At 36.7% G+C, this 144,179-nt stretch overlaps 1 protein-coding gene across 1 annotated transcript; it reads right to left on the bottom strand.

Moving 5' to 3' along the window:
* Positions 1-59,744: 59,744 nt before the first annotated feature.
* LOC141405990 (uncharacterized) lies at positions 59,745-124,477 on the bottom strand. The gene is made up of 3 exons (XM_073990959.1): positions 123,300-124,477; positions 59,980-61,827; positions 59,745-59,924 (listed from the first exon to the last, which is right to left on the bottom strand). Exons 2-3 carry the CDS (start codon positions 61,255-61,257, stop codon positions 59,916-59,918), a joined length of 1,287 nt encoding a protein of 428 aa, XP_073847060.1. The 5' UTR covers positions 61,258-61,827; positions 123,300-124,477; the 3' UTR covers positions 59,745-59,915.
* Between the last annotated feature and the right edge of the window lie 19,702 nt (positions 124,478-144,179).

The raw sequence follows: 144,179 nt of genomic DNA, 5'->3' as shown, positions 1-144,179 counted from the left end.
AAATTTCAGCACTCTATCTCAATTATTGCGGACGCTAGAGTGATTACAACAGACGGACAGACGGACATGGCTAGATCGTCTTAGAATTTTATCCTGATGAAGAATATATATACTTTATAGGGTCGCAAATGATTAGTTCGATGTGTTACAAACAGAATGACAAACTTAATATACCCTCCATACTATGGTGGAGGGTATAAAAACGGAAACGTGGGATGTACGCCAACCATCAATAGGCTTCTTTCTCTGTGAGACCCCCATCAACCCCAAAAATTTCGTGAGGATCCGATCAAATTCCGACCTGTAGTGTGATTGCACAAAAAATGGGAAAAGGGATGCATTAGCGACTATTGCGATATCTCTGTTGTTTGACCACCTATGACAACCTATTTCACATCGTTGTAAAGGTGATATTTTCTACTTTCCTTGCTAGGTTTTGCTTTCGATATACCTCTTATAGAAGAGAGATATTCGCATTCCGACCCCTGAATAATATCCGACAATTAACTAAATCAATGGGTTTTTTCCTCTGTGGGACCCCATTAACACCCACAATTTCGTGACGGTCCAATCAAAACGATGTGTAGCGTGATTACAAAAAATTAAAATATCGGATGTATTGCCGACTATTGCGATATATCCGTTATTAGGCCACCTACACCAACCTGCTTTACATCATTGTAAAGATGGCCTACTTTCATAGGCAGACTTTTCTTTTGGAAAGTCCCCAACCAAAGCTGTGATATCTTCGTTGTTTGACCACCTACGACAACCTACGTTACATCGCAAAAAAAGATATTTTCTACTTTCATTAGCAGGTTTGCTTTGGATATACCCCTCATAGAAGAGGAGATATTCGCTTTGAAATACAACGTAGACTTTTTCTCCAAATAAGTTCTTTGCCCATTCCGACCCCTAAATATTATCCGACCATCACCAAAATGAATAGGCCTTTTCCCCTCCGGGACCTTATTCAACACCCAAAACTTGGTGATGATCGGATTAAAATTGCGACCTGTATCGTGATTACATGGGTGCCACCGTGGTGCAATGGTATGCACACCCGCCTTGCACGCTAAAGGTCGTGGGTTCGATTCCCCGGCCAAGTAACATCAACCATTTTATAACGGTGGCAAAATACCCTTCAGTAATGTTGGCGACATTTCCTGAGTATTTCAGCCTTGTAAAACTTCTCTACAAGTGGTGTCGTAGACACGCCGTTCGGACTCGGCGATAAACAGTAGGTCCCATATCATTGAGCTTATATGAATCGGGGTGCACTCATTGATATGAGAGAAGTCTCCCTTGTCCCTTATGGGATGTTTGTGGAACAATTATATTATCGTGATTACAAGGTTTAGATGTACAGACGGACGGACGGACACACATAGCCAGATAGACTCAGCTCGTCGAGCAATTCATTTTGGTATATATATATATGGGTCTACGACCATTATTTCGATGTGTTACAAACTTTTTGGCCAAAACCAACTTATAATACCCTCCCCCACATAGTGGTGTGGGGTATAATTTGTTTCCGGAGTACTGTTTTTATATAGCTACAGCACTATGTGGGGAGGGTATTATAAGTTGGTTTTGGCCAACAAGTTTGTAACGCATCGAAATAATGGTCGTAGACCTATACTTATATATACCAAAATAAATGTCTCGTCGAGCTGATCTGGCTATGTGTGTCCGTCCGTCCGTCTGTCCATCTAAGCCTTGTAATCACGCTACACGTCGCTATTTTGATCGGATGGTCACCAAATGTTGGGTGTTGATGAGGGTCCCGGAGAGGAAGAAGCCTGTTGATTTTGGTGATGGTCGGATAATATTCAGGGGTCGGAATGGGCAAAAAACTTATTTGGGGAAAAAGTCAACGTTTTATTTCAAAGCGAATATCTCCGCATCTGTAAGGGGTACCCAACTTTTCATTTTTGCGATCTTAATTATAATGACGAATATCACAGCTTTGGTTATGGAGCTTCCAAAAGAAAAGCCTGACTATGAAAGTAGAATATCCCACCTTTACAATGATGCAAAGTAGGTTGGCGTAGGTGTCCAAATATCGGAGTTATAGCAATAGTCGGTAATACATCATATTTTTCATTTTTTTCGAAATCGCGCTACAGGTCGCAATTTTGATCGGATCGTCACGAAATTTTCGGAGTTAATGAAGGTCCCACAGAGAAAGAGGCATATTGTGTTTGGTGGTAGTCGGATTATATTCCCTAAAAAAATGTTTACAAGTGAAAAGTTTATTCACAGGGGTAGTGGTGTAGGGTATCACATGGTCGGCCCCGTCCTTACTGTAGCCTTTGCTCAATTGTTTTTTGCTCAATGCTTTGCATGTGGGAATTCGTTTGATTGTATCAAAGGCTTTTTAGAAATCAATGAACAGTCAATACAAGTGTGTTTACAATTCTATAGCTTGTTCTATCACGACGCGTAGGTTGGTGATGTGGCCTACATAGCTTATATTTGGCCGGGAGAGGGCAGCTAATTCATCTCTTATAATGTTTTCTATGTGCTACAAAGTATTTCATGTATATTTTGTTGTTACAAATGTTCATGTCGCCGTTCTTCGATAACTTTACAACAATGCCTTTCTTCCACTTTAAAATCATTCTCTCTTGCTTCCAAGCTGATGTCATGTTAGACTCATTATATAACGTAAAACCTAATAAAATGTACGTTTTCAATTTATATGGGAAACCGATGTCCCCATATAACTATTGTTAACTTAAAATGCAGAATTAATTTGTGGTTATCGCCCAGATATTACAATATTCATTGGGCGGCATATTGCATATTTATTAACAATTGTTTCTAAAATATTCCTAAATTCAAGATTTATATAAATTATATTCTATGCAACTCTTCAATGATTCTCATTCGACGAATGCCTCTAATAAGATCACGATTTCTATTAAAGACCACACGCCGGGAATAAGCAAATAGACAATTCTCGAAAAATAATTTTAAGCACACAAAAAATGTTTCAATTTATATTTAAATACAACAGCAAAACTGGTGCTTAACAGAAATACATAAAATCATGAAATTGATGTCATTCCAATACCAAGAATCTATATATGTATGCTTACATTCCAAATGCATGACATGGTGTTGTTTTTTTCCACCCCTCCCTTCAAGACAATGCGAATTTTCCATTTTGATGCCAAAACAAAAAATGTCCATGGACTTCCTTAGATGAATAACAATATACTCGTATCTTAAACAAATGTAGAGGGGGTGGGGGGAGTTATCGAAAGAATATTTCTCTTTTAAAAATGCATTACACATCATACGAAATATTATCGCCCATTTACATCAAAAATGTATATTCCAGTATTTCGCATTTGTGTTTGTAAAAATTCGCATAAACTCTGTGCATACATAACAAGCGAAATTCGAAACGCATCTACCACAAAAATATTGAACATAAAAAATCATAATCATATTAATGCATATTTAATGTGTGACACACTTTACGATATTTGGTCATGAGATTATACCACGAAATTGTTGTCATCTCCATGGCATTGCATGCCAAAAATTCCAAGGATTTCAATACTGAAACCAATCAAATGAAATAACATAATATCCAATAAAATGTTTGCCATGCAAATGTGTGATGAGAATATTGAGAAATATATTTTTAATGGAATTTAAGATTTTTAAGAAACGTGCTTGAAAATTTTCCTTGGGCATTTTTGGAAATTTTTATGAATTTTTCAAATATTTAATTTTTCATAAAACATAAAATTTTACGGCTAAATCTGTCCGACAGTACCATTGGGAACAAGAACGGAAGCCTTTAGGATAACTACGATATAAACACGTTGATGCGTTCGAAAATGTGCCTCGTCAAAATAATGGTTTTAGGCACTAACTATGTATGGACGAAATCCGTTTCAGACAATGTGGTGTCGATGAACCACCGTCCACCATTCTGCCTATCTGGCTTGCTTGGCATTTCACAATATTTTTTCCAAACTTAGGTCAAGTTCTCTACTTTAGTATAAATCCTTGGAGAAGAATACGAGGGCTGCACGAAAACCACCTGGCCTAGGCAACACCGCGTACTGCCAGGCGCCATTTGAACATTTTTTTGGAAAATTTGATAGTTTTTAGCCTAAACTCACACAGGACAGTTTGTCGCACGAGCATGTTATGTGTTGTTTACAGTGACTTGAAAAAAAATAGTTTGCAAAAAAATGGAATTTACTTGTGAACATTCTCGTTCATGAATTTTTCACAACTTTCGACGTTGATAATCACCGCAAAGGACCATCCTATAGGACTATGAAAAACTGGTTTAATGAGTTCAACCGTGGTCGGCACTCGCCAAAAAACAAAGGTCGTAAGGGTCGCCAGAAATCGGTAGTTGTGCCAAAAAAAAAAAAAAAAATATGCAGTGTATGAACGGATAATGCGAGATCGCCATGTTAAATACCGTGAGATTGCCTGAAGTCTCCTGAGAAATTCGTAAAAACGAACAAGAGAAGACAAATCATTCTGCATCATGACAATGTGGGCTCTCACACTTTGATTCAAGCCAGCGATAAGCCAGATAAGAAGACAAATCATTCTGTATGGGTCATCCCCACAGCCTTGACTGGGGATCCAATGACTTCATTTGATTCCAGAAAATCAAGAAAAAAAGGCATGGTCAACTATTTTCGTAGCCAGAAGTTGCTGTAAATCGTTCAAAAACCATGTTTAGTAGTCTGATGCTGGAGACTACTTAAGAAATCAAAAAAACTATTTTTAATGGTAAATATTCGCGTTTTCTTTGTTATCTTAACTGATGATAATCACTTTATACTGATAATTTTCTCTGTGGAGGTTTTCTATCCGATATATTCTCTGACTAAACACAATACCAAATTACGACAATCTAGATTCGAAAATTTAATAGAAAAAAACCGCTCGAAAAACATAAAATTGGGCAATACCGGTCCATGGGGGTTAGACTAGGACGATGTGGCTAAAATCTTCAAAAAAATCTTAAACTGGGTGCTACCCTTACATAGGGCAAAATCTTGGCGAATGCTGTCTGATTTTTTGCAAGGAATGGCTTCTACCTTTTATGTACCCCTGGCTTAAACATTAAAATATCGAAAATCCTTTAGTGTCATTCTATGGAGGCTATATAGAGACCTATACAGGCAAATTTCTGGTGGAAAGTTGTATACACCCAACGAAGACTAAATACCAAATTTCAGCCATATCGGTGGAATGTTGAGGCCACAACCTTCAAAATACTGAAAATCGGAAGGGGAATAGACGTGGACCTATACCGACAAATTTCATGTTGAAAGTTTTATGCTCCCCAACGAAGAATAAATACCAAATTTCAGCCATTTTTTGGGGATATTGCCAAAAATGCCAGTTCGGTGGGATATTGAGGCAAAATCCTACAAAATACCGAAAATCGAGAGGTACCGTTCTATGGGAGCTATATAAAGACGTGAACCTATACCTACAAATTTCAGGTGGAAAATTGTATACCCCCAACGAAGACTAAATACCAAACAGCCATTTCGGGGCGATATTGAGTTCATAACACTAAAAAAATGAAAATCGGGAGGGGCCGTTCTATGGGGGCTATATCAAAACGTGGACCGATATAGTCCATTTTCAATACCAAACATCCTGGGAGTAATAAAAATTTCTGTACTAAATTATAAAGCTCTATCTCTATCTATTGAGAGCTGTATCTTGATCTCAACAGACGGTCGGATATACTATTTCGACTAAGAATTTTATGCTGATCAATATATATATATATATATATATATATATATATATATATATATATTTCGGTGTGTTACAAACGGAATGACAAAATTTATTATACCCTCCATATTATGGTGGAGGGTAAAAAAAGATCAAAATATGTAACTAAAATTGTGCAAGCGATAACTCTGAACGATTGTAACCGATTTGGAACATCAAAATAGCTATACGAGACAAAGATTCGGTTCGAATATGGGCTATGTCGGTCCACTCGTTCGGGATCGATTTGACAAACTTTTTCACATCGTAACATTTGCCACAAACTTAAATAAAGTTCGAAGATGGACTATATCGGATTAATCCTTCGGGCTACTACCTCAAAGGTGCAGTTTATTCTTTGAGTGAAATTAAGAACGTCCTGTAACGTGACAAGTGTCACATACATGCAACAACACCTTCCGTCTTCCCATACCATCATAGTAGCAATTAGTCGATATGCACTCAACAGCACCTCCACCCCTAGTCATGCATTGAACTCATTTGCTTGCTGTTCTCAATGCACAATAATTCGCATTCACTTCATTCCAGTTGATCCTTTAGTATTCCAGTTTTCGCCGTTGAAGGCAGCTTGCTACTGCTGGGGCTTGCTATCCACCAAGGTAATTCCTGGGTGGCTTGTTGCGTTTGCAAATTTTGGAGGGGACTACCCATTGTGTCTGTCCCATTAATACATTTCACACAGTCAATTCCTCACAGAGACTTCGGTTTCCTGTTCCACACAGAGACCTCGGTTTCCTGTCCCACACAGAGTCTTCGGCTTTCTGTCCCACACGGAAGCTTCGGCTTTTCCGTCCCACACACAGACTTCGGCTTTCTGTCTCACACGGATGCTTCGGCTTTCCGTCCCACACAGAGGCTTCGGCTTTCTGTCCCCCACAGGAACGTCGTTTCCCTGTTTATAGAGATACGCGGTAGCTTGTTCGAGATTGTAGCAGTAAATATTGTAGCGTTAGCTAGTTATCACATCGTCGTACCGAATCGTCATCCGCTGAGCCCCCGATATCATCAATTCATCGACACCTGTCATCGATCATCGTCGTTCATCAGCCGAGTTTCCGAATTCCATCATATCGTTGTCAACCGAATGATCAGCAATCAACACGTTCCCGATCATCGTTAAATCTCCACAATCAGCGCAGAACCCGATTGTCAATCAGGCTCATCGTTCCCGATCATCAACGCAGTTCGTCATTAACGAACATCGTCGATACTGAAACATCAATCAACATCATCATTATCAATCACTCCTAGCAGTTAGTCACCCTTATCACCGGCCTTACTACAAGCCTTTTCAAGCCTATCAATACCGCATTTCATTGAATTAGAACATACAAGTATTTAGATCAATAAACATCCGATTGAACCCCTAGAAGGGATAAAACTAGTCTTTTATTTCGTAAGGTTTAGTGGGACTCGCCTGGACGCGCCTGGACTTATCCCAGCCGACGAGAAAACCACGTTACAGTCCCTAACGGAATCTCAATTGTAATTCTGAGACTGCTGGATGAGTATCATACCGAAGTTTTCAAAATGTCGCTAGCCATCCTCATCGTACCCGAAAACCTACCTTGTCGTTTTCAAGACTTCCCGTTACTGAAACAGTTAGATGAGTATCTCAACGAAGTTCTCAACCTGTCGAAATACGAGACACCACCACAGACTTCCCAACAGCAACAAGCTCAGCATCTAACGTGCAAGAAGCGGAAGACTTGCCACCAACCTGTCCAATACAAACCTATCTGGTTGAGTGGTCTGATAAAGGGAATGTATCGAGGTAGCAGCAAAGTGTGGGACTGACGAGGTAGAATTGGTTATTTTCTACATATCTCCAATGAATAGCAGTGACTTGCGTTACATGCCCGATATAAGTTCACTTTTGGTGAGCAATAACCGTCTAGGGGACTTGAATACTCATCATCAGCTTTGGCATTCCGTACTAGGCAATGTAAAAATGTTTCGTATATGGACCACGCGGCTTCATTACCTCTTATAGCCGCACTTTTCTGAACCCTAGAAAATCTCATTGGCAAAGATTGAGAAAATATACCAAACACTGCTTCACAGAGCTGCCCATTCTCTCAGATCCTTGGGTAGCTGAAAGAATTTTCCTGGACTTGCAAACGAGCGTGATGAGTTTCGTCGTACGAGACATGAAGACCCAAGAGTTAGAAAACTTACTCTTAAGTCAACAGTCTAGTAGGCGAACATAAGCGGAAAAAGTGGCTAGACCAGCTTAAGAAATGTAACATTGGTACAGGATTAAGTAAATAAAAAATCACTTTTGAATTTTAACCTGTAATTTGTAGAGTACGGCAAGAGTGATAAAGTAAAGAGGAGTGTGCTACGCCGTTTAAGAGCCCTCTCACCCTAGGAGACACCATTACAATCTACGATGAGCGATGTTGCAGACATCATCCAGTACGCTAAATCATCCAAAGCGTTGGGCCCACACGGAATCTCAATAGTAATGCGTATGCAAATGGATGAACCAGTGGTTGAGTATTTAAGAAGTGTCCTCAATATATTGTCAGCCAGAGTGGCCTGGAAAGTTGGCAGGTTGGTCCCGCTATTGAATCCAGGCAAGTACGCCAGCAGATGTGAATCGTAATGGCCGATGCCCATCTTCTCGCCAGTAGCAAAGATTCTACAGGCACTACTCTTTCCTAAGATTAGAAGCAATCATACGCGGAAGCCACGGCTATTTGCGATAAGATCTGAAGTAGGAACAAGGTCCTCAAGTCGATGGCCGGCAGTACTTGGGGTGCTGACAAAGAAACCTTGTTGACCTCCTATAAAGCAATAGACCGGTCTGTGGTAAGTAACCCGGCCCCAGCGTCCTATGCAATTGTACGCTCTACGCAGTGGAAGAATATTCAAACCTGCCAGAATGCCGCCCTGAAAACTGCAACAGGGTGCCTCATCATAACACTCGTAAACCGTCTTCATGTGGAGACGAAGGTTTTACAAGAGGATGTTGTCGATGCAGTACCTACTTGAGGGTTATCGAAGTGAGCACCCCTGTCACGATTTAATATAAAGGCTTCCCCACTCAGGCTCGTCAGGAGAGATCTTCATGATCTAGGGAGAGAGATCCAAAGGTATAAACGGGAACCTCTAGACTAGCGAGCATATCAGGCAGACTTGTATAGTTCACACACATATGCAGTCTCGCAGGCAGTACAGAAATACCGTGTGAATGTCGCTCTTGGGGACCAATCCCCATGCATCGCAGCAGAAGAACGCCAGCTGTCAAGGCAAGCACGAGTTGCTTTAGCCCAGTTAAAATCCGGCCGATGCAGCCGCCTCAATTCGCATTTGCCCGCCTCAATTCACATTTGGGTACCGTGGCACCCAACACATGCCCGGCGTGGATTGAGATGACACCAGTTAACCCCGCTGACTTGTTTCCGGATTCTTTATGGACGCAACCAATCCAAGTTGCATAATTTTTAAGCCTGGATACAAAGGAAATAGAATCGGATAACTGAAATAATACACGAACGAACATATTTGCATTGCTACAACAACAACAGTCGTTTCTGCTCAACCAGCAACTTGGTAGCAACCAGCTCTTTCGGTATTTTTCTGATTTAGATCAGATTTTACACTTTGTGTTCTCAAAAAAATTAAAATCTCCCTGTCAAAAATGTTTAATTAGGGTAATTAGAGGGCTTTTCGTGATGTTATCGTGTAGTTAGCCTCCTTGCACCATGCCAGTACATGACAATATAACAGTATACGTATTCCAGTTCGTGTAGCCCTGATTGTATTATCAATGTATCGATACCATCAATAAGGGTTTAACCTGTTTCCTATACCGATTTATTACTTTCCCTTCATTACTTTATTCCAACTATAATAAAAGATTAAACAAAAACCGAAACCCCTTAAATCCTGAATAACAAATATTAACTCCCTTAAGTATGCAACATAAAGTAAATATTACAACAAACCCTAAAAATATGTTATTGAATCATTGATTTTTCTACCAAATTGAATTCAATTGTTTAATAATCCATAAAACTTTAATGATTGAAATTGAAAAAGTTTTATTGCAAAACACAAATCCTTTTGCAAAAATTTTACATTTCAATTTTAAACATGTGAAAGTGTGTGTGTGTTTGTATGAGATTATATATGCTATAGAAACATTTCGCTTTTATCCATTGTTCTTTGGGGGATGGTGGTGCAAAACAAGTTTCTAAAGTGGGCAACAAGCAACAAACAACATAAACTAATATGGAAGAGTTGTGGTTGCAGTTGTTGGCTTGTGGAAAATGTTGAAAATATTGAAAAACTATTTTACAATATTTTTGACCCACATTTGAGAACCAAGGAATCTTAACTTGGCTTAAAAACTCCCTCCACTGAAGCAAAGGCATTCACTCAGCTGTAAAGAACAAAGTGAAATGAGAAGGAATGGGAAGTAAGGAAAGCCAAGGGAAGCCTGGAACACATATGAAAACCAATAGATGTAAGTATCTATAAGCATTATTGGTCAGTAAGAAAACACTTAAAACATAAACGTAGAAAAATAGTTTAAAAAAACAAATACTAACCACAATGTTGGAAAGGAAAGTGTAAGAACAACAAAAAAGGAAAATGCAAAAAACACAGCGTATTGTGCTACATTGAAGCACACTTGCAAAGACTTTCAACATCAGCTAGACCAAGCATTTTTTGCTCAACTCAAAAAAGAATATGTTACAACTAAAACGCATGCATTCACACTCCAATACACTTGAGAAGAGTCTTTAAAAGAACAAGGATATAACCAGAAGAATAGTTGCAACAACATAAACATGTATGAAGACCAAAACGACGACGACGACGACATCAAAATCATCGACGTCATAGTCATCATCGGCATCAGTAAAGTTAGAAGTAAAGTGCTTACTGAAGCATGACTAAGCTAGAGGAATAACATATGTTGCGGTTTAATATCAGCACGAAGACTAAACGTCATTGTGTGTAGTTGTGCGTGTGTGTGTATATCTGCATGTGAAGAGTATTTACGGAAACCGGATGCACAAACATAGTTCTAGGCGACATAAATTCGTAAAAAATATTTCAAAATTCTTTCTCATATTTTACAATGGTATGGAAATGTTGGTAAAATTTGTCCTTATCGGCAAGGAAACTAAACTATGAGATAGGAAATACCAAATATGTATCTTGAGATTTAAGTCAATATAAACAACATGTAGGGAAAATATTGATGGCATAGATGTTTTATTATGACACACGACTCTACGTGGAAGAGATATTATAAATTTATTTTCTCAGAGAGGGTGCAGCATCGCGAAATATGGCCCTAGACCGAACATATGATATACTGATCGCATTATCTGAAAGAGAAAAGTCGATCTACTAGAATGGAAGCACGGAGGAAAAATAGGCCTCTCTAACATATGTCCCAAACATATTTTGCAGCAAACATATATTTGTTTGTTAGTTCCAAACATAACATATGTTTGGGTCCTGCAAACAAATATATGTTTGGGTGCAAACAAGTGGATCCACTGTGCGTGAGGAGGAGTAGTGCCTCTAGAATCGCTTGTTAAATACTCAACTTCGTGTTCATCTAGTTGCTAAGTATTACCACTAATATTCCGTGTGGACCGAAGGATTTGGATGACTTCGCGTTTCGCATGACATCAGCAACATCGCCCATCGTAAATTGTGGTGGTGCCTCCTCGACTGGGAGTGCTCTTCTTGTACGGCGTAGTACACTCCTCTTCGCTCTATCCCTCCAATTTAACCAATTTTTTTTTTAAATCTATATTTACAATAATTATAAATGTATGGGTTTGGAAATCAATTTGCGAGACAATTGTGGCTGTGTCTCCGGCCTTAACTAATTATTTAAGGAGCCAAAGAATTGACCACGCCCACTTTTTAAAATATGTTACATCTAAAAAACTACTGAACCGATTTTCTTGAAATTTTCAGGGAATGTACAGGGATGGCCCCCGTCGAAAATAGGATGCATATTTTCGCAAAGTTCGAAAAAAGTAATAGAAATATATAAAAATAAAAATCAGTTGAGTTATGCAAAAAAATTTGACCACACCGACTTTTTTAAATTTTCAATTTGTATACTTTCTGCAAAAACTACTGAACCGATTTCCGTGAAGTTGTCAGGGAATGTACAGGGATGACCCTCGATGAAAAAAGCCTACAAAATAACTTACGAAGGGGGCGGGGTACTTCCCCTATAACCTATTTTTTAAAAAATCTATATTTACAATAATTACAAATGTATCGGTTTGGAAATCAATTTGCGAGACAATTGTGGCTGTGTCTCCGACCTTAACCAATCTTGTAAGGAGCCAAAGACTTGACCACACCCACTTTTTAAAATATGTTACATCTAAAAAACTACCAATTTTCAGGGAATGTACAGGGATGGCCCCCGGTGACAATAGAATGAATATTTTCGCAAATTTCGAAGGGGGCGGGTACATCCCTTTGCTATATATATTTAAAAAAAAATATGAATTAAAAATCAAAAGCCGTCATAACCCAATATAGGTTTTTATGGAAACAAAAATTTACCACGCCCACTTTTTTTTAATTTTCAATTTAAATTTTTTCTGCAAAAACTACTGAACCGATTTTCCTGAAATTGTCAGGGAATGTACAGGGATGGCCCCCGAAAACAGGCTACATATTTTATTGAATTCCAGAGGGGCGCGGTACCTTCCCTATGCGATATTTTTAAAAAACACTATATTTGTATCGGTTTAAAATTGTACAGATTAATCTACAATCTAGGTACTTCTTTGAGACCTAAAGTCCCGACCACGCCTGTTTTTTTTTTTAAATATGTTATATCTCCAATACTACTGAACCGATTTCCATCAAATTTGCAGCAAAAGCTCAATGTTCTCTGTTGTTATGTATATTTTATGAATTTCGGAGGATGTGGAGTACCTTCCCCACGTGTTTCTATTAAACGCTATAGGTATAAGTCAAACTTATGATTATATCGGTTTTAGCATAAATTTTGGGAGGCAATGGGGTTTTGTGTACCCTACGTACATATTTGGAGCCAAAATACCGGACCACGCCCAGTTTTTTAAATATGTTATATCTTGAAAACTGATGACCACGTCCAGTCCTTTCAATATATTATTTTTCCAAAACTACTGAACCTAATTTCATGCAATTTTCAGAAAATGCTCAGGAGTGGCCCGTGGTCCAAAATGCTATATATCAAGAAAAACGATAAATTTACAAATTTCCTTAAATGGTGGGGTTCAACGGTCCATTAGCCATGTAAAACTAAAACATATAAGTCTCTATAAGCGGGAGAATTCGACTTAACAATTTGTTTAACTTTTATAATTAGATCGCTTTAGGATAAAGAGAGGGGACATGGACGATAATAAATCCTAAACAGTATCAGCTAAAAAGTGGTTTTGTTGCAAAAAAAAAAAAACATGAAAAAAAAGATCCTACAGAACAATTTAGCAACTGCTTGTAATTATAAAAATTTACCATAGCTTCTAGACTACATCAAATATATGACTAAAATAAACTCATGACATATTATTTGTGCTTAGTTAAGTAGACTTGTGCTCTTAGTGTAATGGATTTTTGCACAAACATTAAATTGAGTTTTTCTCGATATTTCAGGTTCTTAGGGGCCACAACATTTCTCCACCAAAAATTGTCCATATAGGTCCATGTTTTGGTATAGACCCCATATTAGGCACCTCCCGATTTTCGGAATTGTGAGGATTTTAGCTACAATTTTTAACCGAACTAGCTGTAATTTGACATTTGAGGTTTACTGCAGTTTCAGTCAAAACTTTTCAACATAGGCCCATGCTTAGGCATAGCCCCCATATAACGGTACCCGTATTTTGTCGATTTTTTCCGGTTGTTGTTGTTGTCTTATCTTTCGTTTAGTAGAAGTGTGTGTTTTTTTAAACCAACGTCTACACCGATGTCTTTTAGTATATTTCCTCTTTGGTACATAGCCCAGCCTACGATTATTTTGAGAAGGAATACCGATTCCAAAACGATGATATTCCTATTTTTCTTTTTATACCCTCCACCATAATATAGAGGCTATGATTAAATTTGTCATTCCGTTTGTAACACATCGAAATAATCATCGGAGACCCTATAAAGTATTTATATGCTTGATCAGAGTAAAATTCTAGGTCGATATAACCATGTCTGTCTGTCCGTTCGTCTGTTGAAATCAAGATACAGCTCGCAATTTTTAAGATAGAGCTTTGTAATTTGGTATAGCGATTTCTATTACTCCTAGGATGTTTCGTATTGCAAATGAGCTATATCGGTCCACGTTTTGATATAACCCCCGCAGAACGGTACCACCCGATTTTCGGTATTTTGAAGGTTTTAGCCTAATTATTACACCGAAATGGCGTGAAATGGTACTTCGTCTTCGATGGGGGTATACAACTTTACCCCAGAAATTTGTCAGTATAAGTCCACGCCTTCTTATTGCCCCCATAGAACGGTACCTACCGATTTTCGGTATTTTAAATGTTGTGGCCACAATAATCCACCGAAATGGCTGAAATTTGATATTTGGTCTTAATTTGGGGTACTAAACGTTCCATATGAAATTTGTCGGTATAGGTCCATGCCTTCATATAGCCACCATAGAACGTACTTCCCGATTTTCGGTATTTTGAAGGTTGTGGCCCCAATATTCCTCAGAAATGTCTGAAATTTGATATTTAGTCTTCCTTGCGGATTTAAAACATTCCCCCAGAAACTTGTCGGTACACCTTAGTATAGCCACCATAGAACGGTACCTAACTATTTCCGGTATTTTGAAGGTTGTGATCTCAATATTCCACCGAAATGGCTGAAATTTGGTATTTGGCCTTCATTTGGGGTATTAAACGTTCCATATGAAATGTGTCGGTATAGGCCCACGTCTTAGTATAGCCTCTATTTCCGGTATGTTGAAGTTTGTGGCCTCAATATTCCACCGAAATTTTGGTATTTAGTCTTTGTTGGAGGTAAAAGCCTTTCTGACTGAAATTCTTCAGTATAGGTCCACGCTTCGATATAGCCCCCATAGAACGGTACCACCCGATTTTCGGTATTTTGAAGGTTATAGCCTGGCTGAAATTTAGTACTTAGTCTTCGTTAGAGGTATAAAACTTTCTCGGTACCTCCCGATTTTCGGTGTTTTGAAGGTTGTGACCACAGCAATCCACCGAAACGGCTGAAATTTGGTACTTAGTCTTCGTTAGGGGTATAAAAATTTCTCCCAGAAATTTGTCGGTATAGGTCCACGCCTTCATATAGCCCCCATAGAACTGTACTTCCCGACTTTCATAATTCTGAAGGTTGTAACGGTTTTATAAGGGGGCGATACAGAATTGAATTGAATTTTAATTGCCCCAATTTGAACTTCTATATCTCAAAAACGGTAAAACCGATGAGAATACCATACAGGTCATTCTTGTCGAGTATTTTGATAGCTACAACATTTTTTTAAGTCCAATTTTTATAGGACTTGCGGTTTCCAAGCAACATCGCAAAAACCTAAACAACCCCTAAAAATGCCAACTTGAATCGCGATTTATTTAAAAAGCGCTCCGGCGATTTTTTTGTTTTTTTGATTTTTCTCATCTATGAACATTGCAGTTTCAAAATCTGCAAAAACTTCCCAGGTGTAAGCACCTTCCATTTAAATTTGCTTCAAGAGCACCGTGCCCACCGAAAGACTGAAATTTGTTATTTAGTCTTCCATGGGATTATAAATGATTCCTCTTTATTATCGGTATTTTAAAGGTTTTACCGAAATATCGGAAATTTGGTATTTAGTCTTCTTTGAGTATAAAAGCTTTCCACCAGAAATTTGTAGATATAGATCGACGTTTCGATATAGACCTCATGGAACGTACTATAGGTAATTTGGACAGGTGTTTAGGCAAAAAGTCGATTTTTGCACTTTTAATAACGCGAGTTTTCTAATTTGATTCAAAGATAGAACATGTCAAATTCTATGGATGTGCAATTTGTTTTCAAAAATATTCAAAAATCGCGGTATAATTCGAAGTTAAAATCACAATTTTCGAAAAAATAAAAAAAATGTTAAAAAAGCAAAATTTAGACGCAATTTGTAAGAGTTTGAAAATAATCAAATACATGGATATGATATTCAGTGGAATGGTGGTGTGTACTTTCTGTTTTAAGAAATAGTTTTCTTCGAAATGTTTGTTACTGCAGAAAAAATCGTCATATAGGATACAACCTGAGAATTATTTTTTTTTACAAAATCATAGTTTTATATTATGGACTTTTACAAAATTGTCCAACTTTGTCTGAAATCCTGTCCAACTTTGTCTGAAATCCTGCAAAAGGTTCTGAATCAACTACAAAATTACCAAGGTGCGATTTTTTGCGTTTTTTTTGAGTTATATTACTTTTTGAATGTGCCCTCCTTGCAGAAAATTTTTTTTTTTTTAATTTCTTATTTGGTGAAGGAAATATAAAACACATAAAAGCATCCGATTTCTTCAAAGAAATATTCACCATGTGTTGTAAAATGGTACAGAAGTGTGGTAAAAATGTTTGTTAATTATAGCTGTAATACATTCTAACTAGGGATCATGAAAGCGCGACTTATTTGGTCCTTTTAAAAAACAATATTTATAAAGATCTCCTTCCGAATCAACATTTTAAACATATCAATGTTTATAACAACTTTTGGGGGATCAGTATTCTAGTTCATTATAAACGTTTTTGTTTTTTTTTTAAGCGCGTTCATTGGGTTGGAACGAATAAAATAGGTAAAATGAGAAAGGGGGTAGAAAAAGAAAATTTGTTCGTTTTATTCGCCGTTCGTTATAAACGTGTTCGTCTGTAAAATTCTTATTAAAGCTTACATTAAAATATCATACGTTAAAATATTTGAAACAGTGCTTAAATTCGTCACTATCCGCTTGTGCTTTAAAGCGGGCCTGTAAATCCTAACAAATTGTAAAAATCTACTCGCGGTGTAACAATTTATGTTCGCTATAAACGTGGTCGTTTTAAGAAGTTGAATGTGTGTACAAATATTAAGAAAAAATCTTTGGAAACACAAAATTTTGTTCGCTATAAACATAGTTTCTTATAACCGATGTTCGCAATATACAAATTTTACTGTGTAATTCTTTGTATTATCTTACTTTTGCATATAAAGCATTAAAAATTTATAAAACGCCCATAAGTCCACCGCTATTAATTTTTGCCTCAAAAACAGGCCAAATTACCTACATATATTGGAACGGTACCTCCCGAACTTGCTGAAATTTGGTATTTAGACTTCTTAATAAATGAATGGAAACTAATTGTTCCATTTTACGTCAATACAACTCGTGGTGGAGGGTATAACAAGTTCGACCTGGCCGAACTTAACGCCGTTCTTACTTGTTACAGTCAAAGATTGGGGATATTCATCTCTCGTTTAAAGTCGACCGTTTCTTGTTCGGCTAAACCCGTTGGACTGAACCTGCCATGTTTACCTAACCTCTTTAACCCAACCTCGTAAATCGCATCCAAAAGAAAATAATCTCAAATATGATTACTAAAAACTGTTGGACTTTTACAAAACCCCAACAAACATCCAAAATTCACATACATTCATAGCAAAGCTACATTCAAAACAATGACAAACATTTTGGCGTTCATACATATGTTCTCTCTGACCAAAAGACAACTGTAGACTTTAGTGTTTGCGGAAAATTCGTAATGTATTAAAAAACTTTTTCATCTTTCAAATGAAAGAGAATGTGTGCAACAAAGTATTGTTTGGATAAAACTATAGGAAAAGAAGTGACAATTCCAACATTTGCTGGACATGACAAGCGATGAAAATGCGAACGACAAAACTTACAAGAAAGAGCATTATTAAATACAAAGTAAAAGAGTTGCAGATATTAAGGTGGGACGAAGTAGGTGATGGTTAACTCTTGTCCACCAAATCAATCCACACATTCACATAACCCAAAAGGAAAGGAGATTTTGTACACCTTAGTCGGATTCAATTTAGTATGGAATCAGTATTTGCAAATAAGAAGCTAGGATTCTTTAATCCATGTATGTGCTATTTGTCAAAAGCTTTTTATACTTTTTATACCCTCCACCATAAAATATTCTTAACTAGAAATTTTCGAACACGGATACCCCAAATGCCTAAATTATCTAATTTAATCTAAACAAGTAACATGTAAAAACGGCGTTAAGTTCGGCCGTGCCGAACTTGTTATACCCTCCACCACGAGTTGTATTGAAGTAAAATGGAACAATTAGTTTCCTCTCGTTTATGAAGAAGTCTAAATACCAAATTTCTTGAAGTTCGATAAAACTATGTGGCTAGCCTTCAAAATACCGGGAGGTACCGTTTATTGGGGATATATCAAAATAAAATTTCCGATATTTCGGTAAAACCTTCAAAATACGAAAATCAAGAGGTACGCTTATATAGGAACCCGCGGACCTATATTGATAATTCTCTTCTAGAATATTTGATAACCCCATGGAAGACTAAATAACAAATTTTAGTCTTTCGGTGAAATGTTGGCGTAGCAGCCTTCAGAATTACGAAAATCGGGAGGTACCGTTCAATGGGGGGTATATTGAAATGTGGACCTATACCGACGAATTTCAGTCAGAAAGGCTTTAACCTTCAACGAAGACTTAATAGCAAGTTTCAGCCATTTTGGTGGGTTGCTGTGGCCACAACCTTCAAAATACCCAAAATCGGAATGTACTGTTCAATGGGGGCTATATGAAGGTGTAGACCTATACCGACAAATTTCTGGGAGGAAGTGTAATACCCCCGACGAAGACACAGTACCAAATTTCAGCCATTTTGGTGTCAAGACCAACTACCAAATTTCAGCCATTTCGGTGGATTTTTGTGGCCACAACCTTCAAAATACCGAAAATCGGGAGGTACCGACAAATTTCTGAGGGAAAGCTCTTACCCCCAAGGAAGACTAAGTGCCAATTTTTAACCATTTCGGTGTGATAATCGGGCTAAATCATTCAAAATACCGAATATCGGGTAGTACCGTTCTATGGGGGCTATATCAAAACGTGGACCGATGTAGCCCATTTACAATACCAAACATCCTAGGAGTAATAGCCACTTCTAAAAAAATTACAAAGCTCTATCTTAAAAATTGCGAGTTGTATCATGATTTCAACAGACGGACGGACGGACAGAATTTTACTCTGATCAAGAATATATATACTTTATAGGGTCCTGCTGAATATTTCGACGTGTTACAAACGGAATGACAAATTTAATTATACCCTCCATATTATGGTGGAGGATATAAAAAATGTATTCAATCAGGCGGTACCTTACTATGGGGGTTATATCAAAGTGGTCCAAAGGTCCATCTTGACAGTGTTGGAAGAAAATTTGTGTAACTTCAGGGAACTTCAAATGTCAAATTACGGGTAGTTCCGTCAAACTATGACCACTGAGAACGTCAAATGTCAAAATACCGAAAATCGTGAGGTACCGTTATATGGAGCTTATACCAAAGTTTGGACCTATCTTGACTATTTTTTGAGGAAAGGTTTTATAACTGCAGAGAATATAAGACCATAAAAATACCGAAAATCGGGAGGTACCGTTATATGGGGGCTATACCAAAACATGGACCTATGTTGACGATTTTAAGTGAAGACATTTTGTGACCACTGAGATCCTTAAATGTCAAATTATAGCTAGTTCGGTTAAAAATTGTAGCCAAAACCCTCAAAATAACGAAAATCCTGAGGTATCAGTATATTGAGCCCATATAAAAGTGTGGACCTATCTTGTAGCTAAAATCCTTAAAATACCGTAAATCGGAAGGTACCGTTATATGGGGGCTACATCAAAATATGGACCTATGTTGAAAAATTTTAGTGAAATAGTTTCGTGACTGCTGAGAACCTCAAATGTCAAATTACTGCTAGTTCGGTTAAAAATTGTAGCTAAAACCCTCAAAAACCCGAAAATAGGGAGGTCTGCTTATATGGGTCCTATAACAAAACATGGACATATATTGACAATTTTTGGTGAAGAAGTGTTGTGACCACTAAGAACCGTAAATATCAAATTACAGCTAAAAAATGAAGCTAAAGTATTTACAATACCCAAAAACGAGAGGTAGCGTTAATGGGGGCTATACTAAAACATGGGCGGATATAGCCCATCTTCGAACTTGGCCTGCCTATGGCAAAAAGGCACTCTGATGCAAAAATATAAGGTTCTTGCTCAATTATTGTGGGTGCTAGAGTGGTTACAACAGACGGACAGATGGACGGCTATGTATATACTCGGAAGTTATTACTTCAATGCGTTACAAACGGAAAAACAAACTTAATATACCCTCCATACTATGGTGGATGGTATAAAAATTCCCACTATAAGTCACTGTTCTTTTCTTTACAACTGAACGGTTTATTCCAAGTTATCTTGCGGATTTTATTGTTATGTTTTTAAGCACTCAACAAATCTCAGCTTCGGTATACACTAATATACTTTACCATAGTGTAAACCAGGGTTTCGGAGTCGAGGTATTTTTGGGTCGACTCCGACTCCAGACCAATTTTTTTCACGACTCCGGCTCCGACTCCGGGTCGACTCCGAGAGTAAATTCCTATACCCCTAAAAATTAATAAAATGTGCACAAATTTTTAACTTTTTCATATATTTGGACCCATATAGGCTAATCTATTGGTTTTTCCTAACATATTCTTTTCGTTCGAATATAATACTTAACAACAGAACCTAAATATGAAGTACAATTTATATCTATGTTGTTTCTACTGAATCCTACATTGGGAAATAGGAACAAAATACAAGTTAGAAATTATTTGTCGGTTTTGCCGGTTTTTTGCACGAGAATATTCTGGAAGGGACTTTTCTTCGTGAAAAAATATATCTTGGGTCAGACGTTGAAAATATAACATGAACCTTTTTTAACTTTTGGGAGAGAGAGGAGGTGAAGGAGATCCATTTCTCCCTTCTTAACCATAGGCTCAAAACAGTTTCATGAAAATGTTCATAGTCACAAGACTATGTGAAAACAAGTAAGAACGGCGTTAAGTTCGGCCGGCCGAACTTGTTATACCCTCCACCACAATATTGAAGTAAAATGGAACAATTAGTTTCCTTTCGTTTATGAAGAAGACTAATTACCAAATTTTAGCAAATTTCGTCGATCTATACCGATAAATTCCTACGGAAAGTTTTTAGATTAAAAGAAGACTAATTACCAAATTTCCGATATTTCGATAATATAATGTGGCTAAAATACGAAAATCGGGAGGTACCGTTCTATGGGGGCTATATGAAGACGTGGACCTATACCAAAGGGGCAAAGGTTTATACTCCAAATGAAGACTAAATACCAAATTTCAGCCCTTTAGGTGTAATATTGAGGCCACAACCTTAAAAATACCGGAGATCGGGTGGTACCGTTCTATGGGGCTATATCAAAACGTAGACCGATATATCCCATTTGCAATACCAAACATCCTAGGAGTAATAGAAACTTCTAAACCAAATTACAAAGCTCTATTTTAAAAATTGCGAGCTCTATCTTGATGTCAACAGACGGGCGGACAGACGGACATGGTTATATCGACTTAGAATTTACCCTGACAAAAGGATTTGAAAATTAATTGGTTATGGCCACTTATTTAACTCAGAAAAAACATTTATAATGAATTTTTTAGAAGAAATATACCAAACCGTTTTAGAAGATTTTGTTTTCTTCTGATAGTACCCACCTTCAGCTACTTTTGGATTTTTTTTTGAAGTTACTTACTGAAGCATTTTTATCAGAAACTTCTGCTATGGGTCCTTTGGAGTTTTCTTAATATATTCAATATGGGCTTTCATTCCCAACATGAATTTTCTACCCCCAGACAATATAATCAGTAAGATTTCCGATAGCGACCACAATGTCCTTCATAGGAGTCAAACATGTCCTTTTATAGAAGACAAGGATGACATCTCACAAAAGAAAAAATGAGAAGATCGGTAGATTTTTGTGAGAAGAGCAGTAGATGTTCTGACAGAAGACTTGTAGGTCTTATATAAAATACGTTAAATGTCCAATTATAATTCGATTGTCATAGAACATTACTTTTGCTTACAACAAAAATAAAGGATCAACTGGACCAAAAATTTCCTGGACATGCAATTTGTAATCAAAATAGAGATGAAAGGGCTAGACTTCAAAGGACAGTAAATATCCTGTGAATCGTTCTCTAAATTTGTATAGTATACCGTATGCTTATATGTTTTTTTAGCTCTCTTTTAAAATAAATAATGATTTTTGAAAAAAAAATCTGTTCCGAATTTAATGTTACATTTTTATATTGTAGAAAAAATTGCCCGGAGTCGGAGTCGAGTTATTTTTTTCGACTCAGACTTCGACTCCAGCAAAATTGCTCGACTCCGACTCGTAGACTCCGACTCCGACTCCGAAACCCTGGTGTAAACACGAAACTTTTTTACTTTATTTCAAAGACTTCCATCATTTAAAAAATATGGAACATTTCTGCTCCAAAAAACAAAGAAAGGAAGGAAAGCACAACGAAAAAACATTCCCGATTGAAGTCCGGTTGTGTCATTGCTCTGGTTGATGGTGATCACAATTTCGTTTAGAGCAGAAATGGAAGTGATGTTGTTGGCCAATGCAACAAAAACGGTTAAAAGTTAGTGTGCTTTCTCCTGGGCAATTCCTTTTTGTAACTTTAAGCAAAGAAAGAATATTACAGCTAAAAATAAAGCTGTGCATAAGGATGGATGGATGCAGTTTCACCCTTGCATTATCTATTGTCTTCTTTCACAGCTAACGAGTTGGGTGTTGGTGTTTCTATCACGTGGTTGTTTTATAAATAAATTAATGAAATCATTAGTTTTAAACTTTTTCTTCATATGCGTGTGTCTTTGTTGTGTGTGAGTTTGTAGTAGAATTATTTCCTTTTTTGTTGTTAAAAACTACACGCTTCCTGTAGAAAACACAAAGCAAAAAAGAACGTAAACTCAGAGTGTTAAATTAAATTATGAGTTCGAAGTCAGTTGTTGGAAAATAAAATTAGCAGAAAGAAAAACAAAAATACACTAAAGAAGAGCCAACTAGTTTATCAAAGAAGTTGACTGTAGTTCCCTTTGTAAGGTGATGTGCGGACAAAAACGAAAAGTAATGTATGAAGAATAATAAAATCAAGCAACTAGAACAAATTTGACCCATTTATTCAGCTAAATGATGGAACGGAGATAAGTAGGTTGTAATAAATTAAAATGCTTTTTTTAAGTGGGGACCATGAAGGCAATGTGCATTTCAAAACGATGCATAATGGACACTGTAGAGGAATATGATTAGTAACTTTAAATGTTAAAGATATAGGTTCCTAAAACAGTCATATTTTCGTCGGTAGTATAGGGTTGAATATGGACCTTATAGACCCACAGTTTCCAGTAACTCCCATACAAGAGCGTCGCATGTCTTTACCTATACAATGGATTTTCTCAACTGCTTTGTTGCAAATTTGCATATTGGGCTTTCAGTGGATAGAAAACTTCTGTACAAAATATTGTCAAGATCGGCATATCACTATATGAGGGGACACCTAATTTGACATATTTTGAAGGTTTTAGACAAACATTGTCAACCGACTATATACTCAAGCCATTCTCTGCGATTTGTCCAGAACACTAAGTGGAACTGTTGAATGATATAATCCGAAGTAAGCAATGAAGAAATGTACCACCTTGGGTTTCTACAAGACAGGACTTTCGGCATGCTTGATCATCGCCGCCCTCGTCATTTTCTAAGTTTTGAAAGGGTGGTCATTCTATTGCATCTAAGAAGGAATATCAGTCAGCTAAAAGTGATTCCTGCAGACCGATTTCAATGTTATCACTAGTAGCAAATACCTTTGAGGATTTACTTCTCGCCAACATCAGGAATAGAAATTCAGTTGTCAATCATCAGCGCGAATTTCGCAAGCAGCATCTTTCAACATAAGCATTGCACATATCAGTCGGGGACTTAACCAGACCATTCTATGCCACAGAACACTGGACTTATCAAAGATATAGATATATATCGCAGGTCGTACTTGGAATTAGGGAAGAAGAAGTCTTAGTTTTCTAGAGTGAAACAGGGAGTTCCAGAAGGCGGGATGATATCTTCGAAACAGTCGAACCTCTACCTTCTTTGTATTCCATTTCCTTCAGAAGAAATTATAGATCGTGACGTCGGGTCCCAAAGTTTATGCCATTGCACAGTGTCCAATTTTACGAAAAACCTGGCCAAAACTCTAAAACTGAATGGATTTTGACCTAACCTTGGGTTCTTATGTTTTTCGGGTGGCTGGTTTCAGTTTTCATAATTTTTAACCCTCAGACGGTCATTAATGGGGTATTTTTGGTCCCTTCTTCCATAAAATGTGATCGTATCAGATCAAAATATTCTACAAATTTGTTCGCCATCAATTTTATTATAGGTCCTAGAATACACCGACACGCTATATCTTACCTAAACTCCAGAAATATGCAAAATTATAAACACATTTTAGGGTTAAGGGCGTACTTCATGTGAGTTTTGGCAAAATTGTAATACAAAACATCTTTTTAGAAGAACGGCGTCAAAAACAAAAATGTTTTCCGCTAAATTTCACTATAAGTCACCAAAGAAATGCAATCTCTATTTGCATTACATACCAAGGAAATATCGGTATCAATTTTGCAAAAAAAAAAGGAAACTAAAATAGGGGTGCAAGCTTCTACCATTTCTACAGTTTTGGAAATATTTGAGTGAAGATTACTTGGAATCCTTGCACTTTAGGTATATGGAGTCTTCGGCAACTTTACTGCCAAGTATGCGAGTAATATTTTCCTTAAAAAATTAACACTCGCTCGAGTCAGTAACTGGGTCTTTTTGGCCCCTTTTTCCACAAACCTTTAAAATCTCCTATAAAAAGTGCTCGGATCAGACCAAAATATTCTAGAAATTTGTTCGCCATAAAATTTTGCTATTGGTCCTAGAAGTCCAGGAAGTTCATTGGCAACACTGAACATCTTAAATACGTTTCACATACATTACATTAAAATTACAAAAAAATATATATTTAAAATCCGTTGTTTATTTTGGATATTATCAAATTTTTATAAACAACTTAAATATTGAGACAACAAAAAAAATCCAAATAGGGTCACTTTGACCTGCATTTAACAAGAAACCTATATATTTTTTCATAACTACACGCAGTGGGATCCTATAAACTATACGAGTATTTGGCGCTATTTAGTGTAAACTGATATTTTTCAGGTTTTTCGGAAAATTGGACACTGTGCATTGGTGAAAAGTAAAACTTAATCAGTCTTACTGTGTTCTTGCGTACGAGGAATATGCCAATAAATACATATATTACTTAATCTGCGGTGGAACAATTCTTTCCACCAACTACCCCGTAACCCTTGGGGTTCAATTCGATAACATGTTTACGTCGTCAGTTTAAGAACCACCTGCGAAAAGCTGAGAAGAAGGCGCTAAATCCTCAAGTACTTAGCTGGCTGGATAACAGTCTAAAATAATCTATGCTACTGCGGATATACATGCAACGCCATGGGAAAGTATTCAGACCAAACAAAACGCTGACCTTAAAACTGCAACAGGAACGAAGATTCTTACCTAGAACCATCCAAGCTTTCGTTGCAGTACCTGCTTCGGTTTTATCGTGGGAGTCATCCTAATCATCTTATAGAAAGATTTTCATGGTATAAAGAGAAAGGTCCAACGTTACAAGGGGGAATATCAAAATCAACAAGCCTATCAGTCAGGATTGCATATCATTCAAAAAGATGTAATTGCGGTCCATGGGTGTAAAGGATCAAAGCACCTGAGACAAAAAATATTTTAAAGATTCATGCTTAAGAATGGATCATGCAACCTGATCAGGCTAATTGACCAGAGGGTTACTGTATTGTTCTCAGATATCTGGAAGCTGACTAGGATTATCCCAAATTAAAAGACAAAGGTCTTAAAATCCTTTTTCTTCTATCACCCTTTCCAGGCTTAACTCCAGTTTAAAGGCAATTCTGGGATCGTTGCGAAATTTCCACAACAGTTTGCCCATATGTTCCCGATTACGGTAACTAGAAAAGTTTACGATAAGCAACACATAGTGTTGCCAGACGCCATTTTACTTTTTTGTGAAAAGTTTGACAGTTTTTAAATTAATTCCTTTTCGAGTTGAGCTGCGATGACCTAAGAGGTGCATTGAAAAATTAGGAGTTCACCGAACTTCCACACATTCAACCGGATGGTTAAGTCCGATCATCAGGCATATTGAAATGTTATTTTAGTGGGTGAACGAAGGCTAAGCTTGGAAACCATCATTTATATTCAAATCATACGAAAATTTTATATACGAACTAATGTCAGTTATTTAATTCCAAATATTTCCTATAGTTCGACTTGGCTGGTAACCCTATTTTTTATTGCTTTATTACAAATACTATGGAAATTTTTTTCCACCTTTATTTGTATTTGTCCTTCTGTATCAGAAGATTTTATTTTCAATATTTGTCATCGGCAGCTTTGACAAGTTGATGGAGGCTTAGAACGCTGAGACCCCGGCAACCGTGTCACTTTTTTGTTCGAGACCCAGGTTCGAAACCCAGCCTGACTCATGCTGAAATTAGTTTATTATTACATTATTAAGGCTAAGGTTTGTAGCCTAAACGTCAGGACAGTTTGACATACGATCATGTGTTGTGTTGTTTACAATGACTTGAAAAAATCCCTTTGTAAAAAAATCGAATTTATGGAATTTAATCGTCGGCATTTATGCTAACGAGATGTACACTTTGATAGGACCAAAAATGTGTAATTGTTTTAGACCCGAAGTTTTTTTGTACTAAATTAGTTTCGGGCAATTTGGAGTCGATTTACCCATGTCCGTCTCTTTGTCTATCTCTCTGGCTGGCTGGTGCACACGATAACTCTCGAACAGATCAAAGATGTCCAAACAAGCAAATATGTCAAAACTTAGCTTAAGTTCGAAGATGGGCCGTTTTGATCACTCCTTCGGGTACCTCCCCCACAAACGTTCAAAATTTCTCTATAAAATAACTCTCGAAGTGAGCAATCAATTTGGTCAAAACTTTTCGCATTGTATTATTCCTTCCAGATATAGATCGGGTTCGAATATGGACTATATGGGTCCACTCCTTCGGGTACCTAACACACAAAATTCGGAAAAAGTGAAGTATAAGACCTCCTCTCAGATCATTTTGCATGTTTTTCCGGTCCTTTCGGCCTGCTATAAGATAAAGACCTAAAATCTCCACACTGGCACTAACTAAAATGACAAAAATCATAAATGGTCCAAACTTTAGACATCGCATTATTCCTTCCCGATATAGACAGGGTTCAAAAATGGACTATATTGGTCCACTCCTTCGGGTACCTCCCTCACAAAATTCGGAAAGAGTGAAGTTTAAGAGCTCTTCTCGGATCGTTTTGAAATTTGTTTAGTAGATTGTCTCAGCGGCCCTCTTACAACGGTACAATTTTTTCCGGAGTACGTCAATACTCCCTGAGATAATGACACAAATGCTCCAAAAAACCTTGCCGGCACATACTAAAATGTAGTTTAATATTTAGAGTTCTCAATGAATCAGTGCACGTTGGCCCTAACATATTTTAAATGAAGGTTGCTTACACCTAGAATGTTTTTGCGGATTCTGAAACTACAATGTTCATAGATGAGAAAAATCAAAAAACAAAAAAAAAATCGCCGGAGCGATTTTTAAATATATCGCAGTCAAAGTTCACATTTTTAACGTTTTTTATGTTTTCACGATGGTATGGAAACCGCAACTCCTATGAAAATGGGACTAAAGAATATGTTGTAGCAGTGAAAGAGGTTTTACCATTTTTGAGATATAGAAGTTCAAATAAGGATGCTGCACTGACTGTATCGCCTCCTTATAAAACAGTGTCATGTACGGTACCTCTTAACAAACTTTAAATGAAAACCGCTTACACCTAGGAAGTTTTTGCGGATTCTGAAACTACAATGTTCATAGATGAGAAAAATCAAAAAACAAAAAAAAATCGACGGAGGGATTTTTAAATATATCGCGGTCAAGGTTCACATTTTTAACGGTTTTTTAGGTTTTCACGATTTGGTATGGAAATCGCAACTCCTATGAAAATGGTACTGAAGAAAATGTTGTAGCAGTGACAATTCTTTACCTTCATAATGTTTTCGTAGGTTTTACCATTTTTGAGATATAGAACTTCAAATAAGGATACTGCACTGACTGTATCGCCTCCTTATAAAACAGTGTCATGTACGGTACCTCTTAACAAACTTTAAATGAAAACCGCTTACACCTGGGAAGTTTTTGCGGATTTTGAAACAGCAATGTTCATAGATGAGAAAAATCAAAAAACAAAAAAATTGCCGGAGGGATTTTTAAATAAATCGCGGTCAAAGTTCACATTTTTAGGTTTTCACGATTTTTCTTGGAAACGGCAAGTCCTTTCGAAATCGGACTAAAGAAAATGTTGTAGAGAACTTTCACTGATACAAAATTATTTTTAATCCCATTTCAATAGAACTTGCCGTTTCAAAGAAAAATCGTGAAAGTTTAAAATATACCTAAAAATGTGAATTTTGACCTCGATTTATTTAAAAAATCAAATCTCTGTCAGCCCAGCTGACAGATACTTTCTTATTTGTTTTTCACAACTTTCGACGTGGATAATCACGGCAAGATTATCAAATCAAAATTAAGTCTTTGTATGGCAATATAGGACAAACCTATAGCACTATGAAAAACTGGTTCAATAAATTCAACCCTGTCAGAAACTCGCCAAAATCGGCCGTTGTGTCAGAAAAAATATTAAGCCGTGTGTCCACGGATAATGCAATATCGTCATATTACAAACCGAGAGATAGAGGCATCCTTGAGCATTTATTCCACCAACTAACATTTGACATTACATGAACATCTGGCGCCAAAATTGATTTTTCTCGTTGGATCCGTGTTGATCGGTGCAAGAAATTTCGAAAAAATACGATCGCGTTGCTTCAAAAGACGTTTATAAGATGGATCCAGGTGACGAATCTTGGAACTATGCGCATGAGCCCCAAAAATAGCAGCAATCGTCAGAATATGCTGTAATAGCGTTCAAAACCCATATTTTGTAGGTGTCCCAATCGGAGTGGAAAAAGTGCTTCAACAATGGATTTGAGCGCACGAAAAAGTGTATAAATCATGCTGGTGACTACTTAAGAAAACATTACAACAATTTTAAATATTTTAAATAAATATTTTCTTGCATTATCCGTTAAATAATTCGCTAAAAAGGCACCATTTCAAAAACTGAGACGCCAATTGATAATTCCGGGATGAAATCATGATATTGGTAGCGACCAGTAAAATTTTGCAACACTGTCAGTTCGCTTTGAAAAACATTACTCTCTGTAATAGAGGGTAATAAATGAAGTTGAGCCATTGGGGGAATACTCCAACTCAACATTTTTTTTTTCTAGTTCCCCTCTTACAATGAAGCTCATACCTTCCCAGATATGAGCACGAAATACCCACAGCAACACACCAGAATGGTGTTTAAAAAAAATAGGGAATTGAGATGTTGTTCTGTCCATGAGATACAGTGCTGCTCAAAACATTTGCAACTCAGATGCCTTATCACATTAAATCTATTTTTAGGGACATTTTGAGTTTTGAAATATATTTGTTTTTGTTATTTAATTCTTTATTAATACTATTTTCAAAATTTAATGATTATTCAGTTATGAACACTTATGTTACAAAAATGTGTGAAATATCGGAGAAACACATGTTTTAGCCATCTCAAAACATTTGCAACTGCACGTTCACTTTTGACGATTTTTTGTATTGATTGGCATCGGATTCTTTTTAATCCTATATTTTCTTTTGACAAACAAGTATGTCGAAAACAAGACATGTCTAAGTTTTTAAGAAAAACTTAAATTATGACCAGAAATTTATATCAAAGCTCTGCTAAAATGGTATTTTTTTTAAAATTGTGGATCCAACGAAGTAAATAATTAAGGTAGGAACAGCACAATATCTAAAACAGAGCTGTGTACCGCGTAAAAAGGACTAAAATCCCCATTAGATGGGAAGGAGGTGTAAGGACAACAATATCTACTGCAGGATATGATCAAATAATAATACTAATTATTAAGCAGATCTATCAGACGTCATCATCATTTAAAATAAGACTTGACTTCGATAAATCTATTCAAATCCCTCCGATCCAAGGACACCGGTCTACCAAAATAGTAAAATTTTGGGAAAATAGTAATTTCCAGGAAAAATTTAATTTTTCATAGAAATTTTGCAAAAAAAAAAATGTGTGGTATTGTTTTTGGAGTAGTGAAACCGAGTACTTCTTGTCGATTTAAATCAATATTTAAATTATATGACTTGAAAAAATGTACTTGATCACCAGGTCGAAAGATAATAGAAATAGTCCCCTTATACAAAAAAGTTAACCCAAAATGCAGAAGGTGTTTTATATTGCCCTGGAGGTATTTTTATGGACAGATATGGTACTGGATGAATGGATGAATATTTATCAGATCCAGGAACTAACCGGACAGATAATTTGTCAAAATCGCACCATGTACAAACCAGAAGTGTCGTATAATAATGTCGTATATATAACCACCTAAAACTAGTAATTTTTTGCCGCACCCGCTCAGATTAAGTAATCTTAATTCATATAGGAGGCTCCGGGGCTCTAATTTGGACTCTAGAATATTAAATATCGGATAAAACCTTGGTATTTAACAATTATCCCTAGAGCACAGGATTCCAAAGGATATATTAATTTATTTAGTTAACTGTTTTCCTTTACGATGTCTCCAGATAATAAATAAAAATATGAACTAGTCTTTCCAGTTGCAAATGTTTTGAGCAGCACTGTATTTAGGTCCAGTCTTTGCAAGCATTAACATATTCAGCTTGAAGCTTTGTCTTTGATAGCTCGGGCAAGTATTCCTTAGGGTCACAATTACAACAGCATAATTATACCCACCATTAATATGTGGGAAGGATATATGTTGTTTTTGCTCAAAAATCATATAACACCTCGAAATATTAACCCAGATGCACCTTCTGTAACACCAATCTTCATATCCCGACGAGTTAACATGTGTCAGCAATGTGTGTCTGTCCCTCTTGTAACACGTGGAAATAATAGTCGTAGCCCTCCTTTAAATGTATCGAAGAGTTGAGTCGAAGTGGAAACAATTTGGTCAAATCGTCAAGAAATTTTTTGTGGAGTTGGGGTCCCAATGAAAAAAAAGCCTAAGAAAATTTGCTTACTTATTTTTTTTATACCCTCAGCCTTTAGGCTAAAGAGGATATTTACACTTTGATACGACCAAAAATGTGCCTCATCGAAATAATGGTTTTAGACCCCAAGTATGTTTGTACGATATCCGTTTCAGACAATTTTGAGTAGATCTAGCAATGTCCGTCCGTCTGTCTGTCTGTCGGTCTGGCTGGCTGGTGCGCACGATAACTCTCGAACGGTCAATCGAATCAAATTTTGGGTATCAAAATATTTTGTCCAGATTCGATTTAAGTTCGAAGATGGGCCATATAGGTCCACTCCTTCAGGTACCTCCCCCACAAATGATCAAAAATTGTCGCAAAACTTGTGCGCACGATAACTCTTGTAGGGAATAACCGATTTAGTCCATACTTTGCACATCGTGTAATTTCTACCAAACATAGATTAGGTTCCAATATGGACTCAATCGGTCCACTCCTTCGGGTACCTCCCACACAAAATTTCGGAAAAGTTCAGTTTAGGACCTGGTCTCGAATCGCTTTGATTTTTGTTTACACAAGTTGTATTCGCTGTCCTCTATACGACGCTGTAAGTTTCATTAGGGGCAAGTCCATACTTCCTGAGAAAATAGCCTGAAAGTTACAAAAAACCCTATGACACCGTGTGTAGTGGTTGGAGTGCAAGATAACTCTCGAACGGATCTGCCGATTCGGTCCAAAATTTGTCTTTCGTAATATTTTGTCCAAACTTAGTTCAAGTTCAAAGATGGATTATATCGGTCCACTCCTTCCGGTACCTCCCCCACAGAAGTTCGAAAATGTTCGGAAAATTTGTGCGTACGATAACTCTTGAAGGAAGTAACCGATTTGTTCCATACTTTGCACATTATGAAATTTCTACCAGACTTGGATGAGGTTCCAATATGGACTCAATCGGTAAACTCCTTCGAGTACCTCCCACACAAAACTTCGGAAAAGTTCAGTTTAGGACCTGCTCTCGAATTGCCTTGGTTTTTGTTGTACCATCTTGTATTCACTGTCCCCTATACGAAGGTACAAGTTTCCTCAGGGGCAAGTCCATACTTCCTTGAAAAACAAACCCTATGACACCATGTTTATGGGTGGAAGCGCAAGATAATTCTCGAACGGAAATGCCGGTTCCGGCCAAAATTTGGCCTTCGTAATATTGTTTCCAAACTAAGTTTAAGTTCGTAGATAAGCCATATCGGTCCACTCCTTCAGGTACCTACCCCACAAAAGTTCAAAAATATTCGGAAAAATTGTGGCACGATAACTCTTGATGGGAGTGACCGATTTGGTCCATACTTTACACATTCTTCGTTCGAATATGGACTATGGACTATATTTGTCCACTCCATCCCGTACCTCCCATACAACATTTTGGATAAGTTCACTTTAAGACCTGCTATTGAACTTTGATTTTTGTTGAAGCAACTTACATTCGCTGCCTCAATTGCGATGGTAAAAGTTGTTTCAGGGGCAAGTCCATACTCCTTGAGAAAACAGCCCGAAGGGTGTAAAAACCCCCTATGGCACCCCCATGGTCTATGTCGGTCCATTCCTTTAAGTACCTTTTCAGCAAAATTTTTGAACTTTAATCCTAATCAACATTTTTGTCGGTTCATACGAGACCAAAATTTTGAAACCCCCTAAATACATAAGTTTTTTGTGAAAAAAGTGTTTCAATTTGCACAGGCTGAGGGTATATCTCTGTCGGCAAAGCCGACTGATACTTATTTTTTTTTTCTTGTCTGAGTTTAGATATGAAGATCTTTTGGGAGAAAGGCAGTTATAGTGACAACTAAAATAATATGGCTTCTCTCGGTAAAACCTCTCTCGGTTTCCATAATACTACCGACCAATCTACCATTTCGATACCTCTATATGATGTACACTATCTACATACATATACAGTTGATACATCTACCCGTAACTTCTCCTTCACTTACATCCCAACTTCCAATTATTCCCAATGTATCCGCTATGACTTTGGAGTTATAACTTTAGGCTTTGTGGCCACTTTACGCACCATAACAACGAATCCGTAAACATGTACTCTCGGTATTGTGGGTGTCCAACACATTATAAGTACATAAACATCACATGTTATATACAAACACAATATCGTATATTTAGCCATTTGTAATGTTGGATAATATGGTGAATATTAGTTTAGCATGTTAACGCATAAATTTATTATAGTTCAATATGTACAATGTTACCCAGTGCAGAAACCATATATGTATTCCCCATGTAAATATATGTCTTTGGGTTTGATATGTTATTTAACGTATTCAAATGGATTTGTATTGGAATAAATGTGCAGAAGGAAGTATGCCCAAAAATTAATTCAAATATTGGAACAAATATTAGTAGAGCTGGATGCAGTACGTCTAATGTGCAGACTCGTTTAAAAACTCTAAATAGGATAAAAATATGACTTACTTGTTAATTAGTTGCCAACATCCCGAAACCATTGATAAGAAATTATATGCTACCTGGCTTACCTTCCCCTTAAAACTCAATCAGGCATTAACTCACTCACTCCTGTTCTCTCTTGTTATTATTGTTGATAATTATAGACAATATTGTTGTGAAAATTAACATTTTCAAATTTACACTTGGTCACTACACAGCAGTCAAACAGTATTCAAAACATATGTATATTAGGGTTATGAATTTTTGATTTTTTTCTCAAAAATGATTTGCTGTAGCGAAAATGAATGAACTTTTGCCTATTAATGCCAAAAATAACGTTCATTCCATTTAATTAATAACAAGTAAGAACGGCGCACAGTGGGAAAAAATGCAGATCTAGCGGGCAGAAAATAAATTCGATGTCTTATTGTATGTCTATACATAATTATGATAAGAATAGCTTTAGATTGACAATTTTACTTCATTTATTGATAAATTTGGTCGATTTGTATTTTTATATATATTTGGGTAAAACTCCCATAGGGCGGTACCTCTCGATTTATGTAATTATGATGATTTTAGCCGCATTATCCAACTGAAATGGCTGAAATTTGGCATTTAGTCTTCGTTGGCGGTATAACATATTCCGACAGAGAATTGTCGGTACATGTCCACTTTTTGATATAGCCCCCATAGGAAGGTATCGCCCGATTTTGCTAATTTTGAAGATTTTAGCCGTATTGCCCAACTGAAATGGCTGGAATTTGGCATTTAGTCTTCGTTGGAGGTATAAAATATTCCAACAGAGAATTGTCGGTACAGGTCCACCTTTTGATAAAACCACCAAGGGTACCGCACGATTTTTGGTATTTTTAAAATTTCACCCACATCATCCCACAGAAATGGCTGAAGTCTGATTTGAATATACATAATTTATGGTGGAGGGTACACTAAGAGTTCAAAGTCACCCCATTCTGCACTTTTTAAACTTTTATTTAACAGTTCGTGGGAACCGTAGGACGGACTTTTTCATTTTGTAATTTCTTAGCTGCTATGCCGTGATAGGTGCTATCTGATCTTTTTTTATCATAATTTTTCCCATAATTGAAGTTTTATTTGAACAAAACTTAAAAAAAGTTTCCTTCCCGAATTGGCATATTTCCTAAAAATTGCCTAAAACCAAAAGTCGCAGGAAGTCGCAGGTAAAAATTTAAGACATAATTCTATACAAGATGCATAAAAAATAAAAAAAAAGAATTAAAGGTAAACTCGACTGATTTCCATACTAAACCTCTATCTTAATTGAAGAATTTAAGAAAAGTGGACCTTACATTTATTTACCCCGAAACGTCTAAAATAAAATAAATAATGGGTTGCAAAACTATTTAATTTATTAAAACACCATTACGTTATAACAAAAATACAAAAGATTCTGCAATAATATATTCACGAAATTCACACGTCTATAGAAATTTTACAGCTAAAAAAGGTAATCTTTAACATAGTAAAAATATCAATTTTAAATGTACCGTTATTCCGTTCTGACTAACTATTTCTAATAATTACATATGCCATTTTTTGATTTTCTGCACGCTACATCGTTACTTTTTCCCATTGTGCGGCGTTAAGTCGAACCACGAACTGTATTGAAGTGTAGGAACGTTTATGAAAGTATTAAACTCTTCCTCTTATTGCAGGAGTAGTACATACATATATCCCAACTGATAATACATACCCCCCTCAAAACAGCGTCATCGGTGTTCTTTCCAAAACATGGACCAATATTTATAATTTTCCGAATTGAGCGAAATACATACAATTGAGCAATACCGACTAGACCAAAACCTGTATATTCTGGATTTGGATAGCTAACGAACATCGGGAGCACCGTTCTATGGAGGCTGTATAAAATGTTGACATGTACCGATAAATTTCTGGAGGAAAGTTTTGTAACTCCAGCAAAGACTTAATACAAAATTTCAGTTCTTCCGGTTGAATAATATAGATAAAACTTTCAAAATACCGAAAATTGGGAGGGACTATACCGGACATTTGAAGGTGGAAAGTTTTATACCACCAACGGACACCCGATAGGGAGGTACCGTTCTATGGGGTCTATACGAAGACGTGGACCTTTACCGACAAATTTCAGGTAGAAAGCTGTAAATCCCCAGCATTAATCATCTATCAAATTTCAGCCATTTTGGTGGGATATATAGGCCACAACCTTCAAAATACCGAAAATCTGGAGGTACCATTCACGGGGGCTATATGAAGGAGTGGACCTATACCGACAAATTTCAGCTGGAAAGTTTTATACCCCCAACGAAGACTAAATTACCAAAATTCAGCCATTTCGTTGGCATATTGAGGCAACAACCTTCACAATACCGAAAATCGGGAGGTACCGTTTTCAGGGGGCTATATGAAGGCGTAGACCTGTACCGAGAAATTTAAATTTACCACCAAATGTAAGTCATTTCGGTAGGATATTAAAGACATAACCTTCAACATACCGAAAATCGGGAGGTACCGTTCTACGGGGACTATACGAGACGTGGACCTTTACCGACAAATTTCAGGTTGAAAGTTTTGCACCCCAGCTAACACTTAATACCAAAATTCAGCCATTTCGGTGGGATATTGAGGACACAACTTTCACAATAATATGTAGGCGTTGACCTATACCGACAAATTTCAGGTGGAAAGTTTTATACCTTCAACTAGCAAAATACCCGCTACTGCGTATGCGGAAAAGGAATAATATATAAATAAACAATATTTAATATGGAGAACACTGAAAATGTTCATGTACTAATACCTATTTGAATTGATATTTAGTTTCCTTCAAATACTGCTCGTACACGTTTTGTTTCGAATTTCAAAAAAAAAAAAAAAACTGTACACTTCAACAGCAGCCTACATTTTAAATTTCAGTCCATGTTTTATTAGAACGGTATGGATATTTTGAAAATTTTATCTACATTTTCCAACCCAATTTTGGAATTTGTGATATAAAAATGTAGAATACCATTATTCAGAGAATGTTACCCTATATAACAGTTAATTTTTGAGACTTTTTTATCCCTTTTTTCTCAGGATGTAAAAACCTTCAGTACATTATTTAGAAACCGAATTCGTGTTAACCTAGAAACAATAGTACATTACTCAGTACAATTTTTAAAATCCAGGACCTTTACTTGTTCACCCAATGTCAATGGTAGTACATGTAGAAACCTTTCATACATTTAAAGGCGAATTTAAATAAATATTCTGATCCAATCTCAACAGTGATCCTCATAACAAATTTCATTTATCGATTTACCCAATACCAGTGCTTCAATATTTAGTATTATTTAATACTAATAGTACACTTTTTGTACGACCACCTCTACCAATGAACCTGACAAATCAATAATATATCATAATTTCACTTCTATTCCTTAGCCCAATACCAAATTTATTGCAATTTTGTACTTTTCAAGCACTAATGATATAATTCCCTCTTCCAACCCAACGTCAAATTTAATAGAATTTAGTACATTTCGTATTTCTCAATAAATCATGCAGCCCTCAGTCTAATTTTAGAATTTGTATGCATTTCAAAAAATCCGTATCTAAACACCAACACAATCCCTCATACAACAATTCCACCTATGCATATCCCTTCATGCAACACCAAACTGGTACCAAATTAAATACTTATAGTATGTATAAGTTTCAAAAATTACTTCCTTTTATCATAAACTATATCCCAACGGCGATTTAGTATTTTTCGTATACATTAGTACGAATTTCCAAAACTTCCTCTCTATCTTCACTCTAAACGTCAAATGCTATGCTAATACCGGATTTCACAATTTCAGCTCCTTTACACAATAACAATTTTTACGAATTTCCTAGACTAAGTCAATCCTACAGTCCAACAGTAATCTTAATTCCAAATTTCGGGATCCCAGCTCTATTCGTTCCCCCAAATCCAAATTGTACCAAATTTAGTACTTTTCGTACCCATAAGTACGAACTTCCAAAACTTCCCAAATCATACACTCCATCTGTAATCTTAATTCCAAATTTCAGCACTCCAGCCCTATCCGTTCACCCAAATCCAAATTGCGTAGCATTTAGTACTTTTCGTACCCCATAAGTACGAATTTCCAAAACTTGCTCAATCCTACACCCCAATAGTAATCTTAATTCCAAATTTCAGGTTTCGAACTCTATCCGTTAACCCAAATCCAAGTTGTACTAAATTTAGTACCATTTAGTACTTTTCGTACACATAAGTACGAATTTCCAAAACCACCCCCATATCTCAATCCTATACTCCGTCAGTAATCTTAGTTCCAAATTTCAGCTTTCCAGCTCTATCCTTTCACCCAAATCCAAATTGTACTAAATTTAGTACCATTTAGTACTTTTCGTACACATGAGTATGAATTTCCTAAACCATTTCCTTTTATAAACACCACTTCTCAACCTTCATTTACATACCAAATTCAAAGTTTCTAGCTATATCCGTTCAAAATATACAACTGGTACTAAATTTTGTAACTTTTAGACATTTTCGTACACTTAGAGGTCGAATTTCCAAAAACCCTTTAGTACATCTTTCTAACTCTCCATCAGTTACCCTCATTCCAAATTTCAGAATTCTAGCTCTTCCCGTTTGTCTAATACAAAGGGTACCATATTTAGTACCTTTTAGTACTTTTCGTACCCTTCTAGGTCGAATTTCCAAAAACCCAGCCTTATCTCACGCCTACACACCAACAGCAACGCACAGTCAAAATTTCAGCTTTCTAGCTTCAGCGGTTTCGTCTGGGCGATAATATGCCAGTCAGTCACTCACTCACTCACTCAGTCATCACTAAGCTCTTTTATATATATAGATGAAGACTAAATACCAAATTTCTGCAATTTTGTACCTCCAACGAAGATTAAATACCAAATTTCAGCCGTTTCGGTGTTATAATAACGCTTAACCCTTCAAAATATCGAAAGTCGGGAGGTATCGTTCTATGGGGCTATATTGAAACGTGGACCGATACCGATAAATTTCTGGGAGAAAGTTTTGTAACCCCGAAAAAGACTAAATACCAAATTTCAGCCACTTCGGTGTGATATCAAGGCTAAAACCTTCGAAATACCGAAAATCGGGATGTACCTTTCTATGGGGGGTATATGAAAACGTGGACTGATACCGACAAATTTCTGGGAGAAAGTGTTGTAGCCCAAAGGAGAACTAAATACCAAATTTCAGCCATTTTGGTAGGAAAATATAGTTAAAACCTTCAAAATACCGAACATCGGGAGATACCCAACAAAATTTGACGGAAGGGGTTCTTTGCGATGACGTGATTTCATGTCATCTTTTGCATTGGTTCAAAGGAAGTCGTGAACGATCCGATATTTTCATTAGGATTTGAACCAATGCAAAGGAAGTCGTGAAAGATCCGATCTTTTCATCAGCATTTGTACTCATTCCATCGATCCAATAGAGATGATGTTTGTGTTTTTATTTACACACCTGTTTATTTTCATTTTGGTATGTTCCTGTACTGCAAAAATCTACTAATTTTTACTATTTTTTCCGATAACATAAAGGAAAAATTGTTATCGTAGTAAAAATAAGTAGATTCTTGCAGTTTCTGGAACAGACCAAAGTTGTTAGAACTGTCGTCGTGATGTTATCTTACATTTCCTGCATAGCAAACAACTAAAACTTCTAAACAATTGGTATTATATGAAGTCCCAATCATCGAGCTAAAAATAGAATCGGACTGCACACATTGCTATTTTAAAAGTTCCCTTGTCTGTTCTAAATCTGACATAGAATGAAATCAATCAAATCTCGCTTCTTGGAATTTGAAAAAAAGTCCGAAACGAAAAGGAACAAGAACCTGAAAATAAAGAAGAAACTACTTTAAGAAAGAAACAATTAAAAATAAATTAATTAAGCATAAATGGTATTTTCCATAAAAAGTCTCTCCTCCCCGTTTGTTACATTTTGTTCTTAGAGATCCCTAAAGCAATCCGGGTTGTAGATCCCTACATATTTCCGTCACTAAACAAAAGAGTATAAATTACCAAAATGTTGTTATAAAATAACAAAATTATAAAATAAAAGTAATTTACGAAATTAAAATACTTAAAGGAGTGCATTTGGAGTCCATGTTGAAATCTGAACTGGTGATGGGAAGATAATTGAAAAAACCTTTTGTAAGATGAAAGAATATCAGTTGCGGAGAACGGAGGAAGTAATCTTTTGCGTTGCAGCGGTGGTGATTACATTGCAATTTTGGATGTAAACTTTTGAAAAACTAAACTGATAAATTAATTGTAGCTATTTCATGAATTCGTTTGAATTAAAAAAGAGTTTTGTTTTTCATGAAAACCATATTTCAATACAGCATTTCGATTTTCCAAACAAGACATGAACATTTCATGCCAAGGGGTTGGTGAAAATGACATGCCAAAGCATTGGTGGAAATGACATGTCAACGCATTGGTTAAAATGACATGCTTAGGATCCAGAAAAGAACGTCATCTTTTGGGGTCCACGCTCATATAAAATTCATCGATGAAGATGCTAAAAAGATGACATGCTAGATCACTTGCACCCATGATTGAATGTCATCTTTGGCATCGAAAATTTTGCTGTGTACCGTCCTATGGGGGCTACATCAAAACGTGGACCTATATAAACATTTTTTGGTAGTAATGTTTTTTACCCTTTGGAGACACAAAATAAAAAATTACAACCGATTCTGTGGTCAAATGGGACTAATATATGCAAAGTATCTTATATGGGGGCTATACCAAAACGTGGTCCTACGTAGCACGTTTTCAATACCAAAAGTCCTACGTACATACAATAGATTTTACCAAAATGCCATTCACCTACTTCAATTCGTTCGGACGCTGGATTGATTTCAGCAGACGGACGGACAAGTTTATATCGATATAGAATCAGCGTTTCCGGATTTGACGATTTATCGTCATTTTGACGATTTTTTTGGCACAAAATTGAAAAATGACGATTTTATAGTCAAAGATGACTATTTTTTCGTGCTAGCCAAAATTGGGTAAATAAGACATAGTTTCAGCAAAGAAAAAAATTTGCAAGCTCGATTTTCTGAGCTTTTTAAACTTCTTAGCAATTTTCAGAAATATTGGTTATATTTAAGTGTCTGAATTTCTTTGTGGATTACGGTACCTTGGTATTTTTATGGTTTTTTGTCTCACCTTTGAATTATAGAAGCTGAAAAGGATTGTTAGTAAACGTAAATCTTCCTTGAAAAGTTGTCTAGACGAAACCGGAACCGAAATGTATGAGTCTAGCTTTCGAAACTTCCTGCTGACCCTCAGTTTTGAATGACAGATTTGATCGATATTCGATTGTCCAACAACCAAAATGTACGTGACACAATGGTTCAGGAATCGATTTTCTGGCCAAAACCCCAATTTTTTGGCGAAACCTTTTGTTAATTTCTGAGAAAACCAAAAAATTAGAAAAATATTGGAGGATGTAACATTTTTTTCGTAATTTTGGAAAATACGTGCACATTTCTGGAGAAAGAAATCACTATTTCTCGGTAACTATAACACATATTGTGTTCATTGTTCTTTTGTTAGGTAGGATTGTTGCCTTTAATAATAGTTTTAATAAATTACCGTAGTGTTTACAAGAAGTGCGCAATTTTATTTTTCCTCATGTACTAAATTTTAGTGAAATTCCAACTTTAGTGGGCTAGAACTTTTAGGGAACAGCATGGAATAAGGTTTGGTATTCGGAGGATAATGTCTGAGAGTGTTCTCTTTCAGCCTATATGTGCTATGTCCGTCCGTTTGACACTTTTTTTCAATTTATTGAAATTACATGGGTAAAACTTTGTGTATTTTCCATGCCGTTTTAGGCATTGTATTAATTATCGTTTTTTTACTCAAATGGATTTTTTTAATATGTATATGAGTTTTTGTATGAGTTATATGGGAGTATATTTTTTAAACCCCCAGAGTATTTTTTAACAAGTAAGCAAAGGTTATAGTCGGACGGTGCCGACCATGTGATACCCTACACACTGCCCCTGGGAATTAGATTTCAGCAAATCAAAATGCCTTTATGGAACAAATAAGCTTATTGTAAGAAATAACTTAGTCGGTGCTGCCACCTTATCACATTAAGCTTGGGACCTACAGTTTATCGCCGAGTCCGAACGGCGTGTCCAAAGACACCACTTTTAAAAAAGTTTTATATGGCTGAAATACTCCGAAAATGTCGCCAACATTACTGAGGTGTATTTTTCCACCATTGCACAGTGCGAAATATGAGCACTTTAGCGAAACTTTACTAATAACTATTATAGGAAAGGTCGTAGATTCCTAAAATTTTGCAAAAATGTCTCTTATATTAGTGGATAGTGATTGGCTCAAATTGGGCCACATAGACCCGCGGTTTCCTGTAGCTCTCATGTAACGGTGGCTGCCGTTTTTACGTTTCACATTCATTTTTCAATCGATTTTGCTGCAAATTGATATATTCAGTTTTCAGCGGATAGAAAACTTATGTACAAAATATTTTCAATATAGGTTCGCGTTTAGGTATAGCCCCCATTGAACGGTACCGGTAGATGGGACCTATTTTAAATGTTACAGACACATTTTCCAATGTATTTGGTTGTATTTTGGCATTTTATGTTCTTCGTAGATAGAAAACCACTGTGCGAAATATTAGCATCGTAGATACGGGTTTTTGGTATAGCCCCCATATGAGGGGTTCCCTCATGTTAGGTATTTTAATTGTTGAAGACAAAAATTGCAACCGATTTTGATGCAAATGTACATTTTAAGATATTAGCGAATAAACATCCTCCTCACATAAAATCTGTCAACATAGGTCCACTTCTGGGTGAAGCCCCACAACCCTACACATCCATTAAGGAGTAAAATGTCAATAATTTTTTTTTCATTTGTATCTGTAATGTCTATTGGTCTATTTAGCAGTTCTTTACCATTAATTTTATTAATAATGTCTATCAGATCAAGTTCAGGTTGGAACTGCATTACAATTTTTAACGTATATGGGTACTTGTACCACAGCATCCAAAAATGTTGCACTATATACAAATCACCAACATTTACAGGTCAAAACTATGAAAAATTGCGGGAGGATTCTTAGTTTAACAGAAATCATCATTTGTTAGAATTAGAAAGTCCATTTCTTCAAAACACAGTCAACAATGGCTTTCATTGCCGCGTTAACCTTCCACCTTGGAAAATGAAATTAAATGAAAATTCCGAAGTCATTTAAAAAAAAAAACTTGAATATTTAAGTGCATTTTTCAGTCGTTTCGCGGAGTAAATCGCCAAACTGAGTATGGATCATTTGCAGTGGAGTACTTATCTAACGAATTCAATAAAAATTTAATTAATTTTATGTACTTCAAAATCCCTTAAAGTTCCACTAAACTTCCCATATTTCGCAGTGTGCGTTGAAGGTTTGATGTTACCTCGCCGGGGAATCGAACCCACGACATCATGAGTACAAGGCGGATGTAAAGTTGAAATATAGCTCCACTCTATGGAATAATATTAGAAACGAAGATACGTAATGATTTTTTTGGTTTGCGCATATTAAATGTCTCCGAAGTCTATTCTTCAAAAATCAAAAAATGTAAAATTTCTATGTTTTGACATATCTAATAGGGTGCAATGGTATGCACACCCGCCTTTTACGCTGAATGACCTGGTTCGATTCCTAGGCCAGGTCACATGAAATTTTCAACGGTGGCAAAATACCCCTCAGTAATGATGGTGACATTTTCTGAGCAATTCAGCCATGAAAATCTTCTCTACATGCGGTGTCTTAGGACACGTCGTTCGGACTCGGCGACAGTAGGTCGCTCATCACTTATTCATATGAGAGAAGCCTCCCTTGTCCCTACTGGGATGTTAGTGGAACAATTATGTATATCATTATACATTTCTAATAAAAGTTCCAAAATTGGAAAATTGACATTGGTAGCCCCTTCTGAAACGTCCATAAATGTTCTTTGAATATCAGGTTCTTTTTGGAATACACCTAATATAAATAAATATATAAACCGCTGCAAATATACCCAATTACAATGCAATTTGCCATATCTGACCGTGAAATTTTCGACAGACAAACAAAGCTCCAATTTTATTGAACACTACAAATGCTATATACAAATTTTCAAAGGGAACATTGTAAGTTTATTCAAGATCTATCGTCAAAAAGGGGCACTAGTACCATACATCTGCTTGGAAATGCACGCGATTTTGTTCTTTTTATGGTATTTCGAAATAGTTCAATGTGGATATATATTGTGATATCAAAAATATATTTTAACCGGTAAAAAACCACTAATAATGAGTAGAAATTCAAATAATTTGCATGCAAACAAATTTATGGCTCCCAAAAGCATTTATATTTAATTATACGCGATGTGGGGGTGGGAGCCTTCACCAAAATTAATATTTCAAAAAAACTTTAACTGTAGCGACACCGAGTGCATTTTGAAAAAAGGTAGCGAAGCGATCATCATCCAAAATTACAGGCATGTTCTTCGACCTAAACTCTTACATCGTGCAAAATATCGTGACTATTGGTCTATAATTGCGACCTCTAGCGTGGTTCTGATCACACTACAAACAAATAACTGGATATATTAGGTTGTAACTCTGTTATCTGAGCACGTAAAACAACATAATTGGCATCAATTGATAGATCAAGAAATGGCCTTTCAAATGTTACACAGCAAAATTTGAAGGAAGGGGCTTCATGCGATGACGTGATTTCATGGCATATCTTTTCATTAGCATTTGAACCCATGCAAGGGAAGTCGTGAAAGATCCGATCTTTTCATCAGCATTTGAACCCATTCCATCGATCCAATAGAGATGAATTTTGTGTTTTTAATTATACACATTTTTCTAAATATATAAGATTAATTATTTACAATAGGCTTGATGTTGTCGGAGACTCGAAATCACAACCAACGTTGTTAAAACTCTCGTCGTAATGATAATGTTATTGCAAAGGGTTGGTGAAAATGACATGCCATAGCATTGGTGGAAATGACATGCCAAAGCATTGGTGAAAATTACATGTCATAGCATTGGTGTAAATGACATGGTTTGGATCCAAAAATAAATAGCATATTTTGGGGCCCACGCTCATATAAAATTCATCGATGAAGATGCTAAAAGGTGAATGGCATCTTTGGCATCTAACATTTTGCAGGGTATTTACGTGGGCGGAATGTATCTTCCAGGAATACATATATAAGCATTATATTAAAAATTTTCACAACTTTCACACAAAAGGTGTGCTCCTTTTAACCCTCTACATATTAATTGATCACTATCCAAAATTGCAAGCTTCTTCTTTGTCACATACTCTTACCTTGGGTAAAATTTGAAGGCGATCGCACTATTATTGCGACCTACAGAACAGCTACAAAATTGGATAAAAAGTATGTTTTTGGTTCATTTCACCTTCTAAATATTTCACGATCATCACCAATAACAATAGGTGTCTATTCTGGTCTGAACCCGACCTCCATGCAAAATTTCGTGACAATCGGTCAATAATTGCGGCCAGGAGTTTGATTACAATTTATAATGGACAGACGGACGGACGGACACACATCTCAAAATCGCTTTATCTCGTCGAGATATGAAGATTGGTATACCACATTGGGGGTCTAGGACCGATATTTCGCCCATAGTATGTTGGAGGGTATGAAAAATACTATGAAATGAAAAAATATCTCAAAAAAATTATTTCCTGTTGAACAAATGAATGACATTTTGCCTATTAATAACTAAACCAACTTTTATTCCATTTCAATATTTTAAAAGGTCACACACAAACCACTTTCAATTGATATGATATATGGAATAATATGATATAATATAAATTGATATATATGTAATGATATGGCGATAAAATTGGTGAGAAACAAAAGCTTATGTCATTTTGATTATGTCGTGCGTCTTTAAAGCTTGTTTTCAGCTATATATATGCTTAAAGTGATTTCAAAAAATTGTGAAAAAAGCTCATATATAAAAACTTTCAAAGCTTTTTGTGCGTGAGCTTTTTTATAGAATCACCTTATAATTAAGATTTTATCTAATCTTAGGCAAAAGCTCATCAAAATATGATACAGGGATATGAGGTTGTAAAAAAGTCATAACCCTAATGTATATATGCACAAAGAGCCTACAATACCAATTGCATTTGATCTCTATACCCAAAAATGTACACAGCTACATACATATTTAATTGTGCTTTGTTGCATCTGTTTGAAGAGACGATATCAATAACAAAAGATTCAGCAGTTAGTTGTGGCCTAGGCAAATAATTACAGACAGATGCTTTTAGCCAATAACATTGGGTTACGACAGTTACATTTTTCGATTTGTTATCGTTGCTATACATTATGGGTTTTCACCATAATTTGCAAATACATCTACATCTGGGAAATTGAAATTAATATCACCATGTGGCTAGAGAAAATGTCATTAAAAATTCATTTTAATGTTAAGTTTGGTGGGAAGTACAAGTAGAGCATGTTTAAGGTCTTATTAAATGTTATATTCAATGTGGTTTATTTTGAAGAAGATTAAATAGTTTCCTGTGTCAGCAAAAAAAATCAATTGTATAAGGAACACATGTCTTATTTGTAAATGTGTGGTGCATATATATATAGCCCAAGCGGTAAATCGAACATAGTACAATACTATATTCAAATTTACTCTAAACAAGTGAATTTAGTGTAACAACCCTTGATCAAATTTGATACTGCCTTGTCTAGGATAATGGGATACATTTGCAAAACCCTATTTTCATGGATAAAAAAAAATTGCCTAAATTAGTTCTATTATTTTTCAAAAATTGTATTTAATTTGAATTCTCAACTGATTGTTTTGACGTCTTATACATTTATATCTCTATTTGTACATTCAAGCAATCTCCCTCAATCCTTATCTTTTCAATTCACCTTACAAATCCCATCCCATTCAATATTAAATTACAGTAAATTCCATAATATTTTGATTACATTTGAGAACGGTAATTGCATGAACAACGTAAAATGTAAAATAAATTTATTGTAATAAATCTATTCTACATGACTTGCAGCACAAAGTAACCTTTTGCATCAAACGGCAACGAAGTAAAGTTAAACAAGTCCACAAATAAATGTAAAAACAAAAATCTCTCTGATGCAAATTACATTTATGCCTCAGAGAACATGAGCTACAAATGCAGAGACGGTATTATACGATTATTCACAGACATGTAAGCTTTCACAAAACACTACCTTCCGAGAAGTATTCAGATTTTTTACTTATTCTATTGTTAAATGTTGAGAGTAGAAACCTTGCTGCAAATGATAGTAAAGGCGAAACCTATTAAACATACTACATATCGTCACCATAAATGCCAAAAGTCGTAAATAACAAAATTATAATTTTACAGGAAAAGCAAAAGACGTTATAAAATGATATTATCAATCATATATGTACGAATGGGAGTAAGTAATGAAACCAAAACCGGGGAAACGCTTGGTTTTGGGATCCGACATTACAACAAAATCCCATTTTCCGAAATGCCTTTTCTTGAATAGGATCGTTATTTTTTAACGTAGAAGCTAATTATGACTTTTTTGGAGATACGACTTCGGGGATTTATGTTGATGATATGTACATTTATGGGACAACATGTACATTAGGGTTATGGCTTTTTTACAACCGCATATCCCTGTATCATATCGTGATGCATTTTAACCTAAGATTAGATAAAATCTTAGTTATAAGATGATCCGATAAAAAAAGCTCACGCACAAAGTCAAATTGAAGCCACAACACATAACCAAAATGACATAACCTTTTTTCTCACCTTATAGGATGTTTGTATATATTGTCAATAATAGGCATTAGGTCATTCATTCTTGCAGCAGGAAATAATTTCTTGAATTTTTTATACCCTCAGCCTTTAGGCTAAAGAGGGTATATACACTTTGATACAATGAAAATGTGCCTCATCGAAATAATAGTTTTAGACCCCAAGTATGCTTGGACGAAATGTGTTTCAGACAATTTGGAGTCGATCTAGCCATGTGCGTCCGTCAGTCTGTCTGTCTGTCTGTCCTGCTGGCTGGAGCGCACGATAACTCTCGAACGGATTAACCGATTCGGTCCAAAATTTGGCCTTCGTAATATTTTGTCCAAACTTAGTTTAAGTTCGGAGATGGGCGATATCGCTCCACTCCTTCAGGTACCTTCCCCCACAAAAGTTCGAAAATGTTCGGAAAATTTGTGCGCACGATAACTCTTGAAGGGAGTAACCGATTTGGTCCATACTTTGTATATCGTAAATTTTCTAACAGGGTTAGATAAGGTTCCAATATGGACTCGATTGGTCCACTCCTTCGGGTACCTCCCACACAAAATTTCGGAAAAAGTTCGATTTAGGGCCTGTTGCAGCAACTTGTATTCACCTCCCCCTATACGACGGTGCAAGTTTCATCTGGAGGAAGTCCATACGTCCTGAGAAAATAGCCCGAAATCCCGCGAAAAACCCCTATGACACCGTATGTAATGTTTTGAGCGCAAATAACTCTCGAACGGATTTGCCGATTCAGTCCAAAATTTGCCTTTCGTAATATTTTGTCCAAACATAGTTTACGTAGGAAGATAATCCAAATCGGTCCATTCCTTCAGGTACCTCCCCCACAAAAGTTCAAAAATATTCTGAAAAATTGTGCGCACGATAACTCTTGAATTGAGTAAACGATTTGGTCCATAATTCACACATTTTAATACATCTACCAGATATAGATCAGGTTTAAATATGGACTATATTTGTCCACACCCTCGGGTACCTCCCACACAAAATTTCGGATAGGTTCACTTTAAGACCTGCTCTCGAGACACTTTGATTTCTGTTGAAGCAACTTGCATTCGCTACCTCAATTACGACGATAAATGTTTTTTCAGGGGCAAGTCCGTACTTCTTGAGGAAACAGCCCGAAAGGTGTAAAAACCCTTATATGTAGTCCCTGGAGAGCACGAGAACTTCTTCTTCCCCTTAAGGTACCTCCCCCACAAAAGTTCAACATTCGTGTCGATATGCAGTTTAGGGTCTCTTCGAAGATGCTTTGGAAATGAATGCCGATGCTGTTCATTGTGGTCCTGCTGTTTACAGTCATATTATGTTTTCCGCGGACAAGTCCATGCTTTCTGGCATACTGGTCCAAAATGTGGTTTGTGCGTGGTCTGTGGTGTGAATAAACGTTATTTTAGTTATTAATAGGCAAAAGTTCATTCATTACTGCTACAAGAAATCATTTTTGGGAAAAAACTTCAAAAAGTCATAACCCTAATGTATATATGATAGTCAATAAACAAATTTATTCTCCTGTACTATTCTTAGAGTGGAAATCACTCTTATTAAGCTAAAGATCTACACTGAGTTGGCGGTTAAGGGATAAATGTCTTCACCCGAAACTTTCACGAAGGGGTCGAAGAGGGGCCGTCACCACAACACTAATATGTTTGTATTCGTGTATTTTTTTCACCGTGGAAGCGGCAATTTATCCTGGAATGAGCTCATTTGTTCTGTACCGGGATAGAGATGAACCCCGGGCCAGTATGGATCTGTTCCGTTCGCAGATCCGCATCCATCACATATACACAATGACGAAATATAATCGTAAGTCATGGGTGCACTTCCGAGGATTCTCAGGCCTTTGTCGCACCACTATTACTGCGATAGGTATGTTGCTGCTTGCTGCGCTAAAACATCTTCCAGTGTGTCTCCAACTTCGTAGTCCGATTTTTCGTCAACGTCGGAATACGGGACGCCCCCGCAGTATCCCCAACAACAACAAACGCAGCATCTAACATCGCAAGTTGTTGTTCAACGGCCCCGAAATGCATGATTACTGCAATTCAATTGCAATTGTGGACTTTATGAGTCAAAAACAAGTAAAAATCGTTAAGTTCGGTCTCGCCGAACTTTTTATACCATCCACCATAAAATAGATTTAATTAAAACGGAATAGTTTCCTTTCACAATTTTAGGTGGACAAATTTTTCGATCACGGATACCCTAAATGCATAAATTATCTAATCTAAAAAATATGTTCAGCCAGGTGAAAGGTACCACCTGCGGGGCTATATTAAAGTGTGGACCAATCTTTACAATTTTTAGTGGAAAAGTTTTATAACGGCAGGGAAGCTCAAAGGCCAAATAACGTGTAATTCCGTCAAACAATGTAACTAAGACCCTGAAAATACCGAAAATCGGAAGTTAGCTTACATGGGAGTTATACCAAAACTTGGACCTATGTTGACGATTTTTAGTGAAGAAGTTTCATGACCACTGAAAGCTTCAAATGTAAAATTACAGCTGGTTCGATTTTTGGTGAAGAAGTTTCGAGACCACAGATAACCTCAAATGTCAAATTACAGCTAGTTCGGATAAAAATTGTAGCTAAAACCATCGAAAACTACCGAAAATCGGGAGATGCCGTTATATGGGAGATATACCAAAACATAGACCTATGTTGACGATTTTTAGTGAAGAAGTTTCGTGAGCACAGATAACCTCAAAAGACAAGTTACAGCTAGTTCGGTTAAAAATTGTAGTTAAAACTCACAAAGTACCGTTATACCGAAAGATGGACCTATGCCCATAATTTTTGGAATATAAGTTTGTTGATCACTGGGATTCATAAATGTCAAATTATAGCTAATTCGGTTTGAAAATGTGACTAAAACGTCAGAATACTTGAAATCGGACGGTAACGTTGTATGGGGGCTATAACAAAACGTGGACCGATATAGCCCATCATCGAACTTGACCTGCCTGCAAACAAAAGACTCATCTTCCCAAACTTTCAGCGTTTTATCTCAAATTTTGTGGATGCTAGAGTGATTACCTTAGACGGATGGACGGGCATGCATAGATCGACTCAGAATTTTACCCTGATCAAGAATATATATACTTTATATTTATCGAAAATGATTGTTTCAATGCCTTACAAACAAAAAAACAAAATTTACATACCCTCCATACTATGGTGGAGGGTATAAAAAAACATGGTCATAGCGATCCAAGAAACAAAGCACGCGACCACCTGTAGCTTGCAACGTTACGACGGTTACAACGTTCTGCGAAAGGCCCGCTCAAGAAACGGAGGAGGAGGAGGACTTGCCTTCCTAATACATTAGTCTGTCCAGTACAGACCTATCTCACTTTAGCTTGACTCTAGTGACGATGAATAGTTCGCTTTTAGAGGTCAATAACAGTCAGGTGCTAGAGGATTTGAGGAGATTGCCATAGCCCTCCAGACCCTCCTATCCTCGTCTCCGTAAATAAACCACTGGACTTCATAACGTCTAAATGCGTACTTTTCTGAATCGTGGGAAAGCTGATTGGCAAGGATTCAAAGAATTTACCAATCACCGCTTCAGACATATGTCCATTCTCCTATGTTCTCGGTTAGCTGACTGAACTATCCGGGACATAATCACTGCAGGAGTCACTCGCTACATACATGCTGGTCGAATATCCCAAATCATACCATATTTCCCAGCAGAGGCGACGGGACTAGAAAATGAGCGTAATGAGCTTCGTCGTACGAACCCTGAAGACCCAAGAGTTAGAGAACTTACTTTTGATGTCAACAGGCTAGCAGGCGAACATTATCGGAAAATATGGCTAGACCACCTAAAGCAATGCAACATTGGTACAGGATTAAGTAAATTGTGGGTAACGGTTAAATCACTCTCGAATCCGGGAATGAAGAATGATAGAACGGCTGTTCTTTCAACGACGTGACAGTAACTGACCCAGAGAGGGGCGCGTGTTATTTTAACCGGCAGTTTATATAGCACACCGACAGTGATAGGGTGAAGAGGAGTGTGCTACGCCGTATAAAAAGAGCCCTCCCAGCCGAGGAGGTACCACCACAACTAACGATGTACGTTGGGCCCACACTAGGCCGGGGCAATTTGAAAACCTTAATGAGCCCTTCGCGTTTCTGATTCCTGGGATTGAACTGAGCAAAAAAGTCCACTGGACCATATATCTATCGTGAAAATCGAGCCTCCCGATTTTGACTTTAAGTTTTTTATTGACGTTTTTTGGATATTTTGGCATATAACAGCCAAACCATTGAGATTTTCGATCCAAAACATATACATAAATTGTAGCCAAGACAGTAATTAAGAACTCTCTAACACATCGCGAAAGCATTGGAACGCTCCTTCGGGCAGTTTTGGCCTTGAGAAGGTACAAACTTTTCGAAAAATGTCGATAAATGACACTGTGCTACAAAAGTTGACCAGAAAAATATTCAAGTGTTCTGATGCAAAATTATATCGTGCTGGGATCCATGGACAACGACAATGCCTTTAGTTCGTTGGGGTCACTTCGTTTTATTTTTTTATAACGGTAAAAGTAGTAAAAATCTGGGTTTCTTACATTTTCAAATTTAAACGGACATATCTTCTTTTTTCACAACGGATTTCTAGTGATCCTTCTTCCTTTTAAAGGGCGAAATCTAAATCCACTGACACACTGTTTACCACTTGGACGGCTGATATGGGGCTGTACTGATTGCGACCACTACTTACCACAAAATGTTGGGTGTAACTTCCGATAGCATGTTTAAGTCGTCCGCGCAAGCCACAGCTATTAGATCAGAAGTAGGAACTAGGCCCTCAAGTCGCTGGCCGGCACTTGCGGTGCTGACAGAGAAAATTTGTTGACCTCTTACAAAGCAATAGGTCGATCTGTGGTAAGCTGTGCGGCGTCAGCGTGGTATGCAAATGTTAGCGATACGCAGTGGAAGAATATTCAAACCTGCCAGAATATCAATCACCCTAAGGACTGCAACAGGGTGCCTCCTCATGACACCAGTGGACCACCTTCATGAGAAGCCGAAGGTTTTACCGGTGCATCAACACAACATGGTGTGGTCGATCCAGTACCTGCTTGTGTGTTATCGTACCAAGGCAAACATGAGTAGTTTTAGCCCAGTTAAGATCCCCCCGAATTGACGCCACGACACCCAACACATGCCCGGAATGTGGATAGGGACCACACGACACGCTGTATTTGTTTAACTAACCAGATAACCGGACTAAACTGTCTCCTGATGCTATATGGACGCAACCAGTCCAGATTTGATTGATTTGATTTTAAATACAGAGGAACCATAACCTGATAACTGAAATAATACACGATCGAACATATTTTCGTTGCTACAACAACAACTACGAACTAATTTCTGTGATAATTCCTCATTGTGAAGCAGATTAAAAGTTCGACTTCAGCAGACTTCCGTTTGTTTTTACTGTTGCTTAGTTTGCACAGCATTCCACAGTTATGTTCACATGTGCAGTTATTTTTATAGCTGCGTGGAGTTTCTCTTTTTTTTTTTTTTTTTTTTTTTTTGAAACATCCACTACTGTCTGTTGTTGATATTTTCCTTTTTTACCAACTGTCGGCTTTTGAGTTTTTTACTCCATTTGAATTCTCATCCTTTTATAATAGAACATTTTAATTGTTCGCACTTAAAGCCATTTTCATTTTATTTTCCCACCAGTCAACATCAACATCATTCTCTCTGAAAAAATTTTTATATAAATAACCAATTAAAAATATATAATAGCTTAAAATAAGAAAAGTAAAGAAGACATTAATGGGTGGATGGAAGAAAAGGATATTTTGAGGTACACATTTGAAGGGCAATGATATTACTTATGGTTAAAAATCTACCATATTTATTATAATAGTTGCTCTGAATGCTAACTGCGGAAAACGTCAATTTTATATATTGTGCTTTTGGTATAAAAGCCACAAAATTCATTGAGTTTTAAGGATTTAAAAAATTTATATATAATGAAATTTTATAGTTCACCTAAATCGACCATTTTATGCTATTTAATTTCTTTTTCTAGTTTCTATATCCTTTTTATTTTCAGTATTTATATTAAAATACATATTACAAGCACTGTACTCAAAATACCCTTTCCCATATCTTTGATATATTGAAATTTCAAAATAATTTTCCACCCAACACTTTATTTTCATTCTCCACAAATAAATCCAATGTCACACCACCTCTATCCCTGGATTGCATTTCTGCATACACACACATATCTAACAATAGAAGAAGAAAAATTGTTGACATTTGTGCAAATAATCTTTCAAATGTCAAAACTTTGAATTATTGTCATTGATTTGTATGCCCGAAACAACAACAAAGAAAAAAAAACACCCCAAAATCACAACCAAAAATTCCCCCCAAACCGAAAAAAACGCATAGAGAATGTAATCTGCATTGTATTGTCAAAATACCACAGATCTGAACTGCATTCAAAGACCGACATTGGTATGGCCATTGTTCATCATCACCCATAAACGTCGGAGTGCGCCAGGATTTTAATTTACTAAACAAATAACATAAGACAACAATAACAAAAAATAAAGACAGACAAACGGACAGATATACACAGAATCCTATTCATTGAAAGGAGGACAGAAGTAGGAAGAGGAATTACACACAATCTAACTCATTCATTGCACTTTGATTTTTTGGGTTTTTTTTTTTTTGGAAAAAAAGTGAAAAATATTTCAGTCCCATATTAAACCAAATGAAAATAAAGAACTAAATTACATACGAGGATGGTGTGAAAATTTTTAAACTAATGTCTCTCCAGTTCTCTAATTCACGAATTTTTCTTCGCAATGATTAAACCTGGGGATATACTTAAACCTACCTGTAAAGGTAGGCGCGTTATCCTTATTTTTACTTTATATGCTGCTGGGATGGAGGAAACCGCAGGACCAAAATGGAAGTGCTCAGTGTGCCACATCCGCATCCACAACACTCAAGCTTCGGTGAGATGGAATAGATGTCGGTAGTGGGTGCATTTCCCTATAATTATCTACAGTAGCCGACTGCCCGACTTCATAATTTCTGAACGCCCTGATTTCATTTACCATGGGAAAGCTAATTTTCCTAATTTTAGAAAGTCCATCAGTTTCAGAGTTCTGTCCAAAGAACTGTCCAACCATTCTGATGTCCTGGTAGCAAAAAGGACATTATCACTGCTGCTCATTATACCTGCTCCTCGAATACCCAAAATAAGACAAAACTTTCCAGCGCAAGTTTCGAGACTAGCAAACACGAGTTATGAGGTTTAATTTGGCCACAGAGTCAAGAACTTGACATTGGAGGTTGGTCGGTGAGCACAAGCGGTCCGCACATTTCACAGCTATCTGCAACATTCAGAGACACAGGAACAAGGTTCTGAAGCCTTTAGGCGTCTGCATTTGGGGTGCAAGATAAGGAAACCATGTTGACTATATAACGAAATTGGTTCACGAAGACAAGTGCAACACGATGGTGTGTCATTCAAACCAGACGAAAAGTCACCCTAGGAATTGCAACAGGGTGCCTCCTCATGTCATCAGTGAAGCATCTGCTTGAGGAGTCGAAGATTCTTTCCATACGGCAACATAATCTCGTTACAATACTCGGGTGTTACCATGAGAATCTCCCTAATCATCATATGGTGTATAGGATACCCCAGCTAGGTATGTCAGAAAGGATCATGATCTAGAGTCAGAGAGTGAGGTCCACCCATATCAACAAGCCTATCAGTCAGACAGGTGTTGTCGCTGATATCATAAACACCTGACTCATGAATGCGTTTACTGAATTACATCTCCATCTATTGCAGCTGAATAACGTCAGGACACGGTGATGAGCTCATATCCCTCATTTTTCATATCATATCCCGATTTTCGGTATTTTGAAGGTATTAGCTTTATTATCACACCAAAATAATTGAAATTTGGCACTTAGTCTTCTTTTAGGGTATAAAACTTTCCTCCAGAATTTTGTCGGTATCGGTTGTAACGAACCACCACGCGGGCCCTACTTCCTCCAGGAGTGGCTACCTCCTTGCCCCGGCCGTGCTCAGTCTTGGGGCAGTTCTTTCCCTTTGGAAGTAGACACGGTTTCGTACACACAAAAGTTAAAATAAGGTAGCTCTTTATATAGATAGAACAGAAAACGAATAGTATTTGAAAAAGAGGAAATAGAAGGGAGAGGGGGAAATAAAAGATGATGATGTTACTATGGGGACAGTTATAGATGGTATATTACTGTCTCAGCTTACCCACCCTACCATGCTGATTTTATTATTCAGCCCTAAAAACCTCTTACTTACAAACCTTTACTTTTCGCAAATAATAATGACTTAAACTTAACAATTCATTATAATTATATTTAATAATTAAGTAAACAATAGTATGAATTAATATTGACGTTCATAGAAATGATCCAATAGAATGAATTATTATCGATATATTAACTAATGTAAATTGTAAGACGTAAACAAAATTAAAATACTAAATATCCCGATATAGTGTTGTGTCAGTTGTCTTTTTAAGATTTTTTTTATATAATAATGATTGATGAGCTAATGCAAACGTAATAAATTTAATAACTCACCAGTTAACTCCCGCGATGTCATCAGGCCTGTTGACTTGCTGAGGTTGATCAATGGGTAAATAAAATGTTCTTAATATTGTAGGACGGCGACTAAATGAATTGCAATAAACACCTTGGCTTGTTGTTCTTATTATTTATTAATTCTTTTCTTATTAACACTTGAGCGTGCGTAACGATGTACGGTGTGTTTGGTAGTCAAAATCAAACTGCCTCCTTCGTTCCATTCGCTCTTGTTTTGGGATGGTTAGCTGCTACACATAAACCAAACACACACAACCGTTCATCTTTACCTACGCTCAAGAGAGTAGTCACAATTGAGTGTTTGTTATCTTATGATTAGATCTACATAAATACAGCATATTACACTATCTTACAACTATTTACATACTAAATCTCGGCCTTCCTGACTACAAAGATCTCCTGATTCTTTCCGACACAATTGCCTTCTGGAACATTATCGTTAGTTTGTGGATCTGAATGGAAGTCTAAATCTTGGCTTGAGGCTAACTCAGCTTGTTGTGAATTTTGGGAATTATTTTGGTCTATATCACAGTGGTCTTTATGCCAATGTTTCATGTTGTGTGCTGCCCAAACCCCTTTGTAGGGTATTCTACTCTGTTGAAAACCTTCTACATCTTGTAAAATATAACGATCATGTTCTAACACTTCTGTTATCACAAACGGGCCTTTAAATTTTGGCATAAATTTTTTAGACGTCCCTATGGTAGCATCGATATTTTTTATTACGACATAATCACCTCGTTTGTACAGTATTGGTGGTTTTCTTTTAGGGTCTGTATAATTTTTATTGTATTGTTGTGCGGCACGTTGTCTGTCATCTGCATGTTGTCTTATTAAATTCAAATCTCTAACATCTTCGTTCATAATATGTTCTCTAATCTGGTCTGGAATTTTGCCTTTTTGGTTTACACCGAATAACATTACGCTTGGATGTTCGTTAATCATTCTGTGGCGGGAATTGTTTAACGCAAACTCTACTGTTTCTAATGTTTTTACCCATGTAATATTAGTTTCTGTGTCTATGAGTTTAGCAATCATTGGACCTAAACTTCTGTTTACCCGTTCTACTTGACCATTTGCTTGTGGGGAAAAGGTGGCTATTTTAACGTGTTGGATGTTATTTTCTTCTATAAACGTCTTGAAGTCATTAGAAGTAAAACAAGACCCTCTGTCGGAAACAATATATCGCGGTCGGCTGTAATATCGGAAGTATTCCTGTAATGCATTTATGACCTCTTTGGTGGCGGTAGTTTTAGTAGGATATAGCTTGACGAACTTGGAGCAAGCATCAATAACCACAAATATATGTTTTTTAGAATTGTCTCTATCTACGGGTCCGTAATGATCTATGTGTATCATTTCGAAAGGTTTCGTGGGTTTTGGAATGTTGTGTAAAAATCCTTCAACAGGTCCGCTTTTAGGAGAAAAAACTATGCACTTCAAGCAGTTTTGGACGTGCTCTTTAACCTTGTTATTAATGTGGGGAAACCAGTAAGTCTTATTAATCAACTCTATAACTTTGTTAATTCCGATGTGTCCCATTTCATCGTGGTACCTAAAGAGGACATGGGATTCCATTTGAACAGGGACGACAAAAAGTAATTTTCCGGTTTTAAGTTTTCTGTACAGTACACCATTTCTCATTTCATAATATTTGTGATTTGTTGTCTGTAACTTTTCTTTTAGCTTAACGATGTCGGTATCTTTATTTTGTGCAATAATCAGATTTTCTTCAAAAGTATTGGTATCTACAATCAAAATGTCTAGCGACCTGCTTAACGCATCTACATGTTGCATTCTTCGTCCTTCTCTGTGTTGTACTGTATAATCATAATTTTGTAGTTGTAAGGCCCACCTGGCAATCCTAGGGTTCAGTTCCCTCTTGTTAAGTGTCAAAGTTAACGAGTTGCAATCGGTTATTATTTTAAACGTTTTACCGAACAAGTAAACCCGAAATCTACGAAGTGCATAAACTATAGCTAAAGTTTCCAACTCATAGCTGTGAAATTTGGACTCAGCCTCTGATGCTCTTTTGGAGAAGTAAAATACAGGATGCCATCTATTGTCCTGTTTCTTTTGCATAAGTATAGCACCGAACCCTAATGCGCTAGCATCGCAATGTAATTCTGTTTCTGCGGCAGGGTCATAAAGGGTTAAAACTGGCGATTCTAAAAGTTTACTCTTTAACAAATCGAATGTTTCGAGCTCTAGTTTTCCGAAAGTGAACTTTTTGTCTTTTCTGGTTAAGTCATAGAGTGGTTTAGCGAGAATTGAAAAGTCTTTGATGAAACGTCTAAAGTAGGAACAAAGACCAAGAAAACTTTGTACGGACCTTACTTTGTCCGGGACAGGGAAATTTTGTATTGCCTCTAAGCCTTTGTCATCGGCTCGTATTCCTAAATGATCAATCGTATAACCTAAGTACTTTATTTTGTCTTGCATAAACTCGCACTTATCTAAACGAAGCTCTAATTTGTTTTGTACTAATCTCAACATAACTTTTCTTAATATTTCTAAATGACGTTGGAAGTCAAACGTCGCAATCATAATATCATCCAAATATATTATTACATCTCCCGTTCTAATTAGGTCTTTGAAGACACTGTTTATAAACATTTGGAAAACTGATGGGGCATTTTTTAATCCAAAGGGCATACGCACGAACTCAAATTGTCCTAGAGGCGTAATGAACGATGTATATTTAATGGAATCATCACTCATAAAAACGTGATGAAAACCATTTTTGAGATCCAATTTAGTAAACACTTTTTTGTTTGCTAAACTTTCTAAGAGATCATCGATCAACGGAATTGGGTAATTATGTTTAACAGTAACCTTATTTAATTTCCTAAAGTCTACGCACATTCGCAATTCTCCTGTTTTTTTTCTGACTAATACTATGGGTGAAGCAAATTCAGATTCACTGCACCTTATTGTGCCCTTTTCCAGATAATCGTCTAAAATTTTCTGTAATTCTTGTTTCTCGGAATAAGAGAGTCGCCTCGGCGGGCAATTGAAAGGTTTTGCGTTTTCTAATGTTAACTTCATTTCATGGCGTACCTCTGGTAACAGGGGGGGTGTCATGTCTACATAAGTTTCTTTAAACAAAGCATAAAATTGTTTCAAAATGTTATGGTCCACGGTATCGCCCACTTTTAAATTGTAGTCTGTAAAATTTGAAGAGACATCTATCGCCAATATATCGTTTTCAAATGCAACACAATCCTGATCATAGTTAGAATCGACGGCTGTGGTTTTATTACTTAGCTCCAAATTGTCTGTAATATTTTTTTGTTCCAACCTGTTCATAATTTTCTTTGATTCTGTAGGTATCAATTTATTTCCCAACTCCAATTTGTCCACAATCTGTTTTGATGTACTAACTATCCGTTTGTTATCTAACTTTGATTTGTTTGAGTTATGTTGATGGGGTTCTGTATCAATTTCGCCACCGAACAACAGTAATTTGCTATTGGTCTGTTCCAAAAAATCCCTTCCCAACAATACTGAGTATTTCATAGAAAGTTTATCTACCACAATCATTTTAAGTTTGAAGAATTTATTTGATAATTTCAAAAACGAAAAGCAACATCCAATTGTTTTTAATAAAGAAAAATTTAAACCATAAAAAGTTGTATTATGAATAGGGAAAATTTTTGTTCCAAATGGCAATGCGTCCTCTCTAACTAAGCTTACTGAGCTACCCGAGTCTATTAGGCTTTCTAAATAAAGATTAAAATTATTTCTGAAATTAAATGCATAGGTAAAATATCTTACATAAGGATTCTCTAATTTTGTCATAATTTTCTTCTTATTTTGTTCGCAGCCAGACACTGTGTGGTCGCTGCTACCGCAAGCATAACATGTTCCGGGCTGTCGTCTTGGTTTACCGCAGTCAGCTGCATAATGGCCTAGGCTGTTACAATTGTAACAGCGGACGTCTAACTTGGTGGATGAAGTAGCGCGGCCACCGCCACTCGACTTAGGCAATGTAATTACTGCCAACGCTTTGCACAACTCCGCCACACTCTTGTATTGCTGCAACATTGTTTGTCGTCGTAGCTGAACATTCGGTATGCCCTCGATGATATACTCCAACAATTCGTCTTCATCTAATTTTAGTTTGCTCGCCAAACGGACTTTATCATTGCAGTAATCATTGAATTGTTCGTCGGACTTCCAAAGTCGACGTTCGAACTTTCTACGCAACTCCAACTTGCTTTCATTGGAACCGAACACCAAACAAAATTGCTGAAACATTTCAGTCACTGTCTCTGTAAGAGTATTGCGGCGAGTGTGTAGCCATGTTAATGGTTTGCCCACTAGCTTCTTCGCAAACAGCGCTCGTAACATTTCATCGGTTAACTTGTACGTCTGCTGCAAATCTCTCAGCTGCGTTACCCAAAACTCTGCGTCGGTGTTACCGTCGAACTCTGGCAAGAAGTTGCTAATCAGAGACAAAGAAACGCCACTGTCTGTTGGCTGTGCACTGTTGTTGTTACCTGAGAACAGTTTCAGCAAATTGTTCTCTCTCTCCAACAATTCTTTCTCCTTCTTTAATAATTCGTTTTCTTTTCGCAACAACTCCAGCTCTCTTTCTTTTACTTCTGTTGCTGTACTCTTCTCTGTATGTTTTTGTTGTAGCGGTAATTTTGTTTCACCGAAGGTACCATCTGTAATTTTTAACTTTGTCTGCATTTCGTTTGTCTGGTTGTTTTGTTGTTTCGGTAACTGATTTGTTTCACATAAGGTGGTGTCGGTAATTTTTGTTGGTGTCTTCATCTTATCTTTTTTGCAAGCATGAAAACCGGTTGATTTCTGAATTTCTTTTTGTTCCATAAATTTCGATTCTTTTTGTGTCACTTGCACTGACTGTACCTTGTTCGTTATTTCGGAGACTGCACTTTGTTCTTCTTCGCTATCCACTAGCAACGGCATAATAATTTTCTTTGACCGCAACGTGACATTGTCTGTACTTTTATTTTCTCCATCTGTAACATTGTCTAATGTGGTGACGTCACACAGCAGTTGATCCTCCACTTTATTCGCAGCCATTTTTCACTGACTTTATTTTATATGTTAGCGAAGAGAAAACAACAGCGTTGCAAGGTAATGTGTTTATAAGCGCGAAAAAAAAACCACTTCTGAAAATGTAGGACGGCGACTAAATGAATTGCAATAAACACCTTGGCTTGTTGTTCTTATTATTTATTAATTCTTTTCTTATTAACACTTGAGCGTGCGTAACGATGTACGGTGTGTTTGGTAGTCAAAATCAAACTGCCTCCTTCGTTCCATTCGCTCTTGTTTTGGGATGGTTAGCTGCTACACATAAACCAAACACACACAACCGTTCATCTTTACCTACGCTCAAGAGAGTAGTCACAATTGAGTGTTTGTTATCTTATGATTAGATCTACATAAATACAGCATATTACACTATCTTACAACTATTTACATACTAAAATATATAGGTTTGCTTAGCTCAATCGTTATGTGTAACACAGGATAGTGCAAATGATTCAAAATAATATGCAAAATTGAAACAAAATTTAAAACTAGAATCCATGGTTGGCGTTATTAAATTGGTTGATTGTTTAAAATGGTTGATTAATTGCTTATAGGCTTGATTTCATAATTGTATAAAGATTGTTCCATAGGGGGTCCTCCATAAGGACTTTGGTTTTGCTCCCTCCTCAGCGGGAAACTTTCTTATTATTGATTATTTATCTATGTGTGCGGCTGGTTAGTTAAAATTGTCACAAATTGTGTCCAAACTACTAAATTTTAAATCCAAATTTTCACATATTATTCTTGGACCGAATTAATTTGAAAACTGATTAATTCGTTTGAGATTAGTTGATGCTTTCAGAAAAGATTTCGAAATTTCAGGGTTAGGAATTTAGTTCTTTGAAAATTGTATTTTTCGCGATTATCGAAATTAGATCTCGTATTCGCCGATTCTGTAAGGAATCGGCAGCCAAAATGAAATCCTTATTATACGAAATTATTGCGTGTCCTTTGATATTCCTCGCTTAAGGAAAAGTTCTTATTACACGAAATTATTGCGTTTTGAAAAATCCTTATTACTCGAAATTATTGCGTTTCCTTCGATATTCCGCGTTGTGAAAAATCCTTAATACATGTAATTCCTGTATGTCCTTCGGTATTCCCGATATAAAAAAGGATGATAAATTCCAAAATTTTCTATTTGATTTCTTTCTTATTTATTCAGTTTAAATGGGAATGTCTTCAACGATGAAGTTTTCGATGTGAAAATGAATTTTAAAATTTTCAGCATAATATTTATGTAGAAAATTTTGGAAGTTTCCTACTCAAAATTCATAGCCTAAATAGGTCTGAATCGAATACAGTTTATAATTTTGTATAGTGAAATTACTTGTAAATTCCTGCTGCCACACGGTCCACGCCTTCATATAGCCCCCATAGAACGGTACCTCCCGATTTTCGGTATTTTGAAGGTTTTAGCTTCATTATCACACCGATATGGCTGTAATGTGGTACTTAGTCTTCGTTAGGGGTATATAACTTTCTCCCAAAATTTTGTCGGTATCGGTCCACGCCTTCATATAGCCCCCATAGAACGGTACCTCTCGATTTTCGGTATTTTGAAGGTTTTAGCTTCATTATCACACCGATATGGCTGAAATTTTGCACTTAGTCTTCTTTAAGGTATAAAACTTTCCCCCAGAATTTTGTCGGTATCGGTCCACGCCTTCATATAGCCCCCATAGAACGGTATTTTGAATTTTCGGTATTTTGAACGTTGTGGCCTCAATATTGCACCGAAATGGCTGCAGTTTGGTGTCCTCAACTTTCCTCCTAAATGGCTGAAATTTGGTATTTAGACATCGTTGGGGGTTCTCAACTTTCCTCTTTAAATTTGTCATATAGGTCCACGCCGTCATATAGTAATAGCGGGTCATTGTAAAAATCGCTATAATTCGTATAAAATACATACATTTTGGTCCTCTCGATAATTTGTGTTTTTTCTGGAATTCGAAGTCTGTATAACCTTACATAATTCTGTATTTTTAATTGGTCACGGTGGTTCTAGCCTAAATTTATATTGGTGGCATTCTTGAAGGATTTTAATTTGCTAAGATATAAAAGCAGTGATCTGTTCGAATTGTTGTTTTCTTCAAAATATTTTGTTTGCAAATGTGTAAGTGGCAAATGGAGTATATTAGGAATGGAAGCCAGTAATAACTATGGTATGAATGTTCATATACATAAGTACGCCTCTATATTATTGGTGCCACCGTGTTGCAAATGTCAATTCGTGTACTCAAGAGGTCAGCCGTGTAAAAATTCGTTATAAACGAAATTGTTCTATGACCAACACCCATTTCGAACCATGAGAAGAACATACCATATCGTCGACTTTAAAAATATAATCGGACAGCACTCTTTGATATCAAGGTTGTTTTGCTATGATGGTAGTGGGACAAAGATATGTTATATAACCTTCGCAAATTAGTCAGAAATAATTGAGTTTTAACCGCATACATATAGATATTCTTGAACAGCTGCCATATGTCAGATATAATTTATTGGTTTTTCAAGATTTTGGCGCAACGTCGTTCAAGATGGTTGCTATTGTTTTTTGACCCTATTGCTATTTTACCTTTAATATAGTTCCAAAGAGATAACTAATAACACAACTACACATAAAGGGAGTAGGTATTTCATGTTTGCTTACTCTCTGTCACTTCTATGCCCCACGAATTCGATTTACCATAGTCCCGGGAATTCCCGGGTTCCCGGGAATGAGAAATTTTCATTCCCGATTTCCCGGGATTGAAAAAAAGTCGGGAATTCCCAAACTCTACTCTCGATTTTCGGTAGTTTGAAGCTTGTGGCCTCAATTTTCCTCCGAAATGGCTGAAATTTGGTATTTAGACTTGGTTGGGGATACTCAAAATTTGTCGGTATATTTCCAAGCCTTCATATAGCCCCCATGGAAAGGTACCTTCCGATTTTCGGTATTTTGAATATTGTGGCTTCAATATTCCACCAAAATGGCTGAAATATGGTATTGAATTTTCTTTGCGTCTAAAATTGAATTGAAACAAATTTTTCCATTTTACTTCAATACATTTTGTGGTGGAGGGTATACAAGTTCGGCCCGGCCGAACTTAACGCCGTTCTTACTTGTTCAATATTTGGATGGAATAAAACGTTATTTTAGTTATTAGTAGACTTTTGTGAAACATTTTTATACCCTATACCACAATGTGGAAAAGGGTATTATAAGTTTGTTTTGGTAAAAATTCATGTAACACCGCGAAATATTCGTCGGAGACCCCCAATGTGGTATACCAATCTTCATATCTCGACGAGATAAAGCGATTTTGAGATGTGTGTCCGTCCGTCAGTCCGTCCGTCCTTCCGTCTGTCCATTATAAATTGTAAACACGCTCCAGGCCGCAATTATGGACCGATCATCACGAAATTTTGTATGGAGGTGGGGTTCAGATCAGAATAGATCCCTATTCTTATTGGTGATGATCGTGAAATATTTAGCGGGTGAAATGGACCAAAAACATAATATTTATCCAATTTTCTAGCGGCTCTGTAGGTCTCAATAATAGTCCGATCAACGCGTAATTTTAAATAAGGTAAGAGTATATCACAAAGGAGAAGCTTGCAGTTTGAGATGGCTATAGGATAATATTTAGAGGGTTAAATGGACCAAAACTTTTGTGTGAAAATTGTGAAAATTTTAAATATACAGCTTATATCTTAATTCCTGGAAGTGACATTCCGGACAAGTGAGATATACTTGAAAGTGGAACGCTTGACCTTTCAATTGATGCCGATTATATTGGTGTGCATGATCAGATAACAGCCTAATATATTCCGTTATTTGTTTGTAGTGTAATAATAAACTCGCTAGAAGTCGCAATTATACATCAATAGTCACGAAATTTTGCCCGGGTAAGAGTATAGGTCGAAAAAAATGCCTACAATTTTGAATGATGATCTGATATTCTTTAGCGGGTGAAATGGACCATTACTTTTGTAAGAAATATAAAAATTTTATTTTTGGTCGATATTTTAATTCCTTGAGGACATATATATTTCGCAAAGTAGCCTACATATGGGAAAAAACTACTGACCTAACCTCTGATGTAAATTGCAATAAAGTGTTTGCTAGATAACGGGCCTACTGCCTAATATATAATCGGTTCTGTGTAGAGAACCACATTTTTATCCCATGCTACATATTGTCTCTCCAAAAGTTTATGTAACACCACGAAATATTCGTCCTAGGCCCCTTATTTGGTATGCCAAAATTCATATCTCGACGAGATAAAGCGATTTAGCGATGTGTGTACGTCCATTTAAAATTGTAAACAAACTTAAGGCCGCAATTATGGACCGATTGTAACGAATTTTTTAAGGAGGTTGGGTTCGGGCCAGAATAGAAATGATTAGTTTTTGGTGATGATCGTGAAATGTTCAGGGGATGAAATGGACCAAAAACAAAATTTTAACCAATTTTGTAGCGGCTCTGTAGGTCAAAATAATAACCTGCAAAATTTTGAACAAAGTTTGTGTTTATGATGAAGAAGAAGCGTACAAACCAACTTGAAGATCAGAGAATACTTAGCGGGTTAAATGGACTGAAACTTTTGTGTGAAATTGGTAAAAATTTCAATAACGTAGCGATTAAACAACGGAAGTAGTAGTACTACATAAGTGGGTTTCATTACATTTTAGTTTGTGTGAACTAAATTTTCCTTTCCTGCTACAAAAATGTCTTTGTCATGCTAGATAACTTTTTGGTTTTGGTCATAAGTATTATACATTACATCTGTGATATTTGATAATTAAATTTTCACAATCATTGAAAATAAGTTCCGTGGAGAGCGATTGTCCAGGGATAGTGGTATAGGGTATCCCATGGTCGGCTCCGTCCGACTATAGACTTTTCTTACTTGTTTTTATTTCATACATTTTTTCAAAAAATATTTTTTTTAACGATTTGTGCGTGAACTTTTTTATATTTCAATGAAAAAACGTTATTTTAGTGATTAATAGGCAAAACTTCATTCATCCGAGCTACAGAAAATCATATCATAGAACAAATGTCGAAAATTCATAACCCTAATGAACACATCTGTACCAACTTCTCATCGTAAACATCAAACATTGCGGACCTCAAAAACATGTTCAGTAGTATTACCTATCCATAGGAAGGCGGACCACATAATATGTCACGGTGCTATTGAACCAACTTTAAATGAAAGGAGCTTCCACCTGGGAAGTTTTTATGGATTCTGAAACTACAATGTTCATAGATTTAAAAAAAATCGTGATGAAAGTTCACATTTTAAGGTTTTTTAGGTTTTCACGTCCTATAGAAATGGGATTGGAGAAAATATTTTAGCTGTGAAAATTCTCTACAAGATTTACATTTATGATATTTTAGTAGGTTTTACCATTTGTGCGATATAGTTCAAATTGAGACAATGTACTGACTGTATCGCCTCCTTATAAAACAGTGTCATGTACGGTGCGCCTAACTATTTTTAAATAAAAACCGCTTACACCTAGGAAGTTTTTGCAAATTGCGAAAGAGCAATGTTCATAGATGAGAAAAAGCCAAAAACAAGAAAAAATGGCTGGAGGGATTTTTAAATAAATCGCTGTCAAAGCCACATTTTTATGTTTATTTTCAGTTTTCGCGATTTTGCTTGGAAATGCTTGGAAAGAAAATGTTGTAGCTGTGAAAATTCTTTAGAGGATTGACCTTTATGATTTTTTCCTAGCTTTTACCATTTTTGAGATATATGTAGAAGTTCAGGTCACATTTTTGGGTTTTTTATATGTGGAAAGGGTATTATCAGTTTGTTTTGGTAAATAACAATACCACCAATGTGGTTACCAATCTTCATATCTCGACGAGATAAAGCGATTTTGAGATGTGTGTCCGCCCGTCCGTCTGTCCACTATAAATTGTAATCAAACTCCAGATCGCAATTATGGACCGATCGTCACGAAATTTTGTATGGAGGTCGGGTTCGGACCAGAATAGATCCCTATTTTTTATTGGCGATGTTCGTGAAATATTTAGGGGGTGAAATTGACCAAAAACACAATTTTTATCAGATTTTGTAGCTGCTATGTAGGTCCGCAATAATAGTCCGACCGCCTCGAAATTTTAAATAAGGTAAGAGTATTTGACAAAGAAGAAGAATAGACCAATGAAAGTATAGACAAAGAAATCCTCTCACTGAATTTCTCTCACTTAGTGTGAATTGAGTCAGTTGCACTCGATTTTTAAAACGACAATAACTATAAATATTCAAACTATCTAAAATCTTATATAAAAAATTCAATCAATCTTGCAATTTACGCCCAAAAATTGTATTCGAAAATGCAATTGAGTGGAAAGACTGCGCACATATGCAAGGCTGACACGTAGAGAAAACAAGCACACTACAATTTATTTATCTGCGCTTTCATTGGTCTATGACAAGTGACTGTAAGATTAAAATCGAGTGTACGAATTATTTCTATTTTGGACACCGAACTTCCTTGCCCCTTTCAACTTGCCCACAGCAACATCAAAACCTTTTCGCTGCTACACCCACGATTTTACTCGGCTTTACTCTTAGTGTAAACTCTTACACTTTTTCAAGCATTTTCACTCCCACTAGTATGTTCTTCCAAAGTTCGCACTCGTACTCGCAAACAAAATCGAACAAATCAGAAATATTCTTTGATAGTGACGAAGAAAAATAGACTTACTCTATTTCAAGCATTAACTCTATTTCAAGCATTTTCACCCCCACTCATATGTTCTTCCAAAATTCGCACTCGTACTCGCAAATAAAATCGAACCAATCGGAAATATTCTTTGAGAGTGACGAAGAAAAATGGACTATACTCGATTTATTATACCCCATACCTCAATGTGGAAAAGGGTATTATAAGTTTGTTTTGGTAAAAATTCATGTAACACCCCGAAATATTCATCGGAGACCCCCAATGTGTTATACCAATCTTCATATCTCGACGAGATAAAGCGATTTTGATACGTGTGTCCGTCCGTCTGTCCATTATAAATTGTAAACACGCTCCAGGCCGCAGTTATGGACCGATCGTCACGAAATTTTGTATGGAGGTCGGGTTCAGGTCAGAATAAATCCATATTCTTATTAGTGATGATCGTGAAATATTTAGCGGGTGAAATGGACCAAAAACATAATATTTATCCAATTTTCTAGCGGCTCTGTAGGTCTCAATAATAGTCCGATCAACGCGTAATTTTAAATAAGGTAAGAGTATATCACAAAGGGGAAGCTTGCAATTTGAGATGGCGATCGGATAATACTTAGAGGGTTAAATGGACCAAAACTTTTGTGTGAAATTTGTGAAATTTTTTAATATACATCTTATATCTTAATTCCTGGAAGTGACATTCCGGACAAGTGAGATATACTTGAAAGTGGAACGCTTGACCTTTCAATTGATGCCAATAATGTTGGTGTGCATGATCAGATAACAGAGTTACAGCCTAATATATTCCGTTATTTGTTTGAAGTGTAATAATAAACTCGCTAGAAGTCGCAATTATACATCAATAGTCACGAAATTTTGCACCGGGTAAGAGTATAGGTCGAAAAAGATGCCTACAATTTTGAATGATGATCTGATATTCTTTAGCGGGTGAAATGGACCATTACTTTTGTATGAAAAATATAAAAATTTTATTTTTGGTCGATATTTTAATTCCTTGAGGACATATATATTTCGCAAAGTAGCCTACATATGGGAAAAAAACTACTTTTTATCCCATGCTACATATTGTCTCTCAAAAAGTTTATGTAACACCACGAAATATTCGTCCTAGACCCCTTATTTGGTAAGACAAAATTCATATCTCGACGAGATAAAGCGATTTAGCGATGTGTGTTCGTCCATTAAAAATTGTAAACCAGCTTAATGCCGCAATTATGGACCGATTGTAACGAATTTTTTAAGGAGGTTGGGTTCGGGCCAGAATAGAAATGATTAGTTTTTGGTGATGATCGTGAAATGTTCAGGGGATGAAATGGACCAAAAACAAAATTTTAACCAATTTTGTAGCGGCTCTGTAGGTCAAAATAATAACCCGCAAAATTTTAAACAATGTTTGAGTTTATGATGAAGAAGAAGCGTACAAACCAACGTGAAGATCAGATAATACTTAGCTGGTTAAATGGACTGAAACTTTTGTGTGAAATTGGTAAACATTTCAATAACGTAGCGGTTAAACAACGGAAGTGGTAGTACTACATAAGTGGGTTTCATTACATTTTAGTTTGTGTGAACTAAATTTTCCTTTCCTGCTACAAAAATGTCTTTGAGATGCTAGATAACTTTTTGGTTTTGGTCATAAGTATTATATATTACGTCTCTGATATTTTATAATTAAATTTTCACAATCATTGAAAATAAGTTCCGTGGAGAGCGATTGTCCAGGGATAGTGGTATAGGGTATCCCATGGTCGGCTCAGTCCGACTATAGACTTTTCTTACTTGTTTTTTCTACTCGCACGAGTACTCACGCTCGATCTCGAGCAAGTTTCGCTCGCGAGTATTCCAGAGTTCTGGTCGAGAGTCAAATAGATTCTCCTTTTTATACCGTCCACCATAGTATATTATGTTTTTTTTCTTTTGTAACGCATTGAAATAATCATTTGAGATCCAATAAATTATATTTGCACACATATTCTTGATCAGCATAAAATTCTGAATAGATCTATGCATGGACCGTGCGTCTGTTGTAATCACTCTAGCATCCACAAAACTTGAGACAGAACGCTGTACTTTTAGGAAGATGCGTTTTTTCTTTGCAGGAAGGTCAAGTTCGACGATGGGCTATATCGGTCCACGTGTTTGTATAGCCCCCATATGACGGTACCGACCGATATCAGGTATTTTGACGTTTTTAGTCACATAACCATAATTTGAACTTTGACTAAGGACCAAAAATAACGGAACCTTGCGATTTTCGATATTTTGAAGATTTAAGCTACAATTTTTAACCGAAATAGCTGTAATTTGACATTTGAGGTTCTTAATGGTTACGAAACTCCTCGACTAAAAATTGTCAACGTATACGGGACCTCCCGATTTTCGGTCCTTTCAGCGTTTTAGCTAAAATTTTTAACCGAACTAAGTTTAATTTGGCATATGAGGTTCCCAGTGGCTACAAAGTTTTTGCATTATCGCAAATTACATGGTGCCTAACGTTTTAATTGTCCAATTGGATTTTTATACATACACATGGGTCGATTTGCCACATTTTGCAAAACGATTCCCCAGCCAGGCAAAATCAAATTTTCAATAGTGGCAATATATCCTTCAGTAAGGTTTGCGACATTGTCTGAGTATTTCAGCCATATAAAACTTCTCTACAAGTGGTGTCTTAAGGCACGCCGTTCGGACTCGGGGATATGCTATGGGTCCCATATCATTGAGAGATAATAAGTCTCCCTTGTCCCTTCTGAGATGTTTGTGAAACAATTACTATATTATTATTTAAGCTTGGAGTGATACGGTACCAGAATCCACAAAGTTATTTCTTACAATAAGTTTATTTGTTCCATGAAGAAATTTTGATTTGTGAAAAGCTAATTCCCAGTGGTAAAGGTGTAGGGTATCACATGGTCGGCCCCGTCCGACTATAGCCTTGGCTTACTTGTTTGTAACTACGCTACTGGTCGCAATTTTGATTGGATCGTCACAAAATTTAAGGGGGTCCCCGAGGGGAAAAACCTATTGATTTTGATTATGGTCGGAATTAGCACAAAACATATGTGGGGAAAATATAATATTTTATTCCTATGCGAATGTATCCGCTTCTAGTAGTGGTATTCCAAAGTCAAAGCTTGCCAATGAAAGAAGAGCAGATCACCTTTACAGTGATGCAAAGTAGGTTGGCGTGGTGGTCAAGAAGCGGAAATATCTCAAAAGTCGGTAATACATCCCATATTCCCATTTTTTGTAATCACGCTACAGATCGCAATTTTGATCGGATTCCCACGAAAGTTTGGAGGCTGGTGGGAGTCCCAGATAGGAAAAAGGATATTGATTTTGGTGATGGTCAGATAATATTCAGGGGTCGGAATGGGCAAAAACTAATGTGGAGAAAACTTCGTTTTGTTTGTTCTTTTGCAAATATGTCCGCTTCCTGTAGAGCAGCGTCGCCCAAGAATTTCCATCAATGTTTTAGTATGTTTGTATGTATGAGGAAGAAAACAACACATGTTGTTTATTGTTTGTTTTCATTCACTTACACTGTGAGTGAGAGTACCAAATGCAAAACAACTCAGTGGGCGCCCTCACTATCCCGTCGTTGCAAAGAAGCGCGTCCCTGTTGTAGAGGTACTCCAAAAGCAAAGTGGTGTAGGGTATCACAAAGTCGGACCCGTCCCGACTATAGCATTTGCTCACTTGTTAATTGTTAATTTTGACATTGGCATTAAAATATGGGCAGGGCTTCGATTATAGGTTTTTTAAGCTCTCGTAGAATATATCTGTGACAACCGACATCCGCGATCAATCAAAAAACAATACATGTAGGCCCAGAATGACAAAATCTTTCTTAGAAAAATATTCTTAAATACATGTTCTAACAAAAACCACACCACCCTCATATATTGAATCCTTTTTCGCAAATGTCACCAAAAAAATTAGCCATTGTTTTGTTCCCAAAAATTCTTTCTCTTGATCAATGCTGGTAAATGTAGATACCGGTTTTGTGGAACAGTGCAGCAATTTTTCCAAAATAAAATCCCAAATTTCCTATCCTTCATATTGTTGTCGTTGCTTTTTTCTAACATTTTATTCGCAATTCATTTCTCAAATGCAATTCTGTTCCATTTTTGCACATTTTTACTTGTTTTGTTTTTGTTAACAGATGCCAAATTGTAGTTGGTTTTTAACAAATAATGGTAAATAATGATGATGACTACGAGAATGGTTGGTTTTAGGTCTGGTTGCATTTTAGGATTTGTGTGAATATCAACATCAGGACCATCCATACACATTGAAATGGTTGGTGCGGAGTGGATGTCTGCATGTCTGGCAATCCTTTGTCTGTCTATACCTTACATTGTCTGACTGTTTTGTCTCTCCAGCTATGAAGCCTGCAATTGTGTTTTGTTGCATTTGTTGCTAATGTGGTTTGAGTTTATTGTGTCAGGCGGGGGTTTTGGCATAATTCATCCCCTTAATTAAGGGATTTTAACATATTTGTTTGCCAAAAGGCTGTAGTTGAAATATTTTACCTCGCTTTACTGTGTAATCCTGGGGTATTACTGTGTTCGTTGATCTTCCCCGGCAGTAAGAGAAGTGCAATATTGGACAGGTTTAATTATGATGTGATTTATTTTCCCTTTCGTGCAACAGAAAACAAATGTTAAATATTTTAAGGTTGATTGGAAATCATGCAGCGTAAATAAAACCATAATAAAATTAAAGTTTTGGGGGAATTACCGTAATTACGTTGGTGGCTGTAAAGGAATATATACGAGCAGAACAGATTTCTAACCCATTGACGCAAGTTTCGAGATGTTATCCTTACTTGAGCTTTTAATCCAAATATTGATCTTTACTTCTATTTTTATCTTTCTAGGCTTTATTTAGTACAATAAATCACTGGTTTGGGAGACTTAAGTAAGTCGTCTCAAGATTAACACTGTTGGACGAAAAACGCACAAATCATTGTTCTTCCTTATCATGACAACAAATTATCCTAGGCCCGATTCAAGTATCGCGAAGTGCATAAGATCAGGTGGGAAATCAATTGTTCCCAAAATTTATCTTTACAGCAAAGGTTGTTACCTGATTTGACATAACGAATAAAATAACGAACACAACACGGAAGTTTGACATCAAAAAGCGGAAATCGAAACGGACAGCTACAGTACATATATGGGCCTCAACTTACCCAAATGCTAAATGAAAACACTCCTCATGGTAACATAACAGCTGCAAATATCAAATCAAAATTTGAATTGGTTTCAGAGATATTCCCCCGATTTGTTATGAAAAGTCAATACCTAACTATGTTTAGAAGAGGACATAAAATCCAAACTAGATCCGACACAACAAACCCCAACTAGGGCTATCGTCGTTGGGTCTGTATTTTCAAAAAAAAAAAAAAATCCACAGTAGAAATTGATTACTCTAAAGATGTTGGACAGTGTTATCGACGTAAATTTGACTGGTCAAATATGTACATTCTGTCGCCATTGCCTTTGCATTCACCAATTTTTTCTACACATGGAATCCTTTCAAATACCTAATTAATTGTACCACAGTTTACTGCATCGACATCACGTATATAATTAGAAAACAATAAATTCTCCAAAGACCAAATTAACAACAAACAAACCATACATCGATTGAATAAATATCAAATTACAGTCTTTAACCAACAGACCAAAAGAGGAAAAACTAAACACTACTACTCACCCCCTCCGTCAGAATTCTACTCAACGTCATTGTCAATGGTTTGCAAGTTCAAATCTCATTAATCAAATATCATAAAATATGAAACTGTCACAACAGGACATCAAAATCAAAAACTATTAAAACAAATGTCCATTTCAAGCCATAATCCATTAAGCCACTCTAAAGAGTACCAATAGAGCAAGCTAGTAGCAGCCATCATTTATACATGCACTACTCCCAAATAGGACATACACCATACAAAGGTCATTATGTACGCTTGTCCACAAAACGTGCACTTCCATTCTGTCACAGTCAGTCCAAATCACAAAATTTGTCTAAAGAATTGTAATTGTTTGATTAGAGCCAATGTCATTTAGTTTTATGGTAGTATACTGCGATTCTTAGCCTGAGTTACTGTTAGTATTGTACGATGCTTCATTAAATATCCTTTAAATGCGTATGTGCAAATTTATCTCCCTAGGGGGTGGGTAGTTAGTACGATGTTACTATTGAATGGATGGCTGGTGGTGGTAATTTTCACAGTTAATCTTACTGTGGTATGTCGAACATGATCATTGCATGGGCTTTAGGGCCAGCATTTATCACAGCAGATGCTCACCATAGATAGTAGGTTGATTGGTTGCATTTTGTATAGGGTGTGATATTTTCTCCAGATGTCATTACAAATATTGACAGCAATTATCTTGCGGATTCCATAGCGGAATGCATGAACATATGTGAAAAATATTTTGATTGTTGGATTTGGAATTTAAAAGGCATAAATTCGATAAATAAAACTAAATATGTCCCTAAAGGCATCGCAATATCTTAACAGCACTTAATATGGTTGGAAATGGAAAGTGGTGATCCAAATTTAAATCCTTAAAATGTGAGAAGTACGAGTATTAACAAACTTATTTAGCTCCTCCGAACAAGTTCATCACTACGATAGAAAGGGACTTAGATTTGTTTTAGGTTATAGTTTAGTAAATATAAGAATATAACAATATCCCTCGTAGTTCAAAAATTTGTAACACATCGAAAAAATGCTCGTAGAAAGACCCACCTTCCCACCACATCCGTCTGTCGATCTAAACCTTGTAATCACGCTACAGGTCGCAATTATGTTCGGATCGTCACGAATTTGTGGATATGGGAGTCCCATAAAAGAAGAAGCATATTGATTATGGTGATGGTCAAATAATACATATTTAGGGATCGCAATGGATACAACAAATTTGTTGTATTCGTATGCGAATATTTACCCTTCTATTAGGGTCATTGAAGGTAGAAAATCTTACTTTTAGGATGATGCAAGTAGGTTGGTGCAGTTGGCCAAACGACGGAGATGTCCCAACAGTCGGCTATCTATTACACATGTTAACATCGGTGACATGTATGGGATGTAATGGGTGCAGCGCCGAAGCTCCTCCAGGACTACTGTGATAGGAGTTCTATAGCTGCGCCAGAACATCTCTCAACGTGTCCGATTTGGAGGGCAATAACAGTCAGGTTCTTCAGTGCTAATCATGAGCTTTGGCATTCCTTCCTAAACAATAAACATAGGAGTACAGCTCTGGCCAACATTTCTCTTGGCTCAGAAAACCTTCCTATCATCACCGAGAATTCCGAGAATTTACCAATCATCGCTTCACAGAACCGCCCATTCACTTAGATCCCTCGGGTAGGAGAAAAAATCATCACAACTGCAGCCGCCTGCTTGCTTCTCAAATACAGAATTTAGACCAAATTTGTTGTTGTAACAGCATATGATATATTTGTAAGTTCGTTTTTCTGTTTAATCTGGTTCTGGGTCTATTTTCCGTTCTAGGAACGTAACTACTTTGATTGGAAGTAGCCACAAAGATACTAAAGATAGTTAAGTAGATTTGCAAGTACAGTTGAGGGTGATGATCTTCATCACACGAACCTTGAAGATCCAAGAGTTAGGGAACTTATCCTAGAAGTCCATATTTATACAGGACTAAGTAAATTGTGGGTGGTTAATCCACTCTCAAATCCAGGAGATAAGGAAGATAGAACGGATGTTACTTCCAATGGCGTGACAGTGACAGATCCGAAGAGGTACGAGTGTTATTTTAACCCTCTCATCTGAGGAGGTACCACCAAAATTTACGATGAGAAATGTTGCAGATATCATCCAAAACACCAAATGATATAAGCTCGCCAGTAGCAACGATTCTTGAGGCACTAGCCCCACGGTGGGAAGCTTTCCAAGCTGTATACCATCAGCATGGATTCCAGATAATGCAGAGTACCACAACAGCATATTCATACAGAAGAGCCTAGGACTGAACCAGAAAAAAATCGTGCAACCGATGATATCTCCAGAACTGTTTAAACAGCTTTTGGAAATAGACAAAAAAAGTCCTCAAGTTGCTGGCCATCAGCACTTAGGGTAGAGGTCAGCACGTATCAACTAAGAATTCTTCGAATTCTGTGAGTTGAAAAGAACACCAACACAGTTGCCTGTGAGGTTGTTTTTGGAATTTTGTTTTTTTATTTTTAACAAAGCTCCATTCGCCCGTGCCTCGGCTGTTTTTTGTTTGTTTTGTTTATTGTTGAAGTTCAATCTCATTTTCGATTGCTTGAGTGGAGTATTCCCCCATTGGCTCAACTTCATTTATTACCCTCTATTACAGAGAGTAATGTTTTTCAAAACGAACTGACAGTGTTGCAAAATTTTACTGATCGCTACCAATATCATGATTTCATCCCGGCGAATGGAATTATCAATTGGCTTCTCAGTTTTTGAAATGATGCCTTTTTAGCGAAAAACCGAACTCTTTAAGTGTCTAGTATTCTCATATGAATGAGAATCACACTCACTTTTCGGCTTTTCCAAAGAAACACCAAAATCAAAATATTTTGCAACATGTCAGCACGTATCAACTAAGAATTCTTCGAATTCTGTGAGTTGAAAAGAACACCAACACAGTTGCCTGTGAGGTTGTTTTTGGAATTTTGTTTTTTTATTTTTAACAAAGCTCCATTCGCCCGTGCCTGGGCTGTTTTTTTTTTTTAAAAGGCATCATTTCAAAAACTGAGAAGCCAATTGATAATTCCCTTCGCCGGGATGAAATCATGATATTGGTAGCGATCAGTAAAATTTTGCAACACTGTCAGTTCGTTTTGAAAAACATTACTCCCTGTAATAGAGGGTAATAAATGAAGTTGAGCCAATGGGGGAATACTCCACTCAAGCAATCGAAAATGAGATTGAACTTCAACAATAAACAAAACAAACTAAAAACAGCCGAGGCACGGGCGAATGGAGCTTTGTTAAAAATAAAAAACAAAATTCCAAAAACAACCTCACAGGCAACTGTGTTGGTGTTCTTTTCAACTCACAGAATTCGAAGAATTCTTAGTTGATACGTGCTGACATGTTGCAAAATATTTTGATTTTGGTGTTTCTTTGGAAAAGCCGAAAAGTGAGTGTGATTCTCATTCATATGAGAATACTAGACACTTAAAGAGTTCGGTTTTTCGCTAAAAAGGCATCATTTCAAAAACTGAGAAGCCAATTGATAATTCCCTTCGCCGGGATGAAATCATGATATTGGTAGCGATCAGTAAAATTTTGCAACACTGTCAGTTCGTTTTGAAAAACATTACTCTCTGTAATAGAGGGTAATAAATGAAGTTGAGCCAATGGGGGAATACTCCACTCAAGCAATCGAAGATGAGAAAAATTTTTATATAAATTCTCACTGCTACAACATTTTCTCTAGTCCCATTTCGATAAGACTTGCCGTTTTCAAGCAAAATCCTGAAAACCTACAAAACCCTACAAATGTTAATTTCGTCAGTGGTTTATTTAAAAATCACTGATCCAATTTTTTATTATACCCTCCACCGTAATATGGAGGCTATAATTAACTTTGTCATTCCGTTTGTAACACATTGATCAGCATGAAATTCTGAAGGTTTTAGCCCCATTATAACACCGAAATGGCTGAAATTTGGTATTAAGTGTTCGTTGGTGCTTTTAAACTTTTTAGCAGATTTTCGGTATTTTGAAGATTTTAGGATCATTGTCAATTCGAAATGGATGAAATTTGGTATTTAGTCTTCGGTGGGGGTATAAAATTATTCCAGAAGAGAATTGTTGGTATAGGTTCACGTTTTCATATACATAGACCCCGTAGAACCTCCTGATTTTCGGCATTTTGAAGATTGTCGTCTCCTCGTTGGGGATATAATACCCCGTTTGCACTTAACCGGATTTAATAAACCCACTGTGTTTCAAATCTCAATTCCATAGCGCAAACGTCAAATAAATCCTCATAAAGAAGGTTAACCCAGTTCTAGCGTAAACGCCGTTTAAAACTTTCCACCAGAAGTAAGTCGGTATATGCCCACGATTTTCGGAATTTAAAAGGTTGTGATCTCATTATCGCACCGAAATGGCTGAAATTTGGTATTTAGTCTTCGGTGGGGGTAAGGAAAATTCAAAATTATTCAACCCCGTAGGTACAGTTCTATGGATCTGAATGTTCCTTAGCGATTTTCGGTATTTGGAAGGTAGTGGCCTCATTATCCCACCCAAAGGGCTGATATTTTGTCTTTCTTGGAGTCACGTTTTGGTACAGAACGGTTCTCCCGATTTTCGGTATTTTGAAAGATTTAGCCACATTATTTAACAGACATGACTAAAATTTGGTTTTCAATCTTCGCTATTGGTAAAAAATATTATAACAGGTAAAACAACCCTTGCAAAATAATTGGACAGCATCGGTCCACGTTTTGGTATAGCCCCCATATAAGGGTACCACTCGATTTAAGCCTTTTTTAAGAATTGGAAATTTATGTTGCCAGAATATATACTCGTAGAACTTACTCGCAAAAAACTACACTGTCGGACTTTTATCAACCAGTTGATAAAATGATTGGTAATAAACCGATTATTTTTAAACTGGTTGAAAAGTCATTTAGAGATCAACAACTTTGAACAGAAAAAAATTCGACAATTGTCCATTACTGCACTACTTTTCAACTAACTTTAAATTGGTTGAAAAGTCATATATAGATCAACCACTTTGAAAACAAGAACATGTACCTTCTACAAAGTATTTGTGCATGCCGAAAATATAAGGCGAAAATGTTTAAATAATTCACATTTACATTTATAATAAATGCAGCATCCAATAATAGAAGCCAGTGTTGATGGACTGAACATATTCGTAAATATTATTCATATTGTTCTGGTATAAAAAGAAGGAACACGAAGGACATATACAAATTTGTTCTCTTGGTCTCTCTAAGAAAACATAATAGAGAGAGAATATGAAAAGTCAAAGTCATAAAAACACAAATTTTTTTTCTTTTTCACATTATAATTTAAACTGACTACAAATAGGCTAAAAAAAGTTAGTTTATAATCAGTTGAAAAGTCATCTAGCCATGGACAATATTGAATACTTAGGCCAGGGAAGCGCTTCTTTGCAAAGACAGTATAGTGAGGGCGCCCACTGAGTTGTTTTTGCATTTGCTTCTATCTCTCACTTACAGTGTAAGTGAATGAAAACAAACAATAAACATCATGTGGCTGTTGTTTTCTTCACTCATACATACGCACATACTAAAACATTGATGGAAATTCATGGGCGACACAGACTTAGCCTCTCATCGCCTTGTAAAAGTATTCAGTTGGCATAAGGAAAATAACCGACAAAAAGTCATTTATGTTTACGAAAAAGCTAGTTTTAAGTTAACTTTAAATCAGTTTCAGTCCCTACAGGGTATATCCATGTATATCCAGTTTTTAGTCTAGCCCCCATGAACCGGTATTGCCCAATATATTTCGAGGGTTTTTGTCCAATATTCTAACCGAGATTGCTGTAATTTAGTATTGCGTGTTGTCAGAGGATACAAAAGCTCAATTCCAATAATTGTAAAAGATTTTGAAAGAGAAACAGGCTCTTTTAAAAAGGTGGATGTAAATTGGTATTTTGGAATTTCAATGGGTAGAAAAAATCCATGCAGATTGTTATAAATATAAAGTGATTTTCATAAATTTAATTTTCACCAGTAAAAATATTCTAAGCCTCCAAGGAATAAACTTTAACGTGGAGGCAGAGCTTAGTACTTTCATAAACGAATGGAATTCATTATTCCTATTTACTTCAATACAGTTCGTGGTGGAGGGTATAAAAAGTTAGTCCGGCCGTTCTTACTAGTTACTTGTTCACAAATGATCTCGAATGGAGACCGTCTAATGGACGATGGTTTCAAGTTGACATCGGCAAATCGTTTTATGCCCTCAGCCTTTAGGCTAGAAGGGTACATATACACTTGATACGAACAAGTAAGATAGTATCAGTCAGCTGAGCCGACAGAGATATACCCTCAGCCACGTACCCGAAGAAAAAACGTTAACACAATACTTCTGTAGGTTTTTTAGCTGTTAGGAAAATTTTCCAGGATGGGCCGCAAAAAACTACATGATGCAACAAAATTCAGAATGATCCAAGACGAGTGCATTTTTTCCAAACATTGGGTAGGATGTACCCGTGGAGTGATCCGATGTAGTACATATTCGGACCTAATATAAATCTGCAGGAAATAATTTTTTTCTTTATTAGTCTATGGATATTTTCCTTACAGACTATATAATTAACAAGTAAGAAAAGCCTATAGTCGGACGGAGCCGCCCATGAGATACCCTATACCACTATCCCTGGACAATCGCTCTCCACGGAACTTCTTTTCAATGAATGTGAAAATTTAAATATCAAATATCAGAGATGTAATGTATAGTACTTATGACCAAAACCAAAAACTTATCTAGCATGACAAAGACATTTTTGTGGCAGGAAAGGAACATTTATTTCACACAAACTAAAATGTAATGAAACCCACTTATGTAGTACTACTACTTCCGTTGTTTAACCACTACGTTATTGAAATTTTTACCAATTTCACACAAAAGTTTCAGTCCATTTAACCCGCTAAGTATTATCTGATCTTCACGTTGGTTTGTACGCTTCTTCTTCATCATAAACTCAAACTTTGTTTAAAATTTTGCGGGTTATTATTTTGACTTACAGAGCCGCTACAAAATTGGTTAAAATTTTGTTTTTGGTCCATTTCATCCCCTGAACATTTCACGATCATCACCAAAAACTAATCATTTCTATTCCGGCCCGAACCCAACCTCCTTAAAAAATTCGTTACAATCGGTCCATAATTGCGACCTTAGGCTTGTTTACAATTTCTAATGGACGGACACACATCGCTAAATCGCTTTATCTCGTCGAGATATTAATTTCGGCATACCAAATAAGGGGTCTAGGACGAATATTTAGTGGTGTTACATAAACTTTTGGAGAGACAATAAGTAGCATGGGATAAAAATGTGGTTCTCTACACAGAACCCATTATATATTAGGCAGTAGGCCCGTTATCTAGCAAACACTTTATTGCAATTTATATCAGAGGAAAGGTCAGTATTTTTTCCATATGTAGGCTACTTTGCGAAATATATATGTCCTCAAGGAAATAAAATATCGACCAAAAATAAAATTATTATATTTTTCATACAAAAGTAATGGTCCATTTCACCCGCTAAAGAATATCAGATCATCATTCAAAATTGTAGGCATCTTTTTCGACCTATACTCTTACCCGGTGCAAAATTTCGTGACTATTGATGTATAATTGCGACTTCTAGCGAGTTTATTATTACAATACAAACAAATAACGGAATATATTAGGCTGTAACTCTGTTATCTGATCATGCACACCAACATAATTGGCATCAATTGAAAGGTCAAGCGTTCCACTTTCAATTATATCTCACTTTTCCGGAATGTCACTTCCAGGAATTAAGATATAAGCTGTATATTAAAAATTTTCACAATTTTCACACAAAAGTTTTGGTCCATTTAACCCTCTAAATATTATCCGATCGCCATCTCAAATTACAAGCTTCTCCTTTGTGATATACTCTTACCTTATTTAAAATTACGCGTGGATCGGACTATTATTGAGACCTACAGAGCCGCTAGAAAATTGGATAAATATTATGTTTTTGGTCCATTTCACCCGCTAAATATTTCACGATCATCACCAATAAGAATAGGGATCTATTCTGATCTGAACCTGACCTCCATACAAAATTTCGTGACGATCGGTCCATAATTGCGGCCTGGAGCGTGTTTACAATTTATAATGGACAGACGGACGGACGGACGGACACACATCTCAAAATCGCTTTATCTCGTCGAGATATGAAGATTGGTATACCACATTGGGGGTCTCCGACGAATATTTCGCGGTGTTACATGAATTTTTTCCAAAACAAACTTATAATACCCTTTTCCACATTGTGGTATAGGGTATAAAAATGTTGTACTTAATTTTCTGAATTTAAACATATTACAATTTTACTTTTCAGTTTACAAAGTTTGAGCTAAATTGATTTCTCTCTTAAAGGGTTATTTTACACATTAGCCAGTTTAGGTGGTGCCGGTAGGATTTTCTGGACCTTTTTGGGTCATTATCTCAGGAAATATGGACTTGCCCACGAAAAAAAATTACAACGTCGTAACAGGGGCCGCAAGTGCATTTTGTGTGGGAGGTACTCAAATGGGTGGACCGATATAGTCCTTATTAGAACCCAATCTATGCCTGAAAGTAATATTACTAATAGCAAAGTTTGGTTACTCCCTCCTAGAGTTATCATGCCCACAATCTTGGCGAAAAATGTTGAACCTTTGCGGGAGAGGTACCGGAAGGAGTGGACCGATATGGTCTATCTTCGAACTTAAACTAAGTTTGGACAAAATATTGAATGACCCAAAATTTGAACCAAATATGTTGATCCGTTCGGGAGTTATGGTGGGCTCCAACTACGACACATGGTATTACTCGTATATGGGTTGTTTGTCACGATGTGTAGTGTATGGACCAGGGTTTCGGAGTCGAGGTATTTTTGGCTCGACTCCGACTCCAGGCGAGTTTTTTTCACGACTCCGGCTCCGGCTCCGACTCCGGGTCGACTCCGAGAGTGAATTCCTATACCACTAAAAATTAATAAAATGTGCACACATTTTTAACTTTTTCCTATATTTTGGCGTATATAGGCTAATGTGTTAGTTTTTCCTTACATATTCATTAGAAAGGGCATTCGTTCGAATACATTCGAACATATAAATATTATTTTTGCCGACTCTTACATTGAAAATAGCACATTTAGAAATTTTTTTTTTTGAAAATTGTGCCTTTTAGGCGAAGATTTTTATTAATTTCTCGTTAGAAATCGAACTTAATGGTCAATAATACATCTGAAAAAGGAAAGTTTTTGTCATTTTTCCTTTTTTGCAAGAGTATATTCTGGACGGAATTCTTCCGAGTGAGAAAATCTTTAAGCTTTCAAAATATGTGAAAATGAAGGGGCAATACAAATCATAAGGACTACATGCAATAAAAATTATAAGCAATTCAAACTGGATGTAACCCAACATTTTAGTGCGCTTAGCCTTAAAAGGAGACCCCCAGTTGTAAAGCTCAATAAAGCCATTTTTCATGATTTTTTCCGAGAAAACTACGTAACTTTTTGCGTGATTTTTTTCTTTATCTGAAAGCGAAAAATATTACGAAGTTTTGAGACCGTCTACGAAACCCTGTTTTTATTAAAGCATTTTGCGGTGCCAACCAACTCTACCTCAAAAACTGATAAGCCAATTGTCATATATTTTGGTGGCCGATTTTGAAAAAAAACACAGTTTATTTGCGGCATACAAAATAAAAAAAAGTGTTTCCATCCAACGCTTATACCAATGCAATATTGTTCCGATCGACTTAATAATTTGATCACATATTCTATGCTATGCTATTTATACTAAAATTCAGCGCTCACATATTGAACTTTGGTGTGGAGTGGATAAATTTATTAAAATATTTGAGATATATTGTGTAAACAACCCATCACGTAGGCAGACAGATGTTTTCTGTAACTGAAAAATTAGCATGAAAATATTCTACAAAAATGTTGCTAGGAAAATTTTATGTAGTGACGGTCCACTAAGACAAGAAATCGATATTGTCATGTTTCCATTGTCCTTTATCACTTTTACCCGATCCTTTCTCATGAAAATTCGATGGTTATGTATTTCGTTGAATTTCGAATATGCTATTGATTCTGTAGAAAACTCGGATACACATGAACTATGTCTGTTCCTGGCGGATAGATCCGGTTATTTGAATGTTTACATCTAATGCCCTCATTGGGTACATAAAGAATCCTAGAAGAAAGATTTCGCCGTTTTTCAGACTTCTGAGTTATGGCGGGATGAATCTGTCGTTGACAAACAACGAATTTAATCTGAATTTCATATATATAGTTAATAGATTATGCGAAATTTAGCGAAATACATAGAGACCACAATGTCTTTAATAGAGGACAAGGATGATTTCTCATAAAAAAACAGGATGAGAATACCAATAGACCTTTGTGAGAAGACCAGTAAGACTTCTGATGAAAGAGGTTAAAGGTCCAATCTTAATTTTATTGTCATAGAACATTGATTTTGTTTGCAAAAATGTAAAGAATCATTTGGATCAACAAAATAGGGATAGTAAATATCCTGTGAGTTGTCCTTTAAATTAGTATAAAATACAGTTTGCATATATGCTTTCTTATAATTTTCTTTTAAAATAAATAATGATTTGAAAAAAATGTACTTGTTCCAAATTTAATCTTATGTTTCTATAACTTGGAAAAATTTTTGCCCGGAGTCGGAGTCGAGTTATTTTTTCCGACTCAGACTCCGACTCCGACTCCAGCAAAATTGCTCGACTCCGACTCGTAGACTCCGACTCTGAAACCCTGGTATGGACTAATTCGGTTACTCCCTTCAAGAGTTATCAAGCGGACAATTTTTCCGAACATTTTTGAACTTTTGTGGGGGAGGTACCTGAAGGAGTGGACCGATATGACCCATCTTCGAACTTAAATCGAATCTGGACAAGTTCGCAGATGGGCCATATCGGTCCACTCCTTCAGGTACCTCCCCCACAAAAGTTCAAAATGTTTCTGTAAAATGGTTTGAACGATAACTCTCGAAGGGAGCAATCGATTTGGTCAAAACTTTGCACATCGTATTATTCCTTCCAGATATAGATCTTGTTCAAATATGGACTATATCTGTCCACTCCTTCCGGTACCACCCACACAAAATTCGGATAAAGTGAAGTTTAAGGGCTCCTCTCGGATGGTTTTGCAATTTTTTCAGTAAGTTTTCCTACCGGCTCCCTTAAAGACGGTACAATTTTTTTCTTGCGGAAGTCCATACTTCCTGAGATATTGGCCTTAAAATCTCCAAGAATCCCTGACGGCACCAACCAAAATGGCAAATCCGCAAGATAATCCTCGCAGGGAATTTCTTATTGGTGCAGGCTTTGCACATCCTATTATTTCATCCAGTCATGTATAAGGTTGGAATATGGATAGTATCGGCCCCACTCCTTCTAGTACCTCCCACACAAAATTCGGATAAAGTGAAGTTTAAGAGCTCCTCACGGATCGTTTTGAAATTTTTTTTCAGTAAGTTTTTTTTGTGGCTCGCTTTACGACTGTAAAATTTTTTTGCCGGAGTAAGTCAATAATTCCTGAGATATTGGCCTAAAAGCACCAACCAAAATGGCAAATCCGCAAGATAATCCTCGCAGGGAGTTTTTGATTAATGCAGGCTTTGCGCATCGTATTATTTCATCCAGTCCAGTATGGGTTTGAAATATAGACTACATCGGTCCACTCCTTCGGGTACCTCCCACACAAAATTCGGATAAAGTGAAGTTTAGGAGCTCCTCTCGCAAAACCCTGTCGGATATTGTGCAAGATAACTCTAAAACTTTTTCAAAAATTTCTTTCAAACTTATTTTAACATAATTTAATATTTTGAGTCCTTTATGAGGAAGTTTGGTTGCCAAAAATGTTTGGTATATGTCAATGATTTGGTATAAGCCCACGTTACGGTACCTACAGATTTGAAAGCAAACTCGTGGTATAAAATCAATATATTTTATATACAGCATAATTATTGTGTTTGGTTTGGTTTTTTTGTTTTTTTTCTTGGTCAGTGGCTGAGGGTATTTCTCCGTCAGCACAGCTGACTGATACGTACTTACTGTTCTCTATTAACTTATGTAGACATGAGAAACCAAACTTATGGTTAGATTTGAAAAAATTTAATAACAATTATAATTTTATCTAACCACTATCAGGCCACTCTACTGTTAAATAAAGATAACAAATGCAATGCAACAGCATTTTAACCAGCCCTAAAGGCATCAGCTGGATACAGAGTTCCCGACAAGAATAACAACAACAAGCAAAAACACGTAGACCAACTAAAAAACAAAAAACCATTTCACCAAGTATCGACAGAGTATGACGACGACGATGAGGAGGACTACGATATGCGTACGAATTTCCAATTAGTGGTAAAAAATGTTACGAACACTTAACACCAATGTTGGTTGTACACTATCTCGGTTTCCTAGTTGGGACGTTTTCATCATGATGGGGTTCCATGATGGCCAGGAAATTGCTATCCAGACAGATATATAGACCACAGAAGCAAAACTGTAACAACACTTCAGCGGAGGAGTAGTGCATTACAGTGCAATACTGCTGTCCAATGTCATTGCATGGCAATATTTTTTCGGGCAAAACTCGAAAGTGTCAAGCAGCAATTCGGTATTGTTATTGTCGTTAATGGTTCCCCAAACCATAACGATGAACTCAAACTCCCGGCAATAACAAATGCATTCTCGCAAAAATTGCAATTGCACGTTTCATATCTCTCAGGCAGCAAACAAATGCAGTTGAATATTTTGTCATGTCCCTGGTTTTATATCCCTCAAACAATTGCGGAACGTAGAACGGGATACAACTGACAATGCAATACCCAAAAATGTATGTTTAAATAATAGATAAATACAGTTTTAATGGTTATGAGCCTTCCCATCTACCACCACCTATCTACGAAATGACAATAATACTGAAAACGAAATAACGAAATTGCATTTCCTTTAGTACCAAAAAATGTGCAAAGTACTTTACTTCCGAACGAGCAAAACGAACCATGTGAAGTACTTTGAAATGCATGGAGAGCATTTTTCGAAGAAATTAAATGAAACAAAAAACATACAGAGTACTTTTAATAAGTATTGAAACGTGCTGACTTCATATTCTGTGGTCTTTCATTTGCACAGAAGGGCTCTTGAAAAATGCATTTTTGGTAATGTCCCATTGATTTGCTTAGGCACACAATTACATGCGACATTAGAAATGCAATGAAATGATATATCGAGGGAAGTTTGAAAATGGTCGTTTGAAAGGAGGAGAAATCAAAAAAGAGAATGAAGAGACATTACCTTTAAAACCAGGAGTGGTTGTTCAGATATCTGGTTTTGGTTTACCTTTCAATTGTGCAATTTGGACCGACAGCGTCCATAAAGCATCTGGAGACAGGTGAGTGAGTTTAGCTGTGAAATTAAAAAGATGCATATTATCGTGTTGTACCAGTCAACATAGGGCACCGGGTATGTGGTGAGTATTATGTTGTCATTTCGGACCCAGGGCAGGGCAGCCCAGTGTGAATTGAGGAGGCTGATCTTTACTTTGCTGGATAGGGGGGGTAGGTTGTTTATGGTCTCCGATTACGGTATTCACACAATATCGTTGTTCTGGCTGAGTTACTTCGTCTGTGTGAATGGTATTCTGATATACCAGTCTAATGCATACATTAATCTAAACGTTTATGATTATACGTTTGGAACATCAAAACAGTTGCATCTGGAATGACTAGTTCATATTTTACATAAGTCTGGAGTAGTATGTGGATTTAAAATGCAAATACTTTTGTAGATAGATTGTTTATAGGGTCCTCTTTAAAGATTTCAAAATTAATTTGCAAAAATTGAACTTATGTTAGAAAAAATATACAAAACAATTGTCGAACTCACTTTTGGTTCTGCTCAAAACATTTGCAACTGACAAAATTTGATTCAAAATATGACGAAATTATTTTTCTTTTGATAATATATTGTGAGTTAAATATTTTAATTATTATCTGGAGACATCATAAACGAAACCATTTAACTAAAAAGTTAATATATCCTTTGGAATCCTGTGCTCTAAGGTAAATTGTTAAATATAATGGTTATATTCGATATTTAATAGTCTAGAGTCCCGGAACCTCCTATATGAATTTAGATTACTTAAGCTGATCGGATCCGATAAGAACTTAAACATATTTGCAAAAAATTATTAGTTGTACGTTATATATACGTTTAGAGGTGGTATTATGCCAAAGCATGTTATACGACACTTCTGGTGTGTACATGGTGCGATTTCGACATGTTATTTGCCGGTTAGTTCTTGGATCTGATAAATATCGCGACCTCATGCATTAAGTTTCATTTCTGTTCATAAAAATACATTCAGGGCAATATATTTGGGTCAAGTTTTTTCCAAAAATTTGCCTATTTTGGTATACCGGTATCTTTGGTATGTATCGGAGGGGTTTGTATAGAATTATCGGTGTCAAGTCTTATTTTAACATCTGTTGATGAACTCTGAGAGATCTGCTTAATAATTCGTATAATTATTTGACCATCCCCTGCAGGAGATCTTGTTGCTCTTACACCTGCTTCCCATCTTATGGTGATTTTTACGCGGTATCCAGCTCTGTTTTAGATGTTGTGTTCTACCTATGTTTTTTATTGGACTTCGATGGATCCACAATTTTCAAAAATTACCATTTTAGCAAAGCTTTGATATAAATTTCTGGTCATAATTTAAGTTTTCTTAAAAATTAGGCATGTCTTGTTTTCGGCATACTTATCTGTCAAAAGTAAACATAGGTGGGATAAAATGTACTCTCATGAAAGTTTTTTGTCCCCTTCATCTGACTAAAAACAATCTGGTGCCAATCAATACAAAAAAAAAAACTAGTCAAATATGAATTAATAGATATTCGTACCACGGAGTTGCAAATGTTTTGAGCAGGTCAAAAAACATGTGTTCCTCCGATATTTCACACATTTTTGCAGCATATGTGTCATAACTGAATAATCATTTTTAAATCTTGAAAATAGGGTTAATACAAATAAAATAACAAAAACAAATATATTTCAAAACTCAAAATGTCACTAAAAATAGATCGAATGTGATATAGGCATATGAGTTGCAAATGTTTTGGGCAGCACTGTATGTGTTCCCGCTTGGCACGTCGGTGTGATGTTTTTCGGCAATTTACACACATAAGACACGATTACCAAGAAAGAGCGTAACAAAGAGAACAAATGTTTTCATTTGTTGTTATTTAACAGCTTGTTTGACCTAATACATTTGCAATAATTGCGTTTTCTACAATACATTCGCATTTTAGTCGTTCTCTTCTTGGTCACCTATGCTTTGGACTCTCTCCCACTAGATCAAGATGTACTGTACAGGGGTGCTTATGACGATAACACCCAACTTTCGGCTCTTCATAAAGGTGGTCCTCTGGTTTCACGCTGCAGCAATCTCCAAGCCGTCATTCTTGTAATGAATATTCCTCCGCTGCGTAGCGCTAACGTTTGTATTCCATATTGGAAACGAATATATTACAACAGGCAGGCCTAGCGATTTGATAGAGGTCAACCTGGTTCATTTGTTAGCAGTGAGTTGAGGATCTTGTTCCTACGTCATATCATAGAGAAGTGGCATACGAAGACGACTAGTTTGAGGTCGAAATCGAGGCACCATCGACCAATATGTCCAGGGCAGCTTCAAGTAGTGAACAGTGTGGCTGTAGATTTAGTGGTGGACATTTATAACGTCAGCCGTTAGACAAAAGAGGGCATATATTGATACGTCCAAAATGTGCCTCATCGATATAATGGTTTTAGATCCCAAGTTAGTTAGGACGAAATCAGTTTCCGACAATTTGGAATCGATTTTGCCATGCCCGTCCGTCTGCTTTGCTGGTGCACACGATAACTCTCGAACGGATCAACCGATTCGTTCCAAAATTTGGCATTCGTAATAGTTTGTCCAAACTTAGTTTAAGTTCGAAGATATCGGTCCCTTGGGTTACCTCCCCACAAAAGTTCATAATTTTTCTGTAAACTGTTGTGAACGATGAAGGGAGCTATCGATTAAGTCCAAACTTTGCCTACCGTATTTTTCCTTTCAGATGTAGATCGGGTTCGAATATGGACTATATCGGTCCACACCACAGTGGTCTCACTTGTATGGAAAATAGTGCCAAAAATAGTTCTAATCGAGCTACCGCCTAAAAATTTTTAAACGTAGGTTTATAACAAGCAAACAATATTCAATATAGGTCCACGCTTAGGTATAGCCTCCATATAGGTGTACCCTCAGATTTTCGGTATTTTGACAATTTTAGCGAAAGTTTCCAACTGATTTTGGCTGTAATTTGGCATTTTGAGTTTTGAGTAAACCAAATACCTCCATGCAATAAATGGTCAATATCGGTCTATGTTTAGGTATAGCTCCCATATAAACGTACCTCCCGACTTTCGGAATTTTGACGATTTTACATTTTACATAAGAGGAATAAATTATCGGGTGGCAGATGTGGGCAGATGTGGGCAGTCGTAAACTAGAGACTATCGCCTGCATTTAAAAAAAATCGAGACTCACAAATGCTCACAACATTAGTAAAATTCAACATAAATTAATAGTAATTATATTAAAAATAGCAGGAAAAGTCATTATAAAAAAAAATATTTTTAATGAAGTTAGAAAACGAATTTGGAAAAAAATTGGCAAAATTTCAGGTTAACAGCTCATCTCGGATAGTTTTGAAATGTTTTCTAAAAAGTTTTTTCTTGCGGGCCCTGTTACGACTGCGCGGAGATAATGAAATAATGACCCAAAATCTCAAAAAGTCTGCCGGCACCAACAAAACTGGGTAGTACGTAAGATAACCCTCGAAGGGAGAAACCAATTTGGTCCAACTTTGTACATCGTATTATTTCTTACAGTCTCCAATGCTGTCAGAATATTGAATACATCGGACCACTGTTTCGGGTACAACCAACACAACAATTTGGACAAGTATGCTGAAAACAAGACATGCCTAATTTTTTAAGAAATTTTTAAATTATGACCAGAAATTTATATCAAAGCTTTCCTAAAATGGTATGTTTTGAAAATTGTGGATTCATCGAAGTCCAATAAAAAACATAGGTAGAGCACAATATCTAAAACAGAGCTGGATACCGCGTAAAAATAACTAAAATCGCCATAAGATGGGAAGCAGGTGTAAGAGCAACAACATCTCCTGCAGGGTATGATCAAATAATCTTCTTCTTTATTTACTCATCCGTTATCCGGATATAAGTGATAGTACAATTCATTTGTTTTTTAATATTTATCGCATTATATTTATGTTATTGTATAGTGGTTGTCAGCTCTCTGTGTCTTGCAGCATTCAGCAGATCAGTTTCATCGGTATAACCTGTCCAGTCCATGATGTTTTTGAGCCAGGATGTTTCTTTTCTTCCTCTAGCACGCCTTCCATCAATTTTTCCTTTTAAAATTGCTTGTAAACTGTTGTATTTGTTGTTCCTTAATACATGTCCAAGATACGCTATTTTGCGCCTTTTTATTGTTGTTATTAATTGTCGGCTTACATTCATCCTTCTTAGTACTTCGTCATTAGAAATTTTCGCAGTCCATGGTATTTTCAGTACTCGCCGGTAAATCCACGCTTTGAAGGCTTCCAATTTTCTTTCATCAGAGGATTTGAGCGTCCAAAATTCTGTTCCATATAGCAGCACCGACCAAACATAGCATTTTATTAAACGTACTTTCGTTGTTACGTTTATGTCATGGCTTTTCATAAGTTTTTTGTATTTACAAAAAGCATCTCGCGCCATCTCTATACGACTTTTAATCTCTTTCGAGGGATCCCATTGGTCGTTTATTAGTATCCCTAGATATTTAAAAGATCGCACGCTTTCTATTGCTGTACCTTGTACTTTTAAGGTGACATCTGCATGGGGATTTTTTCTGCTTATGACCATATATTTCCATTAATTTATCGTGTTTGACGGTATCGAATGCTTTTTCGTAGTCAATAAAACACATGAATACATTTTTCTGGGCATCCCTACATTTTTGTGTTATAATTTTGATGCAGTATAATGCTTCTCTTGCACCCATTCCTTCTTTAAACCCAAATTGGGTATTTCCCATGTGTGCTTCACATATTTTGTATATTCTACTATGAATAATCTTTAGAAATATGTTCAAGGCATGACTCATTAAGCTAATGAGTCTGAAGTCACTGCATTGTTTTGCATTATTTTTCTTGGGTATTGCGATGAAGGTTGATTTTAGCCATTCTTCTGGATAGTTTCCAGTGTTGTATATGTAGTTAAAAAGGCTGACTAGTAGGTGTATATTGTTGGAATCAATAAGTTTCAGTAATTCTGATGGGATTTCGTCCGGTCCTGTAGCCTTTTTGTCTTTCAATGATTCTTTGAATTTCCGAAACATCCTCATAAGGTGATCGTTCGCTATCAGTAAAAAGATTGGTAATATATTCCTCCCATATCTGCTTCCTTCCCTCCAAGTCAAAGACAGTTTCATTGTTTTTGTTAATTAGAACTAGATTCGTTATTTTCTTTCCATATACTCCGGCGGCGTCCTTTAGCTTCTTGTGGACGTTAAAATCATCGTGTATACTTTGTAGAAATTCTATTTCCTGGCATTTGGCATTCAAATTAGCATTTTTGGCTGTTCGGGTCGCAGATCGTATCTCCTTATTTATCTCAAAGTATTTTTCATAATTTTTATTTCTGTATTTGCTTCGCTCATTCCATAGTTCTCGAATATCGTCGGTGATCCATTCTTCTGTTCTTGATGATGTTCTCTTTCCCAGAATGATCTTTGCAGTCGTGTTTATAACATCTTTCACCTTGTTCCACAATGCGTGCATATTTTCTTCATTCAACTGTTGTAATTGCCTATTTATATTGTTTTGCAGCTCATGTTTGATTGTCGAGTCTTTAAGTTTTTCAATATTCATTTTATTTTGAGGCTGTTTTGTCCGAATTGATGCGAGCTTAATTCGTATATTTGCGACGAGGAAGTTGTGATCCGATGGCACATCTGCTCCTGGGTAGGTCGAACATTTTGTCTTTTATTTATTATTATGTAGTCTATTTGGTTTCTCACAATTTGGTTTTCATTGTCCTGTGGGGATTTCCAAGTGTATAACCGTCTGGAATGTAGGGAAAAACACGTATTGGTCACTTTCATACAATATTCCTGACAAAATAGCACTAGTCTATCTCCTCTATCATTTCGTTCGCCTAGGCCATATTTTCCCGTAACATTTTCAACTTCTTGGTTTCCGACCTTGGCATTAAAGTCGCCTTGTATTATTGTTATTTGTTTGTTTTGCGTTGTATTGTTCATGTTTTGTACGGTTTTCAAGGGATTATACATCAGTGGTTTCCCCTTGCCTTCTGATGGGTTTATAGTTTCCTTCTATATTTCAGCCGCTCCACTGGAGTACAGACGCTGCTTGCTGCCGCCGAATCTCGATCAGACGCTGCCTTTTTCCTTTTTTTTTTTTGGGTCGCCCCACATATTTTAATTTTGCGGTACCCGCCATATCTGGTGAGCGTTCCCCTATCCACCACCTGGGGAGGCGTCCGATGGGAGAAAAAAGAAAAAAAAACTCCGCACGGAGTCGTCGATTTAAATCAATATTTAAGTTATATGACTTGAAAAAAATGTACTTGGCCACCAGGTAGAAAGATAAAAGAATTTGACCCAAAATGTAGTAGGTGTTATATTGCCCTGGAGGTATTTTTATGGACAGAAATGATCCAAGAACTAACCGGACAGATAACATGTCAAAATCGCACCATGTACACTAGGGTTATGACTTTTTACAACCTCATATCCCTGTATCATAGCGTGATGAGTTTTGCCATAAGATTACATAAAATCATAATTATAGGTGATTCGGTGAAAAAACCTCACGCACAAAATGATTTTAAAATTTGAATTTATCAAAATTATGGACAATTTTTTGAAGTCACTGTAAGCAGATATACAATTGAAAATAAACTTTAGAGTCACATGAGATAATTAAGCTGACATAACATTTATTTCTCACTAATTTTCTTCAATTCTGAGAATCGTAAAAATGTCGTAAACGCTTTTATTTAAAGACACAATTAAAAAAAAAACAATTTAAATTTTTTCAAAGTGGGTTGTGCATGACCTTTTTCAATATTTGAATGAAATAAACATTATTATAGATATTAGTAGGCTTATATTTATTCATTCGTGCAACAAAAAATAATTTTTGAAAATTTTTTTTTCATTTCATACATTTTTTAAAAAAAATTATATTTTTAAAATCGATTTGTGCGTGAACTTTTTTTATATTTCAATGGAATAAACGATAGCGTAGTGATTATTAGGCAAAAGTTCATACAGGAAATCATTTTTGAGAAAAAATGTCAAAAAGTCATAACCCTAATGTACACACAAGAAGTGTTGTTATACGACACTTCTTGTGTGTACATGGTGCGATTTTGACATGTTATCTGCCCGGTTAGTTCTTGGATCATTTCTTTGGCATAATACCACCTCTAAACGTATATAGCCACGTAAAGCTAGTATTTTTTTGCAAATATGTTCAAATTTTAATCGGACCCGACCGGCTTAACTTACCTAAATTCATATAGGAGGTTCCGCGACTCTAATCTGGACTCTAGACTACTAAATATCCAATAAAACTTTGGTATTAAACAATTAACAATTCCAAAGGATATATAAATTTTTTTCGTTAACTGGTTTCGTTTACGATGTCTCCAGATAATAAATAAAATGTCTAACTCACAATATATTATCAAAAGAAAAATTATTTCGTCAGATTTTGAATCAAATTTTCTCAGTTGCAAATGTTTTGAGCAGAACCAAAAGTGAGTTCGAGCATTATTTTGTATATTTTTCTAAAATAACAGCAATTTTTGCAAATTCATTTTTAAATCGTTAAAGAGGACCCAATAAACAATCTATCTACAAAAATATTTGCATTTCAAATCAGCAAACTACCCCAGTAGGCCTATTCTGAAAATTTTATCGATTGAAGAGTTGTTAAAATGTCTTTTGTTTTTGTAACAACTACAAAACAAACAAATGAAATTGTTATAAAATAAACAACGAGTAAAGTTGTTAAAAACATACAGAATAAGGGTGCAGACCTATGTAAAATATGAACTTGTCACTCCAGTTGCAAATGTTTTGAGCAGCACAGTATGTTCCAAAGGTACAATCATAAACATTTAGATAAACGGACGCATCAGACTGGTGTATCGGAATACCATTCACACCGACGAAGTAACTCAGCCAGAACAAAGATATTGTGTGAATACCGTAATCGGAGACCATAAACAACCCACCCCCATATCCACTGCAGCAAAGTAAAGATCAGCTTCCTTAATTCACACTGGTCTGCCCTGCCCTGGGCCCGAAATGACAACATAGTACTCACCACATATTTCTATATAGCGTGTTTGGTGCAGAAAAAACGTTATATTCAAATCGGAACCGATTTTCACCAAAAGCAAAAGCGTTCTTCCTATGGCTAAACAAATTATATTCAGCAATTTTTAGCTGAATCGGACAATAAATGCGACATGTACGTTGCGAACGGGCGGACGGTAGAGTTGTGCCAGAGGAACTATATGGAACTATCTAGTTCACTTCGCAGTTCCAATGGCCCACATTTTTTCTTTAAACACACTGCGTATACTTAACATCACACGTTATATTTCATGATGTTACTCATACGTTTTGGAACTAGTACAAGGAACTAGGAACTAGATTACCCAACTATAGCGGACGGACGGACATGCATAAATCGACGCAAAAAGTGACTCTATGTATGTGTAATACACATTGTGTATGCCTAGAAGGAGCTATGGGTATATCTCGCTTCCTTTGGTATGTTACATACAAATGCACAAAAACATAATATCCCTTACCACAGTATGATGTAGGGTATAAAAATTTAACAATAGAATGAGGCTGATAGCAGTACCAGAATGGTAGTTAGCAGTACCAGATTATAGCATCTCGATATTTATACGACAGCCAGGTCTCCTGACAAAAAAAAAAAAGAAATAAAATTGACAGCAATAAACCGGCTGAAGGATAATAAGGTAGCAGGGCGCGATGGACTACCAGCCGAACTGTTCAAAACTGCATCAGCTAGTAAGCACCATATGACAGGAAGAGCGCGTACCTGACGATTGGAACCTGAGCATCCTGTGTCTCGTCCACAATTAAGGAGATAAGACTGTATGGTCTAACTATAAGGACATAAGTCTGCTTCCTATTGCTTATAAGACATTCTCAGGGATATTGTGTGAACGAATAAAGCCTATGGTCAACCTATTCATCATTATGGAAAAGGTCATATCAGATGCATATGTTAAAAGAAATGGCACAATTTACACCAATACTTACTCGCTTATGATGACGATATTGACATCATGGATCGATCAGTAAAAGAAGTGACTGATACTTTTAAGAGGGTATGAGAGCCGCGCGTCCTTTTACCTAACCTATCTTATGTACATATGTATGACTCGACGGCTAAAAGATGTATGTAGCAATCATATAAAAGAAATTCCGTGAAAAACTAATGCATAGACTTAGTGGTGTAGGGTACCAAATGGTCGGCCTCGCCCGAATATAGCCCTCTCTTACTTGTTTTATATTATATTCCTCTTCTTCATTCCATTTTTACCACATATCCTTTGACTTTTTGGTTATGGTAATTGTCCACAACTAGCTCATAAATACCATTCATACCATAAAATCATCGAATTGCTGACCAATAGCTTCCTATTAATCAATTGTTCATTTGGATGCACAGTCATCCATCGAACAATTGTGATTGGATACTTGTAAATTATCAAGTGTATGTTTATTTCCCTCATCCGATATGTATAATTGTCTTTGGAAATCTCAGTTTAATTATATTTCTTTGTCTTAGCCAGGGTTTCGGAGTCGGAGTCGGAGTCGGAGTCTACGAGTCGGAGTCGAGCAATTTTGCTGGAGTCGGAGTCGGAGTCTGAGTCGAAAAAAATAACTCGACTCCGACTCCGGGCAAAATTTTTCCAGGTTATAGAAGTATAACATAAAATTTGGAACAAGAACATTTTTTTAACAATCATTTTTTAATTTTAAAAGAAATGTATAAAAAAACATATATGCAAACGGTATATTATACTAAGTTAAAGGACGATTCATAGGATATTTACTATCCTCTGAAGTGTAGTCTATTCATCCCTATTTTGTTGATCCAATTGATTCTTTACATTTTTGCAAACAAAAGTAATGCTCTATGACAATCGAATTAAGATTGGACCTGTAATCTCTTTCGTCAGAAGTCTTACAGCTCTTCTCACAAAGGTCTATTGGTATTCTCATCTAGTTTTTTATGGGAAGTCATCCTTGTCTTCTATTAAAAACAGTGTGGTCTGTTTGGGAAATCTTACTGAATACCCTGTGGCACAAAATGGAATTCAAGATCTAGGGGTGGAAAAATTCCTTTTCGGAATGAAGGCCCCAATTGAGAACCCCAAAGGATCACATAGCTGAAGTTTCTGACTTATGACATAAGGAATTTTTTCATTGACCCCCATCCATCATTGAGAAAATAGCTTTATATCTCACTTTGGAGACATTGTTTCATCATTTTTAGATGACATGTTTTCAGTGAGGAAACTTTCTTTCTATATACTCGATGAGGGCTTTAGATGTAGACATTCAAATACCGGATCTTTCCGCCAGGAACAGATATAGTTCATGTGTATCCGAGTTTTCTACACAATCACATACGAAATTCAATGAAATATATAATCATAGTTTTCATGAGAAAGGATCGGGTAAAAGTGATAAAGAAGTGAAAACATGGCAATATCGATTTCTTGTCCTAGTGGACCGACCCTACATAAAATTTTCCTAGCAACATTTTTGTAGAATATTTTCATGCACGAAGTCTCATCGTGTGCTAATATTTCAGTTCCCGAAAACTTCCATCTGCCTACGTGCAGGGTAGAATACACACTATATCTCAAATATTTCCACACCAATGTTCAAAATGTGTATACATTTCAGAAAAAGGTAGAATGTATAAATATCATAGAATAGGTAGTCAAATTTTTAGTCGATCGGAACAATATTACCTTAGTGTGAGCGTTGGATTGGAACAATTTATTTTATTTTGTTTGCAGCATAAACTGTGTTTTTCTCGAAATCGGCCACGAAAATATATGACAATTGGTTTATTAGTTTTCGAGCTAAAGTTGGCACCCCACAATGCTTTAATAAAAACAGGGTTTCGTAGACGGCCTCAAAACTTCGTAATATTTTCTCTTTCAGATGAAGAAAACAAAACTGCCAAAAGTTACGTAGTTTTCTCGGAAAAAATCAAGAAAATGACTGTTATTGAGCTTTACAACTGGGGGTCTCCTTTTGAGGCTAAGCACACTAAAATGTTGGCTAACATCCAGTTTGAAACTTGGTCATGAATTGCCTATAATTGTTTTGCATGTAGTCCTTATGACTTGTATTGCTCCATCATTTTCACTTATTTTGAAAGCTTAACGATTTTCTCACGCGGAAGAATTCCGTCCAGAATATACTCGTGCAAAAAAGGAAAACCGACATAAACGTTCTAACTTTGCTATTTGTTAATGTAAGATTCGGCAGAAACAATATTGATATGTTCGAATGTATTCGAACGAATGTCCTTTCTAATGAATATGTAAGGAAAAACTAACACATTAGCCTATATAGGCCAAAATATAGGAAAAAGTTAAAAATTTATGCAAATTTTATTCATTTTTAGTGGTATAGGATTTTACTCTCGGAGTCGACCCGGAGTCGGAGTCGGAGCCGGAGTCGTGAAAAAAACTCGTCTGGAGTCGGAGTCGGAGTCGAGCCAAAAATACCTCGACTCCGAAACCCTGGTCTTAGCACACCACACCCATACATTTTGTTAATTAACCACAAAAACAAATCTGTGTAAAACAGTTTGAATTTTGTTGGCGAAAATATTGTTGGGGCCTGCATTTTTCACTATACGAAATGCCATCATTATTGTCCACTAGGCATGCTACGCACACACACTCACGCACATATGGGTCCCAAAGTTGTTGATCCATTAAATCTTTACCATACTTCCTCTGATGGTCCATTCAGACAAACACACACAAACACAAATTTAACATTCAATGGAAAGCTACGAATGTTATTTTTATGCATAAACCTTAAATGACCATGACGAAAATATTTTATAGATCTGTATGTTTGATGCAAGAGAAGAAGAAGAATGAAACCCCCCAACAATATCAAAAGGAGATGGAGAAAGCTGTATGCTGCCCAAGTATTAACAGGGAGTTGTTAGAAATGTATAAAATTAGGAGTTTTCAAGAGGAGTTTTTGGGCTCCCCATTATGTTGCAATGCTGATGTGTTCGACATCACCACCACTACTCATTACCCACATACATTTGTAGAATTTTCGTACACATCAACAACAACATCAGTAAACACTTGACCATAAAAACGAAATGTCCAATTTTGGTCGTAAATATAAAAATTAGTTACTGGTCAGTTAGTTTTTGTTGTTTTGTGTGATTTTCATCTGACTTGGTTGGCTAGCTGTTTGCTTGGCTTTCTTGTACTACCAACCAACTGAATGGCCTTTACCCTCATTTTTGGTCACTTGCTTTGCCATGGCTTAGGCCAAGCAGGCAAGCAAGACAAACAAAAGACGGACAATTAATTAATTAGCTTGGGATGACAAAAATTATGTGGGTGTGGCGGTAAAACACAAAAACTTAATGTGTTTGTATACGTATGTCATGTGTGAGGCAAGTATGTGTGTGTGATTTCGAAGAATATAAACCTGGCTAACTTTTGTCCACTTGTCACAAGAATATTACAAAATTCTGTTAGTGTAACTGAGGGCATAAACGTCATGCATAACATGTCTAATTATATGGGAAAAATATTCATATGTTTATGTATGCGTAAGTGAGTGAGTGCTGTGTATGTTTTGCTGCCAATGTATCAACATAATATGGTATAAATTATGAGTACACTTAAGGGAAAATGTAAGGCTTCAGGATGGGCGCCATGGAAAGGCGATTTCTCGAAAAAGAAAACCCAATCACTAAAAAAAGCAAATATTTATACAAATAAGAAGTCACTCAGTCTCGAACAAATTCTATAAAACTGTTAAATCCTGATTTTCGGTGATTTTTCTCAGTGTATTACCTCGTTTAATGGTCTTGACCATATATATTTAGATATTGCAACTACCATAAATTTAACATAAAATTAAGGTCCTCTTTATAGGGAAATCTTTGTTGGCCTTTTGTTAAATATGCCGCAAATAAACCCAAATGTTATTACAAATGGTCTCGTATGTATTTAGTATATCATGATGTAGCACTTCCCAAACAAAAGTAAAATTTGTATATGTTTGTGTAAATATATCCACACATTTACGTACATAATAAGTATATTGTGAGTGTTTATTTTTTGTGTAAATCTCATATATTTGTATGAGATATTGAGCTTTCACTTGGTTGGAAAACATAAATTAATTGTTGACATGTATGCAGCAAATACATACACACATGCGAACATGTCACGATTTCGTATGAATATAAAATTTGGGTCACTTTGATTTGTTACCAAACACTCACACAGAAGATTACATTTTTTCTACTTCGGGCAAGGTTAAAAATTAAATTGAAATTTAAAGACTAATGTTGTGTTGCAATACAAAATAGTTGGATTTTTTGAATGGAACTTAAAAATATTTTATTATTTATGGTGACGATATGTACCGTCACTATAAATGCCCAACGACGTAGCTAACAAAACGAGGAGCAAAAACTTTATAAAATGAAAAACTGTTTTATAAAATATCAATCTTATGAGGGCGAGTATTTGGGGTATTATCAATGATGTAGGAATGGGAAAAATGCTTGGTTGTGGGCTCCATCATTACAACTTATGCAACATTACGCCATTTTCTGAAATGACATTTCTTGAATAGGATCGTTGTTTCTGGACATACACGGAGGAAAAAACGCCTCTCTAACATATGTCCCAAACATATTTTGCAGCAAACATATATTTGTTTACAATCAGTCCCAAACATAACATATGTTTGGGTCTTGCAAACAAATAGATATTTAAATGCAATCAAATTATATGTTTGCATGCAAAAGACACATAGGTACATAAAAAAATGCAAAAAAAAACATAGCAGACTTTAATAAAAGAAAAACTGAATGAAATAATTTATAAAAAGTCGCACTTTTAAAAAGAAAAAAAAATTATATAGAAACATCGTTGAACGCTTCTCCTTAGTTGTGAAATAAAACACATTTTCCTCAAAGTTAAAATCATCAGCGGGAAATCGACATCTGGAATCAAATGATTATATAATGTAATAAACAGGTACATCCATATTTCAAATATACATATGTATGTATATGAAAAATGCATTGGTGTAATTACCAATATTAAATGCGATTTCTTCCTTGTCCAATAAAATATTTCCATTCACCTTTTTGATTCAATTATAAAATGTATTGGCCATTTAATATACCAAAAAGCACCATTTCTTTAAGAAAACACAAAACACTGATTTATTCACTCACTTTTCTGTCTTTACTCAACCATTGCCTTAGGGAAACTGATGAAAAAATGCTCTCTGTCTTTCCCCCAAAAAGAACAATACATTCAATTTGTTTTTCCTCTTCACTTGCTAGGTTGGTTAACTGTTACAGAAATCACTGCTTGTGGATGAATAAATCGCAACAACAACAAAAAACGCAACACACGTGTTTGGCCGCATATCGCACACACAACACCAAAGCAAAAACAATATTTTTCACCCTACTGTCGTCGCTTCTTCATCTTGTACTGCACCATACACACAGCTCACAGCACTTTTTGACAAAAATCCACTCCCCACCCATAAAAAATATGAACTAACATAAAAAAATATGTTGGTACCCAAACAAATAAGATTGATATATAATACAAACCTATACAGTATAGTCTCGATAATCCGGACACCACATGTTTCGGCGGTGTCCGGATTATCGAATTGTCCGGATTACCGAGTAGCAACAAAAATATATAATTTTGTACGTTATAATCATTAATAAGGGACTTTTACTATGTAAAGAACTGACATGTAAGGCAAACAAATTCATATTAAGTAAATATCACGGATTGTGACCATTTTATGACCCGGAACAACTTCCCTGGCTACAAAATTTACTTCTTATATTCATCCAGCTTAATTTAAGTGGCTTTTGGTGAGTATTTTTTCGTCTAAAACTTCTCTACAACTGGTGTACCAATTCTATCGAAAATTATATCTTCTTCAAATGTTTTTTTTTAAGTTTTTAAACATTTTTATAAATCAAAACGACTCAAAAATGTCGCGAATAAATTAAATTTATTTTTGCTTCATCGTGGTGAAAAAGTCAATGGTAGAAAGTGTATTTGTTTCGCATAGTTTGGCGAACTTTAGTAAAGCTTTATTAAATAGTCTGCTTAGTACAAACAACAACACAAACAGCTGTTTCATGCAGAAACTATCGTCTGTCAGGGTGAAAAATTAATTCAAATTAGAACATTTTTAATGCAAATTAGCTCTGCCGTCTGTCTAGGGTATAAAAATCCCAATACAAACTTAACTATTAATCCCAATGCTTTAAAGGATTTAAACATTTCTTGGTAAAATATCTTTGGAATACAGGGGACTTTCTCACTAATCGGAGGGCAAATGAACTAATTCCTTTAGTGGAAAGGAACAGTTGTGGAATTCTCTAACTCATTTTTTGAGTTACCGAAAAAATTCGGTAAAATTAAAACACAAAATTATGAATGAAAAGTATCATTAAAAGTTAACAACTCTTTTGCTATCGGTAGGACTTAGCGACAGCTTTATTTTGGTTGTTAAGTTACCAAAAAAAGTTGTTAATTACCGAAATTAAAAGCATTTCAACTTTACCGATTTTTGTCCGTAATTCGAAAAACGAGTTACAGAATTCCACTACTGGTTTACCCAACACTATGTTTTAAATATTGTTGTTTATCATAGCCAGTCATCAATACTTGAACGGTAGGAAAATCATCATTTGACATATTCAAATAGTTAATTCCATATTGACTCTATAACTGAGTTAACAGTGACTATCTAGAAAGTCGAGATTTGGACCAAAAACCTTGAAAAACTTATAATAAAATAATATTTTTACACCAATTACTATTGTTAAGAACGAAAATGCCAATGAAATAAATAAGAATCTAATGTGCTATATAAGAAAAAATATTGATGTCCGGATTATCGAGGTAAGAAAAATATGTGATGTCCGGATTACAGAGTCTACAATGTAAAAAATTCTGGTGTCCGGATTACCGCGTTGTCCGGATTAACGAGTGTCCGGATTATCGAGACTATACTGTATTTGTTTGCAACCAGTCCCAAAAATATATTTTTTTGATCCAAACGTATTTCTAACATATATTTTTCTGCGTGTATAGTTCCTTCCAGTCTCCTTCCTATAATTACATACTTACTTCGATCTTTCTCGTTCGTTTCGTTCATTATACGGATGCTGTCACATTGTTAAATAAACATAAATCCCATTCACGTTACATCGCTACAATTTATTTATTTGTATGTCAATCCATCCACATTTCCTCAGTTTCCATGTGTTTACAATCGATACCATATAAATTAACAATCGGTGACTACAAAAAATTGGGTTTTTAGCCAGGAAAATCGATTTCTGAACCACTGTGCGTCGGTGTCTACTGCGAAAATACACATATCAAACACTCGTAGAAAATCTCTATTAATTGTTCTTCATCAAACATTTCAAAGTTTCGGGTCGAATATTGAGACTTTCAAATAAGGTAAGGTCGAGCACAGGACAGATCGATCACGAAACATATTTCCCTAAAAATATTTATTTCGGTGGTTTTAAGCTTTTTTTAGCATATTTCGGGAAGAATGAACTTGTCCGAAAAAATAAGGATTTTCGGAAATTTCGGAGCCTTAATCATTACTTACTTACTTAGCTGGCCCATTACAGAACATTTGTTCCATAAGCCGAACTAAGAAAAGATCTCCAACTCTCTCTGTTTAGTGCTTCGCTTTCTGGAATACCGCGCCTTGTCATCTCTTCATCCACTTGTCTGCACCATCTATTCTTTGGCCTGCCAATTCTGCGTGTACCGCCAAGCTGTCCGTATTGATATGCCTTTTTAGCGGGTTCATCTTCGCTCATTCTTATGATATGGCCTTGCCAACGCAATCGCTACATCTCGATACGTTTATCTATACTAATGTCGTTGTATAGCAGATACAGCTCGTGGTTCACACGACGTCGATATTCACCGTCAACGCAGATTGGTCCATAGATCTTTCGAAGAATTTTTCTCTCAAACACACCAAGCACTGTCTTGTCTGCTTGTGCAAGTACCCAGGCTTCTGAACCATACATCAGCACGGGTAGTATCAGTGTTTTGTAAAGCGTTGTTTTTGTTTGACCAGATGTGGCTTTATTCCTAAACTGCTTACTCAGCCCGAAGTAGCATTGGTTGGTCAACACTATTCTTTTTCGTATTTCACAACTGATGTTGTTGGTTGTGGCTTTATTCCTAAACTGCTTACTCAGCCCGAAGTAGCATTGGTTGGCCAACACTATTCTTTTTCGTATATCACAACTGATGTTGTTGGTTGTGTTTATGGCGGTGCCGAGGTAGACGAAGTCCTTCCTACCTCAAAATTATAGGAACCAACGTCAACAGTTGGCCCGATATCCATAGACGCAATTCGCGACGACTCCATAAACTTTGTCTTCTCGCCGTTTACCGCCAGACCCACCCTTTCGACTTTTTCAAAGGTATCAGTTACTTCCTTTACCGATCGACCTATAATGTCAATGTCATCGGCATAAGCAAGTAACATATGTCTTGTCTGAAACCTCTTTTGGTACAAAACTCTTCGGAGAGGTTCTTTCCTATTTTATCTCACGGTCGAGTATCAGTTTATGTCATTCTTCAAAGCCGTATGAGCTTTGCAGGGATACCAAATTCAGACATGGCTTGGAATACCTTTGAACGTAGGGGGCTGTCGAATTCTGCTTTGTAATCAACAAAAAGGTGGTAAGTGTCGATCTGCATCTCTTGGGTCTTCTCCAGGATTTGCCGCAGGGTAAATATTTGATCAATGGTGGATTTGCCAGGTCTAAAGCCGCATTGGTATGGCCCAATTCTTTCCTTGACCATAGGCTTTAGTCGTTCGCACATTATCCCTGACACTATCTTGCAGGCAGTAGGGAGGAGACTTATGCCCCTCTAGTTAGAGCATACAGTATTATCTCCTTTCTTGTGGACAGGGCACAGGATGCTCAGGTTCCAATCGTCGGTTACTCGTTCTTTCTGCCAGATGGTGCTAACTAGTTGATAAATACACCTTATCAGAGTGTCGCCTCCGGTTTTGAACAGCTCGGCTGGTAAGCCATCGGCTTCTGCTGCCTTATTATTCTTCAGCCGACCTATTGCTGTCTTTACCTCATCTTGGCTGGGCGGTATACATTCAATACCATCTTCTGGCATTGGATATGTGGTATCTTCGCCGTCTTCTTAAATATCGGATACCAACAGTTTGGAGAAATGTTCTTTCCATATCCTGAGCACACTATCTGTATCAGTTACCAAATTACCTTGCTGGTCTCTACAGGAGGATGTGCCTGTACCAAAGCCATCAGTTTGATGTTTCACTCTTTGGTAGAACTTTCGGACTTCATTCTGGCTCCTGTACATCTCGATCTTTTCACACCCCCGTCTTTCCATTTCTCTCTTTTTCCTGCGGAAAAGACGTTTCTCCTCTCTCCTTTTTTCTCGATACCTCTCTCGTGCGCTACGCGTTGATACTGATTGTAGTGTAGCCCTATATGCCGAATTTTTCTCTTCCGTAGCAGCACGACACTCCTGGTCATACCATGGATTCCTTGGTGGAGGTCTCTGGTATCCAAGTACGGATTTTGCGGTTGTTTGCATGGAGTGGGCAATATTTTGCCATTGTGCTGATATATTATCGGGACGAGGAGTGCTTTTTCATTAAGCAATTGGGCTAATTGAGTGGAATATGCTGTGGCTATCTGTTGTGTTTGCAGCTTACCGATGTCCAACTTCCTTGTTGTATCTGTTCGTGCTTTATTTGCAACTTTTCGACGGGTACGTACCTTTGCTGCAAAAAGGTAGTGGTCCGAATCTATGTTTGCTGCTCGGAACGATCGAACATCCAACACGCTCGATGAATGTCTTCCATCTATCACAACGTAATCAACTTGATTATTTGTTCTTTGATCTGGAGCCAGGTGCCCTTATGAATATCGAGATGCTTAAATCTGGTACTGCAAACTACCATGTTTTTTGTAGCTGCAAAGTCTATCAGTCTCATACATTGTCAGATGTTTCACTGTGGAGACTGAATTTCCCGACTGTTGGGCCAAAGATATACTCCTTTCCAACTTTGGCATTAAAATTGCCTAGAATAATTTTAATGTCATGGGCAGGGCAACGGCCATAAGTTTCTTCTAAGCGCTCGTAAAATATATCTTTGGTCTGTTCGTCCTTGTCTTCAGTGGGAGCTTGGGCACAAATAAAGCTGATGTTGAAGAATTTTGCTTTTAATCGAATTGCAGTGAGTCTTTCATTCACTGGGGTGAAGCTGGAGACCAGATGTTTTAACCTCCGACCAATTACAAATCCGCAAACAAAAATCATGCTTTGTTTCATGGCAGCTATAATATAAGTAAATGCGTCCCTTTTAGGTGTTGTTGTGACGCCTTTCCCAATCCATCGTATTTCCTGTATGACAGTAATGTCGGCCTTGTACTTTTCAAGAACATCTGCCAATGCGTAAACTGCACCTTCTCTATAAAGTGTGTGAACATTCAAGGTGCAGATTCGCAGATCATGGTCCTTAAAACGTTTGCGGGGTTCGTCAACTTTAGAGGGCTTTGTTTTTCTTTTCTTTCGTTTTTTTCATAGTAGACTGCTTTTTCTAGGGGAGGGTTACTAACCCGACGCCCAAACACAACGTTCTTATGTGTGAACGCGCGGCACATGTTAGCTCACTACCTTTAACGAGTGTTAAAGGCAGCTCCCCATGTGACACCACGGGGAGGTCAGTGAAAGAGGGACCAAGATAAATCCTCGGCTTTGTCATGTTAAAGCCGGTCAGGACCGTTCCTTGGTATCTTCCATCCCCTACGTCACACACCCTTAATCATTACGCAATGCCAAAATCGGTTACTGCCTTCGAGAATTGTTATGCAGATTGACGACATGGGTAAATCGACTCGAAACAATTTGAAACTAATTTAGCCTTAACATACATATGTACGTGCGGTCCTCACAAATCGAGCAACAATTACCTAATTACCTTCATCAAAACAATCATAAAAAATTCCCTCTTCATTTTAATACTAAACTATTTATAATATCATCGCTACTCTATTATGTAACTATTTTTATTAAAGAAATTGGAAAAATACTAAAGTTGACATATCGATGGTTAATCAGACCAAACCTTAACAAATTAACACGCTTTTAATGAAAATAAATAAATTAATTTCCCAAATATAAATGTCGTCCCTATCACCTAAATACCGTAATAATTCCAGACATTCTTAACAAATCGTTATGTCTTGATTGTCTCACAAGAAATGTGTATGTCTTACTCACAAGCTCCTAGAAAATTAATAAAGTGCTATCAATTAAGTCTCATCAATACTTTGTTACACAATTTCATGTTTTCAGACAAGGACGTCCTTCGATTCTCATCCTTCAGTTGTTGTTAATTTAGTTGAAGATAAACCACATCATCAATCATTCATCTTCTTCATTTTCGATTGTTTGTTGTGAAAATATATTTTATAAAGTGACAGAAGATTTTTTCATTGAGAAGATGATATATAATTTATTTCAATGGTAAACTACATGTAATTTTGTATATGTGTGTGTGTCCTTAAAAGCACACAAGTGTATAATTTTTAATACCAAGTATCAAAAAACGCCACCATCAACAAACTAATACATATTCTAAGGACAAAGTACAATATTTGCTGCTGCTTTGTTTTTCCATCATCATCATGTTAGACAACCACAAACCATTAAAAAAACTGTCCTTCGACTTGGAACCTCCAAATGATGTGTTTTTGTTATTAGTACGTACACACACATACACACTTGTATTAACAGAAATAAATATTGATGTATGCAATATAAACACTTTCGCTTGTTAGCATAATCATACGCGTAATGTATGTATATTGGCCTTCTTATTAATATATAGCGTGAATATGGATGGTATATCTAATGTAAAGATCCATAAACACTATGTGTTTATTGGGGTAGTTCGAAAAGAGCAAAAAGGATAAGTTCATGGTTCAATATTTACAGACTGACTTATGTTTCACTCTATTTTACAATATCTTACCTTTATAAAGCCGAACACTATGCAGAGTACATAAATCCGAAGTCTTTGTAGGGGACAGAAGACGGATTTCTAAGTGAGGTACAAAATGTCAAAACTTCTCTGGGAAACTTCGACCGACCTCTATTGGATACAGCAGCGGGACAGGAGGCCGAAGCCTTACAGTTTAGCAGAAGACGCGCGGCTTTGCAAGTCCAATTCATCCCAACCACCGTGAAATCCGTACTCAACACACAGTGCCCTGCTGCCACCTAAAAGAGAATACGGCTTGGAGACCTACTCTGCAATCAGTAGCAACAAGTAAATCACAATAGAAGTATAAAAAAAAAACATCGAAAAACGGGAGGGATGAAGTCAAGACGTTCAGGAGCTAGAATAAAGTCCATATCTGATATCTTTGGTCCAGGTACGGACAATGAAATATTTTCAAATCTGTTGGATACCCGTAATAACTATGACGTATATGGCTCAGAACTAATCACAGAAGATGGGTTTGATTGTGTATGGCGGCGCCAGGATGAGGTCAGCGAATTAACAATTACGCACGAAGAAAACATACACGATGAACTTGAGCATTATTTGTCGTGTCCACAGAAGACCCCCAACATAAAGGGGTACAAAATCATTATGGTATAGGCCTTATGTACATGACAAAGGCGGTACGTCGACCCACAAGTGACTGTTATGAATGTCGACATGTGCGCATCTGGTACAACCAGTAAATCTCACGGTAGCTTCTTATATGCTTCGCATATGCTCAAAGGAATCTTCGATCTGTAGCCGTCACCTCAACAATTATGTGTTTGTATTCAGCTATTTTTTCAACACCGCATCCACCACATATCAACATCGGTGAGATGTAAAGGATACAGGGAAAGAGTGCATTTCCGCCTCCAGGATTCCTGCGATAGGAGTTATGTTGCTGCTTGCTGCGCCAGAACATCTTACAGTTTGTCTACAATTTTGTCGTCCGATTCATGGATCCGGCAATGCAATTCAATTGCAACGATCCTCTCAACAATGTCGGCGAAGTTGTAAACCTTATGAGTCGGAAAAACATCGTGGTCTTCGCGATCTGTGAAACAAAGCTCACCGTCACACAGTGGTTCCGCCCGTGGACAAAAATCGAAAAATTGATGGCGACAATTGTGATTGCGATTGAAATAAATATTCTCTAAACATATCAAATTTTTAACATCCAGCATTATTTGTGTAAATTTATAGCGGTTATAAGCCAAGTTAAGTCGAAGTTGATGTGATTTGTATGAGAGGCCTTAGAAGCGAAAAATACATCCGCAAAGCATTCGTAGGTTATGAGTAAAATTATAAAAAAATTGGAGAGGTAAATGTGCAATTTTCAAAATGAAACATGTAGGTGATGGCATTGACAATGTTTTAACGAAAAAAAAAAACCAAAATTCGTTTTCTAACTTCATTAAAAATAATTTCTTTATAAATGACTTTTTCTGATATTTTTAATATAATTACTATTAATTTATGTTGAGCATTTGTGAGTATCGAAATCGCAGGGGATAGTCTCTAGTTTACGACTAAAAAAGTCCAGCTGCCCCCATCTGCCACCCGCTAAGTTATTCCTCTTATACCACGCTTGTAAAATCGTCAAAATTCCGAAAATCGGGAGGTACATTTATATGGAAGCTATACCTAAACATGGACCTATACTGAACATTTTTTGCAAGGAGGTATTTTGCTCCCTCAGAAATTACAGCCAAATCGGTTGGAAAATGTGGGTAAAATCGTCAAATTTTCGAAAATCGGGAGGTACGTTTATATGGGGGCTATACCTAAACGTAGACCGATATTGACCATTTTTTGCATGGAGGTATTTGGTTCACTCAGAACTCAAAATGCCAAAATACGGCCAAATCAGTTGGAAAATGTCGCTAAAATTGTCAAAATACCGAAAATCTGAACGTATATGGGGGCTATACCTAAACGTGGACCTATATTGAATATGTTTTGCAAGGAGGTAGTTTATTCACTCAGAACTCAAAATACAACATAACATCCAAATCGGTTTGTAAATTTGGTAAAAATCGTCAAAATACCAAAAAATCGGGCGGTACCTTTCCATGGGAGCTATACCCAAATATGGACCTACATCCACTAAAAATGGTTTTCTATCTTTTTGGCTTGTTATAAACCTATGTTTAAAATTTGGAGGCGGTAGCTCGATTAGAACTATTTTGGCACTCTTTTCACTACAAGTGGGACCACTGTGCGTCACCTGTAGCTTATAACGTTGTGATGGTTACATCGTTTTGTGCAATGATGGTACAAGAAGCATAGGAGGAGGACTATCCTTCCTTATACACTAGTCTGTCTGGTACACACCTATCTTTCGTGAGCTTGACTCTAGTGCCCATATGTGGAATATGATGTAAGGTGAGGTACTGCCTAGGTAGAGTGTATTAATGTGTACTGGCAGCGATGAATAGTTGTGACGTGTGTGAAGAATTATGGAGGAGATGGCTGTTACTTTCAAAAGCGAGGTTGTGACGGATCCGAAGAGGTGGCCGTGTGAGCACGCCGAGAGTGATATGGGGAAGAGTAGGGTGCTCTGCTGTATTAGAACCCTCTCAGCCAAGAAGATATCGCCACAATTTACAATAAATTATCTCACGGATATCAACCGAAACACAAAATCATCCAACGCTTTGGGCCATTCCTTCAATGGTAATACTTAAGCATTGAATGAATCCATAATTGAATATTTGAAAAATGTCCTCAATTCATTATTTGCCACACATATTATATCAAAAGCATGCATATTTGGCAGCGTGGTTACACTACTAAATTCAGGCAAGGATGCCAGAGGCACCACTCCTCTCCATGATGCCCAACATTAGATTTGATTTCGGAAAATGCACAGCCCCCACAACAGCATTACACGCCATATCCACAAATATCAGTCGAGGACTAAACCAGAAAAGGCCATGCGACCGAACAGTCGTGGTGGCATTTGACCTATCGAAGGCCTTCGATACCGTCAACCATGACAAGCTGTTCGAGATGACCGCACTCCAGCCATGTTTGAAACGTTGGTTTATCAACTATGTGTGCGGACGCCAGTATTTTGTGGAATTCGAAAACAAGAAGCCCAAAACCCATAGTGTGAAACAGAAGTTCACCAAGGCTGGGAGATATCTCCGGATATATTTAACCCCTAATATGTATAATAATAAAAATTGTTCCACAAACATCCCAGACGGGACAAGGGAAACTTCTCTCATATCAATGAATGCACCCGATTCATATTAGTTCATTGATATGGGATCTACTGTTTATCGCCTATTTCGAACGGCGTGTCTTAAGGCACCACTTGCAGCGAAGTTTTATATGGCTGAAATACTCAGGAAATGTCGCCAACATTACTGATGGGTACTTCGCGACCGTGGAAAATTTGATGTTGGCTGGCCGGGGAATCGAACCCACGACATTCAGTGTGCAATGCGGTGGTGCATACCATTGCACCAAGATGTTAAACATCTACCTTTCTGAAATTCTACACCCTCCAGACAGCAGAGAGGCCGTCATGAATGCGGATGATTGTACGATCATGGCGCCGGATCCTATCGTCGATGACAGGTTTAATGTCTACATAGCTCACCTAGTGCAGTTCTTCCATCTGGGGAATATCAAAATATCCGCCGCTGCCACACTCTACACCACTTGGACGGCTGAAATGAGGTTCCCACTCAGTGGTCCGACCTTTATCTAAAGCAAAATATTAGGATTAACGTTCGATAGCATGTTTAAGCTATTTGCGATAACATCAGAAGTAGGAACAAGGTACTCACGTCGCTGGCCGGCAGCGTGGGCCTATACTTACAAAATTTCTGGCGGAAAATTTTACACTACAAATTAACACTATATACCAATTTTCAGCCATTTCGATGGATTATTGTGGACACAACCTTCAAAATACCGAAAAACGGGAGGTACCGTTCTATAGGGGCTATATTAAGGCGGGGACCTGTATCGACATATTTGTGGGGAAAAGTTTTGTATCCCCAATAAAGACTAAATACCGAATTTCAGACAGGAGGAATATTGAGGTCACAATCTTCAAAATACCGAAAATAGGTAGGTATCGCTCTATAGGGGCTGTATTAAGGCGTGGACCTGTATCGACGAAGTTTTATATCACAAATTAAGACGAAATACCAAATTTCAGCCATTTCGGTGTATTATTGTGGCCACAACCTTCAAAGTACCGAAAATCGGGAGGTACCGTTCTATGGGGATATATGAAGACGTGGGCATATACCGACGAATTTCTTGGGGAAAGTTTTATACCCCCAACGAAGACTAAGTAGCAAATTTCAGCCACTTCAGTGTGATAATGAGGCTAAAATCTTCAAAATACCGAAAATCGGGTGGTACTGTTCTATGGGGGCTATATCAAAACGTGGACCGGTATAGCCAATTTTCAATACCAAACATCCTAGGAGTGATAGAAACTTCTATACCAAATAACAAAGCTCTACCTTAATTGCGAGCTGTATCTTGATTTCAAAAGACGGGCGTACAGGCGGGCATGGTTATATCGACTTAGAATTTTACCCTGATCAAGAATGTAAAGGGTGTTTTTTAAGCTAGATAGAACTTTAAATTGTAAAAAGTAACACAAAAAATTAAATTTTGATGAAACTTTTTTTATTTGTTTCAGTATACTCTGACAAATCATCATGAATAGACTCACGCTTGAACAACGCTACGAAATTATCCAAATTTACTTTGAAAATCAGTCGTCGATTCGCGCAACTTATAGACGACTTCGTCATTTGTATGGCGTTCAGCGATAAGGCGCATTTTTGGCTTAACGGGTTTGTTAATAAGCAAAATTGCCGCATATGGAGTGAGACCAATCCACAAGAGACCCTACAGACTCCATTATGTGCAGAAAAATGCACCGTATGGTGCGGTTTTCACGCTGGTGGCATCATCGGACCTTATTTCTTCAAAAATGAGGCCGGAGCTCGCGTTACGGTCAATGGAGATCGTTACCGCACCATGATCAATGATTTTTTGTTTGAAAATATGAATGACATTGATCCGGAGGAGATGTGGTTTCAACAGGATGGCGCTACGTGCCATACGGCGAACGCAACCATCGACTTATTGAAATCAAAATTTAGCGATAAGTTGATTTCGAGAAGTGGACCTATCAATTGGCCTCCAAGGTCGTGCGATTTGACACCTCTCGATTATTTCCTGTGGGGCTACGTGAAGTCACTGGTTTATGCTGATAAACCAGCAACAATTGATGCCTTGGAGGCCAGCATTGTTCGTGTTATTCGTGACATACGGCCAGCAGTGCTCGAAAAAGTGGCCAAAAATTGGACGTCCAGAATGCACTTCGTCAAGAACAGCCGCGGTGCCCATATGCCCGAAATCATTTTCAAATGTTAATGTCACGTATTGATCTTTCGAATAAAAAAAAAAATTGATTACAATTTAATTTTTTGTGTTATTTTTTTACAATTTCAAGTTCTATCGGGCTTAACAAAACACCCTTTATATAGGGTCTCCGATCAATATTTCGATGTGTTGCAAACGGAATGACAAATTTAATTAAACCCTCCCGCCTCTTCCGAAACTCAATTGGTAGCCTATTTTCACCGGGGGCCATCTCTGTGCATTCCATTACAATTTCAGGAAAATCAGTTCAGTAGTTTTTTTAGAAAAGATTAAAATTGAAAATTGAAGAAAGTGGGCGTAAAAGTGGGTTTTGTGAAATTTTCTTTGCATAAAAACCTAAGTTCGTCATAACATTTGAAAAAAAAAGAATTATCCAAATTGGTCCAGCCGTTCTCAACTTATGCCATTACCAACGAACGACATTTGGTTTTTTTATATAGGGAAGTACAACGCCCCTTCCGAAATTCAACAAAATATGTAGCATATTATCGGGGGCCATCTCTGTGCATTCCATGGCAATTTCAGGAAAATCAGTGCTGTAGTTTTTGTAGAAAAAGTAAAAATTGAAAAGAATTGGGCGTAAAAGTGGGCATGGTCAAATTTTCTTTGCATTAAAACCTATGTTGGGTTACCTTATCCAGAAACATATTTGATCAATACAAGGGAAAAGGTTGGGAAATTCTGTTTACAGATGGCACAAATTACAACAGATTATAACATGCAATATACAATCTATTGGTCTTCTTCCACAGCATGGTTCAATATTTGATGCTGAAGCCACGGCATTATTAAAAGCTGTCGATAAAAATAAAACACGACGAACCAAGACCCTCATTTGTACAGATAGCAGATCAGTCTTTGTTTCATGCAAAAATTGCTGGAATAAATTGTTATTTCAATACAGCAAAGAATCCTACAAAAAAATGATAAATAAAACTCATGTGGATTCCCAGCCATGTCGGGATATATGGTAATGAAAAAGCAGATCTAGCTGCCAAATCTGTCGCTCACCTATATCCAATTTATACCTTCATACCACCCACAAAAAATAATATAAAAAAAGCTGCCAACAGCTTAACTAACAATGAAGCTGAAAATATTTGGACGGATTACATCCACATATATAAAAGCATAAATCCCGATCAGAAGCCGTTGATATTACCTTCATCTACAAATATGCATCAAAATAAATGTTACGCAAGGCTAAGGCTTACACACTGTAATTTAACTCATGCCTATCTTATCAACAAGTGAGCAAAGGCTATAGTCGGGACGGGGCCGACCATGTAATACCCTACACCACTACCCCTGTGCATAAGCTTTTCACTGGTAAACATTTCTTTTAGAGAATATAAACCGACTACCACCAAAAATAATGTGCCTCTTTGTCTTTGGGACCCCCATAAGCAACCAAAATTTCGTGACCATCCAATCAAAATTACGACCTGTAGCTTGATTGCAAAAAAATGGAAGAATTGGATGCATTACCGACTATTCGTGACGATCCGATCAAAATTGCGACCTGTAGCGTGATTACAAACATATCGGGAAATGGGATGCAGAACCGACTATTGCGATATCTCTGTTGTTTAAGCAGCTACGACAACCTCCTTTACATCGTTGTAAAGGTGATATTTTCTACTTTCTTTGCCAGGTTTTGCTTTTGATATACCTCTTAAAGAAACAGAGATATTGGCTTTGAAATAAAACGTAGACCTTTTCTTCAAATAAGTTTTTGCCCATTCCGACCCCTGAATATTATCCGACCATCATTAAAATCAGTAGGCTTTTTCCTCTGTGGGACCCCCATTAACCCCTAAAATTTCGTGACGATCCGATCAAAATTGCGACCTGTGGCGTGATTACAAAAAAATCGGAAAATGGGATGCATTATCGACTATTGCCATATCTCTGCCATTTGACCACCTATGACAACCTAATTTACATCGTTGTAAAGGTGATATTTTCTACTTTCCTTGCCAGATTTTGCTTTTGATATACCTCTTAAAGAAACAGAGATATTGGCTTTGAAATAAAACGTTGACCTTTCTCGAAATAAGTGTTTGCCCATTTTGACCCCTGAATATTATCCGACCATCATCAAAATCAATAGGCTTCTTTCTTTTTTTAACCCCCATTATCCCCCAAAATTTCGTGACCATCCGATCAAAATTGCGACCTGTAGCGTGATTACAAAAAAATCGGAAAATGGGATGCATTATCGACTATTGCCATAACATTGCTATTTGACCACCTACGACAACCTACCTTACATTGTTGTAAAGGTGATATTTTCTACTTTCCTGTCCAGGTTTTGCGTTTGATATACCTTTTAAAGAAACAGAGATATTGGATTTGAAATAAAATGTTGACTTTTCTCCAAATAAGTGTTTGCCCATTCCGACCCCTAAATATTATCCGACCATCACCAAATTCAATATGCTTCTTCATCTGTGAGACTCCCATTAACCCTCAAATTTTCGTAACGATCCGATCAAAATTGCGACCTGTAGCGTGATTTCCAAAAAAATAGAAAAAATGGGATGTATTACCGACTATTGCGATATCTCCGTTATTTGGTTACCTACGCCGACCTAGTTTGCATCATTGTAAAGACGGGATCTTTTACTTTCATAGTCATAGTTGCTTTTGGAAAATTTTCAACCAAAGCTGTGATATTTGTCAATATAATTAAAATCGCAAAAATGAAAATTGGGGTTTTATTTGCTACTATTGCAATATCTTCGTTGTTTGATCACCTACGAGCACCTACTTTACATCATTAGAAAGGTGATATTTTCTGCTTTCATTGTCAGGTTTTGCTTTTGGTATACCCCATATATAGTATGGGTCTACGACCATTATTTCGATGCGTTACAAACTTTTTGGCCAAAACCAACTTATAATACCCTCCCCACATAGTGGTGTAGGGTATAAAAAGAGTCTCCACCAACGTGCGAGTACTGCAAAAACACTACGTTATCGACCTATCATCTAATCATTGATTACCCTTCACTGCAAAGTATACGATCAATATGCTTCCCATCAACCAATCCTTTGAATGCCCTAAAACCCCTTCTCACGATAACGTTACCAAATTTCTTAAAGTCCTGAATTTACACAATAAAATTTAAATGTAATTTTTAATTACGAAACTATACAATTATATAACCTGTATTATATCACATGAAGCCGATAGCTTTAGTTGCTAGTGCTTGTAATTTGTAGTTATACAAATTTAATTATACTACAGTGGAGCGTATAAAAATAGGGCTATACCAAAACATTGACCTATATTCAGTTAAAATTATTTCCCGTCGATTATTCTTAACCGCGAGTGATTGTATTGATATGTGAAATTCTGGTACATCTCTTTAATATCATTGTCAGAAATGCGGCTGTGTTTCATCCAGCGGACTAACTCGTGTTTAGCTTCATGACAACTACAATACAGTGCGCTACCTTCTTTCTGTCATATGATAATACATAATACACCTAAAATGCGCCTATTCTGTAAGGATTATGGATATTCAACGTAATTATTGATCCTTAATCAAATTCCAATTAAATATATCTCTCCATATTTCCTAATTTTCTAGCAGCTAAGGACTTTAGTTTTTTATTTCTTATTTCTCAATGCAGTTATCCGTTCAATACCACCTAATATATCCTACACACATTAGAGCACAAGAACAAAAAAGAGTCCTTTAGTTGTTGTAAATAGGCTCTTGAGTAAAATAAACATAATTCTGACATAGATCATCATCACTCATACCCACATCAAATACTAACGACAAACATCAACAAACATTCACCGCTATTAGTCTCATCATCAATTCAGTGAGCGAATCACTCAGGCAAGTTGTAATACATATATAGAGCAAACGAAAAAAATACATATGTATTAGCGAATATCCTTTGGTTATTTATTAGCAAATATGTGTTCGTGTGCGAATGTGTCGTTATTCATTACACGCACTAAAAATATTTCAATGTGTGTGTGCCGCTTTATTATCTAAACGTTGTAATCTAATGAAACCATCTTAAAACATGACCTACATTTCAAAATAAACCGAAACTCACTTTATCATCACTTTTGTATATGAATAAGTAAGTAGGTAGTTAGGTGTATTAGGTCCTACAAAGTTCTCTTGTTTGGTTCAATTCACCTCTTCTCGTTGAATGTAGCTCAACCACGATGCCAGCAGATAACATTGACAAACAAATGTTATGCCCTGAACAAAACTAGTTTTCTATTTTGTTTTTCACCCTGCTTTTTCTTTCTCTTCAACGTTCATTTGGCCAAGAAGCAAAGCTCAGTTAAATACTTGAAGGGCTAAGTTTTTAGAATTGAATTGAAAAACAAAATTTTTATCTAAGATTTTTTTTGTTCCACAGAGAACAAGAAGAAACTTTTTCATTTTTTTTTTAATTCAAAGAAAACAAAAAAGGATTAACATTTCATTTTATTTGTATTGCTTTGGATGGTTCGTTGGTTGGTTGAATGCGGAAAAGGCCAGGCACATTGTGCCCTGATGTTGATGGTAAAGGCGAATATAAGTTGTTGTACACTGTTGTAATATTTCTTCGGGAATGCCAAAGTTAGAAGGATGTCACTAGTGTCACTAGTTGATTGCCACAGCCCCAAAACAACTTATCGGTTGTATTGAAGTAAAATGGAGCAACTAAAAAAAATCAGCAATTTCGGTGTAACAATGTGGCTAAAACCTTCAAAATACCCAAAATCAAGAGGCACGCTTCTATTGGGGGATATAGGAAGACCTGGAGCTATACTGATAATTCCCTTCTGGAATATTTTATAACCTTATGGAAGACTAAATAACAAATTTCAGTCATTTCTGTGGGATATTGAGGTCACAACCTTCAGAATTACGAAAATCGGGAGGTACCGTTCTACGGGAGCTATTTCAAAACGTGGACCTATACCGACGAATTTCAAAGTACTGAAAATCGTACCTCCCGATTTATGAAGGCTATATGAAGGCGTAGACCTATACCGACAAATTTAGAGGTTAAAGTTTAATACCCACACCGAGGACTACATACCAAATTTCAGATATTTCGATGGGTTGTTGTGGCCACAACCTTCAAAATACCGAAATTCGGGAGGTACCGTTTTATGGGGGCTATATTAAGGTGTGAACCTATAGTAAATTGTGGGCTGGGAGGCCTCTTTTTATACGGCGTAGCACACTCCTCTTCGGCCTATCACTTTCGGGGTGTTCTATAAACTGCCGCTTAAAATAAGACGCGCACCTCTTTGGGTCAGCTACTGTCACGCCGCTGCAAGTAATAGCCGTTCAATCGTATATCTATATCTTTCCCGGATTCTCGTGTGATTAAACCGTTGATACAATTCACACAATCCTTCACCGATGTTTAGTAGTAAGGTTCCTAACTCTTGGGTCTTCAGGGTTCGTACAACGAATCTCATCGCGCTCATTTGCTAGTCCTCTTTCTCTGAACCCCTGTTAATCAGTTTCCACATGATTCAGAAAAGTACGGCGGTCGGAGTGAATGATAGAAAGATGGTCTGAGCCAAGGGTAATGACGGTTTTGCCAGGCTACGTCTTTTATCAAGTTTCTCAATGCTGATGTCTGGCGAGCTGTGGCAGTCTCCCCGTATCCTCGTAGGGGCGCCATCGTTCGAAATGTGGAGCTATCAGTTTGTTTCTCAATGCTGATGTCTGGCGAGCTGTGGCAGTCTCCCCGTATCCTCGTAGGAGCGCCATCGTTCGAAATGTGGAGCTATCAGTTTTCTCGGCCGGCGATGTACACATCATGTCGCTACATGGGACAGAATGTCAAAGCATATGATGAGTACTGAAGCCCTACAAAAGCGAAGTAATATCAAGCATATAAGGCACAGCACACATATTCAGCGGCGGCATGTATACATTAAGTAACTAAACCTTTGCCGTACCAAACTTTTACTTTTGGGTTACAGTATTTAAGCTCAAGCGAGATAGGTCTGAAGTGATCATACTGGCAAGGAAAGCAAGTCCGTCTCCTACGCTTATTGTACGTTCCTTTCGGTAAACGTTGTAAAGCACCGTTGCAAGCTACAGATAACCGTGAACTTTCTGTCCCGGATCGCGGTGACCATGATGTTTCTCCAACTCATACAATCTACAATTCCCTGATACTGCGTTTGTTTTTGTTGGTAATACTGCGGGAGATGTTTTGGTGCAGCAAGCAGCAACATAACTCCTATCGCAGTAGTCCCGGAGGCGATTAAGACCAGAGCAGTCTAGGAAGAGCGCTAATTCCCTACACACATTAAATCTCACTGATGTATACATGTGGCGGATGCGGATCTAACAAAAAGAACATATACCAGTGTCCTTTTCTCTCCCGTCACGGACTTAAAGAACTCGTAGCAGATGTTCCGGTATATATTGCCGCTCCCAGTAACTAAACCTTTGCAGTACTACACTTTTACTTTATGGGTTACAGTAGTTAAGATCAAGCGAGATTTATCTTTAATGGTCATACTGGCAAGGAAAGCAAGTCCTTCTCCTACTCTTATTGTACCTTCCTTTCGGTAAACGTTGTAAAGCACCGTTGCAAGCTACAGATAAGCGTGAACTTTCTGTCCCGGATCGCGGAGACCATAATGTTTCTCCAACTCATAAAATCTACAATTCCCTGATAATGCGTTTGCTTTTGTTGGTAATACTGCGGGAGATGATTTGGTGCAGCCAGCAGCAACATAACTCCTATCGCAGTAGTCCCGGAGGCGATTAAGACCAGAGCAGTCTAGGAAGAACGCTAATTCCCTACATACATTAAATCTCACTGATGTATACATGTGGCGGATGCGGATCTAACAAAAAGAACATATACCAGTGTCCTTTTCTCTCCCGTCACGGACTTAAAGAACTCGTAGCAGATGTTCCGGTATATATTGTCGCTCCCATGGTGAAAAAATATACGAACACAAAAAAACACATAATTATTGAGGTGACGGCCCCTGGTCGAATATTCCTCCGAGTCAATTCGATGCATAAAACGGACCGCCTTTGCATTGCCTTTCTCATTTTGGTAGTTGTTATTGTATCTGCACATTTGTTTACTGAGTTGGCAGCAGCTCCTGGTTTTCGGGTCAATCTGGTACATAAAAACCATTGGATTGCCTTTCGATAGTTCTCGAGCCCATCAGACCTTTGGGCCAGTAAGTCAGGAAACATGAACTTACCCACGAACAAAATTATCATTGCAATCACAAAGACCACGAAAGTGAGATCTGATTTATATTCTCTTGGCCCTTGAGGTAAGTTTAAAAGAAGTATTACGATTTACAATGTTGGGGTCAAATCGAATATTTATTTCGTAAGTTATCGTGCTCATCAATTATTTTAGTCGGTGCTGGCAGGGCTTTTTTACAGCGTTTGGGTCATAATCTCAAGAAGTATGGACTTGCTGACTAACAAAATTACATCATCGCAATCAAGGCCTCAAGGGTTACTTTCGGCAAAAAATTCAAAACAGTCGTTAAAATGCACTTAATCAAAGTTGTTGAATATTTTAGTGGAGGTACTAATAGAAATGGACATTTTCGATGTTCGATCTTCAAATTTTGCACCAAAGCGTTTGCTTTCTTCGAGAGTTATTGTGGTAACCAGCCGGGAAGACAGACCGATGGATGGAAATGCTGCATCAGCACCAAATTGTATGAAACTGATTGTTTGAGACTGATTTAACCTCTATAGACAAAAGTCTGAGGTCATAACTACTAATTTTTGGTTTAGGTTTATGCTAAGTCGAAAGCTAAAAAATCTTGACTCCATATTCACCTCGGTTTTTTCTAAGGACTATCGCTGCTACACAATATGGATGTAACAAACGCATCATTCGAATTATAACTGCCAACCACAAAGCGCCATTGCTATAATATTGTACCCAATGTTGCATGAAAAACAAACACATGTTGTTAGATAACATCCAAAAAACACTCACACACATACACACTAAAAGTTGCAACAAACCAACACACTTCTTTATACAACTTTCCCTTCAACATGCATCTTTCTGCCGCTCTCGGTTAGCAAACCAACAAAAGCAAACTTTTCGATTTAAACATGCATTTAGATTTTGGGCTTGTGATAATAAAATAACTTTTTCCATATAAAAAGAACAGAAGTGGCTTTGTCAAAGCAGCGCCCCCTGTGTTATGTTGCATCTGTAAAGATTTTGAAATGACCCCAACTGGACACTAAACATTCAAGCCCCAAATCTAGGTCAGTTTTTAAGTTCGTTTTTCATTTCATGTCATATGTTACACATTCTTTTGTGCTATGTTAGATTACACACTGTACCACCTCGCAACAGCCCTAACGAAAAACTTTAATAATTCTTGACTATGTTTGAAAGAACAGAAAACAAGCAAAGGAGAGCCTTTGAAAATTCCAAACTGTTTTAAACAATGAAAATATATTCTCCTTTGTAGTGGAGCTAGGGGGAAAGAGGGGTTATAAAATCGAATTTTTCATTAAAACGACATTACAAAGTATAATGAAGACATTATTATAAACGTATTTTCCGGATTGCGAATTTTCTAAAACGAAACACTGTGTTTAAGTTTCGTGGTTTATAAAGTTATTATTTCAAATATTTATGTGTGCAGGTACTAGATGGCGTATGTGGATTTATTTTAAATCATTCGCCACCGCTTGCTGCATTAACATGCATACGAAAATTCTACTCCAGGTGGAAAATATACGTAAGTCTATCATCCTTCATTCAATAATGAACGTATCTTTTAAAGTCACATAATAAGAAAACCAATTAAATGGCACACCCACAATATTGAAATGATACGGATTACTATTGGATGGCTCTAAGTATAAAGTTCTGTTAGTTTAGCTTGGAAAAAACAAGATTAAGAATTGCTTCGATTCGAAAATCAAACTATAATAAAAAGTTGCAAAACATTGATAAATTAAATATTCAACGACCCCGACATTGGTTAGTATATCCGCTTTGTGCACTTAATACCAGAGTTCAAGCCTCAGCTAAATCACATTTTTAATGGGAGTTAAGCCTACCATTGGTGGTTCACATATCCTTAGTTATATTTCGCGCGTGGATTGGTACAATGTTCGATACACAGTTGACACTCGGCCACAAAAAAGAAGTACCAAGCACTTTTTTGGAAATGTTTGTTTTAAATTCTTTTTTATTTGCTAAACCATGAAGAAGTTTTCAAGATTTTTGAGATAAATCTATATAAATAATAAAAATCAAATGTCGTTCGTTGGGAATGACATCAGTTGCTAACGGCTGGACCGATTTGTATATTTCTTTTTTGAAATGTTCGTCATAACCCAACATAGGTTCTTATGCAAAGAAAATTTGACCACGACCACTTTTACGCCCACTTTTTTCAATTTTTACCTTTTCTACAAAAACTACTGAACTGATTTTCCTGAAATTGTCATGGATAGATGTGGCCCCCGAAAATATGCTACATCTTTTGTTGAATTTCGGAAGGGGCGGGGTACTTCCCCTATACCCTATTTCTTTAAAAATGCTATATCTATATAAAACAAGTAAGCAAAGGCTATAGTCGGACAGGGCCGGCCATACGATACCCTACACCACTACCCGGCGAGTTAGATTTCAGCAAATCAAAGTTTCTTTTGGACAAATAAGCTCATTGTAAAAAATAAATTTTTGGAGTCTGCAACCTTATCACATTAAGTTTAAATAACAATATAATAATTGTTCCACAAACATCACAGAAGGGACAGGGCGTGCACCACGATTCATATTACAGCAATAGTATGGGGCCTACTGTTTATCGCCGAGTCCGAAAGGCATGTCTTAAAACACCACCTGTAGAGAAGTTGTACATGGTTGAAATACTCAGAAAATGTCGCCAACTTTACTGAGGGGTATTTTGCGTTGTTGGAAATTTGATGTTTGCTGGCCGGGAATCGAACGCCCGACCTTCAGCGTGCATGGCGGGTGTGCAAACAATTGTACCATGGTGGCACCAATAAGTAATTTTAGAACGGACATTTAGTCTGGACCTAATTTTTTGCATATTTTGACATATTTGCTAAACCATATGCAAGACTTTGAGTCTTAAATAACCCATCGAATTGGCTGAAAGTTTGTATTAAGTATTCGTTCATCACAATTTTCGACCTGAAATTTATCGGTATAGGTCCAGGTCTTCATATAGCTCCCATGGAACCGTACCTTCCGATATCCGGTATTTTGAAGGTTGTGGCCTCAATATCAAACTGAAATGGCTGACATTTTGTATTTAGTCTTCGTTGGAGGTAAAAAAAACTTTCCACCTGAAATTTGTCGTTATACATATGTCCACGTCTTCATATAGCTCCCATAACCAGAACCTACCGATTTTCTGTACTTTGAAGGTTATGGTCTCAATATCCCTCCGAATTGGCTAAAATTTGGTATTAAGTCTTGATTGGGGGTATTAAACTTTCCATTTGAAATTTGTCGGTATAGGTCTAGGCGTTCATATAGCTCCCATACAACGAAAGCTCCCCATTTTCGACATTTGGAAGATTGTGGCTCTGGTTACAGATTTCTCTATTTTATTGACTTGTCTGAAGTGAATTTCAAACAGAAAAATGTACACATAAACATTTTAGAAGATATTATTGAAATATATGTAGCATACGAAAATATGTGAAATGCAGAAATTTTCCATATGCAAAAATAATATTTGCATATGCATAATTTATACATTTCGCATATTTTTGCATATGTGATATATTTCGATTGGAATTTAATTAGAAGCCAAAAATATGCAAATTTTACAAAAATAGGTGCTGCATAAAAGTCCGCTGTCTACATATCATTGAGCTGATATTAATCGGGGTGCTCTCATTGATATGTGAGAAGGCTCCCTTGTCCCTACTGGGATGTTTGTGGAACAATTATATACAGTACATTTTAAGAAATATTCTTAAATTTGAAAATTGGCGTTGTTTAGCAATTTCTGCTACATCTTTAAATTTTGGACAATTGGACAGGTAATATGACAGGGTTCCACGCAATTTGTAAGAACTGGGAATTTGTCTGTCATGATAGAGACAATTTGTAGCATGGGAGGAAGATGTGGTTCTCTTCACAGAACTCATTATATCTTAGGTAGTAGGTCCGTTACCAAGCACACATATTATTGCAATTTTCATCAGAGGAAAGACCGGTAGTTAATTTTTCATATATAGGCGACTTTGCCGGTATATGGCCTCCAGGGATTCAAATATGGACCAACAATAAAATGTTTTTATTTAGCATACAAAAGTAATGTTCCATTGCACCCGCTAAATAATATCAGATCATCATCAAAAATTGTAGGCATCTTCTTCGACCTAAACCCCTACCTCGTGCAAAATTTCGTGACTATTGATCTATAATTGCGACCTCTAGTATGCTTTTGATTACATTACAAGCAAAACACTGGATATTTTAGGCTGTAACTCTGTTATCTGACCACATAAATCAACTTAATTGGCATTAATTGAAAGGGCAAGAGTTGTCCTTCCAAATATTATTTATGTGGGCGGAATGTGTGGTCCAGGAATAAAGATATTACCGGTATATTAAAAATTTTCACAATTTTCACACAATAGTTGTGGTCCATTTAACCCTCTAAACATCATCCGATCACCATCTCAATTTGCAAGCTTCTTCTTTGGCATATAATCTTACATTATTTAAAATTCGAGGCGATCGGACTATAATTGCGACATACAGAGCCGCTAGAAAATCGGATAAAAATTTTGTTTTTGGTCCATTTCATCCGCTAAATATTTCTCGATCATCACCAATAACAATAGGGTTCTATTCTGGCCTGAACCCGACCTACATACAACATTTCGTGACGATCGGTCCATAATTGCGGCCTGGAGCGTGTTTACAATTTATAATGGACATACGGACGGACGGACGGACACACATCTCAAAATCGCTTTATCTCGTCGAGATATGAAGATTGGTATACCACATTGGGGGTCTCCGACGAATATTTCGCGGTGTTACATGAATTTTTACCAAAACAAACTTATAATACCCTTTCCACATTGTGGTGTAGGGTATAAAAATCAAAAGTCGTTCGTTGGTAATGACATCAGTTGAGAACGGCTGGACCAATTTGGATAAATCTTTTTTATATCCTCAGCATTTATGCTAAAGAGGGTATATACATTTTCATACGGGCAAAATGTGCCTCATCGAAATTGGGGTTTTAGACCCCAAGTATGTTTGGACGAAATCCGTTTCAGACAATTTGGAGTCGAATTAGCAATGTCCGTCCGTCTGTCTGGCTGGTGCTCACGATTACTCTCAAACGAAGCAACTGGTCGGGTCCAAAATTTGGCCTTCGTAATATTTTGTCCAAACTTAGTTCAAGTTCGAAGTTTATATCGGTCCACTCCTTCGGGTACCTCCCCCACAACATTTCGAAAATGTTCGGAAAATTTGTGCGCACGATAACTCTTGAAGGGAGTAACCGATATGGTATGTTGCAGGTTGTGGCCTCAATATTCCACCGAAATTGCAGAAATTTGGTATTTAGTTCTCATTTGAGGTATAAACTTTCCATAAGGAATTTGTGGGTATAGGTAAACGCCTTCATATAGCCCCCATAGAACGGTACCCCCCAAGGTTGCGATCACAACAAACCACCAAAATGGCTGAGATGTGATATTTAGTCTACGTTGGAAGTAAAACCCTTTCCGACTAAATTTCGTCGGTATAGGTCCACGTTTCGATATAGCAACCATAGAACGGTACCTCACGATTTTCCTTATTTGGAAAGATGTGACGTCAATATGCCACCGACATGACTGAAATTTGTTATTTAGTTTTTCATGGGGTTATAAAATGTTCCACAAAAGAATTATCCCATATCCCCCATAGAAGGGTACCTCTTGATTTAGGGTATTTTTAGGTTTTAACCATGTTATCTTACTGAAATCTCGGAAATTTGGTATTTAGTCTTCTTAGAGTCTAAAACCTTTACGCCAGAAATTTGTCGGTATAGATCGACGTTTTGATATAGCCCCCATAGAACGGTACCTCCCGAATTTCGGTATTTTGAAAGTAAGCGAAATTAGATCTTCTTCATAAACGAAAGAAACTAATTGTTCCATTATACATAAATACCACTCGTGAGGGAGGGTATAACAAGTTCGGCCCGGCCAAACATAAATCCGTTCTCACTTGTTTAAAAATGCTATATTTAAAATAATTGCGAATGTATCGGTTTGGAAATTAATTTGCGAAAAAATTGTGGTTGTGTCTCCGACCTTACCTACTTTTTTTAGGACACAAAGACTTGACCACGCCCACTTTTTAAATATATTACGTCTACAAAACAACTGAATCGATTTTCCTCAAAATTTTCAGGGAATATACAGGGATGGCCTCCGGTGGAAACAGGATGCATATTTTCTTGAATTTCGAAGGGAGCGGGGTACTTCCCTTTGCCATATTTAAAAAAACGCCATATCATTATGAATAAAAATCAAATTCCATCATAACCCAATTTAGGTTTTTATGGAAAGAAAATTTTACCGCGCCCACTTTTTTCAATTTGTATTTCAATTTAAATTTTCAACTTAAAGTTTTTCTGCAAAAACTACTGAACCGATTTTCCTAAATTTGTCAGGGAATGTACAGAGATGGCCCCCGAAAACAGGCTACATATTTTATTGAATTCCAGAGGGGGCGGGGTACCACCCATATGCGATATTTTTAAAAAACGCTATATTTGAACAAATTAGGCATGTGTCGATTTAAAAATTTCCGATTAGTATACAATGTTGTACTTCTTTGGGGCCTAAAGGCCCGACCATGTTATGTTATATCTCCAATACCACCGAACCGATTTCCATCAAATTTGCAGCAAAGGCTCAATGTTTGCCGTTGTTATGTATACTTTATGAATTTCGGAGGAGGTGGGGTACCTTCCCCACGACTTTCTTTTGAACGCTATATGTATAAGCCAAAGTTATGATTATATCGGTTTCAGCATAAATTTTGGGAGGCTATGGGGTTGTGTGTACCCTAGGTACATATTTGGAGCCAAAATAAAGGACCACACCCGCTTTTTTAAATATGTTATATCTTAAAAACTGATGACAACAACCTAATTTCATGCAATTTTCAGAAAATATTCAGGAATATCCCGTGGTCCAAAATGCTATATATTTGTAGAGGAATTTAGGGAGCCCAAATATCTGAAACCGTTACTAAATAAATTCTGAAAATGAACTGAAATATTTTGCTGATGAGCAGCATCACATCACCAAAGCAAATAAAGGAAGTCAAAAACCACTTTTTAAAAAAAGTGTACGGTTTCATTCAGAAATCCCGTATATATGTATTTTATAGGCTCTCCGACGAATATATCCATGTGTTAAAAACGGAATGACAAATTTAATTATATCATCCACACATTTGAAGCTTAAAATGATTTTTTGAATTCAATGCAGGAATAACACTGACTCAGTTTTTTATAACCCTGTATTTTTCGATCGGTTTAAACCACTCTAAGGATTGAATGAAATAACCATTAAAAGTTCGTATAAAGTTCACACATATATACATATGCTATATGAACTTATCAATATACTGTAATAAATACATCTGCATGCATGTTTTAGTACGATTCGGTGAAAAAAGTTCCCGCACCGACTGCGATTATTGTTTGAATACAGTTCTCACAGGCAAATTCATAAAAACAGTCTGTAACTTTCGCGAATTCGTTGCAAATGACCACATATTCTCTTGTCCGATAGGTACGAGTACAATAAATATAAATATAAAATTCGCGAGTTTATAAAGAAAACAAAAAATGACAATATTGTCAAAGGTGCAGTAAATGCTCTGAAATATCGCGATTTGATAACTAATTGGTCCAGAATGGTTCGAAGTTGATTTTAAATTAGATTAAAACTATTAATAAGTTAATACGAAAAGCGTATATGTCATTATAACAAATAAAATTAATTAATGCATTACTGAACTTCAATGCATTTGTATTTCACATTAGTCTTTCGTTCTCTACACGCCTATGCGGTGGTATTTTTGATATTTGCAAAAATTGCAAAAAAGTTATAACCCTAATGTACATATGTTTGTATGTGAACGTATTTACGTATATGTGGGTAAAGGAAATGAGTTCAAATATTGTAATTTTGTATTGAAAATGGTAAGTACTTTATGGTGTCACCTGGGGAGCTACCTTTAACACCCGTTAAAGGTAGTGAGCTAACATGTGCCGCGCGTTCACCCATAAGAACGTTAAAAACTTAGGTTTGGGCGTCGGGTTAGTAACCCTCCATTGGAAAAAGGCAGCCTACTATGAAAAAACGAAAGAAAAGGAAAACAAACCCCTCTAAACTTGACGATTCCCGCGAACGTTTTAAGGACCATGATCTGCGAATCTGCACCTGGAATGTTCGCACTCTTCATAGAGAAGGTGCAGTTTACGCACTGGCAGATGTATTTGAAAAGTACAAGGCCGACACTACTGCCATACAGGAAATACAATGGATTGGGAAAGGCGTCACAACAACACCTAAAGGTGACGCACTGTATCAAAGCTGCCATAACACAAAGCATGAGTTTGGCTGCGGATTTGTAGTTAGTCGGAAGTTACATCTGGTCTCCAGCTTCACTCCAGTGAATGAAAGACTTGCTACAATACGGATAAAAGCAAAATTCTGTAACATTAGCTTTATCTGCGCTCATGCTTCAACCGAAGACAAAGACGAACAGACAAATATATATTCTATGTGCGCTTAGAAGAAACATACGACCGTTGTCCTGTCCATGACATTAAAATTATTCTAGGCGATTTTAATGGCAAAATTGATCCAACAGTCGGGAAATTCAGTCTCCACAGTGAAACATCTGACAACGTAATGATGGTAGCAGAACCAGATTTAAACATCTCGAGATTCATAAGGGCACCCGGCTGTCTCCGGATCAGAAAACAAGAATTCAAATTGATCACTTTGTGCTAGATGGAAGACTCCCATCGAGCGTGTTGGATGTACGTTCGTGCCGAGGAGCAAACATAGACTCGGACCACTACCTTGTTGCAGCAAAGATAAACATAGCGAATAAAGTACGAACAGACACAACACGAAAGTTAGACATCGGTAAGCTGCAAACACAACAGATCGCCACAGCATATTCCACTCAACTGACCCAATTGCTTAATCAAAGCACTCCTCGTCCCGATAACATATCAGCACAATGGCAAAGTATTGCCCATTCCATGCAAACAGCCGCAAAATTCATACTTGGATCCCAGAGACCTTCACCGAGGAATCCATGGTATGACCAGGAGTGTCGTGCTGCTACCGAAGAGAAAAACGCGGCATATAAGACTACTCTACAATCAGTAGCAACGCGTAGCGCACGAGAAAGGAATTGGGAAAAAAGGAAAAAGGAGAAACGCCTTTTCCGCAAAAAAGAGGGAAATGGAAAAGCGAGAGTGTGAAAAAAATCGAGATGTACAGGAGCCAGAATGAAGTCCGAAACTTGTACCAAAGAGTGAAACATCAATCTGATGGCTTTGGTACAGGCACATCCTCTTGTAGAGACCAGCAAGGTAATTTGGTAACTGATACAGATATATCTGTATACTATAGTATGCTCAGGATATGGAAGGAGCATTTTTCCAAACTGTTGGTGTCCAATAGTAGCTAAGACGACGAAGATACCACAGATCCAATTCCAGAAGATGGTGTTGAATGTATACCGGCCAGCCAAGATGAAGTAAAGTCAGCAATAAACCGGCTAAAGAATAATAAGGCAGCAGGAGCCGATGGCTTACCAGACCTTACCTTACCTTACTGATAAGGTGTATGCATCAGCTAGTTAGCACCATCTGGCAGGAAGAACGCGTACCCGACGATTGGAACCTGAGTATCCTGTGTCCCGTCCACAAGTAAGGAGACAAGACTGTATGCTCTAACTATAGAGGAATAAGTCTTCTCTTTATTGCCTACAAAATAGTGTCAGGGATATTATGCGAACGACTTAAGCTTATGGTCAATAAAATTGTTGGACCATACCAATGCGGCTTTAGATTTGGCAAGTCCACCATTGACCAGATATTTACCATGCGGCAAATCCTGGAGAAGACCCAAGAGATGCAGACCACTTTTTTGCCGATTATAAGGCAGCCTTCGACAGCCCCCTACGCCCAAATGTATTCCAAGCCATGTCTGAATTTGGTATACCCGCAAAGCTCATTCGGCTTTGTAAGATGACTTTAACTGATCCTGGTTCCTCAGTTAAAATAGGAAAGAACCTCTCCGAACAATTCAGTACCAAAAGAGGTTTCAGACAAGGAGACAGCCTTTTGTGTGACCTGTTCAATGTCAAAAGAAATAGCACAATATACAGCAACATCCACATGTTACTTGCTTATGCTGATGACATTGTCATCAGTAAAGGAAGTAACTGATACCTTTAATAAGGTCGAAGGAGAATCAGCAAAAGTGGGTCTGGCAGTAAACGGCGAAAAGACAAAGTTGATGGTGTCGACGCGCAATGCGTCCATAGAGCTTGGACCAACAGTGGAAGTTGGCCACATGTCGTCAAACAAAAACAACGCTTTACAAAACACTGATACTACCCGTGCTAATGTTTGGTTCCAAAGCCTGGTTACTTGCGCAAGCAGATAAGGCAGTGCTTGGTGTGTTTGAGAGAAAAATTTTTCTTCATCATTCTGCGTTGACAGAGAATATCCGCGTTGTATGAAGCACGAGCTGTATCTGCTATACAACGACATCAGTATAGATAAACGTATCGAGATGCTACGATTGTGTTGGCTAGGTCATATAATAAGAATGATGAACCTGCTAAACAGGCGTTTAAATACGGGTCACATGGCGGTACACGCAGAACTGGCAGGTCAAGGCTTCGATGGAGCAAACAAGTGGAAAAAGAGATGGAAAGACGCGGTATTCCAAAAAGCGAAGCAACAAACAGTTCTTTCTTAGTTCGGCTTATGGAACAAATGTTCTGTAATGGGCCAGCTAAGTAAGTAAGTATTTAGGGCAATTGTATAACATTGATTATAGCATCAGAGTACAATCGCTTATTTACTTAAATATTGTCACAAGTTAAAATTTTACTTTCCAATAGATAAGGATTATTACACAAAAAATAAAGTAACTAATTGGACGACGTTTTGCAAATAGCTATGCAGGTAGCTCTAAATTTGTGTGCCAAACTCCTAGTATATTAGCTGCAACTCGTTGACAACTTTTTTCCTTATTGCTTCGCAGAAATCTGCAGAACGACATGATACTCCACGGAGACTAAACCTTAATGCCCAAAAATATTTCAGAAATGATAATGACAGACTTCACACATCAAAATAAATCTATTATTAACGATTTATTTCTCTCTTATGTTTTAAAACTACATGATTACATCGTAGAAGTAATCAGAAACGTGATCTCTTTAGAGAGTAGAATTTTATCATCGACTTTCCGTGTACTGCACATTATCTTTGTTGAAAATATAACCATATATGTACTTCAAATTTGAGGAGCGGAAAGGCATACCAGAAATTTTATAAATTATTTTTCATTTAAGAAGAATGCATCCCATGTATTACCAACAGCCCTTATCAACTAACAAAAATCGCTTTGCTATTAAGTACCAACAAATCCATCCACTATTTGTTTCAGCTTCTTATTACATGGCCAACAAATTTCATTTAGACCATTGAACTGTGTGTTTGAAGATTTTCTCCGAAGTGTAAAGACGCCGATCATATTTCATTACAATAGCCAATACTTACACTTTTCATGACAAACAGAATGGGCTCTCTTTTAAATGTAACTTAAAACTTCGCTACTTGTGCTGCTGCTGGTACTTCTGCCGTGGTTATGTGGACCATAAACCTTTTTGTTGTCGAACTTTTCCAAAAAGGGACTGAATTTTATGGCCTTTGGTTTTACTTTGAATTTTACTTTAGTGTGCTGTTGGTTGTAGTGTTGGTGTGCTGTTGCAGCCAGACCAGACCGTGCTTCGATTTCATGATGGTGTTACCACAAATTGATGAAGTGTGTTTTATATTTCACAGAAATCGTGAAAAAAAAAATACGCTCAACAATAAATGGTTGGGGGGAGAAAAGAGGAAAAACGGACAAAGAGAAAAAAACTGTTGCATTTTAAGCTTCATCGAAAGTAGAAACTTAAATATGGTCAACCTTTGTGAAGTGGCCGTGAAAAAATATCTTCGCTTGCAAAAAAGTTGAAGCAAGAAAAACATTTTTTAGGAGTTGTACAGAAAAATACTGTGGGACAAAACAGTTTTTATTAATGGTCTTCTATAAGAAGGCTTTGTAGTTTTCCATAAGAACACAAGGGGGCATGCTTTAAGAAGAACTGGTGGACTTCTATAAGAAGACCTCGTGGCCTCCTATCAGAAGACCTGGTAGTCTTCTATCAGAAGACCTGGTGGTCTTCTATCAGAAGAAAAACGCGGTATTCCAAAAAGCGGTGGGGGTTTTCTATAAAAAGACCTCGTGGTCTTCTGTAAGAAGACCTGGTAGTCTTCTATCAGAAGACCTGGTGGTCTTCTATCAGAAGAAAAACGCGGTATTCCAAAAAGCGGTGGGGGTTTTCTATAAAAAGACCAGGTGGTCTTCTATAAGAAGACCTGGGTACCTATTCTGTAACTTTTTAACAACTTTACTCATTGTTTATTTTACAACAATTTCATTTGTTTGTTTTGTAGTTGTTACAAAAACAAAAGAAATTTTAACAACTTTTCAATCGATAAAAGTTACAGAATAGGCCTACTGGTTGTCTTATATAAGAAGACCTGGTGGTCTTCTATAAGAAAACCTGGTGGTCTTCTATAAGAAGACCTGGTGGTCCTCTATAAGAAGACCTGGTGGTCTTCTATAAGAAGACCAGGTGGTCTTCTATAAGAAGACCTGGGGGTCTTCTATAAGAAGACCTGGGAGTCTTCTATAAGAAGACCTGGGAGTCTTCTATAAGAAGACCTGGTGGTCTTCTATTAGAAGACCTGCTTGTCTTCTATAAGAAGACCTGGTGGACTTCTATAAGAAGACCTGGTGGACTTCTATAAGAAGACCTGGTGGACTTCTATAAGAAGACCTGGTGGACTTCTATAAGAAGACCTGGGGGTCTTCTATAAGAAACCCTGGTGGTCTTCTATAAGAAGACCTGGTAGTCTTTTAAAAGAAGACCTGGTGGTCTTTTATGAGAAGACCTGGTTGTCTTCTATAAGAAAACCTGGAGGTCTTCTATAAGAAACCCTGGTGGTCTTTTATAAGAAGACCTGGTAGTCTTCTATAAGAAGACCTGCTTGTCTTCTATAATAAGACCTGGTGGTCTTTTATAAGAAGACCTGGTGGCCTTCTATAAGAAAATTCCAGGTGCTCTCCTATAAGAAGACCTGGTGGTCTTCTATAAGAAAATACCCGGTGGTCTTCTAAAAGAAAATACCTTATGGTCTTCTATAAGAAGATCTGGTGGTCTTTTATAAGGAAATACTTGGTGGTCTTCTATAAAATGACCTTGTGATCTTCTATACGAAGAGGTAGTGGTCTACTATAAAAATACGTAGTGTTCTCTGATGGACTTTTTGAGATGACCAGGCAGACTTCTATAAGAAGATCTGGCGGTCTTCTATAAAAAATCTTGTGTTTTCTATTAGAAGACCTGGTGGCCTTGCGGTTTTTGATCTCTTATAAGAAAAATTAGTGGTAATCTGTAAGAAAAGCTGGTGGTCTTCTATAAAAATACATAGTGGCCTTCTTTAAGAAGACATGGTGGTCTTCTAAAGGAAGGCGGTCTTCTGTAAGAAGATCTGGTGGCCTTCTATAAGCAGATCTGCAGGTACTCTAGCTATCCTTTAGGTCATAAAATCCTCTTCAAGTCATCCTTTCTTAACCACTGTCCCACCATTAATAGAGATAATTTTTTTGTTGTGTATAATCTTTCATATTCCCCAATCTCATATTTAAGGTGTAAAGTTTGCAGACGTCTCAATTGCCGTTTACGGTTATTTAAAGCCATAAACTAGGACGTTAACAAAGCAGCAGCCGCAACTGCAACAACAAAATTCGATCTCTCAACTACACATGTCTCACTCACTGTTACGAATATTGGCAAACAACAATGAAAAACATACATATCTCTTCCAGACAGACGACCCCCATACACGCACAAATACATATCACAAAAATATCCTTATAATACCAGGATGAAAATTGTCTGGGAAAAACGACGCATATAAATATCTCTAACAAATAATCGCATTCATAAACATTAAATGAAGAAAAGCTGGAAAGCAATGAAAGGCGGCAACAAAAAACAGGCGACAACAGCAACAAGAAAGCTGTATTGTACACACTGAAAAAGCTAACAAAGTTACGATTTGTTGCCAATATCGTAGTGGGTTTTGTTATATTTTTCCAATTTTTTTCAGTTCAGGGTGATATTGGAGCGCCTGCAATAGCATCGGCAACAGCTGCAATTGTTAACCATAAATTTGCAATGCCAAAGAATTTACTACAAATAAGCTGTAAATATAGTGTGTATGGAGCTGGTTGACCTGACTGAGTATGTTGGCTTTCTTATTTACGTATGACTGCCTGCTGAACATTGTTTGGCTATATTGAAAGTAGGAGTTGTAACAAAACGAAAATTTTCCAAGAAGAGCCAATAAAGAAAATAAAATGCATTTAGACAAGGAGGTAGATTCGATAGGTAAAGCCTGGATATAGCGAAGAATAACACAGATCTGATCCTGTTCAGCACAGTGTTTCTTAAACAACAAACGTTATGTATTCTCACAAAAATATTGGAGATAAGAAAACCGTACTGGCTAAAATAAGTTCATAAATTTTCAAGCAAAAATATTGTCAGCGGACACTTCTGCAAATCTGAGGACGGGTCCCTATGAAATTTTGGTAGTTGCTTAAATTCGTTGGTTAACGGTGGAGTCTCTGGCGCTCCTTGAACATCTTGTGCTATATTTACCAATGAGGAAAGTAAAACGTTTGTGTTAAATCGTTGGGTTAGTAACAAACCATTACCAAAAAACAAACCATTACCCCTAATGTTGATGACTAACTTTAATAAACAAAAGTATAGCAATTTGCATCTGGAATGTCCGATGACTCTTCACAGAGAAGGTTTAGTTGTCAAACTGGCGAATATTGTTGGAAAGTATAAAACTGATATCAATCTCTTACAGAATCTAAGATGAAACAGGAACACGTGGAAGATAAAATTAGTCCAAGGCTAAAACTTTATGCTAGATTCACAGTGCACCGTGGTGGACGATGGACTAGTGGCAATTCCAAAAAAAAAAGTAATTTTTTCAACCTAAGTTTTATTTGCGCTCATGCCCCACCCGAATATATATATAAGACCAATACTATGACCATAACATTTAAATTATTTTTAGAGATTTTAAAGCAAAAATTGAAAAGAAAGTTGAGCCAAAGATATCTGGTCCTACTGTCGGAAAATTTAGTCGCCACAATGATATTAAGATATACATAAGAACTCGTGACTCACAAGACCAATATAAGTGGCGAACTTCCTACTGCTCCCAATCTACCCAATGAATAAAATCCACCAGAGAAAAATGGAAAAAACCTGTATATAAAACAAGCTAAAAAGCAAAATATGTTGGGGGATATTCGTTTCAGACGACTTGGAGCCATGTCGGTCTGTCTATATGTCTGTCGGGTTGGCTGGACCGCACGATAACTCTCGAACTGATAAACCCGTCCACAATTTGGCCTTATTTATATTTTGTCCATATTTAGTTAAAGTTCGAACATACACCATATCGCTCCACTCTTTCTGGTACCTCCACTTAAAAGTTTGAAACTTTTAGCTCAAATCCTGCGCCATCAATTTGGTCCATACTTTGCATATCGTAATATTTCTACCAGACATAGATCAGCTTCGAATATGGACTATATTGGTCCACTCTTGGGGTACCTCCAACATAAAATTACGGAAAAGTACAATTTAAAACCTGCTCTCGAACCGCTTTTTTTTTTGCTTTGCAACAACTTGTATTCGCTGTCCCAATTACAACCGTACAAGTTTTTAGGGGGTACGTTCATACTTCCTGAAAACAATGGTCGAAGACGGTACTTATCGGTCTACTCCTACCGGCACCTCCCCCCTAAAGTTCAAAAATATTCGCTAACTTGGTAAACGCGATATCTCATAAACGGATCAATCGATTTTGTTAAGGTTTGAAAATGGCCATATCGGTCCACTCCTTAGTGTACCTCCCTCACAAAAGTTCAATGTTTATACCATACACAACACTGTGGTAAGGGGTATTATGTCTTTGTGATATTGTATATAACATGCATAAGGAAACGAGGTAGACCCATAGTTCCTTTTGGGGATTTACATAGAATCACATTCTTAGTCGATCTATGCATCGAACAGGTCGCATTTATTGTGCGATTTAGCTGAAAAGCCGAGAATATAATTTTTTAGCCACAGGAAGAACGCTGTTGCTTTTGGCGAAAATCGGTTCAGATTTAGAAATAGCTCCATATATATTTTCGGCCGATTTCGCGAATTTGCTGCAACAAACAAGCTATATATGCCCGATTTCGATGGAATTTGGAATATGAGACAGAATTCGGTCTAGAAATAAAAGTGCCAAATTATATCGAAATCGGTTCAGATTTGGATATAGCTCCGATATCGAATCGTTCAGATTTGGAAATAGCTCCCATATACATATATTTGATATATTCACAATGGTGTAGGGTATTATGTAGTCGGCCCCGCCCGAGTTTGATCCTTTCCTTATTGGTTTTGTTTTAGTAACGTTTAAGGTCAGTTCAAAGATTCTTTCCGATTTTTTACTGTTGGTACTTCTTGTGTTTTAGTCCATTCATTCGGGTACCTCCTCCGCAATACTTTTGAGCTTTAATCCAAATCCATATTTTTGTCGGCAATTTCTTATGTCTAAAATTCTGAAAATGTACGTAATTTTTAGGGGAACATGCAAAAAAGTATCAGTCAGTTGTGCTGACGGAGATATACCCTCAGCTACCAAAAGAACTAACTACAAAACCAAACAAAATAATTATGCCGTTATAAAATATATTGATTTTGTATCACGAGTTTGCTTTAAAATCTGTAGGTAGGTGTGAGGCTATTCCAAATCATTGATATATATAGTAACCAAACTACTGGCTCTGCGAATAGTGGCCCCAAAACATAATTGCCCCAAACAAAAAATTCAAAATGACTCCAAAATATGTATGGGTTACAACAACACGAAAATTGGGGCAATTTTTCACCTTTTTTGGGATATTTCTGCATAATTTTTTTGGGGCATAATTGCATTTCAATGAAAATGAAGAATTGCCCCAAAACTTGAAAATGCAATATCACCCCAAATTCGAACTTGCTTTTAGTTTGGGGTCATATGCGTTTTCAATGAAAATTACTCCTAGTGGATGTTTCGAGTACTATGGCCATGTAAAAATGCGCAATTTTATTATTTCCCTTCCAACTTCTTTAACATTATTATTATTATTTATTGCTTTTACGACAAATCGTGGGCGCATAGTGCCATGGCATAATTATAATCAAGGAAGTTTTTAATTAGTTATTATATTTTTATGAGAAAATTATTTGATTTTAGCGTCAGGATGGTTTATGGGATCGGTACACAGTACAAAATATGAGCACTTAAGCGGAACTTTACTAATAACTTTTAAAGGAAAAGGTGTAGATTCCTAAAATTTTGCACAAATGTTTCTTATATTGGTGGACAGTGTGGGGCTCAAATTGGGCCACATAGACCGCGCTGTAGCGCTCATGTAATGGTAGCTGCCGTTTTTACGTTTTACATTCATTTTTCAATTGATTTTGATGCAAATTGGTATATTGAGTTTTCAGCGGATAGAAAACTTATGTACAAAATATGTTCAATAAAGGTTCGCGATTTGGAATCGCCCCCACATTCCGGGTTCCCTCATATTGGGTATTTTAAAGGTTAAAGACAAAAATTGCAGCCGATTTTGATGCAAATGTAAATTTTAAAATGTTAGCGAATAAAAAACCTCCTCACACAAAAGCTGCCAACATAGGTCCACTTCTGGGTGAAGCCCCACAACCCTACACATCTATTAAGTCAAATGTCAATATTTTTTGTTTTCATTTGTATCTATAATGTTTATTGGTCCATTCAGCAGGTCTGCACCATTAATTTTGTTAATAATGTCTTTCAGATCAAGTTCAGGTCTGCACTGCATTACAATTTTTAACGTACTTTGGTATTTGCACCGCAGCATCTAAAAATGTTGCACTATATGTAAATCACCAACATTTAGAGGTCAAAACTATGAACAATTGCGAGGGGTTTCTTAATTTTACAGAAATTATCATTGTTAGAATTAGTGAGTCCATTTCTTCAAAACACAGTCAACAATGGCGTTCATTGTCGCGTTTGCCTTCCACTTTTGGAAAATGCAACTGAATGAAATTACCGAAGTCTTTTTAGAAAATCTTGAATATCTCCAAAGACCGCGCGATACCGCACCAGTTTTATAGCTTTGCGAACAGAGGAGAATCCAATCTTTCAGATTATATATATCTTAACACGTGAATGTACGGAACTTACTTTTGAAATGTCCACGGAAAATAAAAAATTATAATTTTGAAAACTTCAAAAAATCACTTCTTTCCGACTAAAATTGCACGAAAACAATAAGGATTTTTTTGCATTTTTTTAAAGTGTAAAATATCATAATTGTTTTGCAAAATATTAAGAAAAATAAATCATGGCATACTGACTTACCATTTGTCCGCGCCACTCCATTTCTTAATGAATCAAAAATAAATTTCTTACAAAAAAAAAATTAAACAAAAGTGCAACTTTAAGTGCATTTTTAAGTCGTTTCGTGAAGTAAATCGGACAAACTGAGTATAGACCATTTGCAGTGGAGTACTTAGCTAACGAATTCAATAAAAGTTTAATTAATTTCATGTACTTCGAAAATCCCTTAAAGTTCCACTAAACTTCCCAAATTTCGCAATGTGCGGTAGGGTTAACATAACCCCTACCGATAAATTTTCGAAGAATGATACCAAGTCACATTTATATAAGGTAGAAGTGACAATCAGATGTATTTTTACTATTTTGTAAATTTGGTTTTCAAAATTTAATAGGGTCTACACATGAAATTTGAAACTTCGAAATTTGCTACCATAAAATTCTTCTTTTCATCGTAAACGTGTAATAACAATGAACTACGACAGTTCTGAATATTTTATATTTACATTTTGATGCAAATTTATTCTATTTTAGAAGATTTTCAAAATGTATTTATGTTTTTAATGAGAAAAGTTTTAGAACGGCTCCTTTATTAAATATTTTCTTTGACATTAAATGTTCAATAACAACAATGTTGTTTTTGTAAATTTGTTAGTTGTTGTACTGCATGCATTTACCTTATATAAATTTGCCTTGAATGACACTCACATTTTCAAAGAGTCTTGGTCCCAATTTACATTAGGCGAGTTTACTTGCGGCAATTGTCAGTTTGTGGGTGAGAGAGGGTGTTGAGAGGCAAAGGGTTACCATATACCTCACCTCTCTCTCCTTCAAACTGACAATTGCCGCAAGTAAACTCGCCTAATGTAAATTGGGACTATCTTCCATTTTTATACAAATATTTATACTTTAGGTTTAACCTTAGTCACGTCAGATACAGATGTTTACGCTATAAAAAATTTCGCAATTTGATTCATAAACATATAATAACTAATTTCACATAATTCATTTAGTTATAATATTTTTATACCCTCCACCATAGTATGGAGGGTATATTAAGTTTGTCATTCTGTTTGTAACACATCGAACTAATCATTTGCGACCCTATAAAGTATATATATTCTTGATCAGGATAAAATTCTAAGACGATCTAGCCATGTCCGTCTGTCCATCTGTCCGTCTGTCTGTCCGTCTGTTGTAATCACTCTAGCGTCCGCAATAATTGAGATAGAGTGCTGAAATTTTGCACCCGAGGGTCTTTTTTCCATAGGCAGGTCAAGTTCGAAGATGGGCTATATCGGTCCACTTTTTGGTATAGCCCCCATATAACGGTACCTCCGGATTTGAGGTATTTTGACGTTCTTCGCCACATTTGCAGACTGAATTGGCTATAATTTGGGATTTAGGGTTCCTAGTGATCAACAAACTTATATCCCAAAGGATATGGGCACAGGTCCATGTTTTGGTATAGTCCCCATATAACGGTACCTCCCGATTTTCGGTATTTTGAGAATTTTAGCCACAATGTTTAACCGAACAATCTGCAATTTGACATTTGAGGTTCTCAGTGGTCATGAAATATCTCCACGAAACATCGTCAACATAGGTCCATGTTTTGGTATAGCCCCCATATAACGGTACCTCCCGATTTTCGGTATTTAGAGAATTTTAGCTACAATTTTTAACCGAACTAGCTGTAATTTGCCATTCGAGGTTCTCAGTGGTCATGAAACATCTCCACCAAGCATCGTCAACATAGGTCCATGTTTTGGTATAGCCCCCATATAACGGTACCTCCCGATTTTCGGTATTTTGAGAATTTTAACCACAATTTGTAACCGAAATATCTGCAATTTGACATTTGAGGTTCTCAGTGGTCATGAAATATCTCCACCAAACATCGTCAACATAGGTCCATGTTTTGGTATAGTCCCCATATAACGGTACCTCCCGATTTTCGGTATTTTGAGAATTTTAGCTACAATTTTTAACCGAACTATCTGCAATTTGACATTTGAGGTTCTCAGTGGTCATGAAATATCTCCACGAAACATCGTTAACATAGGTCCATGTTTTGGTATAGCCCCCATATAACGGTAGCTCCCGATTTTCGGTATTTTGAGAATTTTAGCTACAATTTTTAACCGAACTAGCTGTAATTTGCCATTTGAGGTTCTCAGTGGTCATGAAACATCTCCACCAAGCATCGTCAACATAGGTCCATGTTTTGGTATAGCCCCCATATAACGGTACCTCCCGATTTTCGGTATTTTAAGAATTTTAACCACAATTTGTAACCGTAATATCTGCAATTTGACATTTGAGGTTCTCAGTGGTCATGAAATATCTCCACCAAACATCGTCAACATAGGTTCATGTTTTGGTATAGCCCCCATATAACGGTACCTCCCAATTTTCGGTATTTTGAGAATTTTAGCTACAGTTTTTAACCGAAATAGCTGTAATTTGACATTTGAAGTTCTCAGTGGTCATAAAACATCTCCAACGAAACATCGTCTGCATAGGTCCATGTTTTGGTATAGCCCCCATATAACGGTATCTCCCGATTTTCGGTATTTTGAGAATTTTTGCTACAATTTTGTCTATTCAAAAATAATCGTAAATATATGTCCATTGTTTTGGTATATCCCCCCATATAACTGTACCGCCCGATGTTCGGGAATTTTCAATGGTCACGAAATTTTTTTACTAAAATTCGTTTGAGGGTCTACATTGTTTTGATGAAACTACCTTCAATTTGACTCTTGAAGTTCCCTGCAGCTATAAAACTTTTCCGCCAAAAAATTTAAAGATAGGTTGACTATTTGATATAGCCCCGTAGGTGGTACCTTTCCCCTAGCTGAACACATTTTTTTAGATTAGATCAGATAACACTGTGCAACAAAATGGAGGTGAAAGTCTGGGGCACGGAAAATTGCTCTTGGGGAAGAAAGGCCTTGGTGAGTATATTATGAACCCCGAAGGACAGATCCGCCGTGAGTCGAACTTCCGCGTTATGGCGTGATGAAATTTTTGTTAGAGACCCTGTGGCCATCCGGAATTAGCGTTATATCTTTGTTCACTGTTGCTTAAGTGCTCTACAAAAACAACAAACAAAGATATAATGCTAATTCATGATGGTTTACAGGGTCTCTTGCAAAAACTTCATCACGCCATAACGCGGAAGTTCGAATCACGGCGCATCTTCCAAAAGGAATTATCTCTGTCCCAACATTTGTGTTCACAGTGTAATTTAAGCAATAGTGGGAGGCAGTAGGAGTCTAACCATTGTCGAAAAGTTGTTCCACCTAAAATTGTAAAAGGACCCTAATTATTCCATTTTAATTAAGACTATTTTATGGTGGAGGGTATAAAAAGTTCAGCCCGGCCGAACTTAACAACTTTTTACTTGTTATGAATAAAATGGTGTGGAGTTTGGCATCAGGGTGGTTAAAGCGATCGGTATGTCGCGCGATTTTTTCATTACCCCTGCCGATACCTTCAACCATCCTGACGCTTAATTCCATATATATATTTTTTTTCATAAAACTCGCGCAATTTTTTCTTTACCCCTGCCGATTCCTTCAACCATCCTGACGCTAATATTCATATCAAATAGCCCTACTTGCATTTGTTATACAAATCTGTATTTACGTAAGTGTTCACCCTTATCAAAAAAATGTTTCTTATGTATATTAAACATTTGTTATTCTCCAGTTTGATCATTTATGATCAGAATACTAGACGAAATTCCACATTGTGAATAATAAGACATAAAATATAATTTTTGTATTGCTTAAAATGTATATTTAACTTTTAAAATCAACATTCATCCTTTCGTCCATTCTCCAGGGAACCAGTAAGACACAATAATAGTTTTAATCTAAAAAAATATTGTTTTTGGGGTGAAATTGATTTTTTTGATTCGGAGTAAAAATGCATAATGAAAAATTGTCCCAATTTTGGGGCAATTTTTCTTTTTGATATTAGGCAATTTTGGGGCTAAAATGCACACAACATAATGGGATCAAACTTCATAATGCACGTACACTCCGGTTCATCTGAATAGAACCAGCCACTATTTGTCTACAAATACCGTTATATCTGACGAAAGGAGAGGAAATGTAAATTATAATTTTGTGGACTTGTAGAGTATATAGAAGCCGATATTTTCAATACCTAACATGTTTCACATATGCGTCATAACGGTACTTTTTACAAAATATTAGCATTTTTTAATGGTTCACCAGGATAGAACCACCCTAAGAATTTACACATACCCTTTGTTAGATGTGGTAAACTTGAACAAAAAACTATTTATAATTATAAATAAATGCCGTGAGTGTTAATTGCTATCAAATATTGTGCAAAAATTTGTATTAGGGTCTAGAAATTTGATGAAAATCGATGCTTAGAGCTCCAAAAAATATTTTTATGAAGAAATTGGTAGAAACAATTTATAAAGACAAAATTTTATACTAAATTATGTTCAAAATTTTCCATACAATAAAATTACAAAAAAGTCACATTTGATAGGTTTATGAGTCCGAAACAGAGGAAATATGGTAA

The sequence above is a fragment of the Musca autumnalis genome, unplaced genomic scaffold, assembly GCF_047663935.1.
Source record: "Musca autumnalis isolate F117 unplaced genomic scaffold, ASM4766393v1 scaffold_5, whole genome shotgun sequence".
NCBI classification, from domain to species: Eukaryota; Metazoa; Arthropoda; class Insecta; order Diptera; family Muscidae; genus Musca; species Musca autumnalis.
The sequence above is the reverse complement of the archived record's forward strand: the minus strand, read 5'-3'. Positions and strand labels throughout refer to the sequence as shown.

Coding starts and splice junctions, on each gene's coding strand:
- LOC141405990 (XM_073990959.1), bottom strand. CDS start 61,257: ATGGCTGCGAATAAAGTGGAGGATCAACTGCTGTGTGACGTCACCACA.